This window comes from Panthera leo, chromosome E2 (genome assembly GCF_018350215.1).
Source record: "Panthera leo isolate Ple1 chromosome E2, P.leo_Ple1_pat1.1, whole genome shotgun sequence".
NCBI lineage: Eukaryota > Metazoa > Chordata > Mammalia > Carnivora > Felidae > Panthera > Panthera leo.
Genome location: NC_056693.1, coordinates 50,916,512 through 51,060,690, shown reverse-complemented (window position 1 = coordinate 51,060,690; position 144,179 = coordinate 50,916,512). Strand labels below are relative to the sequence as shown.

The following is a 144,179-nucleotide window of genomic DNA, read 5'->3' as shown; positions in this document are numbered from 1 at the left end:
AGTGAATTCTCCTCTATTGTCAAAAGCCTATGAGAGAGGTATTATCCACCCCCCCCCTCCATTTATAAAGATGAGCTACAAGTCTCAAAGAGATTGAAAATCTGCTAAATGTCACACAGGTCATAAGAGGAGCTAAGAGCTGCATTTCTCTAGAACCCAACCTTTTCTGATTCCATGATGCTTATGTTATCTGGACCACAATTTTCTCGTTTGCAAATTAAGTCTAGATGATGCCTCCTTCTCAAGGACTCCAGCAAAGATCACAGTATGTGAGAGACTTCATCAACTAGATGCTCAGTGATGGTCACTTATCCTCGTCTTGGTCTATGCAAACCAACAAGAAGTCGTCTCTCTGGCAGGCTGCCACATGCCGACTCTGTGTTCATGTGTTGGCTGGACGTTAGATTCACTCACCTAATTTTTTAGGGCCCTGTAAACCATATGAGGTAATATGTCTTTGTTAGTGAAAAAGACTTAGTGATGAATTCACCCAACAGCATCATTAGCCCCAGGCCTGTCTGTCCCCGAGGGAGTCCTTCCTATCTTAGCAAAACACAGACAACCTGAGGTTCAGGGGGGTGTCATTTTACAGAATCTAGCTCATCAAACACAAAATGCGCTGAATCAACAGGTCTTTATTCCTGCCACCTCTAAGAGACTCTGCTTCTCCCCAAAGCAAAACAAAGGAGTACTTTTTGCCAGCATTAAGGTTGGCCAAACAACGTAAATTCGAATTGAGAACTATTAAGAATTACTGGAGGCTTCCTCTGCGTTTCTACAGATGTTCCTTTGGGCTTCCAGCAACAAAGAGGTGTGCTTACAGAAGAGGAAGACGCTCGTGATACTTGCGATTGCTTTGAGAATGTGCCTCCACTTGATTTTCAAAACACTTTCCAAGAACATAAAGGCTAGGAGGTTGCCAGACTGCCTCAAAATGACAGAAGGATTTGCTCAAAAGAGAGTTGGCATTCTAATTTTACATCACGCTTTGGTCCTGCCCACAGAATAGCCCAAAGTGCCAGGAAACGACACGGTTTGCTATCCTTCTCCAGTGGCTTAGGTCACTCGGCCGTCATACGACCTTTGGTGATCTAAATCACCTCTTTCTTGCCTTTGCCAAAAGCTGATTGCTGTTCATTTCTTCCTCCCACCGGCCATTGAGCGATAAAATGTCTTTTCCTTACCAACTGAAGATAAATCCACAGGAAAGAAAAACATCCTGTGGCAATCCAACTGGCAGTAGACGTGTGTTGGCTCAGATGGCTTCTGCCCTCAGGTGCTCAAGTTCACATGCCTTCATAATGGTCCTCAGAGTCACTGGCATCGGTGTCCACACTGTAGCCAGGTGGGGGTTTTTTTTGCAGCCAGCTAAGAAAACAGCGTATCTCCTCTTGTCCTGGTGAGGTAACAGGACCAAAACCAGGAAGCAGGACTCACCAAGGTGACCAGACAAGGGGATACACCAAGTACAAGAGGGGCTCTGACCAAATCCATGGGAACAAAATAATTCCAAGGCTACTTCATGCAGCGTCTGTGAAATGACGTTTAAGCTGTATACAAACAGAACTCGTCTAAATCTCTTGATGGAAATGTTCTCTTGCTGGACTCCTGCATTGGTCATACAAGGCCCTTCATAATCTTATGCAGGCAAACCAGTGCATTGTGGGGCACTGCACCTGACGTGAGAACGTTCTTCTCTTGCTGGGTCTTTCCCCGCAATTGCTTCCCTGCTCCTTTGATACAAAACCCTGTAAACTCCTCTGAACAGTCCATCTGTGCTCACCAACCTCTCTCCCTGCTGTGCTTTGTCCTCCTCTGCTCTCCTTATCAAATTTTATTCATCCTTAAGCTCAAGCTTCAACTCTCTGGAGTCCCCTTTCATTGACTGTACTTTGGGATTTCTCAGCATGATTGCCATAGACTGAAGTTCACAGCCACAATCTTTTGTGGTTCCTCCTGTCAAAACTAGGTATCTTTTCCTCATTTTTTAATAATTTTTTAAAGTTTATTTATTTTGAGAGAGAGAGAGAGAGAGCACGAGCATGAGCAGGGGAGGAGTAGAGAAAGGAAGAGAGAGAATCCCACGTAGGCTCCACACATCCGTGCAAAATCCAATGTGGGGCTCAAACTCATGAACCGCATCATGACCTCAGTCGAAACCAAGAGTCAAACACTTAACAAACTGAGACAGCCAGACACCCCATTTCCTCATTCTTTAGTTTTAAATTTGCTTTGACTACTAGGATGCGGGAAAAGTGATGCTAGGTGAGTTCTACAATCTAGTCCTCCAGGGTGCCTTGAAAGGTCTTCCTTTAATCTCCTGAAATGTTGGCCTGCGATCACCATGTAAAGAAGGCTGTCCTTCCCACTGCAGCCTGCCAGAAACCAGGCCATCTGGACTATCTCCCCAGTTGAGTGACAGCAGGCCTATGACTGATTCTAGACAAACCAGGACAACACCACCTGACTGAGCCCAGCCCAAACTGCAGAATCGGGAGCAAATAAATGGTCATGGTTTTAAGACACAATATTTTGAGATGGTTTGTTAGGCAGCAATAGATAATGGATACAACGAGATCCTTTTCTTAGTGTTTGGGAAGCAGAAACGTTTCCATGTATGTATAGGAAGCCATGGGCATCTTTGTGTTGGAAAAGTGGATTATTTCCAGGGGAAAATTTTCTTTCTCCTGCATTCCCAATCCAAGGGACTCCCATATTCAAGTCTCGAATTAGACTGCCTTTCTCTAAGAATTGTTCTCTGACTCCCCTGAGAAGGGATTAGGGGCTTCTCTGATGGGCTCCTTAGCACCTTGTTCTTTCCCTATTATAATACAGGTCACCCCCATGGCGGTAATGCTGTTTTCCACATCAGATTGAAGGCTCAACAAGGCAAGGACAGAGAATGCCTCAGTCACCACAGCCCTCCCAGCTGTGGGTTTATACTTCCAGACGCGGAAAGGATCTTCTTCCTTCCGCTTGTGTATCTCATCACTACACCAAGTGTTTACTGGCCCTTGCCAGGTCACCCAGGCCACTGTGGGACGGTGATACATGCCGCCATGTTTTTCCTTAAAGGAGACACCCTCTGTGTCTACTTTCTGTTCTCGGGCCTGTATCTGATCTCCAAGGGCTCCCCAAACATCCCCTGCATATTTCAATACAGGCTCTCTGCTCTCCTTAAATCACTTCTTCTCCAGCCTACAGTGTTAGAAAGAGCTGAGGGCCCAGGGGACGTCTGGCCTAGAGCAGTTAGTGCCTGACCATCCAGTCTCTCTTCTCCTGGCCATTTTCCTCTGGCCAAAATGTTGGCGTCAGCAGGAGCAGTCTGGCCAAGGTGGAATAGAGGGAAATGATCACATTCACTACTTAGAACGTGACTCCAAGGCTGATGCCACTTTACTCTAATGTGGCTTTACCAGATGGATGCACAGCCCCTGTATACAACGGGCATCTGTGTCACATTCATTCCATCTCACCTGGACCTGAGAGTATACACTTGATCTTATTTATTAACATTATAGAAAACAAGCACAGCAATTTTCATTTAGCCATGTTTTCAAAGTCAAATGGTTATTGGGCTCTTCCAGTGCTATTGTGATTACAGAAAATTGTGTTTTATGCAATGCCCCTGTAGAGTCACATCAAGCCAGAATTCCACGTTCCATTCCATTGAACTTGGAACTTGCCTTTGGTAGAAAAGTTTCTATGTAGCACTTGGCAAGAGTTTTTGTTTAATTCACCTGTATTCTATTTGGAAAAGGAAAAATAATGGCAATTGGCAGTAAATTCCTTTCAGAGGAATGAGTATTTCTTGTTGTCCCCATGTTGTAGGAGACAAAGTTAGAGGACAAAGGAGAGAGTGTTTGGAATCAGGTAAATTCAGGATTAAATCTCTTATCTACCACTAGGTGGTTTAGGACAATGAAGAAGTGACAGAAGTGACTGGGAGAACCAAGTAATGGGGGATGAAGTTACTTCTCTCGCACCATGAAGCTAGAAATGTATTATGCTATATATATAATTTATATATTCATTATTAAAGAAGTATATACATTTTTTAGAATTTCTTATGCTAGATAACATCCATGATCATTGCACCGGGCACATAGAAGTACATAGTCTTGATTCTTTATTTGCTGTTGTTACCTACTGGATACAACCTCTGTCCATCTGGTACCCTGGGTGACCTTGGAGTCTAAAAAATCCCACCACTGAAACATGCATTTAATGTAGAACACTTCTTGTGATTACCTACTCTGTTAGATTTTGGCAAAGAAGAAATGGCACCTTGGGATTTAGTAGCTCATTGGCCCTGTCTCAGCTTGGGAATCGTGTGTGTGTGTGTGTGTGTGTGTGTGTGTGTGTGTGTGTGTGTGACAGTCACGTAGGCAGCCACAGGATCCTGTTTATGAATAGGTATAGGGGTGTGTGTGGTTGGGTGGAAGGAGTTGTAGGGGAGAAGGAGTTGTAGGGGGAAACATGGAGACACGGAGACCCTCCGAACCAGCCGGCTCCGCCACCAGTGGTGAGAACTGGAGCCCTCTTGTGTCCCTTAAATACATCCCACCTTGCCAGCTGGTAGCAGTGGAGGGTTGGCGCATCTCTGGGTAGATGCTGCCATCTTCTGGTTAGACACACACATAGCAATTCAGACTTGACTGTTCCAGGCCAGAAGCCGGGCCTTTCCCACCTGAACCCCAAGACTCGGCTTTTGGAAGACAAGAAAACACAACGGAAAAGCCAGCTGGCCGTCAGCATAGCCCAGGATTACCTCCAAACATACTCTGGGCCCATCGTCCCCTCCACAGAGCTGCCTTTGCACTGTGCAAACTCACCAGTTACCCCTAGTTTTCTTTCTGGTCTTTGGAGGTTCTCTTTAAGACTCATGCTTCTGCTGCACTGACGTCATGTCATGTGACGATTCTGTCGTTGGAAGTGACAATTAGAATTAAGCAACTATACCAGAAAGTTTTAAAAGTTGTTCATACTCTGAAACAGAGGATCCTCAGTACTGGTAAACAGGCTGTAGCTGAGCAGGTTATTTTTCACATTTTAACTCCTTTCTAACTTCCACCCCACAAGCCACACCCCAACCAGGCCTCTTACCTTAATGCCCCAACCATTGCACACAGCTGTGACCGCACACTTGTCCTCGGCTGCCTGACCTGTTTGATTACCTCTGCTGACAGAGCTCTCACTACCCCAAGTGGCTGACTTTACCTTTGGACCACAGTATTTACCAGCAAATCTTGCTGGTTTCTTTATCCCACGACAGACGTTCACACACACAAAAGGGATGTCAGTAGCCAGCTCTGTGTCATCAGAAAAATTATTCTTAGCTTCTTCAGCCTCAGCTCTCACTACACAGATCTCAAAATCTTGATCATACTTTCCTCACTGGATGGGCTTCATTTTGTTAATTCCACCTCAAATGGAGTTTACTCGACTTTTAAGAAACGGCATGAGCCAGGCGAAAACAACAGAACCATGATCTCCCTGCCCTGAACACTAGAGTCGTATCAGTGTGTTTAAAGATGCAAAAGCAGGGTGTCAATGGATAATAAAGATTCTCGCACAATGTCATCCTGATTTCTTTCACAGGAACCTCTGCTGAATTTTCTATTCTGACCCTGGTCCTTCAGCAACACAGAAATCATTCACAATTACGCCAAGGCAGGGTTTGCAAGGTTGCCATGTACCCCTCCCCTTCTCTCCGCCCCCTATCCCCCCCCACCGCCCGGCTGGGACAGTTTAAGGCTGTGGCTTCCGCTTACCATTCTGGAAGCATGAGAAGGATTTACTGCTTTCGATGCAAGTGCCCTGATTGGTCAGAACTGTGTGGAACCCACTCATTTCATTTTACAGGTTTCTTTAAATAAACCCATTCATTTTTTACTTTAAAAAAAAAACTTTCTGGGGCGCCTGGGTGGCTTGGCCGGTTGAGCGTCCGACTTCGGCTCGGGTCATGATCTCACAGTCTGTGAGTTCGAGCCCCGCGCCGGGCTCTGTGCTGACAGCTCAGAGCCGGGAGCCTGTTTCAGATTCTGTGTGTCCCTCTCTCTCTGCTCCTCCCTTGTTCATGCTCTGTCTCTGTCTCAAAAATAAAATAAAAAAACGTTAAAAAAAAATTAAAAAAACCCTTTCTTATTATCGTATGAAAATCTAGCCCTGGCTTCTTTAGGAGGCAAACACAAAAATAAATAGAGGGAAAGTTAAACAAGTATGTGAAGTTCTAGAAAAATAGAGTTGCCAGGGGCGCCTGAGTGGCTCAATCAGTTGAGTACCCAATTCTTGATTTAGGCTCAGGTCATGATTTCATGTGTGGAGCCTGCTTAGGATTCTCTCTCCCTCTGTCTCTCCCTCTCTCAAAATAAGTCAACATGAAAAAAATTCTTTCAATAAAAAGGAAAAATGTAGTTGCTGACCTAAGGTGTTACTGAAAGGGGGGGAGGGTGGCATTAGAAGTTTTAGGGATGTATTTGAGGCATTTTAAATCAAACTACAAGTGTTTCTTTTTAAACATATTTAACCATTTTTGAAAGGAGAATAACATCACCACTGTGTGTTTCAATGTGATTCAATGGGCCATCAGGATCACAGACATCATGAGTAATAGGAGTCCCACACTTTGGTGAAACACTGCCCTAAGCCATTGATAAAGAGTATTGCATTTTGGGGCACCTGGGTGCCTCAGTCAGTTGAATATCCGACTTCAGCTCAGGTCATGCTATCACAGTTGGTTGGTTCGAGCCCCATATCAGGTTGTGGGCTGTCAATATGGAGCCTGCTTCAGATATCTGCCCCCTTTCTCTGCCCCTCCCTTGCTCGCTCGCTCTCTTTCTCAAAAATAAACAAACATTTGGTGGGCACCTGGGTGGCTCAGTCAGTTAAGGAACTGACTTTGGCTCAGGTCACAATTTCACAATTCTTGAATTCCAGCCCCCCATCGGGCTCTCCGCTGACAGCCCGGAGCCTGGAGCCTCCTTCAGATTCTGTGTCTGCCTCTCTCTCTGCCCTTCCCCTGCTCCTTCTCTGTCTCTCAAAGATAAATAAACATGAAAAGATTTAAAAAAATAAACATGTGAAACAAAAACTAGTTGACAGATTTATTTAGCTTTCAAAGCTGGGATTCAGGGTGAATAGGTAGATATGCTTATCATTCCCACGAATGCACAGACTACATATTATATAATAGTGACCCCCTTAATAAGGGAGGGAAATCGACCCCTTATTTTGTCTTTAAAATAACTCCATTGACACCATCATATCTATTTGCATTTATAGGCGAGGTAGTTGGAGATTAAAGAGGAAAATAATAAGCCCTAGGTCACGTTTAGTTTGTGAAGATTTCAAGCTTGAACCTGAAATGTTCTGCCTTCTAAGACTAGGTGTGTGTGTGTGTGTGTGTGTGTGTGTGTGTGTGTGTGTGTTTATTGTACCATGAGAATGGACGTGAAAATGTGGAAGAATTTGGAAGCTTCTCCTTGTGATAGTTCAGTGGTTCTCAAATCTGGTAGGCAAGTCATTTGTAAACACAGATATGGATCCCCACCCCCCTCTTTCTACATGGAGGAAAATGAGGCCGAGAAAGCTGAATGGACATCCAAGGCTGTTTGGGGAAAATAGGAATTAAAATAAGAGGCTTAATGCTCCCTGTTGAAAATAAGGGAAGAGATTTCACCTGCCTGCCTTTTCTTACAACATTTACTTTAGAAAACTTGTCAGCTCTTTCTGTCTTTCAAATGTATATAAATCTTTCAAAAAAAGCTACATAAGCCTCTTACCACCTCTGTGACCCATGAGACTCTTTCTGAAGAACCTGGGAACCAGCTCTGTTTTCTTAAGTTATGTCTACACCCAACCTGGGGCTTGAACTCACAAGCCCGAGACCAAGAGGCTTGCTCTACCAACTGAGCCAGCCATGTCTTTGGAGTGTACCCATCCTGGAAGACAGCACCGCCATCTCCCAGGGCCTGTGGGAAGGGAGGAGTCTAACTTGCATAGGTGCCTACCTCTGAAACTCCCTCCTGCCATCTCATTGTCCGTTGGATAAAGCCCATGAGCTACCACAGCTAGTCACTCCAATTGCCAAATGAGTTTAGGATGGCTTATGCGAGACAAAGGGCGCTACGAATTCTGCCATTCGGGAGACAGTTACTGCTTATCAATGGGCTGTATGTGTTTGGTCTTACAAAAGGGTGGCTTTCTTTGTTCTTCCATGGACTGCCTGGCATATGCATCACTCTACTTTAGCGCTTATTCAATAACAACTAAAGGGGTGCCTGGGTGGCTCAGTCGGTTAAGCGTCCGACCTCAGCTGAGGTCATGATGTCACAGTCCGTGAGTTCGAGCCCCGCGTCGGGCTCTGCACTGACAGCTCGGGGCCTGGAGCCTGCTTCAGATTCTGTGTCTCCCTCCATCTCTTCCCCTCCTTTGCTCATACTCTGTCTCTGTCTCAAAAATAAACAAAAACATTAAAAAAATTTTTTTTAATGACTAAAAAGTGATATAACATGTCCAGGTAAAGGGAGTGCCTTGAAAATCTCAATCTCATGATGCTAGGGTGTCCCAAAGACTTGTATTTACCTCCGATAGGTGTGGGTTTTTTATTTTTATTTTTTTTTTATGTTTATTTATTTTTGATAGAGAGAAAGACCGTGAGTGGGGGAGGGGCAGAGAGAGAGGAGGACACAGAATCTGAAGCAGGCTCCAGGCTCTGAGCTGTCACCCAGAGCCCAACGCGCGGCTCGAACTCACCAGCTGTGAGATCATTCCCTGAAAGGAAATCAGATGCTCAACTGACTGAGCCACTCAGGCGTCCCCCTACCCCCCGATGATGGGTTTGGTTTTCATGACACTCTTTGGGGTGGGTTTTGGTGACAACAGGCCAAATATGAGGCATACGTATTGCATCTCAAGGATAGTAGAGTTCTAAACATACATGGAAGTATTTTTAAATGTTTGGTGAAATTTGTAATCCAGAAGCATTTAAGATTGAGTAGATAATACAGTCACTTAATGATGGATATTTTCCAAGAGCAAATAGCTGCTAGACATGAAGAAAACAGACTCTCTCTCTCCATGCATATACATAGAACAGGTGGCCCAAATAAAAAAAAAAAAAATTCTCTCATCATTATGCAGTTAGGAAGCAGTGACTTCTTATTTACATTTCACTGTAGGACCCTAGGTTTTATTAGTAAGAAATATTATAACTAGATAAGGGATGTGTGGATCACAGGAAACCAAAGGTTGTGTTTCTCATGATACTTACAGTTCTATTTAAAAGGAATTCAGAGATAATTTTCATCTGTTTATTCTCTGCAGAGCATTTAAAAATATTTTAAAATTCATGGGAATAATCAACACTCAGAAGAATTACGTCTTGGGCAATGAAGAAACACACTGAGAGGTTTTAGAGCCTTTGCCAACTGCCACTCAGGCTTATTATTTATGAACTCTTTGCTCTTTAAAATTGAGAACAAAGCAATTAACTACAATTTCACACCTTCAGAAAGACTAAGAACACAGTCTGCTATCTATTGTAAATACCTAAGGGTATTCTTTCACTTAAATTTATAGTCCCATTGTGTGGAAATTTTCCTCTTCTTCCAAATAAAGTTAGAAAGTGAATCTTTTAGTTTGTTCACTGAAAAAAGTAGGCAATGCATACCAATTTGTTCCTAAGAAAACAAGTTTAATAGACCCCATTGTAAAGATAATTACAAGGCCAATATTTAAGAACACAATACATATAGACAGAACATATTAAGTGAGGCAATGTGCTCCTTGCTTTGTTCACTGAATGTGATCAGAATTTTGTAAATACATGCCGTGATAACAGGATGGGTTCTAGTTAGTGAGCATGAGCTCTTACTGGGGGTCAGGTCCTTCATCCCCACAGTGGCCCTGCTGTACTCACACGGCTACTAACCTCACATGCACTTGAATCAGTGAGACTGGGGAGGGGCGCACAGGTGGGGAGGCATGGATTGGAACCCAGGTAGTCAGGTGAGAACTTGAGCACCCCCGTATGCACGTATGTGTATCCAGCAGGTGCTATGAAACGCTACACAGGATCAGTGGCGTTATGCCAAAATACTACAACTCAACCCCTGTCCCACCAAACAGGATGTTCCTTTTTGAGAATAAAAATAATGAAATCACTCTCCTGATTTTCAGACTTTAGATCCACTCAAAGAAAGAACTAGAATTGAACTGGGATTCCAGTGGTCTTTAGACCCATCATCTCTGTCTTCTCTTCCTACTGCCTGGGTCAGGCCCCTGCTGCCTCCTTCTGAACTGTTCTAGGAGATTCAACATCATCTTTCCAACCTCAGCCTCCTGCTCCATTACATTGTTCAGAGTGGCTCTGCTCCTGACCAGTCTACTGCTCACGGAACCTTTCAATGGGTGCTCCTGAGTATGTGATAAAATGCGTACAACTGAGACTTCTTGTGTCTGGGTCCCAGCTGGGCTCTCGACACTCCTCTTCCTTCTCCCCTCAGGAAGTAACCTTTGATCCAACGGTTTCCATGTAATTCCCCTCCCCCACCCCAGCCCCAGGACTATTCTACACATACTTACCAAGGTCCTGCTGCCTTTAGTGGTCTGTGCCCAGCGGGCACCCTGAGAAATGCAAACAAACTGTACATGGATCCTGCCCTCAAGGCACAGACATTTAGGGCTCATGTGGCCCATGCACACGCCCAGCTAAAATAAAGTAATTCACAAGAATGCGTACAACTTCGGAGATTTTATCTAATTCAGCTGGAAACTGTGTTTTTAGCTCAGCTATTTTAGTTGTCTTAACAACTGAAGCAAATGAACATACCTCGTATGGAAAAGGGGGCTGGATTTCAGACTGGGGGAGATGAGGGTCATGGTGTTGACCTTCAAGCAGAGAAACGCACAGTGATTTTTTTTGTCCTCTCTTCTGATTTCACTTCTGTGCTTATTTTCAAATTTGCCCCAAATATACTTTCTTACTTTCCCACTACTGGTCCCACAGTTTTCCTGCTTTACAAGAACTGTTTCCTTCCCTCTGCCCATTCAAAACACATAATACCATCACTATTCTCATCTACAAAGCTGCGCATGAAACCCAGCTCAGGGTAAAATACCTCTGCCTTCTGTGAGGTCCCCCAGCTCTGAGCCCTGGGGCCACACTTCCTTCACGATGGGGCACCCGGAAAGCAGTGTGTTTCCTCCATAATCAGGTCAAGATGAATATACCCTCAGTCTTGTCAGAGCCTAGATCAGGGCCCTCGAAATGTGTTGTTCAACAAATATTTTCCCCTCAAAATTCTCCTGGGTCATATTCTTTTTCCTCAATATATTTCCTTTTAAAATTAATTTACCTTTCATTTGCTTTTTCTTTACATTTACAAAATATTTTTCCACCTGCCTTTTCCATGTCAAGTGCTTCAAACACTGAATCTGTTAAGCCTCCGTTCCCTCACGTGTAGATTGGAGATAACAGTGTTATCTAAAATACAAGGTTATTAGGGGAACCGATTGAAACAATGATGGACAAGGTTAGCACCTGTCAGCAGCAACTGAATAACTGGTGCGAAGCAGAACGACAAGCCAGACTCTAGGCCGGGAAAACAAAAGGAAATGTACTACTGCCCTCAGGGATACTGCTGTGTCACAGGGCAGGGAACTATATAGACAGAACGTAATAACATGGAAAATATTACTAGAGAGATCAGTACAGATGAGAAGAGTCTTTCCATTCAAGATGAGATTATGTTGGATGTTTCACAAAAGCACAGTATGTGGATTCTAGCATCTGAGGTTGTTTCTGGTTTACTTTTGCCATGACAAGTCCTTGGATGACATATGGGGACTGAAAAAAATGTGAGGTTCCCGTAACAGTGGAAACCACACTGAATGGATTTTGGGAAGGGCAGTCATTCTGCACATACCCGTACGTGGAGCCTGGAGCTGAGGTAGGAGGAAGACTGAGAAACTGGTAGCAGGCAGTCCTTTCTGCACAACGGAAGCCAGCGACTCTACCCTGGAAAGGGATCCCAGTCATTCACCCCAGGGGTGACTGATCGCCATGCACTGACCACATCTGTTTGCAATAAAATGCATGAGTGACCGACAGTAAATGGTCCTGTCTTCCCATTTCCCTTTCATTTTCCTACATATATAAATAATCCAACAGCTGCCTATGTGTTCTAGAGTGATCCCCATTTAGTGTCAGGAAAGGAAAATTTCATCAATGCATCTCCTTCCTCACAGAGCAGTACTGGAAACATCTAGGGATAGAACAGAATAGAGAACCCAGAAATGGACCCAGAAATGTATGTCCAACTGATCTTTGACAAAGCAGGAGAGAATAGCCAATGGAATAAAGACAGTCTCTTCAGCAAGTGGTGCTGGGAAAACTGGACAGCGACATGCAGAAGAATGAACCTGGACCCCTTCCTTACATCATACACAAAAATAAACTCAAAATGGATAAAAGACCTAAATGTAAGACAGGAGCCATCAAAATCCTAGAAGATAAAACAGGCAACAAACTTTCTGACCTCAGTCGCAGCAACTTCCTACTTGACGTGTCTCCAGAGGCAAGGGAAACAAAAGTAAAAATGAACTATTGGGTCCTCATCAAGATAAAAAGCTTCAACAGGGCTAAGGAAACAACCAACAAAACTAAAAGGCAACGGACGGAATGGGAGAAGATATTTGCAAATGACCTATCAGATAAAGGGTTAGTATCCAAAAATCTATAAAAAGCTTAAACTCAACACCCAAAACACAAATACCCCAGTGAAGAAATGGGCAAAAGACGTGAATAGACACTTTTTTAAAGAAGTCATCCAGATGGCCAACACACACATGAAAAGATGCTCAACAACACTCACCATCAGGGAAATACACATCAAAACGACAATGAGATACCACCTCACACCTGTCAGAATGGCTAAAATGAACAACTCAAGCAACGACAGGTGTCAACAAGGATGCAGAGAAAGAGGGACCCTGTCAGAATGGCTAAAATGAACAACTCAAGCAACGACAGATGTCAACAAGGATGCAGATAAAGAGGAACCCTTTTGCACTGCTGGTGGGAATGCCAACTGGTGCAGCTGCTCTGGGAAATAGTATGGAGGTTCCTCAAAAAATTAAAAATAGAATGACCCTCTGACCCAGCAATTGCACTACTAGGTATTTATCCAAAGGATACAGGAGTGGTGTTTTGAAGGTCCGCATGCACCCCAGTGTTTACAGCAGTGCTATCAACAACAGCCAAACTATGGGAAGAGCCCAAATGTTCATTGACTGATGAATAAAGAAGATGTGGGGTGTGTGTGTGTGTATAAAATCCATTGTGTGTGTGTATATGTATATATACACACACATATATGTGTATGTATATATATACACATATATATGTGTATATATATACACACACAAATACATATTTATGTGTATACACACACACACACATACATATATATATACACACACATACACACAATGGATTTTACTTGGTGATCAAAAAGAATGAAATCTTGCCATTTTCAACCACATGGATGGAACTAGAATGTATTATGCTAAGCTAAATAAATCAGAGAAAGACAAATATCATATGATTTCACTCCTATTTGGAATTTAAGAAACAAAACAAATGACACTAAGGGAAGGGAAGCAAAAATAATATAAGAACAGAGAGTGAGACAAACCATAAAACACTCTTAAATACAAAGAACAAACTGAGGGTTGCTGGCAGGGAGTTGGGTGGGGGGATGGGCTAAAGGGGTGATGGGCATTAAGGAGGGCACTTGTTGGGATGAGCACTGGGTGTTGTATGTAAGTGTTGAATCACTAACTTCTACTCCTGAAATCATTATTACACTATATGTTAACTAACTTGGATTAAAAAAAAAAGAATCATCCTCAGAAGCCCTTACTACCACTTTATAGCATCTCCCCAATTTCTATCACATTACCACATATTATGTAAATTATCATTATATCATTACCTGAAAAAAAAAAAAAAAAAAAAAAAAAAAACAAAGAAACATCCAGGGGGAAATAGGCTCTTAAAAAGAAAAAGATTTGTTTTGATTTGCCAGTGTAATTATTTTTAAGTAACTTTAATCTATTTTGAAATAGTTAATGTATATTTGTTATTATCAAAGACACAAGTGGGTTTAATAAGGTTAGGAACAGGACTGCAAAACTTAGAGCACAGACGGTGAGTTTGCCCTCGCTATGTGCTCCATGAACACAACCTTAGCTGCTTAAACCAGGACATATTTATTTCCACCCCCCCCCCCCTCCCCGCCCCGCCGTGGCCACGGGTCAGGAGTCCGGCCACAGCTGAGCTGGTCCTCCACCCATGGTCTCCCGAAGCTGCAAACGAGGCACCTGCTGGCCTGCGTTCTCACCCGGAGGCCTCCCTGGGAAGAAGCTGCTTGCACACGCTCAGTGGCTCATTCGGGTTGTGCTCAGAGGCAACCCCTCGCAGCCGTGGGAGTGCCTGGCTCTTCGCGGGCGGTAGGCCTGAGGGTCCCGGGGGCTGCCCACAGCTCCTAGAAGCCTCCTACAGGTCCTCACCTCAGGGCCTTCTCAGACATGGCCACTTTTTTCCATCCGGTTCACCAGGGGAAGCCCTAGCTCCAGTCTGCCTGGACAGAGTCTTCTACAACCTAAGATAATCACAGCAATGACATCCCGTTGTGTTCGCTCTGTTGGTCAGCACAGCACGGGTCCTGCCGACGCTCCAGAGGGTGCCGCACAAAGGCACCAACGTCAGGGATTGGGACTCCTTGGGGATCACGGTAGGGTTTGTCGGCTACACTAAGTTACAGGGATAACCTGTAAAAACACATATGTGTCCATTATCTCAATACCTAAAATTGAAGGATCGAGAGAAATGACTGAGAAGCTAGGCTTCACTAAAATGAGAAACTTCTGCTCTGGGACAGACAATGTCCACATAATGAGAAGACCAGCCAGAGACCAGAAGAACATATTTGCCAAAGACACATCGGATAACGGACTCTTAGCCAGGATATGCAAAGAATTTTTAAAACTCAATGCGATTAAAAAATGGGCCAAAGACCTTAACAGACACCTCACCAAAGAAGGTATACAGATGGGAAATAAGCATACGGAAAAAAGTTCCCTATCATCTCTCTCTCTCTCTCTCTCTCTCTCTCTCTCAGGTCATCAAGGAAAGGCCAAACAACAAGATACAACTTCACACCTGTTAGAATGGCAAAAATCCAGAACACTGAATGTTGTCAGCGTGTGGAGAAACAGGAACTCTCATCCATCACTGGCTCCGGGTGAGGGCTGTGGCAACAGCTTACAACACTCAACAGGTTCTTCCTAGATGATCCAGCCATTATGCCCCTTGGTAGTTCCCCCAAAGGAGGTGAAAACCAGGTCCACACAAAACAGTGCACATGGATCTTACAGGAGCTTTATCCATAATTGTATCTTGTATTTAAGAATCAAAACTTTCATGCAACATTTTTTTTCTAATTGGCTTCTGGAGAGTAAAATAAAAACCATAGGTGATAGACAAAAGAGAATCCTAGTCTTTCATGTGGGATGGAGCCACCTGACCACATTCAATCTTAGCCTGCAGCCAACAGTGATATTTGAAAGTCAGGGACTAATTTGGGGAGTAGACAAGTAAACAGTGCATTCAATGACGGCAAGTCATTATTTTTAAAAATCTTCAGGCATAATCTCATTTCTAGGTAGAGGCTTATAGATTTAGATCTAAAAATTTTTTAAAATAGTCCTTAGTATAAAAAGTTAGTGAACACTCCATTAAGTCTTTTAAACCTTTACTGAAAATCATTTATATATACCAGACATCATTCTAGGCATCGGGAATTGTATTGGTTATCCATTGTTGCTTAACAAAGTAACGCCAAAACTCAGCAACTGAAAACAGAAAATACCAACACTTCCTCAAGATCCAGAATCCAAGAGGAGTGTAGCTGGGTCATTCTGACTCTGCATCTTCCGTGGGGTTGCCATCAAGATGGCAGCCTAGACTTTGGTCATCCGAAGGCCTCCCTGGGGTTTTGCAATCTTCTTCTAAGGCCACTCATGTGACTACCGGCTGAAGGCCTCAGTTCCTCACTGAGTATGTCCCCTCCATAGAGCTATTCATGACATGGTGGCTGACCTTTTCTTCCCTGAGCACGCAATCCAAGAGAGAGCAAGTACACCACCAAGACAGAAGCAGCAGTTGTTTATGACTTAATCTCAGAAGTGACATCCCATCCTCTCGTCTGCATTATATTGGTCCCAGAGACCAACCTTGGTGCAAGGTGGGAGTGAACTGCACAAAGGTGTGAATCACTAGGATCCTGAATCCGACAGTAACACAGACATAAACGTATCAGAATAGGTATCTTTATCTTACCAGGTAGGCTTTATTTCTGATGACCACCAAAGTCATTTGGTGCCAACAGGAAGAATAAAGGGCATGAACAAGCCGGGTAATACTGGCTTCCGTCCAGACCATCAGTTGGAGGCAATCATTCCACCCTCCCCAAGATTAGTGCGTGCACGCCTCACAGCCGCTCACCACATTCCGCACCTGGACCTCCTTTCCCGGCCTGTAAAATAATGTCCGTTCTTCAGGTATCCGTTCAAATGCTGCTGCCTCCATAAAGGTGTTCGATGTTACTCTCTCTTCGCAATTCCACCCTCGGGTGTTTTAAATGTCTCCTGCACCAACCCTAACTTTTTTCCTACATTGTAGTCATTAATCTAAGTATTTCTTCCTACTAATCCAGTTTCAGTATTTTGCGAGGAAGGACAGCTTCTCCTTTCCTGTATGTCCAGCACGGTACGCATTTCAGCAATTATAGAAAATAGTGCGTTACCGCGTGAGAGAGGGTATATTACACAGCACTTCCTTTGTCTGAAGGACTCAAAAACAGGGAAGGGCCCAGGAAGACATGAAAGGATAATTGGTAAAGGGACAAATACATTGAGGCTGAAAGCAGAAAAACTAAGTATAGAACTAGGCGTTCAAGGATAATTCTATCCACCATATTGACCGTATTGCCTGCACGCCCTTTCCCCAAACTCTCCAGTGAAGCCAATGCTCTATAAATTGGGGACATTATTGGTAAGGCACTGAATTTTAACATTCTTGATGCATACATGGTTACAGTATAGGCACGTCACAAGATTTTAAGCTTCTACCCATTTCCGTCTTCTTTTGAAAGTACAAGATTGAAACTGGAAAACCACGCCATCTCCATGGCATTGTCAATTCCTGAATCCTGCTCGACACGACACCTTATCCCACGGCTTATTGGGCTGCGTTGCATCAGCATACATCAGCAATTCCAGGATTTATTTTCTAATCCACTGAAGTTCAACAGAATCATGTTAAAGATTAAACATGAATTAAGATCTAAATCGGCTCCCACCACTTAACCTCAGTCTGTGTCTTTTCAATGTCTCTGTCCTTCCCTTCAGCACAGTGGCCCCATCACAAAGTCTGTTCTTCTCCATCGGGTGGTCTGAGATGGCCTGTCTTCATCACTGAAGTGGGTGTCTATGAGTGTATCTAGAATAGATGTATTGTATTCAGTAACTTCTACTGAATAACAGAAATAATACTAATTAGTAAAGAAAGAATAGCATTACCATAGTGACCCATCTTTGGTGTCTATTTCAAACACCTTCCTGTGATTTAAAACACCTAAATAATACAAACTACACCTTCCCTGATTTCAATTCTGCCTCCCTCTCAGTACCCTATCTCCCTTTTCATTTCTCAAATATGTGAAAGCTTTGACCATCTCCAGTCTTTTCCTCATGGCACTTCTTTTCCCTAGAATGACACTGTTCATTTTTCACATGGCAGACCAGTTGTCACTGAGTTTTGGTTTATTTTTTTTTTAAATTTTTTTTTTAACGTTTATTTATTTTTGAGACAGAGAGAGACAGAGCATGAACAGGGGAGGGGCAGAGAGAGAGGGAGACACAGAATTGGAAGCAGGCTCCAGGCTCTGAGCCATCAGCCCAGAGCCCAACGCGGGGCTCGAACTCACGGACCGCGAGATCGTGACCTGAGCTAAAGTCGGACGCCCAACCGACTGAGCCATCCAGGCGCCCCTGAGTTTTGGTTTAAACACAAACCCCTTGAGGGACTTTCCATAAGTATACTTTTTGACTAGGAGCCTAAGTAAATTATAATAGCATTCAAATACTGTAATTTAGTATAAAATTTGAATTTTTACTTGTTCGTGTGTTTATTGATTGAATCCTACATTGAATTCAGCTCCTAGGACAGTGGCTTTTCTTTGTTTTTTAATCAAGTTATAACCAAGCATTATGCAGTGTTGGTACATAGAGGACATTCAGAAACACTACTGAATAGGGGTACCTGGGTGGCTTAGTCCTCTGAGCATTCAACTCTTGAGTTTGGCTCAGGTCATGATCCCAGGGTTGTGAGATCACGCCCCATGTCGGGCTCCACACTTAAGATTCTCTCTCCCTGTGCCCCTCTACCCTGCTTGCTCTCTCTCACTTGCTCTAAAAGAAAAAATACTCCTGAATCAATGAGCGAATGAACATCTCATCAATTGAACCCAAACTTCTGCTACTAATCTCTTATAAAATTTTGCTTTTCCCGAGCTAACATTTTAATTCATTTTTAAAGAGTTTTTTTTGTTATCATTCACCCAAACAATCAGCCTATCTAAAGGACATTTTAGGAAATGAAGTCAAAGCCGTCCTCAGGATGGGACCCATCACATTTACCTTCAGTGGACACGCAGGGCAATAACATGCCATCATCGAGTCTAGGATAGAAGAGAGCCACCACACTGAAATAGAGCCATTTCCAGAAATTGAAATGGAACGAGCATTAAAATGTCTCTTTTAACCAAGTAAGAGCTTGAAGCTGCCAGCTGAACATCTATCCCAACAGACAACCGCACTACAGAAGGTGCAGATGTTTCTGGGTTTCATTAAACCCCATGGAAAAGGCTGTAAATAACTGCAAATAGCGTCAAAGTCACAGAGCTACAGAGCAAGAGTGATTGGACCGGGCTAAGTGGTGCATTTTTCTGTCCTCTCATTGTTCTTTTGCCTTCCCACTCTCCTTTATTATGTGCCCAGCAGGAAACTCCGCTTGCCCTGGTTTTCTGAGACCTGTTTGTGATGAACCTTCGCCTGCATGTGCATACACAGCCATTTTCGTGTATTCACATCCTTTATCGGGTGCCAATACATCGCTATATATAAACTTTACAATCTCAGAAAAAGGGGAAGCTGCCATATTGGGAATGAACGTTCTTTCTCTTTGCCTTACTTTACAGAAGCCTTTTTCCCAGGTTTGTTTCTGTCATGGCCAAGCCGATGTTTTGCCAGTATTTTTATGGGATATAATCAACTGTGGATAATCTTAAAGCAGCATAAATTATGACCTAAAACTGTTAAACTTAGGAGCACCTGGGGGGCTCATTCAGTTAAGCATCCAACGCTCGATTTGGGCTCAGGTCATGACCTCACAGTTGTGGGATCGATCCACACATCAGGCTCTGCGCTGACAGTGCAGAGGCTGCTTGGGCTTCTCTCTCCCCTTGTCTCCACCCTGCCCCAGATCACTCGCTCTCTCCCAAAATAAGCAGAGAGACTTTTAAAAAATTGTTGAGGGCACCTGGGTGGCTCCGTCAGTTAAGTGTCCGACTCTTTGTTGCAATTCAGGCAAAGATCTCACTGTTTGTGAGTTCAAGCTCCCCATCAGACTCTGTGGTGGCCGCACAGAGCTTGCTTGGGATTCTCTCTCTCCCACTCTCTCTGCCCCTCCCCCACTCATGCTGCCTGTCTCTCTCAAAATAAATAAATTTAAAACTTTTTTTGAACTTGGAACTCTAGAATGTACATGTTTTTCTGTCTCTGAGGAGAATGGATGAGAATACTTCAATGTCCCTAAACAAGCTTTTGAATATGGACTTAAAATCACCAAGGTTTTTGCAGAATTGGGAAACGGGCTGATTCCTATTTCTTTACAGTATTTCTAATAAAAATAAATGATCATCTGCCTCAATGATCCCCAACAATGCTTACACAAGCCCTATAGATCTGAACATAGGCTTAAATTTTTCAAAATCTCGTGCTCTAAAACTACAAACTAATTTGAAAATGGAAGATATCGAGCCAGTGAGAATAAACAGCAAAACCAAGCAACCAACTTTTATGGTGAGTAGTTCACTCAAAGCTCGTGATCGCATTTTTGATAAATAAGTTTTATTCGTATTTTACAGATGAATAAATCTGGATATAACAGTTTGCAAGTTTGATTTATTAAGGTCCTATTTCCAGTGAGGCCAGGGGCCAGATTTCAAACTATAAAACTTGCTGTGCTAGTTCGGCTCTTTTTCTAAGATAATTCAGAGGATCCATCTGTAGTGAGTTCCATACTCTGTGCCACAAATTCATGTCTACTCAGAGTATCTGAACGTAACTTTTTTTAGACAGAGGGTCTTTGAAGAATTCATTAGTTAGGAATCAAAATAAGAACATACTGGATTAGGATGGGTTCTAGGCAGTAAGAATATCTTCAGAAGAGGCAGAAAAGGATGCACAGAAGCACAGTAAAGAAGGCAATGTGAAGGTGGTGACAGAGACTGGAGTGAGATGTCCACAAACCAAGATATACCAAAGATTTGCTATAACCACCAAAGGAAAGAAGAAAAGTATGAGAAAGTTTCTCCCTCAGAGCCCCCAGAACACCTAACCTTGTCAACTCCTTGATTTTGAACTTCTAGCCCCCAGAACTGTGAATGAATATATTACTGTTGCTTTACGTGACCCAGTTTGGGCTATTTTGGTACAGTGCCCTAGGAAGCCGGTACACCACCTCTTATAGAGAAGAATTTTTATTTACTAATGAAAATCATTTTCCCCATGAGGCCAAAAAGCCCTTGATTCTAATGTCTCTTGATAAATGTCAATTGTTCTAGAACGTATCTGGAATCTGTGAGATATCAGCATCATTTTAGCGTTTAGAATAACCACTTCCATGTGCAACTGCAAACAAACCAGCTGATGTCATGGCTGGTTTTATTAGCGGTAGAGGGTCTCTTTCTAAATTCTCCTGACCTCAATTTATCTTCTTAATATTCTTTTTCAAATACTCTTCCTTTTTCACAATAACTGAATTGCAAACTCGTGGAGGCCAAAATCCTGTTTGTCCACACTGAGCAGATGACCTGAACTGGAACACCATTCACTGTCTTTTTATCAAACCAAAGCCCCGAAGGGGCTTACATGGTTCCAACTGTCTCTAACCTTCCGACCCTTATCGAGCAACACCACGCACAGAAACATTCCCAAGGCTAGGCTAGAGAAGGATAACAGTACCTTATTTGACGTTTTAAGTATCTTGAAGGCAGAGCAACTATGGGTCAGGTCTTCAATGTTCCCTTTCTCAGATTGAGCTTGACCTTTGTCTTGTCAATCATGTAGCCATTCTACTACGAAGGGTGGATTATCCTGGCGACCTTCTCATCTTTTTACCTCCCCTCTCCAACCACACCCAACCCTCCCTTTTTATTTAAAATCGTATCAAGATGACCTGTCTCTGGAACTCATGTTTAGCAAAAATCTAGGACATAATTCTCCAAAGAAATAATAGTGAAGACTAGATTATAACCCTGATTTAGTATTGAGAATCGGTTCATTTGTACAGCACTTACACACAATAGCGTTTGTTTCTTGACTGTGTACTTCACGGTGCTCGGGGCTGAGAGACTGAAGGTACAAGCGGACAAGAGCCAGAACACACGGGGGGACGGGACCCCCCACAGGCGCTACCGCCTGCAGGAAGCCATCCGACAGTCCTCACGATCCTCCTGACCCAGGCCAGGAAGCCAGACAGCAACTCCTTTAGCGACTGTCCCCAGAGAGTCAGGACTGGAATAACCGACCCTCTTCCTCATTTCGGCCCTCACTTCCAACTTAGGCCCAGGGACAAAGCCTTCCCCTTGGCCCCAGGAGAACGCAGCCCCACCCAACCACACAGATGAGCCCCCTGGGGTCAGCCCCGGTTACAGCCTCCAGCCAGGGCCACCCGCAGCCTCGGGTTTTGTGCACCAGAAAGCTCTTCTCCTCCCATCTGCCTTGGAGTCCCTGCCAAAGGCGAATGACGGTGACTGACTCCCTTGCTATCGGTCCACTGGGAACAGTGGCTTTGGCCTGTTCCGGTCCGGGTGGCACTTACTTCCACCGGGAAGCCAGGAGTGATGGGCCCCGGACGACCAGGGGGTTCCCGCGTGGCTGTTCCGCGCCCAGAACCACAGATTCGGCCAGTCCTGTTCTCAGGGGCCGGTTCTTTTCAGTAACTTGGGCCTATGCAATCATTAGTCCTGTTTCTCAACATCTACTCTGTACTCCGAATCCAACTGTGTAAGTACCTGGATGGGGCAGCTGGAGTCCTCTGAGGCGTTAGGTAACACACGTGATTCATTTTATTAGATGATGTCTTGTAACACTTGCTTGTATTTTTATTTCTACTATTCTATGTGGATTCCAGCCTATCGTAGATGCCAATATGCTAGCAGTTGCAATGTCATTACACAAGGGTTGAATTCTTATTTTCAGCTGGTGCCATGTTGACCTGGAAAACTCAGGAATCTTTCCCGACACAAGTAATGCGTTACCCGGGAGCCTGCTGCTTCCCAAAGACAAAGAGCTGGTCACTCGGTACACAGGACATTGGTGGGCTGCACGCAGCAAATCCCGACTTCAGACCAGGGCGTCAGAGGACAAAGACAGAGCGTGTGTTTCCAGCTTCCTATCGTCTCCCTCTTTCATTGGTCAAGATTGGCCCCACCAGTAGTTAACGCCTTCTCCTCTCCAGCTCGTCACCTGAGCATTTCAGCGTTTACTGGTGAAGCCATACGGCACACTCAGCTAAGCCATATGGCAGCCCTTCATTCTTGCCCAGAGATGGGGGGAGGAAACACAGCCTCCGGGGATCTATCAAGTCAGAGCTGCCTGCCGGAGCTCCCGGGTCTCCCATCCAGTGGTGACACAGGAGTCCGTCCGGATGCCACCTTGGGGGAGAGAGGAGCTAGTCCATGCTGCGATTAGATGAGGTCACAGTGGCCATGGTTTGCCCATGGTATGGACTAGCCATGGTATGGACTTTGCCTATGGTATGGCCCATTAACAAGTGGTCAAAGCCCAAGACACAATGAGGTCAAGAGACATGTGACCCTCACACGTTTAACACGGGAAGACTCTGACAAATGAAGGGTCAGCACCATAAAACATCCTGAAAAAAATAAGTAACTCTGAGAAACTGGAAATAGCAAGCTGCAGTTCCCCAGAATTTGTGTTCCTGGAATATATGGCTCCCTGACCTCCTAACACGGGGAGCAAAATTACATCATAATATTTAATAATTGGCCTCCAGCTGGTGTTGGTACAGAGAAGCAGCAGTGAAAATTAAGTCCCTCTGCCTGGCTGGCAGTTAGGCTGACCAGGACTAAGACAAAACAGAGAGCCTAAGACATTTCTAATGCCCGAAAGTAGTTATTTTGAGAGCAAAGATCACTAGTGCCTTTGACCTATAAACATATTTCTACACCCAACAAGGAAAGAGTGCTCGTTCAAGGAAAAGCCATGTTAAATGAGCTACCACGATGTTTAACTGTTTTACTGCATAACATAGATCTCGATATTTTAATTATATCTCTGTGTGTTACAAGACCTTAGAAAATCTCAACTGGAAAATGATCACAAAGTGTGTCTACGTGTCATTTTCTGAGTCAGGAATGAATCAGGTCCTGGGCACATGTGGTCTTGTAAGACTGGAATCATCCAAAGCGGTCCTGACGCATATGGATAGGGGGACATTGAAGCTGGGGGAAATGCACATATTTGGATATCAGGTGACTTTTCTCCTGTATTTCTGTGACCCCTGTGGCATGCAGCACAGCAATGAGCTCCCTGCTTGTGTTCAACAGTGTCAGGTACGACAAGGCCCTGTGGCCACCTCTGTCCCCCCCACTCCACGACTGCCCAGGGAGGCCCAGCTCTCCCGCTTCACAGGTCACCTTCTCCAACTACATCTCGTGCGGCCCAGGGACACACTGCCGGAGCCCAGAGCACTAGCCAGGCGACAGCAGTCAGGGGCCTCTTTACACGCCTGAGCTGGCTGCCGCTACCGATGACTGGCGGAGGGATTTGATTTGCAACGGGACGTAACGGGAATCACGGTGGCGTTCAAGGTGTGGTTTAAAATGCTAAGCATGGGACTTTTAGTCCTGTGACGCCGGCAAGGTGATTTCCTCTCTGAGGACTGGGTTCCTCACTCAAACAAGGCAATTCCCAAACCGCATTAGAATATAGAGCCAATAGTTGTAACAAAACCTCAAGAGAGGAGCAGCCTGAGCAAGTGAGCAGCTCACTTCCCCTCTGCCTCATAGGAGGTCACAAGAGGCGACCCCTCTTGGGTCCTGGGCTCGAAGGACCCCTCTGTTCTTACTGTTCCCCTCGCCTGTGACACGGTCACGTCCGCAGGGTGGAGGGGCCCACAGTCAGCTCCCAGGAGGGAATCATGAGGAACACCCCCCCCACCCCCGACCCCATCAGAAGGGCACAAGCAGTGTTGTGCTGGGATGACAGGTCCCAGCCCAAAGCCAGCTCTTAACCCCTCAGCATGTCCAGGAGTGGCCACACACAGCCTTTATGAAAGTTCAATTACAGAAACGCACAACAATTTATATGAAAAACAAGGGCAACAGATATTCAAAATTCAACCCTTCCCGATTACGTTAAGCATATTTCACTATCTATGCTCTTACAGGTGGTTATTTACCAGTGTTGATGCATGCAAATATTACATGACCACAGGCTACCGCCGATCTTTTCCTGACTTCAAGAAACTTGACGTTGGTAGCTTGAAATCCATCACGGCCGGTCTATTTACACTACAGACATTGGCAAAGCCTGCAATTCAGGCCTTAATTTATTGTTTTGTTGATTATCCAGACCAGCAGCTGGCAAACCAGCCCACACCGTTTTGGTTCAGTCCTTAAACGAAGCATTTTTTTACGTTTTAAAATCTAAAAGGAAGGCAGAGAGAAAATGCGTGACAGCAACACGTACTGTGTGTGGCTGCAAAACCTGAAATATATACCAGCAGGCCCTTTACAAAAAATGTTCCCGAACCTGATGGAAAAATATTAATAATGCAAATGAACTGAAAAGTGTCCTTGCTGGCTGTCAGCTGGATGGCCTCCTGGGCTTACAGAAGCGGCCTCATTCCTTGTCACGCGGCCCCCTCTAGCTTCAAAGCCAGCAAGGGCAAAGATCCCCTGTGTCCAATCCCTCCCATGGTTTGAATCTCTTTCACCAGGAAGCAGCCAGTCTCTCTCTGGGTTTCTTCTCTGTTTGTTTGTTTGGTTTTGTTTTTTAGCGTATTTATTCGGAGAGAGAGAGGGGAAAAGAGAAAACAAGTGGGGGAGGGGGGAGAGAGAAAGGGGGACAGAGGATCTGATACAGGCTCTGTGCTGACAGCAGAGAGCCCAATGAAGGTCAGGCTCACGAATGTGATCATGACCTGAGCCACCATCTGAAGTCAGACGCTTCACCGACTGAGCCACCCAGCTGCCCCGCACCCAGTCCCTTTTAAGGGCTCCCCTGAACAGGTCAGCCCCACTGAGGACTGTCGCCCTTTCTTGAAGTCAGCGGTGTCATAAGGCATACTCATGACAAAGTGACAGCCTGTCACCTATGTAGGATTCCCCCCAATCAAGAGGGTGAATTACACATGGTCGTGGATCATGGAGGGCGATCCCAGAGTTCTTCCTTCCACAAGGGGAACCTCACAGCTTCAGCCACATCTACTTCTTTTATTTACATCATTATTTTGAGACTATAATGAGATCCTACACATAAAAAGCACCTTATTACTATATAAAGTCTATCGTGGTCAAAAATGCTCTCAAGTCCAGTGTACCGACCTCTACTGAGTCCCAATTCACATACCTGAATCTTTGCTAACAGAGTTCCTTTCCAATTCCTACTTCAGAACCCGGGATGGAGGTCCATCTCTGACCCTGCTTTGGTTTTGCACTTCCTCTGAGGCGTCCTGAAGAGGGCATCCGGCCCAGCCATAGGATGGGGCTCCGGAACAGGGGTAACCCACGAACCCCTTCGTCGTCTAGCAAGTTCCACTTCACTTTCCCAAATGCAAGATTTTCCATTCTTCCTTCTCTCCTCTCCTTCCATTTCCCTCCCTGGCCTGCCCCCCCCTTTTCCTCTCCCTCCTCTTCGCTGTCTCCCTCCTTCTTCCTTTCCTTCCATCCCTTTCTTTCCCAGACACACTCAGAAGCCTGTACACAAAAGCAACCTTTTGTCAGTTCCTCCACACTCTTTTTTGGCCAGAGGCTAAAAGATAACAATGACAAGTTTGTCATGTCTTTACCACGTGCGTCCGGTGCCCACAGTATCCACTCAAAAGGGACTCAGATTTCCTAAGGAACTGAGGCAAAGAGAAGGAACACGAGCTCCTAGCGGACCCAAGCGGGTTTATGCGCCCAGGGACGCTCCAGTTTCTGAGGCTTCTTTCAAGAGGGAAGAGCTCCATTTGATGTGAGCTCCTTCCTCCATGAAAGCAGTATTTTAAGCACTGATAGTTAAGAAGAACTTATTTCTGGTGCAGAAGGAAAGCGGTAACCAGCAAGTGGGATTTCTCACAAGGTCCGCAGAAGCACTTGGAACCCACACGCGTGTGATAATTTATAAAGAAAACTGCATCTGGCGCTTCAAATGCCAGGATGTCGCCTGCACCCCGTCTTTTTAACAAGGATAATGCCCCCACCCTTTGTTACAAACAAGACAATAGGCCCCAAATGGAATCACTATGCCAAGCCCCGGGTCACAAAACTGACACTTCACTTAGTTACACTTTGGGATCTCTCAGAAGTAGACTCGAACGGGTCCATCAGTCACCGGATCAGCACTCCTCATCGGGTGACCTACCTGCTGGACGCCCCGCCCACCCGCTATTCCCGAAAGGAAAAGAACTCTGCAGTAACCAGCCCACTTTTCTGCCTAGAAAACTTCCTTGCTCGCACTCCAGGCTGCCTGTAGGCTCTTTCACTGTTCCCGCTCCTTGGAGCGCCTTTCTATCCACTGAACTGAATGCTGCCGGATTCGAATCCATTTTTGTGCAGATAAGCTCTTAAACTCTTTAATGGGCCTCAGTTTACCTTTCAACCGTTCTGGTGTCAGAGAAGGAGCCAAAGGAGACCCTGCCATCCCCCAGGGGCCTGAGCGACCAGGCGAGATCCTACCTGGGGGCTCCCCGGATTCCCTGCTCAGGGGCCTGTGGAGGTGGGGGCTCATTCCTCTCACATCCCGGGTCCTGGCTCCACGGACTTGGTGTTCGGAGCTTTCAGACTATCGGAGCACCTCTTTTTCCAGACCGCGGCCGGAACCGGAAAGGGCCAGGGACTGAGCCAGGTCCGACTTAAAAAGCTAACAGCTTCCGACTCTGAGCCAGTGTGAGTCTGCAGGTGAATACAATTTTGTTTTAAGGCTGAAAACAAGCCGGTTAAGTGGATCAGAGATCACCTTGGGCTAGAGTGGCCACAGTGGAGTACTTTTAGCCTAGATGAGCGTATCCATTTACGAGGCACTGTAGAAAAAGAAGGGTCTCGGCCACTCACCAAAAGAGAAGAGGGAGAATTATTTTTCCTCCTTTACAGTTTTTGATGACAAGGATGAGAGCCCGGGGACACCCCCACTCATTCCAGCGCCTGCAGATGGGATCCTGGGAAAACTGGCAGAAGCTGGTGGCAAAAGTCCATTAAAAAGAGAGAGAGAAGTAAAATCAAGAAATCGAGGGGTGCCTGGGTGGCTTAGTGGGTTCAGCATCAGAGTTCAGCTCAGGTCATGATCTCACAGCTCGTGGGTTCAAGCCCCGCTTCGGGCTCTGTGCCGATAGCTCAGGGCCTGGAGCCTGCTTCGGATTCTGTTTCTCCCTCTCTGCCCCTAACCCAGTCACATTCTGTTGCTGTCTCTCTCAAAAATAAATATTTTAAAAAATTGTTTTAAATAAGGAAAAAAGAAATATCTGACGTAGTAATCGGTACAAGCTTATTGTGCACTCACCAGAAAGACAGCCACAAGTCAGCACTAATGAGATCACCCTCCGGATAGACCCCTGCCATCTCCTGAAGGAAGGTGCGTCTGCAATAACCCACCAGCATTTTTGCCCTAGAACTTCCTCGTTCCTGCTCCCTTCTGCCTAGAAGCCTTTGACTTTGTACAGCATCTCAGGGCAACTTGCTATCTGCTAGATTGGATGCCGCCCCATTCAGGAATCATTGAATAAAGCCAATAAGATCTTCAAATTTTATTCGGTTGAATTTTTTTTTAAGATGAAGAAGAAAGAAAGAAAGAAAGAAAGAAAGAAAGAAAGAAAAAGAAAGAAAGAAAGAAAGAAAGAAAGAAAGAAAGAAAGAAAGAAAGAAAGACAAACCTGGATGGAAGGGGGGAGAATGGAGTGTGCTGTGTGGCATGTGGAACAGGGAGAATTCTCGACGCGAGGTAGGAAGACCTGGGCTTCAATCCCAGCTCTATCCTGGTTGTAGTTAAGCGACCAACCAGTGGTGTTGATGGGGATCCGCTGTGATCGCTGACGTGGTGACCAAATGCGAATACGAAAATTCTTTGTGGTAATGATGGCAGCTATCTATGTCCAACCCAGTGCTGTCCTGGGCCGGGTCTTGTCTTGGGGGCGTTCTGGATATTTCTTTAACCCTCACAAGCCTGTGCTTTCCAGATGAGGACACTGAGGTGAAGTGAAGCTAAGTGACTTGGTGAAGTCACACAGCAAGAGTGAGGCGGGGCTGGGCTGCTAAGGGTCCCCGGAGCTGGTCCGTCACCTGGACAGATGGCTGAATGTCCCCCCAAGATGCTACTGAGGTCGCCTGCCCCTCCCTTTCCCCGTGTGTGAACCCCTCAAGTCCCTCTGGCTCCTCCCCCTGCTTTTCAAGGTTGGCTCCTTTCTAGCTCAGTTCCCCGGAGGCTTGCTCTTCAGCCTTTGGCAAAGCTGAGCTCCCCCACCCTGGGATTCGTTCACATGTCAGCCTGAAAGACCGAGAAGCAAAGTTCTGGGAATAAATTCAGGGAACTGAATATCAGCCCTGCGGACAGAGGAGGTCAGTTTAGCCTGGAGAACAACTAGCAGATCAAAAGCCAAAGGACACAGATTTGTTGTAGACCAGGAAAGGCCGCCAGGGTAGAGCCTCATTTCCTTCTGGAGGCTGCTGTAGGCCGGGCCAGGCTTCATTCTCCCTTGTAATTCCAGAAATCCCTGGCCGAGGAGAGAGTCAGAACATCTCCCGACGAGCAATGGCAATTGGGAGAGGCTGAGAGCCTGAGATGCCCTTCTCGTTTCTGAGGAACTGAATACCAATAAAGAAATTTCATGAAGAAGGCAGAGTCGAGCTGGGACCTAACGAGAGCATCACGAGCCAGCACGGTCACCTCTGGAGAAAGTCAAGAGTTTGAATGAAGAGGTGTGCGGGTCGAGGACAGGTTCTGGAGTCTGGTGTTACCCGTGCTCATCCCAAATGTAAAGTCTGCCATCTCAGGCGCTTCCCACTGGGACATTTAGGAGACAGGAAGGGGCTATGGAGACGGAGCCCCAAGTTTCCGCTTATTAGGTTTATGATAAGGGGTTTCAAGTCTTGAAAAAGAATCATACAACCCCACCCCCGCACCCCCCCGCAGACCGATTACTAGTCTCTTTCTGCACCCACTCTATCCTCCCCGTCTCTGAATCCACACACAATGACCTACTTCCGCTCTGCCAAACCATTGGAGCACTGGTGGCAGACATTAGGAAACGTAAAACCTACTTCCGACCGCCTCCCGCCAAGATAAGGACACTCTCCAACCAACCCCCTGCCAGTGCCACTGCTAGAAATCCACACTAATTCCGCCCTGCCATCCAACTTTCACTCTGTTCTTAAATTCCCCCCCCCCCCCAAGGACCCCACCATGTCTTTTGCAGCTGTTTTCTCCCAGCCTTGATGCAGGGCCCAGTCAAGTTTCATGAATTGCCTTTGGTCTCTTTGGTCTCTCCCACTCGAGAACAGTCCTCCAGGGTGGCAGCACAGAATAATGGCCCCCAAAGATGTCCATATCCTAATCCACACAACCTGGGAGTATGTGACCTAATGTGGCTGGAGGGACTTTGCAGGTGTGGTTTAGTTAGGCGCCTCGGGTTGGGGGATTTTCCCCGATTACCTAAGTCATCAGAAGGGGTCCTTGAGAGGGAGGCAGGAGGGTCAAAGTCAGAGAAGGAGATGTGCAGATTGAAGCAGGGATTGGAAGGAAGGAGGCAAATATTTAAGGCAGCTGGAAAAGCTGGAAGAGGTAAGGAATAGATTCTAAGAGCATCCAGAAGGAGCAGAATGCTGACGACACCCAGTTCCTCCAGAACTGGGACTTCTGGCCTCCAGAACTCTGAGGTAACACATTTGTAATACACTTGGTTTAGCCACCAGGTTTGTGGCAATTTATTACCGCAGTGACAGGAAACTGATACATAAGAGCTTCTCCAATTCTTCACGACACGGACCTGTTCCTGATGTGCACGGGAGCTGTGCTACAGAACCCTCACCGTAGTTTCCAACTGATTCAATTTAAGTTAAGCATTTTCATCAAGATCCTCACATGCATGCTGATGGGTACCTGCCACGCGTCGCACCAGGAAGATAGGGTCAAGTGTACCCCCAGCTGGTCCTGTGACACTCAGCCCCTGGTTCAGGTGGTCTCGCCCTCTGATCTCCCCACTGTAAAGGTACACCCCCCCCCTTCAGAGTTAATAAATAAGGCGTAGGGTAAAAGCTTAAGAACATGTGATTGTCCTGCTCCTCAACAGCCATTCAACAGTTCTGATGGCATGACAATTGCGTAAAGTGCGTTCCTGAAGCCTGGGCATTTTGTAATCTACACGGTGGGCAGTGGGGCAGGTGATCAGGGGCAGGCCAGTAGTCAGCTGGGCCTGGTAGAAGCCATGGAACAGGGATTAAAGCTTTCTGTGGCCTCATCTGTGCTATAATAACAATGGCGAGACTGAATATTTATTAGGGGCTTACTGTTTACATTCACTGACTCAATTTTCTTCATCTCTAGATTGGGAATGATAAGAATAGTGATGAGAATAATAAACAGTAGGTATAATTTATTGAGTATTGATTGCATAAAAATCCCTGTTCTAAGAGATATACACACCTTGGTGTTCCTCACTGTATTCCTCTAGCCTGGGAATAACAGTAAGTTGATGTGAACCGTTTAGTAAGCACTTAATAGATTACAAGCCCCTGTTCTGATTTAAAACCAGGGCCTCCAACAGTGCCTGGCACACAGCAACCAGCACCTGCATTTTATGAATACATGTTTGGTAAATGACAGGACCCTGGCACAAGACACCTTTTGAATTTTAATTTTTTTTAATTCATTTTATTTTTTTTGAAAGGGGGAAGGGGCTGAGGGCAGAGGAAGAGAGAGAATCTTAAGCAGGATCCATACTCAGAACAGAGTCGCACCAGGGCCTCGATCCCACCACCCTGGGATCATGACCCAACCAAAATCCAAGAGTCAGATGCCCAACCCACTGAGCCACCCAGGCGCCCCAACAAGACACCTTTTGGAACAGGGTCCCCCACGCCAGCCTCCAAGGGAGCTGACATACTTAACCGACTTGCTGTTGTAGAGACCTGGGGTAAGGCCCCCCTCCCCCCCCCCCCCCCCCACGTGAGGACACAGCAGGGCAAAGGTCCTGAGATGAAAAAGTACTTGGAGGGGCGCCTGGGTGGCGCAGTCGGTTAAGCCTCCGACTTCAGCCAGGTCACGATCTCGCGGTCCGTGAGTTCGAGCCCCGCGTCAGGCTCTGGGCTCGGAGCCTGGAGCCTGTTTCCGATTCTGTGTCTCCCTCTCTCTCTGCCCCTCCCCCGTTTATTCTCTGTCTCTCTCTGTCTCTCTCTGTCCCAAAAATAAAAAAAAAAAAAGTTGAAAAAAAAAAAAGAAAAAAGAAAAAGTACTTGGAGAGGGTGCAGCAGCAGCTGGCTGGAACTGCCCGGGTGAGGGGGGCAGGGAAGGGGCCCGAGGTCAGTGGCGTCTGTGGGAGATGCAGGGGCTGTTGGGAGGCTGGGATTTACTAGGAGACATACAGGACCTTATATGGGTGTTTAACACGTTCCCTTTAGCCCCTGTTGGTAAAACAGTTAGGAATTGGAGAACAGAGTGAAGCTGGAGGTGGAGGACGGTCCGAAACCCTCGCCTTTATTTCCGGTCGCCTTCGAAGGAGGGGCGTGGGGGGAGGGGGCGGGGCGGGTCCTCTGGGTCTGGGGGCGGCTCCAGATCCTCGCTGCGGGCGCTGGGGCGCTCGGGGCCGGCCTGCGGGAGCCACGAGTCAGGCTGCGGGCCCCGGCTCCCGAGGGCGCTGGCCTCCGGGCACGCGGGCGGGCGGCTGCCTTTACCCTGTCCCTCACGTCCTCCGCCGGGACGCCCTGCTCCCCACGGACGCTGACTCCCAGGGACTCCGAGGGCAGCCCCGCCGTCTCTGCCCCCTCGCCGCCATCGCCGGGCTCCCTACCTCTCCTTTGCAGGCCGCGTCCTTTGGGGGGCAACGGTCTGGGGCAGTCTCCTGCCCCTCGAGTATCTCCACCTCCGCCGGCTGCCTGGAGAGCAGGGGGGGCGGAGAGAGGAAGAAGAGAACGAGAGTGTGGCGGCAAGGGGAGGAAGCCACCGAGATCCCGACAGAGACCGCAGACGCAGAGCAGCCGAGGCGCGAGCGGCGGGGGTGCAAGGAGCGCGGCACCCCGTAAGTCCCGCCAGCCCGCCCCGGGGTCGGCTGGAGGCTGTGCCGGAGCGAGGGGGGAACGTTAGCCCATTCCCCTCCTCCTGGTTCCTTCCCCTTCACCCCAGGGCCCCTGCCCTCTCACCCGTCGTTCACCATCCGGGCGCCCCCGACCTCCGGTGGCGAGCGCAGCCTCCGCTCCACCTCCCGCAGCTTGTCCCGGGCCAGTTTCTCTGCGGGTGGGCGGGGGGTCACGGGCGGGGCCGGGAGCTCCGGCGGACTCGGCCCCGCCCCTCGCCCCGCCCCCTGCTCGGCGTACAACCTTCAGTGAGCAGCTGCTCCTTGCTGCTCTGCAGGGCACGTATCTCCCAGGTCAATCGCTGCTTCAACATCTGCGAGAGAGGGGACCTGTCCGTCTGTCTGTCCTCTCAGCAAGTCCTTACCCGAATTAGGTCATTCATTCATTCATTCATTCAACGATTTAACTCCATGTGCAGTTCCTGCTGTAGTTGGTGGTGGTGAGACACATTTCTTCTCCAGAAGCTCCCTATATCCCCGTGCACCTCTCAAATCTCTTCTCTCCCCACCCCACCCCCACCCCACCCTTTGCTCTTCTTCAAATACCCAAGATGCGCGTCAGCCTCAGGGCCTTTGCATTGCCTTTCCTGCTTCCAGGAGCATTTGCACCACGATACCTGAATGTTTTCCTCCCTTACTTTATGTCTGCATTCAGATGTCACCTGCTTAGAGACACCTTCCCCACTGACATTACATGATCTATCTACTTATTTTTTTGTTTGGAGTCTGAGTATGCCCCCCTCCACCCCCCAACCATCCTGGGGACAACAAATCCTTGACCCCTTTGGCTCCTCACTGTCTCCTCCTGCTTGGAATGTTGCTGGATGCGTCCAGCAACATTAATTGAATGAAGGGATGATCAAACCATGGCTTTTTCAGGGTTCCCATTTGCCACTGCAAGGGGAGCGAACTCTAGGTGAGCAGGAAGTAAGCAGAATGCTCGGCAAAGGCTACTGCAACAGGCCGGGCCATAGATGCTAGACGTGGCAATGCGGGATGGTAAGAGGTGACTAGATTTAAGGTAAAAGCGGAAGGGCTGACTAGGTGGGTAAGAGGAAGGAGACAAGGACTATCCCATGGAGTTGGGGCTGAGCAGTGGGTGGGCACCGAGCCAGCCTGTGGGGACACAGAAGCCAGGAGAGGAAGGGCTTTGGTTGGAGGCAATGAGGATGGCTCACGTGCAATTCCCAGAGGTCCTTGTGCTGGCTCATCAAATTCTCCAGCTGTTCTTCAACCTGAACCCTAGGGGCCAAGACCCAGGAATGAGAGAGCACATGCTAGACTGACACTGAGACGGACACCCAGCCTGGCCCAGTCTGGGGATTCCTTTGGGGGACCCTTGGATCTCTGCCTGGTGCTCCCTCTACTAGGAGCCCCTTTATGGGCTTTCTTCTCCAAGCCTTGTTTCCAACAGCTCCTCTTCCAACAAACTCTCCCTGATGCAAGCCCCACTCCCATGCCCAGCCATTGCCACATCAGGCTGTAGATGTGGGGTTACCCCAGCTTCCTCTGCCTGCAACTCTCTGTAACCTGACAGTTACGGACAGAAATTTGCTCTGTGCACTCCTGCAACATGTTCTTCCTGGAAGGAGAAAGACAGCTCTTAGTCATAGTCTCTAAATAAGCCTCCATTTCCTTCAGCAAGGTTGGGGGGTGGGGTGGTCTGTTCACAACCTTCATCATTCTCCTTTCTTCTGTGACACAATGGGCAGCATTATGGGCTTCTGAGATGATCACCCTGTTCATCCTGTCCCTCATCAAACCATGCCTTCCCAAGAAACTTCCGTGAGGGGTACAGTAGTTTGGCTTAATAGATTGTAAAGTCCTGACCTGAATTCTGGATCTGCTATTCTACTGGGACCCTGGACAAGCTACTCGACCAGTCTGGGTCTCAGTTTCCTCATATGTAAAATGGTGGTAGTGGTGGGAAGGTGACAGTAGCCCTTAACTCCTGTCCTTGTCATTGTGAGGATTAGGTAGAAAAACGAACATAAACTGATACGTGTGGTGTGGTTAAGCATACATCCACTTTATCACCGGGTTTTCCTACACTGTTAAAATCATGGTCCACCAGGGTGTGAGACATCTGGTCACAAGAAAGGAAAGGTTCAAAGGACGGAGGTGGATAGAGAGATGGTTGGATGGGCAATAACTGGATGGGTGGGTGACTGGCGGAAGAGAGGATAGCTGGCTGGACAAATGAAGTGTGGAGGGATGGTGGCTGGACAGAGAAATAAAGGAAGAATTGCTAGAAGGATGGATAGATGTCTGGATGGATGGTTGGGGGAAGAAATAAACAGCTAGATGAATGGGTGATTGGAAAGACGGAGTGAGGGTGAATGGGTGGTTGGATGGAAGACATAATGGTTGGCTGGATGGCTGGCTGGAAAAGGACTGCATAGATGTGTAGATGAATGGATGGGTGGGTGGGTGAATGGATGACTGGGGGGCCTAAATGGGCAGATAGATAGACAATTGAATGGATGGTGGGAGAGCTGGATAACCAAGAGAAGATTCAGAATAACACCAGTGGGTGAAATTTATTTAATAAAGAAACTAGCAATGAACATTTAAATGAGTGAGTTAATCTCAACACTATTATCTGATATCAAAGATGAGAGAGAGTCTCAAGTCTAGCTACTCTGCAGAAAGGAAAAATGAGAAGTGTGTGTCCAAGGTATATATTCCCTAGCTCTTGCCCCATCCTCCTTCAGGTTGGGAACAAAGTAGGGAAGAGTTGGGCAGGACCTCTTACCTCTGAGCTCCACTTTCCTTCCTCTCGCAGTGCAGCTGGAGGATCCCCAGTGCCTCTGTGGGGAGAGGAACCAAGGGAGCCCTGTGTGAGCTCTTGGGGAATCAGGGACGGGAGGACGTCATGGGCCCCACACCATATCACACATCGGAGGGCACTCAGAGGCCCTTAGTGTTTACTTCGAGTCAGGTGGCCGCCAAGGGACAGATGTGAGCAGAGAGGGAAGCCCCCTGACTCGGTGTCAGTGGGATTCCTCTAGCTCTTCTGGGAACGGTGGGCTTTTGTGGGTAGAATGGGGTAGAACAGTGAAGACAGAGAGCTGATAAATACCTTGCTTTTTGCTCAAGACCTCCTCTAGGTGAACTTTCTCTCCATTCACTGGAAAAAACACAGTGACACTTTGAGCCTCCAGGGGCCACACCCCGTGCCCCCACTGCCACTTCACGCACAAGGCATACCAAGGTTGCCGAAGGTAAGGTACAGTGCCAGGGCAGGGGGGGCGGTATCTTCTTGCCACCTGCACCCATCTCCTACTGGGGGGGGGCATCCTGATCCAGTTTCTCCCCCTCAGTGTCCACATTCTCTGCAAATGCCAAAGGAGTGAAGACTGCAGAATGCACAGGGTTTAGGCCAATGGGATAGATGACTAGAAATAAATCTGTTATGTCAAGTGGAAATAAAGGCTGTGAAGAAACAAGTCAAGCAGGAAAGTGACAGTGACAGACAGAAGCTGCCATTCCATATTCCGATGGGGCATCGAGGTCGACCTGTTAGAATGAAGCTTGGGCTGACAGCAGAAAGGTGATGAGACAACAAAAGGCAATCTGGATTATAGGGATAAGAGCACTGCAGGTGGAGGGAACAGTCCATGCAAAGACCTTGAGGCATGCAGAGAACATCAGCAGTGCTCCTAAGATCTCTGGGTCCCTCTGTTACTGCCACTTACAGGAGTCCAGTTCCCTGTGCAGGCTCTCCCAGAGAGCTTGGGCCTCTACCATTTCCTCACTGGATTTCTTCTTTGCTAGGCCAAAAAAGAGAAGACACTGTGTGAGTGCAGCCTCTACCTCTGCTATTCTCTTGCACACTGAGACTCTGCACACTCATCTTTAAGGAAGCCAGAGGTGCCTGGATTTTAGAGCTGAGGAAGTGGAGGCACTCCAAGTCGAGGTTCTTCCTGGCCAGCTAGGAAGCCTAGGTCCTGGCGTTTACCTTGCTGAAGCTCATTAATCCGGTTAATCAGGTCTTCAATCTGTGGCTCCAGACTTCCCTCTGCAGAACGAAAGGAAGACTGAGCCAGAGAAGATAGACGCCTGGCTGTCTAAGGCAGATGGAGGTGGGTGGGTTGTTGGCACAGTGTCTCTGCTACTAGCAGTCAAAACGATTTTATTGAGCGCCTGCTACACGTTGGGTTCTGTGAGAGGCCCTTGCAGGGTGTGCATCCTGCGTGGGAAAAATGGACATTGAACGGAGATACAGGCTATCAATGTGGGCGACAGTAACTGCGGTGGATGGAACAAAGTGAAGCAAGGGGTTGAAGAGGGAAAGGGTAGAGGGTGCTTCTTGATATAGAGGTGAGGGAAGGGAGCCCTGCCCACTCCATGGCGTGGGAGCATGGAAAAGGGAACCATGCCAGGCAGAGGGACAAGGGCAAAGCCCCAGCGGTGGGAGCGAGTGAGGCAGATGCCCAAGTAATGGCTAAGGGCCTGGTGTGGCTGGTGTGAGTCTAGCGAGCAAGTCAAAAGCACCAGGAGGCAAGGTGGGGCAAGTGTGATGGCAGATCACTCAGGGCCTCCTGGGGCATGCTGGAGGCTTCTGGATGTAATTTTGAGTGTGGTGGGAGTGTGGAGATCTCCCACCTGCTCCACCCTGTTGAAAGCCTGGCAGTCACTTCTGTCCATCTGACTGTGGTCTTGGCCACATTTGAGAAATGAGAAAAATGCTTTCCTCTGTGGATAGCAACTTTAAGGTTCTCCCGTGACAGGGAGATCATTCTCTCTTTAGGGAACCATCTCTAACTTCTCAGTCCCAATTTCAGGGCTCTGTATGGAAAAGACTTCCTCCTCAGCCCTCTCTGACTTCAGTCAGCTGCACAGAATTGGGGCAAAAGCTTCCCACCCCTTGCTGGGTCTCACTACCAACCCCTGAGAATCTGGAGTTCTGGAGTTAATAAACTCAAGCCCTTGATTTTCCCAGGCCACCAACTCCATCCCCTGAGACTTCCAGGAGCCTGGATGCTCTCCAAGGTGCTGATTACAATAACAAATTCCTGAGGGTCTTCACTTTACTGGAGAGGGTCACCAACACCCTGCATTTCCAGTCCCGTAAGTTCTCTACCTAATTTTAGCCTAGGCAGCAGCCCCGATGCACTTCTGCAGGTGGCCATGGGGGTTGGGGGGACAGTGTGAGGGCAGGAGGAAGAAGTGATTCTCTTTTATTTGGAACAGACCAAACAGACCAATGGATCACAGTATTTAAGTTGCAGATGGGCTGGGGTGGGGGTCAAACCTCAAACGTGGCCAGTACCCTGCCCCAGCCCAGATGTAGGCTGGCTCCTGGGCCCCCTCAACAATGGAAGCAAGGTACAGTCATTTGCATTGCCATTTGCCATCGTGTATTAAAAGGGAGGACAAAGAATACATACCCATGAATGTATTTTGTTTAATCTCTGGAAAGATACCTAAGAATTTACAAATAGTTGCTGCGAGCCCTTGGGTCAGGGACACGGGTGGCTGGTGTTTGTGTGTGCGTTGATGTGTGTAAGAGAGGAGGCTTTTCCATCCTCTTATACTTCTTGAATTTTGAAGCTATATTTTTAGTTCAAAGAATTAAGTTGTGCAAGAGGGAGAATGTGCAGTGGGATAATTTCTCAAGGTTGTGAGTTGAGGGGTCTGGGTTTGAACTGCATCTGCCTGCCTCAAAACCCCAGGCTGAGCCTCAGACACAAAGACATGCATGACCTTTGTGCAGCTTTTTCACCATTGCCAGCAAGTCTTCAGGCACCTTCAAAGGCTTGGTCTGCCCTGTGGAGATGAAAACCACAATTTCAGGAGGGAGGGAAGGTCCAGGCCTTCTGGGAAGGGACGAAGGAAGGCGTAGACACCCTTGACCTGGAACCGAGGACAGGCTGAGGGGCTTCCAGACAGAGCAGGCTCCTGCAAGAGCCCGTCCCTTGGGGGCGCCTGGGTGGCTTGGTCGGTTAAGCGTCCGACTTCGGCTCAGGTCATGATCTCATGGTCCGTGGGTTCGAGCCCCGCGTCGGGCTCTGTGCTGACAGCTCAGAGCCTGGAGCCTGTTTCAGATTCTGTGTCTCCCTCTCTCTGTGACCCTCCCCCGTTCATGCTCTGTCTCTCTCTGTCTCAAAAATAAATAAACGTTAAAAAAAAAGAGAGAAAAAAAAAAAAGAAAAAAAAAAAAGAGCCCGTCCCTTGTCCCTGAGGTTTACGATGTGTGTTGGATGAATCAGAACTCCTCATGTTCAGCTACTCTCAAGAGGTCAAAGGACACCACAGGCATCTCCTTAATGAAGTGAAACGCGGGGGTGAGAGAAGGAGGGGATGCATTTTTGTTGCTGCTGCTGTTTAGAATCAGTATGAAGTTCAAACTGATGCAGTAGGACAGAAAGATTTCAGATAATTTTTTTTTTAAATCATTATAGGCCACAAGTTGCAAATTCTTAAAGAATCAATGGGTCTGGGGTGCCTCAGTCAGTTAAGTGCCCGACTTCAGCTCAGGTCATGATCTCATGGTTCATGAGTTCAAGCCCTGAGTCGGGCTCTGTACTGACAGCTCAGAGCCTGCTTCAGATCCTCTGTCTCTGTCTCTCTCTTTCTCTGCCCCACCCCTGATCTCTCTCTCTCTCAACAATAAATAAATATACTCCTCTAACATCTGACTACCTGTATTATAATATGAAAAAATTTTAAAGTAATGAAAAAATTTTTTTAAAGAATCAGTAGGTCCAGGATATGGTCATCAATGACTAGCATCAAAAGAAGACAACCAGGTATTATGAGCCTCCTCATGGAAGATCACAACACCACTTATGAAGGATACTCGCCAAAACAAAACAAAACAAAACAACAGGAATCTTACCAGGTTTCTATACCTAAATACTAATTCAGAAGAAATAAGAGGGGCAGGGAAACATGTTAAATGATACCATGGGGATGCAATCAGTGTCATCCAGATGCTGGAAAACTCCAGAGGACAATTTGGTTTCTTCAACAAATACACGGCAAAGAAGAAAAAAAAAAAAAAAAAGAGGGAGAGGAAACTCTATTGATCTTAAGAGACTTGACCCAAGTATCATTCATTGGAATTTTAATTGTATCCAATTGTATCCAATGTATTTGGATCTTGACTCAAAAACAATTTTCACCACTTCTACTTCTATATGTATTTAACACCAGCCTGTGTCACTTTTAAAATTATAACAGGGGCACCTGGGTGGCTTAGTCAATTAAGCGTCCAACTCTGGATTTCGGCTCAGGTCACGACCTCACGGTTTGTGAGACTGAGCCCTGCATTGGCTGTGCGCTGACAGCGTGGTGCCTGATAAAGAGTCTCTCTCTCCTCTCTCTCTGCTCATTCCCTGTTCGTGCTCTCTTTCTTTCAAAATGAATAAGTAAACTTAAAAAAAAAATAAAATAAAGTTATAACAACAACAACAACAACAAAAAAGCCACAGGAAAAATTTCAACATCTTCAACTCTTGAAATCAATGATAAAAGGTCAAATCCCAGTGACCCACTCCTCTCTGAGGAACACTGGGCAGAGAAAATGAAAGGCCGCTAGAAAAACACATATGATAGCCACAGGATAAAGGAAGAGATACTTACTCACAGTAACATACAGGGAAAAGTCCCTCCTAAGACCCTAAGCTTCTCACTTCCCCTTCAGAGAGACCACTAGTGTTACAAGCTCTTTGTTGTGTAGTTGGAGATAATTCAATTCATATATGAGCACAAGCCCACTCTTTCTATACAAGTAGTGTTGCCTCATGAATGGTCCACGTCTTGTATTTTTCATTTGACAAGGTATACTGGTGATCTTTTTTATTCTTTTTAGTGGCTTCATAGTGATTCACTGAATGGATATACCATAATTTAAGAGAAGCCCCCTTACTGATGGGTATTCAGGATGTTTCCCTTTTTGTTGTTATAAACAATACCACAGTGACCCTCTGTATTGGTTTTCTTGGGCTGCCGTAACAAAGCACCACAAAATGGGTCTTCCCTTGGGGTCTTCCTTTTTTGTGTGTGTCTTTACCTGGCATTCGTGTATTTCTGTATGTGCAAATTTCCCTCTTCTACTATCTAGTATGACTTTATCTTAACTAGTTATATCTACAAAGACCCTATTTCCAAATAAGGTCACATTTTTAGGTTCTGGTAGACATAAATTTGGAGGAGGGGCACAATTCAACCAGAAAACCATCCCCATACATTCTTTTTTGTGCAGGTATGGGAATATATTTACTGGATAAATTCCTACTAGGCTACCTGCTGGATTAAAGGGCATGTGTGTTACTAAATTTCATGTGTATTATGAAATTGCTCTCCACTTGTTTCAAGCAGGTCCACAAAAGACTCCTTCCCCGTAATCTTAGCAGCCAAATACATTTTCAAACTTTTTAATGTTTGCCAAAATGATAGGCAAAACCAGTCTTACATTTCAAGCTTTTTAGTAGTAAATATTAAAAAATTAGTCAAACCCTCCAGATCAGAAATTCCATTATCTAGGAATCTATCTTAAGAAAATAAACGATGGTGGGCAAATTGTTCATTGTTTCTAATCTTAAAAAACTGAAGCAACCTAAAGATATCTTAGTTAACTACAGCACATTCGTAGGATGAAATCTTTTGTAGCCATTAGAAATCATGTTTTAAATCAGGGCTTCTTTCTTAACCTAGGCTTATTAAATTTTGTTAAAATATTTGGTGGTTGGGGTACCTGGGTGACTCAGTCAGTTGAGCATCCAACTTCAGCTCAGGACATGATCTCGTGGTCTGTGAGTTTGAGCCCTGCGTCGGGCTCTGTGCTGCAGCTCAGAGCCTGGAGCCTGCCTCGCATTCTGTGTCTCCCTCTCTCTCTGCCCCTCCCCTGCTCATGCTCTGTCTCTCTCTGCCAAAAATAAATAAACATTTAAAAAAAGTAAATAAAAATTTAAAAAATGTTTGGGGTGATATGTTCACCTTCTGTACATCTTTCTGTCTTGTCTGAAATCCTTTACAAATTAGCATGCATTAATTTAATTTTGCTTTTGAATTTTTCAGCACTTAATAAGCTAATGTAGAAAAACCTGGACAGGGGCGCCTGGGTGGCTCAGTCGGTTGGGCAGCCGACCTCAGCTCAGGTCATGATCTCGCGGTCCGTGAGTTTGAGCCCCGCGTCGGGCTCTGGGCTGACAGCTCAGAGGCTGGAGCCTGTTTCGGATTCTGTGTCTCCCTCTCTCTGACCCTCCCCCATTCATGCTCTGTCTCTCTCTGTCTCAAAAATAAATAAACGTTAAAAAAAAAAAAAGAAAAAGAAAAACCTGGACCAAAAGTAAAAGCTTCCTCTCATGAACAGCCCCTTCATCAAGTTACTCCCCTTCCCAGAGGTAACTACTGCCTTTGAACACACTCAGACCTTTTAGTAAAATGTATTTCATGTATTGCTTTAATTTTTACTTTCTTACCCCCCAAAACATTCGGACACTACAGAAATTGGTGAAGTTAAAAAGACACTTTTCCTTCTCACCTTAGCCCTAAATCTTACTGCCTTTCTCTGATATAATCAGTAATACCAGGTTGGTATGTCTCTGCTTGAGATTCTTAAATTTTTATAATATTCAATATTTGGAAGTGAAACAAAAATTAAAGCTACTTTATTAACAAGGGGAAGTAGTTCTAATTATTTGCTTTCTTTTTAGTGTTCCACACGAAGATTTCCAAATGCACACAAAAGTAGAGAGGACACCATGATGATACTTTTTGATTTTTGCGTTGCTGAGATCTGACAGCTATTAATATTCATTCGTATTTGCTTCAGCTACGTTTTTCCTGTGCTGAGGTATGTTCAAGAAAGCCCTATGCTTCCTGACATTTCATCCCTGGATATTTCATGAAGAGTCTCAGCTACTTAAGGGATTTTCACTAGATGACTCCAAACCTTTAACCACACCAACAAGAGTAACAGTCATCATGTAATACCATCCAGTGCCCAGATAACGTGATTTCTCGATTGTCTCCGTGCATTTTACAGCCGGCTTTTGTAACCATTTCTGCCAAAGCTCTGTCTGTATTTTTCCTCCCCACTTCATTTCTAGTCCTAGTCATCGTGAGTTATCAGCAAAATTTTTAAATAATCAGACTAACGTCCTGATAAAAATTTTTAGGAGTGTATATTATAAAACAGCCTGTACAGCAGGAGTCCCTTTTGACATTTTATTTTGAAATAATTTCAGATGTACATAAAAGTGGTAGAAAAAGGCCCCAATGCTCTTATCTGCCTTGGTATCAGATTTCCCAGTTGTGAGCATTTCTGTAACACAAATTGCAGGCACCATGGCCCATTATTCCTTACTATTCCAGTGTATATTTCCTATACCCAAGGGGACTCTACTAGGTAACCACAGTATAACCATCAAAACTGGGATGTTAACAGTGCTCAAGGTCAGTATATGATCCTCCGATGCCATTCAAAAATTTCCCTATTTCTCTTATATTTTAAAATTATAGAATACATTTTCCTGAAAGAAAAATAAAAGAGAAAAAAACATCACAAAATACCTCCACCTCTGTGCACTCCTAAAAACCTACGTCCCTTGTTGAGGGTCATTAGTTAGGCCTTTAGCTTCAGACGCTGTTCTGTGCGACATACATATGGCTCTAGTTGACGTGGCCCTCTGGTTTTTTTAAATCCCAATTTGCTTTCCTCTCATAAAACTATGATCACCTTTGGAGCTCCTTCTGTGTCAACAAACCATGATCTTACGCTTTTAAAACCCATTGTTAAGTATCTTAAATGAGATTGGATTTTTCCCCCTACTGCTTAAAATAATATCCGCCACACAAGCATTCCACGATATGCATGGACAGATCTAAATCCAGCCATTTCCCTGATTGCTCCTTGTGTTGTACTTCCATCCGCAACACTCCAGTGATCCTTTGTGGTCCACACATCTGCATACTCTCTGATTACTGAGCACGGTGACTAAAGATACGGAATAGCATTTTAGATGCTAAACATATACTTCCAAACTGCTTCTAGCAAAGTCTTTAGTGGTCAGTTCTCTGAGTGAGGCAAGAGACAGGCTGTTTCCCCACAGAGTAATCAATACTAGATTTAAAGCCTCTCTTTTTAAAGCCATTTTCAATGGGCTAGAAAATGATAACTTGGATATGCTTTTCAATTTTCTCTGTTGCTGGTGAAGTTAATCCTAACTTCAATTGTGACTAATTTGAAAGCTTGAAACTAAAATAGTTTTCAGCACAGTTGTTACTATCACAAGTGCTATAGTAACTGCTCAATACATGAGGTCTATTTGCAGCTTTCTCATTTCTGTCTGTTCTTTGCTTAAAGCTGGCCCTCCACATGTAGCCCTTATTTAAGAAAGCTCTTCCCGGTAAAGTTATTAGTTATCCATACAATACAAAAAAGAAAATTACTGAGTACCCACTATATACCAAGCAGGCCTTGTTTTAGGTGCTGGAGAAATAACAATCGTAACTATTGACGATGCCTGCATAGATAGATCTGGAAAGATGCAATCCAACATGTTATTAATATAACGGTTTAAAGAGTGCGCAGGAAGGGGGACAGGGATAGATCAGAGGAGGGCAGAGAGTCGACATTTGAAACCAGAGTGATGGATACATGGGCCTTCACCATGTTATTTGCTGTAGTCGTGCACATTCCGAAAATGTCTGTAACGAAAAAATGTTAGGGGGAGAGCGGCGGCTCACCATCTTGGGGGAGATTTTCTTCTTCTGGCTACACTGTGATTTCTAGTGATCTCTAGGGCAATTTTTCCCCTCTCACTAGGGTATGGGGTGTCATTACTGACAAAATGCTGTGGAGAAAAGCTGTCCATGGGAGAGGCCATTCTCCATTAAGACCCAAGAGTCCACGCGAAGTGTGACGTGGGCTGGGTGTGAAAGGACACTGGGGAATTACTGGGGATTTTCTTCGGTGTGGCGGCAGCAGGGTGATTCTTGTGACAACATCCACCTCCGTGTTTTGTGTGAAGGGATGCATACCGAAATATACAGGCTGTTGTTTCTTCCAAACATTTAAGTCAACATACCCAACGAAGTTGACAGGAGTTAATCTAGATTGAGAATAGTCAGTTGTCTCCCCTTTGATGAAGGGTTTTTTTTTATAAAAAGCTTAAATTTTCACGTTTTTAGTACCGCTACTAATATTTCGTTATTGTTACGGGACAAAGCCTCCCTCCCTTCTGACCCGACTGCGGAGACGCCTGCTCGCCCTCCCTACCTTCAGCCTCCTCGGTCTCCTCCACAACTTCCGGCGGCTCCATTGCCAAAGGCTCTAACTTCCCCGCCATTTTCCTACGCGCGGGAGGTTGCGCTTGCGTGCGCCTCGGATGACGATTGGTTAAAACACAAAAACAAAAAAACCCCCACCTATGCGAGGGCTACAGGCTCTGCGGCGCGCATGCGTGTAGTGCGTGTCCGCTCGCCAGTTGACCCGGGCGGAGGAGCAATGAGGCTTCAGCTGTAGCCAAGCGCGGACCGGGGCCCCTCATTGACAGCGCGCATGCGTCTACCCTGAGGCCCGCCAACTCCGGGGGAGGCAAAACAGGAGCACAACTGGGTCTTGGTTCGGTTGAGGAATGAGTGCTGTGCACACACATACAAACTCTAGGGAGGGCTTTCCCTCTCTAGGTTGCTGTGCAGGTTGTGAGTCTGGGACACATACACGTGTGCTGTGCGGTGGTACACAAGAGGTCGAGACCCCTGTCGTTTACAGATCCTCACGTGACAGCCTACGCGACGTTTCCTCCTTTTCATAGAGGAGTACAACGAGCCTCGGAAGCCGAGGGCACCTCCTGCGTAAAAAGTCTGGATCTCGGCCATGTGGGAAGTCAGGTGCTCTGCCTGGTTTACAGAGCCAGGTAGGCCCTGGAGGCCACCTTCTCACTACTAGCAGCAGCAGCTACATTGATGGGGGCCACTTTTGACAGGGTAAAGTAGGTGAAGGGCAAAGGAATGTCCTCGTGGGAACCGGTTTTAGGCCTTTTATGTACAGTTTTTTTTTTTTTCTTTAAAATATCCCCAGGCTGGCTCCAGCCATAGGCTGGCACCGCATTCCCAATTCCAGAGCCCCTGCGGGCCCCCCATGGGGACCCTGGCCAGCCCTGGACACTCAGGGCTGAGAGCCCATCAAGGAGGCCGACTCTTGATGCAGGACAGGGGGTGTGGGGGAGGAGACAGCCCCTAACAGAGGCTGGCACGTCATCCAGGTGGAGGAGGTGAGGCAGAGGGAGAGGGAGGCAGAGGGACGCCTAAGGATTTGCCCCAGAGGTGGAGGTGCAGGGGGAAGCAGCCTCTCTCTCCCCTGCCCCTCCTGCGCCCCATTTCCAGGGTGGAGACAGAAGGTAAAAGCTAAAGGTGGTGGTTCCCAGCGCTGCTCAATCTAGCAGCCTCTCAAGGTCCAGTGAACAAGCCATTATGGGAAGGTTGGTCTGTAGAGGCAGCTGGGGCTGCTGGGGGTGTGGAGTACTTGGGTGGGTAACGAATGAAGAGCCGGTCCTCCTCTTTCTTCACCCAGCGCAGGAGTTTGGTCACTACCAAGATGGCACCAGCCTTTGTCACCAGGGGGCTGAGGCAGGTATAGAGTTCAAATTTGGAAGTCACCTGCAGGTTTGAGAGGGGACAAGAGTCTGTTGAGCCAGAGCTGGTCATGCCCTGTCCCGTCTGCCCCACCCTAGCCCCATGCCTGTCTCCTGTTTGGAAAACACACTTGGCGAGGGCTCCCACCTGGTGCTACCTGGTCACTGGGCTAAAATAGGTAAGCTAATATCATGGCGGGCCAGGGGTTTTCAGTCGGGCCAAGGAATTAGCTGGATCTAGTGGCTTCAATTGGGTAATGCTGGCTGTGTGTGTGTGTGTGTGTGTGTGTGTGTGTGTGTGTACTTCCTGGATATCAGTTTGCTCATCTGTGCACCGAGTATAACAACAACAATGCTTAATACTTAACAACTTAACAAGCTTAACACTTACGGAGCAGCTGTTGTAGACAAGCCCCACATTCTCCCTCTAGAAACCCACATGGCCTGCCACCTCCCCCTTAGATGCCGTTTCTTAAGTGAGTCATCTCCTGACAAGCCAATTTAAAATCCTGGGCCTACCATATCTTGATTTTGAAATGCCATTCTCTACGAAAAGGCACAAGGGCTCGTTAGACAAATGGCTCATTCCAGGACGGGCACAGAGAAAGTACATGATGAGCCTGGAACATCTTGTGCCAGAAAATGAGAATGCTTCAACAGTGATGGAGACGTATCAGACACAGGGGCCAGCCTGGCTAAATCAGAGACCGTTTGGGCACCAAAATAAGTGACAGAAAAGTCTTTGAGCCCACAAAGAATTAAAGAAAAATCCCTGAGACCATATTGATAGAAAATTAAAAATTCAACAAATAAATAGGGGGAGGAAAAGTTCTTCCATATAGTAGTAGAATCTCAACCAATAAATGTAGAAGGGATGATGGAGTTCAAAAATCACCACCTGGTAAACACCAAAGTAGTAACTCTTGCAGGCAAGAATCATTAATGGATATTAAAATTGGTGGACGAAAGTATGATAAAAAAACAAGTCTGACATAATCACCACAAGATATTTGCCGGTTATGAAGGAGGCAAAACGCTACAGTGGAGAAATCTGGGAGATGTCACCTTAACCAAGTGATCTAAGTTAGCATCAACAGCGGGACAAGCTGATATTGTGGACCTCCTGACAGGATGCAGAGAAGGACACATCACTCACTCGGGGGATATTTTTGCCCAAAACGCAGGATAAAGTATCAGAAAAACCCAAGTTGAGGGACATTCTACAAACCAACTAGCTGGTACCCTTGAGAAGTGCCAACGACATGCAAAACAAAAAAGACCACGGAGGGTTTAAACGAGACAATAAGTAAGCCCAGCCTATGATCCTACGCTGGATTCTGGAGCTGTAAAAGGGCGTTAGTGGGACAACTGGTGACATCTAAATGAGGTCTGTGGATGAGATGATGTTGTAGTGATGCTAATTTCCTGATTTTAATAAGCGCCTGTGGTTAACATCTGGGGAAGCTAGGTGAAAGACCTATTTATGGTAATTATTTGTACTGTTTTGCAGCTTCTAAGTCTGAAATTGCTTAAAAATCAAAGTGAAAAAAATGTAAAAGTAAAATAAAATTCTCAGGTGAGAACAATGCCTGACACACAACAGACATACAAGAAGTTATTTAATATATGCGTACTAAATGGCAGAGCCTGGGGGAAGGTGCTATTTCCGACGGGGTCACCTTGACCAAACTCCCTGAATAGCTGACCCTTAATAAACCCACGGGAGGGGAGGCGAGGAGCCCCGGAGACCCCAGGGGAGAACACCCCGGGGGCAGAAGGCACAGCCTGGGACCAACTCTGTCATGTTCAAGAGCGCTGGGGACTCAGAGTGACAGGTGCACTGTGCACACACAGGCAGGGCTAACCGGGAAGCAGGAGGCACACTGATGGCTGTTAATGTGACCTCTTCAGAGTGGAAGACACTGTACAGGTTGTTTACGGGGGAACAGAGAACAGATGGGGCTACTGGAGGGCTGGAGACCCCGCGATCCTCCTGGGTTTCAAAGACACACATGTAGCGTCAGGAACAGTGATGCAGGCCAGGGCACAGCGTGCTCGATGGAGGCTGTTACGGTCGGAGGGGATCCGGTGGGGGAAAAGGAGGCGTGAGGTCGGGAACGAACCCTTTCTGACCCCTAGCCGACTCACCCAGGCCAGCAGCGTCTCCCTCTCGGCCACGTGGTAAATGAGGCGCAGGGGTCTGGAGGAGCTGTGAAGGCGCGCGTGCAGGCGGTGGTACAGGTCCGACAGGCGCTGCCGTTCCTCTTCCCTGCCGTACGGGGCCTCCAGCTCAGGGCTGCGGGGACCGCGGGAGGTAAGGCCAGGTCAGTCAGAGGCCTCCTTGGCTGGCCCGTCTCCCCTCAGTCTAGGGGTTCAATGAAATGAGGCAGCCGAGCCTTCCCCATCGGACTTGGGGTTTCTCAGGGGCTGGAGACCCAGCTTCCCCAGCAAACGAGGGATTGATTCCTTGAGCACTAGATTAGAGTAAGGGATTGCTTGAGCCTCCCTCATTACACGGACACCCATTCGATCCCACCTTTCCAGAGGATGCCCGGCTGTCTCCCGCCTCATGTCCAGCAGAAGAATCTTTTAGTCAAATAAGCCTGCCTGCCCAGCCAACCGCCCATAGGGTCAGGGCCTACCTGGTAAACTGAGGCAGCTGGCGGTGATGGTCGGGGATATCCAGCGGCTTATAGAGGAAGTGGCGGAGGCCGGGTGCCCCCACAGCCTGCACGCTGTAGGCAGGGGCACTGCTTGCTGGGGCACTAGAGAAGCTGGCAGCCTCCCGGAGGGCACGCGTGGCCCCGAGGGTGTGCATGCCCTCTTCCACCAGGCGCCGGCAGGTGGCCATGTCATGGAAGGCCTCAGGGTCGGTGCCCAGCAACAGCAGGCAGACAGGCATGGCATCCAGGCGAGCCACGTAGGCGTAGAAGAAGCCATCGGGGTTGAAGCGGGGCAGGCACACAGGCGCCCATGCCTCTCCTGCCGCAAAGGCCGGCGCCCCCACCCAGTCGAGCAGCAATTGGAGGTCGGCCGGGTCCAGGCGGCACTCGGCCAGCACGGTCCGCTCCTGAGCTGCCGTCACCAGTCGCCCTCCGATCGCCAGCACGGACAGCGCCAGGCCGGGTGCCGTGCAGCGGCGCAGCAGCGCGCCCAGTGCTTCCCGCAGTGGGCGCGCCAGGGGCACGCAGCGCACGGCGCCCAGGAGCAGGGCACCGGGGTCGCGTTCCACACTGTCCAGAAGCCGGTCCAGCGTGCGCTCTGAACCGGCCAGCAGGCGGCGGAGGTCGTAGTTCTGCTTGCGCGCGAAGATGCGGGCCACGCTTGCGCGTGTCAGCGTGCTCACTATCTGTGCGTGCACAGCCAGCAGCTCCCCCCGCAGCTGGGCTGCCGACTGCGGAGTCCTTGACACGGCCACCAGCAGCAGTGGGCCCTGCTGTAGGAACACCAGCTTGTGGTCCTCTAGGGGAGGGAAGGGTGGGGGCGGGGGGGAGAGATGGGTCAGCGGCGACCGGAGGGGATCGGGCGGGGCTCTTCTGCTCTTTGCCTGAACACACACACTGCTGGCCCAAGCTCACGCGGTCACTCCATGGTACACTTGGGCTGGGATAAGGACAACTGGGGGGAGTGTGGGTATTCGCAGAGACACACAGCATGGATGACACAGAGCAAGGACTGACACAGAGCCCAGCAAGACACCCAACTCAGCCACAGAGCCCCCGAGGTCACGCTTTCAGATAAATAAGGAAGTTTATCCAGCCAGTGACTCCGACCCGGGCGAGTTAATCACTCAGGACCCAACTGGCCAAACGGACAGACAACAGACAGACGCCTGGCCAGCCATCCACACACACGGACTCACCCCTGGCTGGTGGGCTAGTCCCCCAGGCAGCCGGTGGGCCAGCCAGATTCCCAGTCACCATCCCCCGATCTACCTCCTCCTTTGCTCACCCGCGTAGATGGCACGGATGGCATCTCCTGCACTCTGCACGAAGGACACGAGGGCTGTCATCACGCCCATGGTCGTGGACAGTGCCTCCACACTGCCGTACCTCGAGTAGATGGGCTTGCCTGCCTCGCTCAGCACAAACACGTGCTTCCGCTTGCTGCGCCAGTCCTCGTCGCTGGGGTCCCCACCCTGGCCCCCAGAGCCACTCTCAGGGCCACCTGTGGGACTATTCTCAGAGACTGCGGGATCCCAGAGCCCACAGGTGCATGATGGGGCCCCTGACTGGGGCAGTGGTGACAGCAGGCTGGGTGGCTGGTCCTTTGTCTCGGATTCTGAAAGAGAACTCCTGGTGGGTCATCTGGCTGTGGACTCCCACTAACTCCAGGTACCCAAGGATTTACCAAATCTCCACCGGCTCCCCAGTGACCCTTGCTGCTGACACAGACCTCCAGGTGTCTCCTCTGCCTCTCAATGACACCCAAGAGATCCCTCTAAAACCCCAACAATCCAATCTCTCATTGTCATTATTGAACTATGTCCCTAGAGACTGTTTATTCTTTCAATAACTGCCATTTCCAAGGCTTCAAAGCACCCCAGGGCCTCTGAATGACCATTATTAATATTTCCATCTTCAGTGATTCCCCACTAAAACCTCTGACCCCTCATTTATTCTCCTAGAACCTACTCACCCCTCATTGGCCACCATGACATCTACTAATATCTCTATATTCTCTCATTTAAATCCTTCCCCCTGCCCCACTCCTCCCTAACCTCTTATTTATTCTCATCAATGTTCACTGATCCCTACTGACCTCACTGACTCTTCTGGTCACCCACGTGTATCTTTTTTTTTTTTTTTTTTTTTTTTTAAATTTTTTTTTTTTTTTAACGTTTATTTATTTTTGAGACAGAGAGAGAGCGCGAGCATGAATGGGGGAGGGTCAGAGAGAGGGAGACACAGAATCTTAAACAGGCTCCAGGCTCTGAGCTGTCAGCACAGAGCCTGACGCGGGGCTCGAACTCACGGACCGCGAGATCATGACCTGAGCCGAAGTCGGACGCTTAACCGACGAGCCACCCAGGCGCCCCACCCACGTGTATCTTTGATGATGACCACTAAATCTCCCAATGACGGCCATGAATATCCACTAACACCCAGATCTTTAAGCCTTCCTTAATCCACTATTTACTCCCACTGCTGTTCACTAACATCCCAGTGACCCCACAATATCACTAATTCCTCCAATGACTGCCCTGTCACACAATCTAAAATATTTTACTCCATGGGTGCTTCATCCCCACCATGACCACCATCGACCTCTACTAACATCTGAGACTTCATATGACCTCCACTGACTCTTCTGACCCTGTTATTCCATTCTCCCTTCACTCCAGTGACTACTATTAATCTCCACCAACACCCGGGACTTCAGTGACCTCCTCTGATTTCCCTGACCTCCCTTTATTTTCACGGATAGCTACTCCCTTCCTCACAATACCCACTATAATATACACTAACACACAGGACAATAATAATGACTTTCTTCATGACCGTCACTAATAATCACCAATAAAACCCAGGACTTCACTGCCCCCTACTGACTCCCTTGACACTCCTCTCTTTTATTCCAGTCAATACCCATTCATCCCTCAATGACATCCATTATTATCCATTCGTAAGTATGTCTCAACAATTTTCCCATAAAATCCCAGTGACCACATATTCCCTCATTCTCTGGTTGACATTCACTGATCCCCCATGTACCCAGTTACCAATTACCTCCTCCCAGTACCTGCCATTAATTGACAGTAATTCTCAAGTTCTCAAAGACACTACCCCCTACCACCACCATTTATTCTCGGTGATGTCCACTCATCCTTCCTGATGATGCCACTAACATCCACTCATTCCAAAGTGGTCAGTGAACATTGATTCCCCAAAGACTCCCATTGTGTCTCCATCAAATACCTTTACACATCCAGCTGGGTCTTCAAAGACTCTCCTATAGGTCATCTCACTCTCCAAATAAACTCATTAATGTCCACGCCTCCCTACCGATGATCACCATTAACATCCACTAATTTCTGGTTCCTTAAAGACTGCCCCCAACAACTCACCATTGATTCCTCAATGATGAAAACACTGAGTGCCCACTGGTCACCACTGATCCCCTTTCCCACCGCAAGGACTTACATAACACCTTAGCCACCAAAGACACTGACTTCTAAATAGTTCCCCTTCGACTGTATTAACTTTCTTTTGGTCATTCTTTGACCTAAACATCCTAAATCCCCATGCCCCTCTGTGACCCCAATCTCTTGATTCATCAAAGACCTGAACTCACACCAAGGCCCCAGGGAACATCCCCTGATACCCACGGATTTCCTTGTCATTCCTCCATGATTTAAATTACACCGTGTGTCCACAATGACCTCCTACTGATCCTGCTATGGTTTAAGCTACTTTCCTGTGTCCCAAAAGACTCTTCGCTGGTCCTCCATTGACCTCCCTCAACAAAGACACTCCGTAGGGATTCCTTCCAAGACCCGAATGACGGGAAGGCATACCTGTTTCCTCCTGGTCCCCGTCTCCAGGATCCGGTGGGTCTTCGCGAAGCCCTCCACCGTCTCCTGCCACCTCACTGGGAAACCGAGTGTCCTCCAAGTCCTCCACGTCCCCAGGGGGTGGGGCAGTAGTGTCACCTCCAGCCTCCATCTGCACATCCCTGTGGGGTAGAAGAATTGAAGGTGACAGGCGGCAAAAGAAAGTTCTTAAAAGCCTCTACTGAGCCTGGCCCCCTCGGACACATTCCTAGTGCTCATTTCCCGTCGGGTTTCAACAGGATGAAACAGTCAAAAACATGCCAAATACGCGCACCCTCCAACATTTTCCGAAAAGGGAGGTCCCACTGGGCCCTAGAAAATAAAGATACATACACACCTGTTTTAACCCCGTATCTCAATTGGCCGGGTACCATCACTTCTCAAGCCGCGGTAGCATCACACTTCCGGGTGCGGCGTCCGTCTTGCCACACTTCCGGGTGCGACGTCGCTCCCAAGACGCTTCCGGTTGAGGCGCCTTATTCGCTCTCCGCCGCGCCGCAGCCCTCTCTCCCGCCGCCTACTGGTGTCCCCTCACCGTTGAGATGACGCGCGCCCCTCCCAGATTTACGTCGCTCCGGTTAGGGACCCGGTGAGCCGCCTATAACCGCACTGGCTGGCCCGGCTGACACAGGCGAGCCGGGCCCGCTTCTCCTACAGAAGGCTGCCGGCGTGAGGGGGGCTCGGCTCACGTCCAGCCAATCCGGAGTCGGAGGGCGGCACTGCCTCCCTCATGGCCCAATCAAGAGAAACCGGCTCTCCTTCAGCGCTTCCGCCGGTACGCTGGCCGCCTATCTCTACCAGTACTGTGCACTGGCTTGAGATTGCACCCGCCCATCTTGACTGACATATCCCCGGGCCCAATCGTAGGCTCAAGCCGATGTCCCTCTTCATTCGAGGACTTTGGCAGCCCCAGTCATGATGGATACTGGTGCCCGACCAATAGTGGTGCTTCGCCAGAACAGAGGCAACTTCACGCTCCCTTATCCACCCGAGAAGGCCAGGGGATGAAGGTGGAGTGGAGTAGTCTGTGCATTGAGGAAATGATTGACGGACAGCCCACCCCCCTTCCAATCGGAGCGCTGTGCGCAGCCTGGCCAACCTATGGGACTTGGCTGCTAAGGCGAGAGGCGGGCTTCTCAGAAGTAGGAAGTATTCGTGGGTCTGTCTGCAGTCAGCCGGGCAAAGGGCTCGGCGGACTCTGGAAATAGGGAAGGGCGAACCCTGGACGTGCTCATGACGAGGGGGGAGTGAGCTTACGAAGGCCACGTGCAGGCTGCCCAGAGCTTGCCCAGACTCAGGAAAGGCCAGGCAGACCTCATTTCCGAAAACATCGGTGGGCTGAGCCGCAGGTTTAGGAGTATCCGCCTAAGGGAGGGGCATGGGGGCGTGGCTTTGAAAGGCCGCGGAGCACTGGTTGGTTGAGGAAAATGCCCCTCCGACCTCTGCGTGCCACCATTGGCTGGGCTAGGGGAGGCGAAACGCCTTCGCCTCTGGGGACCCGCCCCCTAGAGGGTGTACACCTGGTTTAGAAAGATTGCCTGGACTGGATTTGTTCTTAACCTGGGCTGGAGCGGTGGGGCAAAGCCCTTAAGGAACCGCGGAGTGAGTTCCTGATCTCCACCTACACTGGGGAATCATAGGAGAAATAGACTTGATCTCTGATCACTTTGTCTTCAGGAGATTGAAGAGTAAACTCTTCCCTGCCTTCCCGACAGGGGTTCCCTGAATTGCGACTTCCTTTCTCTCTGCGTGGTGTGCTTAATTCCAAGCTCCTTGTCATGTTGGCTGAATCACCATCCCCAGGTAAACAAATCAACTCTTCCCACACCCAGATTCCCTCCAAAATACAAGGCATTAAAAAACAGCTCCAGCAAGAGTAGATGGGGTAAGTTCTGGAGTCCAGTGAATCTTGGAGACCATAGTAAGTATCCTGGGCTCACACAAAAACTTTTCAATTCATTGCAGAGGATTAAGGCAACCGAAGGGTATTTGAGTTTATTTATATGGCTGCTAAGGAGAATGAATAATTGTGCTTACATCCAAAGTGTGCATCCCCAGTGAGAAATTCTGCATTTCGGGTGAGTTGATCAATCTTAAACTCAGTCTCAAGGTGCCCTCTCATCTTCTGCACAAACATTTCCGTACTGGGCTCTACCCACAAGTCCTGGAAAGAGTGCCTTTCTAAGGATTTTTTTTTTCCCCCATGAGGTCACTAGCACATTGTTCCCAGGGCTGTACAACCATTCCTACTTCTAAACTTGTCCCAGGTTGTCTTGAGCCTCTGGAACCGACAATGCATAAACCACACTAGGAACCTACCTGTACCTCTCTGGATACATTGTGATAACTCTCCCACGATTCTAGACTTCCTGAGTGCTGGGAAATTGGATTTGAATATATACAGTGGAAATTGGAGTGGAAGAAGAACACAACTATGTGCAAAAACAGGCAACTTGTAGTGTATCTGTGCTGTGATTGGCTCCCTCAGCTGTACCTGCAGTGCAGGAACATTTGTGGTTTTCATTTCCCTATTTCCTATCCCTCTTCTCTTCCCAGCTTCTTCTCTCTTGTCTATGCTCCCTCACCTTGTTCCATGCTCTCTTCTCTGATTTGTACCACTGCTCCCTGCTCCTACTTTTTGTTCCCTGCCATGTCTTGCTGTTCTCTGCTCTGTCTATTCAGCCCTTTCTCCCTGCCCCCAGTTCTTTGCCTCTTCTTTCTCTATCTTGCCACTCTTCTTGTCTTTGATTCCCCTGATCTTATTATCTTCTCCAAACTGGGTTGGGAATAGAAATAAGGAACAGAGGTATGATGATCTTAGCTACATTTACCACACTCTTCCATGGGGAAAGGGTTGGATGCTTTCCTAGATACATAGTTTTGAATTGAACACCCCCTGTCCTGCATCCATCAAGTGCAAAACTTGAACAAGATTAGCCTACCCTTTGGAACTAATCAATGTAAATGGAGTCACAAATTCATAGCCTTCTGCACTCCACTCTCTTTTACCCAACAGAGGTCTAACCCCATTCCCAAGCCTACCATCCTGCACAAGGCAACCAATTTCTTCACATTTCTGAAATACTCAAATCTCATTTAACCAAGCCCTTAAGCACACCTTAAGTCATCAACCTCCATAAAATATTCAATGTTGCCAATTTCAAAAACCTCCCCAAACACTATTCCTCCCCAAATCCGATAACCTCTCCCAGACCCCATCTTCACCACACCCACCAGTGTTCCCAGAACTCTCACTCTTCTAAGCCAAGAAAATGTCCAAAGCACCTAATCATGCCACACAACCCAGCATCCATGAATCTACCCACATCCCTAAAGCTGCCACCTTCCACAAATCAGCAATCTTCCAAAAACTCTAGCCTCTAAAACCAAACACACCAAAACCTCAGATTCCCCAAATTCACCGATGTTTCATGCTCATCAACCTCCTCAAGCTCAACAGTGCCCCATGCCCATCAACTGCCCCAAACCCACCAATATCCTTATGCCACTCAGCCTCCCCAACCCTGCAAACTTCCTAAACACACCATACTGCCGGAATATACCCACGTGCTCAAACCCATCAAACTCTCCAAACCTTTGTCCTCCCTCAAGGCCTCAATATTTCCAAATTTTTCAAGCTCCTCAAGTCCCAAATTTTCCATGAAGCTCAAATCCCCATGTCTACTTACCTCCCCCAAACCACCAATCTCATAACTTCAAGTTTATCAAGCCCTGAACCAATCCACCAAATTTTGCAAATTTCGCCCCAAATGGTGAATTTATTCAAAAGTCTCCAGATACTTGTCCCATCCCCCTAATTCCACATGTCCCCAATGCCAAATCTCCAAGTCCATCAAAATCCTCAAACCCACAGTCACTTTCAATTTCCTGCCTTCCTTAAGTCAACATATCCAAACTTCCCCAAAATACGAACTGACAAATTACTCAGAGCCACCAATCTCTCCAAACAAGCAACCCTCCCCAGCAAACATGCTAGTTCCCACAATTCTACCAGACTACGGATGTCAACATCCTTTCCAAACCATGCCACCTTCCTAGCACCATCAAGTACTGTTGTTCTTGAGGTGTTCTCCATGGACTTTCTCTTGCTCTGGTAGCAAGGTGCTACCCGTTGATGGTACCATGTCCTATAGGAGTGAATATAAACTTAACAAAAAAACTCACACAGATGTCCCCCTGTCGCACAAACACATTTCTTAATATAGTTTGTATATCATTAAACTTTACCAAGTTCCTGGATTTAAAAAAAAAAAAAAGCCCTCACCTGTCCGGAAACACCCTCTGTAACTTCACTCAATTCCTTTTTGTAACCTCCTTCAGTCTCTCCTTCATCTAAGAACCATATCCCTGTGTCTGTTCCTTTTTGCTTGAAATCACACCATCTCTCCCCACTAGGGGCAATAAGACTGTGGACCTAAAGAGAGTGTGAGATACAGACAACTCCGAGCTAAGACCACAACAGGAAAGGCATGTTTTCTCTCTCTCTCTCTTTTTTTTCTTGACTGAGGTGTAGTTAGCCTACAATGTTATAGTAGTTTTGGTTACAAATGTCAAAATCCCTGTGGCTCCAAGAAGAGGACTCTGGACTTGTGGTGGGCCCAGTCCAAGGTCGAGGACTCTGTCTCCACAGAGGATACACATGCCCGAAGGGCATGGGCAGGCCAAGTGTTGGTACCAGAATTGTGGTGATTTTTTCCCAACATGCCTGTGACATTCCCCTATCTGTCTGGCCCTGGTCGCGGGTTGGGGAGGTTGATCTCCTGTTTTGAAACAAAGAATACAAGACTGCTAGTGTAGGGCAGATGGCTCAGAAGGAAGCAGAAGAGGTCCCCCTTTAAAGACTAAATCCAGACTCCTTTTCCATAACAGAGCATGGCCTGACTCAGGGTGAGCCTGCTGTGTGGCCATACCGGGGCTGGGGTGAGGTGGGGTGAACAGACACAATTACTGACTTGTGTGCGATCTCATGACTATTTGTGGAGGTGCACTGAGAGCCTGGGGAAGACCATCCACTGAGTGTCTGCCCAGCCTTGAGGGGAAGGCCTGGTTGGGTTCATAGGCTCTTCTCCTCCAGAAAGCACCCCAGTTCTTCCTGCCTTTCTTCTTCCCTCCTTCCTTCTTTCCTTTCCTTCTTCCTTCCTTTCTTCCTTTCTTCTTTTTCTTCTTCCTTCCTTTCTTCCTTTTTTCTTTCTTCCTTTTTTCTTTTTCTTTCTTTCTTTCTTTCCTTCTTTCTTTCTTTCTTTCTTTCTTTGCTTCTTTCAGCTTAAATGGGGGTAAAACCTCATTTGTAAAGGCTTATTATTTATCACTGCAATTTTATTCCTACTAAATATTAGTATTAGTAACATTGAGCATTCAAAATAATGGCTCTCTAAAAGTGCCCACGTCTCAATCCCTTGAACCTGTGAATATATGGCCTAACATGGTAAATGGCGCTTTGCATTCATGATTAGGTGAAGGTATTTGAATTGAGATTTACCCTGGGTTGTCCAGTGGCTCAGTGTAATGATATGAGTCCTTAAAAGTGGAGAACATTTCCCAAATTGAATCCTAAATAGTTATGGAAATGGAATGAGTCAAAGAGATTCGACACGGTTGGCTTTGAAAATGAACACAGGAGGCCAAGAGCCAAGGAATGCTGTCAGCCTCTGAAATGTCACAAAGCACAGATACTCCAGAAGAGCCTCCAGAAGAGAAGGCAGCATTGCTCATATGTTGATTTGAGCCTGGTTGAGGCTCTGACATACAGAAATGTAAGATATTAAATCCGTGTTATTTGTGTGGCTAAGGTTGTGGTATTATGTTGTATACGTAGCAAGAGTAAACTAGCACATAATAATATGAAGCAATTCGTAACAACAATCATAATAGCAACAGGCACTGAGGGATTAACATGTACCCAGCACAGCCCTGTGTGTCCTGTGTGCTTTAAGTTACTTAACACTGTATTCCCGGTGATGTTGGATGACAAAGTTATTCTCCTATCGCATTAAAGAATCTGAGGGACAGAGGGGATGAATGTCCTGTCCTGAGGAAAGACACCTAGGAAGGAACATAGCCTAGGTTTGATCGTAGGGTAGTTTCACGCCTGGCTCCGTTCATGTCTACATTGTTCTACCCTGGGTGATTAAACAGAAAGTTGTTGCAAGTCTCTAGATTCCATGTTTGGCCATGTTACAGTGATACTCTGCTGGTGTCAGTATACAGATAAATACTGATGTCAGAGAATGGGTGAAAAACGCAGCTGCAGGTGCTTGACAAGAGGAATAGAACCCCAAGGACACTTTCCCATCCTTAAGTCCCCCACACCCCCTCGACCGCTGTGGCTGAGGGACACAGGAGGGGCTCCGGCACCCAACCAGTCCTGGTGAAGTATCAGGGCTCTTTTGCCTGCTCCACTAAAGTTCTTTAGTGTCTTTTCTGTTCCCCCACACGCTTTCTCCTCATAGATGATCAAAAGGGCCGAGGGACAAATGATCTCTTGAAATTAGCTAAGTCAGTGATTCTGTTTTATAAGATCAATGAGTTTGGCTTTCCTACAGAGATTTCCTCTCTGGGGCTGTGCTGACCCCTGCCAGGTTTCTTGTCATATTATCTCACAGGACAGACCCCTGCATCCTGGGTCCCATGCAGGCATCAAGTCACCACAGTGCCCGTCGCTGCAGGCATTTCACCCACTGAATCACCCCCTGGTAGCTGTATTCACAGCTCTGGCAGCCCTGGGCTCCTTTGGTACCTGCATCAGGACGTCTGAGCCTCTGGGACTGACCACCTACGACCTCCAAGCAGTGTGTGCCTGTCAGTGGACATCTGGACACATTGCACTGACCCCTTTTGCTGTATGCTGTAGCATCTGTTCCTGCATGGTGATTTGGGTGGTAATAAATTACACCTGACCTGGTATGATATGATTTCTCGCAGAGAGGTCAACAAAGACCAGACAGAAGGTTGTGCAAGAAGGTGGCAAAGGATGTAACCCTAGTTTGAGTAACCTCTCCACGGTTTCTGTCGCCAGGCCCTAGTGCTGGTTTTTACTTTCTTATTGTCTGTTTCCTCTCCATGTTTCTTACTCCCTTAACCTGAACAATGCTCCTTCTCTGTTGGCTGTTGGCCCAGCCACTGTGCGCTTGACTCACCCCATTTCTCTATTCCGAAAGGAGTCGGACTCAGGGAAAGAGGGTTGGGGGTTAACTTTGCTGAGGTTCCTTCACTCCCCATATTGTTATGGCTCTTATATGACTTCGGTTCACATTGTAATATAATGGCGCTGTGCACCCCATCCTTCCTGATGGCTTGCTGTGCCCCCTACACCTGGAAGAGACCAGCACTTGCACCTCCTGGTGTCAAGGCTGAACGCATCTTCCAGTTCTCCCACATCATGCCATCTCATGCACATCCGAAGGTCTAAGACCATGACATTCCCAAGGAGTGCTTAGTCCTTCCTGCAGCCCATGAGTCACTGAAGCATTTCAAGTACCTTCATGACTTTCTCTTGGTCTGGGTGCTGCAGTGAATGAGAGGTGGTTTGTTGCAATAAGTAGATGTGTACACAATTCTTTCTCTGGATGATGCATCAATAAACTCAAGGAAGTTCAAATATCAATAAATTACAAGGAATGTCAAAATCTCATCATGTTGACAGATTCTATCTATACCTTCATTCAATTGCTCTTCCCACCTCATTATTTTTTATTTATATAATTTAAATTCATAGTGCTTTAAAATAAAGATTTTCTAGCAAAGCAGGGTTAGACAATTCATACTTTGGAGGGTTTTCTTTTTTAATGAGTCAGAATTTCATTTGTAAAGCAATGTTAATTACTGCTGCAATTTTATTCCTAATACAGCGTGATGAAAGTAAGAAGAACGATAACCCCTAACAACTTCTACTTTTTCTCGTGAATCCAGTCAGTGTCATCTTATGTGGCAGAAGGGACTTTGCATATGTGATTAAGTTTGAGGATCTATGGAAGGAAGAGGTTTTCTGGACTACACAGATTGGTCCAATCTTAAAATACGAGTCCTAAAAATAGAACCTATCCTGGCTGTACTCAAAATGAGATTTAACAATGAAAGAAGGACATCAGAGAGATGCTATGTTCCTTGCTTTGATGATGAAGAAGTCCAAAAGCCAAGAAATGACAGTGTCCTATAGAATCCTCAAAAAACAAGGAAACAGATTCTTCCCTAGGATCTCCAGAGGGAAAGCAACCCCGTTAATACCTTGGTGTTAGCCTGCTTAGACCTGCTTTGGACTTCTGACCTACAAAACTATAAGATAATACATTCGTGTTGTTTTATTTTATTTTTTATTTTAGGTAAAGAGAGCAGGGGAGAGGGGCAGAGGGAGAGAGAGAGAATCGTAAGTAGGTTCCGTGCTCAGTGCAGAGCTTGACGCGGGGCTCAATCCCACAACCCTGGGATCATGACCTGAGCCAAAATCAAGAGTCGGACACTCAACCTACTAAGCCACCCAGGCGCCCCCATTTGTGTTGTGCTAAACTGCAAAGGCTGTGGTGCCTTGTCACAGCGGTAAGAGGAGCTAATACATAATTATTTTGAAGATTTACAAAAACAAAACCAACAACATATATTGAGTCATTAATGTGTGCCACATACTTCTTCTCCATGTGCTTTCCATGTTTTAATTTTAACTTTATATTTTCAGGATCAGAGATAAGGGTCCTGTTCCAAGACGTCATAACCTGGAAGAAACATGTCTTGGATTTGATTAAGGTAGTTTGAGGCTAGTTTTATTCATTTCAACATTGTTTTCCACAGAGTGATTAAAGGAAAATTTTTGAGGGATCTTGAATATACTTCCATGTTCTGTCAATATTATATTGATACTTGGGTAGTGGTGAGGTCAGCAGGGGCACGTAAAGCAGATGAGGACACAAGAACTGAAAATGGCCGTCATGCACATCAAATGCTCATAGAGGATTCAGTTATCTTCATTTTGCATCTAATTTTCCTATAAATCAGGCTAAGAATATAAATAAAATTAAACAGGAAAAATTTTAGGAAAAACATGATCTCTGCTCTTTTTTTTAAGTTTATTTATTTATTTTGGGAGAGACAGAGACATCGTGAGTGGGAGAAGGGCAGAAAGAGAGAGAGAGAGAGAGAGAGAGAGAGAGACAGAATCAATCCCAAGCAGGTTCCATGCTGCCAGTGCAGAAGTCAATATGAGGTTCAAATTCACGAAATCGTGAGATCATGACCTGAGCTGATAATAAGAGTCTGTCACTTAACAGACACTAAGTGTGCCTAAGTGGACACAGACTGAGGGGTGGGGCCAGGCCAAATGTGTGTCAGGTATATGGTAGTTTTTCCCTGACATGCCTGTGACTTCCTTTCGCAGGAGGGAAGTGAGGAGACTGATCTCCTGTGTAGTGATGAGACGTGGAGGCTGCTGGTGCAGGTAGATGGCTCAGAAGAAGGCAGAGTCCCCCTCGAATAGGCCATTTTAAGGCTAAATCTAGATTCCTCACCCACAAGAGGGCATGGTCTGGTCAAGGGTGAGGCTACCATGTGCCATCCTGGGGTTGGGGAGAGGTGGGGTGAAGAGACACAATCACCGACCCAAGTGCGATCTCATGACTATTCCTGGATGTGCACTGGGTAGGGCACAGGCTGGAGCAGACCATCCACTGAGCATCTGCCCAGCCCTGACAGGAGGGCTGGGTTGGGACATTGGCTTTGTCCTGAGTGTGACCTCCACAGATCACCTGCCAGGGCATGGGCCTGTGTGACACCTGTGTGACAGAGATGTCATTGTTAGGACAGCACCTTGTTTCCTCACCAAAGTGGTGATGCCATCCTTCACTGTTTATTTGCGTCATGCTATCTTTACAGCAATAGTTGGTACCACGATAATCTTGTGCTCTACCATCACCAGTTGAAATAAGCATAAATGTGATGCTTTCATTGACATTGTAATTACCTTACCTATATAATTGCTATTAGTTCTTTTTTTTATTGCTATTATTCTTCTGCAAACATGAAGATGCTCCTATAAACAGGTTTAGATAAGCCATACTCTACATGTTTTTGAGAGATGTGAATGAAATGTAACCGTTTTTATAATGTAATGTCAACAACTTCTGCCATTTTGTTCCTCACATATAAGAATCATAGTAATTAGCATAAGTACATGAACAAAAATCACACTAGAGCCACATGCATTATGTGCTGGGCACTGCTCCATGCCCTCTATATGTTTTAATAATTTAATAATTATGTAATTGCTCATAACCATCTTGGAAGTCAAAATTATTCCTATTTTAAATAGAAAGCTGCGAGGGACGGAAGTGATAAATGTTCTGCCCTGTGGATTCACAATCAGGACGAACATTTCCTGGATTCGATCCTAGGGTAGTCTGAGGTCTAGCTCCTTTCTCTTTGAAAGTGTTCCTCATAGAAACTTGTTACAAGCCTCTAGTGTCTGAGTTTCATCCTTACTGTACTGATGTCATGGCGGTGGTGGTGTTGGCAAGGTCAGCTGACGATACGCACTTCCACGAACACACACAGGTCAGTGAGTCTGTGTGGGGGCACCAATGAGGCTGGATTCCCCAGCAGAGCCATCCTCGTGTGGGATAGTTGACTCATGCCAATTGCTCTGTCCTTCACGAATCCCTATGGTTGCTTCCCATCCATGTGTCTGGTAACACAGAATCCCTCACGTCAGGCGTCCTGCCTTCTGAGCTGCCCCCAGAACACTGGGCTTGTGGATTCATTACCCTTGGGTGTTCTGAGCCTCTGGGATGGATCCCTGTGAACCATGGCATGTCCTTTCATGGAGGTATCTGGACACACTGTGTAGGCTCTAATGTTGTATCATGCTTTCCCTCAAAGTTGCCTGCGTAACAGAGAACTGAACTTTAATATTTGTCATATGGGGTTCTGGGGGGGGGGGGAGGTCCTTCTTTGAGCAAAACCAAAGCTTCCTAAAGGTAGGATTAAACTATCTCATGAGCAGTCCCCAGGGCTGCACCTGCAGCGAATGTCACTGTTGCGAGCTCCTTCACCTTGTTTCCTGGCCTCTCACTCTGCTTTCTGATCCTATCACTATTCTCTGTACCTCTGTCCTCCACTCCTTCTCTCCTTGTTCCGTTCTACCTCACTACCCCATCTCTCTCCTCTGTGGCTTCACCACAGCCCCATTTCTTTTTCTCACATGCCCCCATTCACTTCTCTTGTCTAATCGGGGTGGACTCCAGTAACGGAGAGCAGAGGGGACCTGACACTGCTGGACATTGAACTCTGTAGACAGATTGTAAAACTAATGTGAGTTGCTGCTTTCCTGAATTCCTGTCCTGTCCCATGGGGCATATTTGCCTGAAAACATTGAGTTCATTCACTTGACCTTGACCAGCTCCGGCCTGCCCTTCCTACTTGGTCACTGTGACTAGAATCACATAAACAAGAGCCTCCTGCATTTCACTCACCTCACCCAACTGATGAGCCGTCTTACTCCGTAGGCTCAACAAACCGCCCAGGCCATCCAGGCTCCCCGACGCCATAAGATTCCCAGGCACATCAGTCACGCCAAACATTCCATTCTTTCTTCCCGTCAGTTCCCTCCAAACCCTCAAAACTCACCAAGTGCATGATTTTGGATCAGTGCTTGGGCACTTGTTTTTTTCTGCTTCTTGACTTGCGTCTTAGTGAAACAGGTGTGTAGATTTTGTTACAACTCACAAAGCTGTACGCACACAGTGTTCACGCATTTTGTCGTTAAGTTTATGCATTAACATAATATAATAAGTAAAAAGTTGACAAACCTCCTCTGTGTTTCTTCCTTCCATTTGATTTCACCACTTTGTGTTCTCTTTCATCTGTAAGTTGCACTCCTGACCCTGGTTTTTCTCCATGTCGAGTACAGCCTGTGTCTTTACGCCACCGAAAGTATAAAACATGGAGGTAGACAAGTGCCAGGTCCAGAGTGCTCTAGGTTAAGAAAAGTTCTTATATCTCGTGAATCTCCCTTAAAGTCTGTGGAAGGCATGAGTCATCTGGGGTAGAGAGACAGGGAGAACACAGCCTGTCTGGAGGGTTGAGTGATAGGTCTGGCCCCTGACAAGGTCTTGGTCAAACACAGGAGATGGACTGGAGATGTGAGTTTAGTTTAAGGAGTAGGTCCATGCTTCATGGATGCCACTGGCAGCTTGACCCTTTTTCTCTGATGAGCTTGTAAGCCTGGCTCCCGGTCCAAGGCAGGAACAGGGTTATGGTTCACGGGGTAGTGGACAGGCCTGTGGAAAGGGCATGATGCACAGGGAAAGCTTCCTATGTTGTCGGTGACATCCCCCCGTCTAGAATTTGATTTTCCCCCGAAGATTAATGGCCCAGTATCCCTCTTCCTGGTCTCCTGTTTTCAGGGGGCTTTTGGGGAACTACACTTCTTGAGGCAGGAAGCACCTATTATGGGTGCTCAGGAGTTATGGCAGATTAGATGAACTGGTCCAGGCCCAGACAATCAAACTTACCTCCTCCAAAATCCCCTGGGGACTTTGAGAGGACAAAGGGTGCACCTAATCAAATAGATTTGTTTCTGATATGCATGATCTCCTGCTGTGTGCAGAGGAGGTCATGGGGAATGGTTACAGCCTGGGGTCACAATCCAAGTGAAGGACCCTGGAGGGCAACAGGGGCATTGGTGCCTGGCCTTCCTATGTCCTCTGGCCAAATGCCTGTTCATCTCTGGGTCTTCCCAGGCCTGAGGAAAAGCTGGAGATTTGGCTACAGATTAATGTGTATCCAGCATTTATGAAGGTATGCTGATTGCTTTCTGACCTGTAATTGCCCACTCATTAAGTCTTTGACTCGATAGGGACATTTCCTTGCTTGACGTGTGCTCTCCTGTGACTCTTGCACACAGGATCTCCAATGCTCAAGGACACATAAGACTTTTTAGGGGGTCGACAAACTGTAGTGCAGGCCAGATGAACTGGTTGAGGTCTTGAAGCCATGGGTAAGAGGAAGCCAGATTCTCTGTCCATTCCCTGAGGAGGCATGGACTGGCCTTGGTAATGTCTTGGGCATGGCCAATCTTGTAGTTTGGGATGAGAGCCATAAGCATCGACCACTGACTTGTGTGTGACCTTCCAGTGAGGGCCTGACAGGTCTTGAACATTCTTAGGATGGGGGTGAGGCCATTAATGTTGCATACGATTGGCTCAGTCTAGGACCTGGGAGTTATGGTGCGTCTCTATAATGATTCTTCTAGGGTTGTATTTACTTTTCTGAGAACCAGGAAAGGTTCTTTACTTTTTAAGATTCATACAACTAAGTTGGGCACACCCAGGTAATCCAGAACACTCTCCCCAACTCAGTGTCCTTACATTTAACCAAATCAGCAAAATTCCTTTTGCTATGTAAGGTACCACATTCACAAGTTCTTCACAAGTACATCTTTGGGGGAGCCATTATTCTGCCTACCTTCTATGAATTGAATCATGCCCTCCATAATTCATATGTTGAAGCCCTAACCCCTAATGTGATGCTATTTGGATATAGGGCCATTGGGCCATTAGAAGGTTGTGAGAGGGGGTCCTCATGATGGGATTAATGGCCTTATGAGAAGAGACCTGAGAAGTTACTTTCTTTTTCTTTCTACCACCTGAGGATATGGCAAGAAGGCAGTGGTCTGCACACCAGGAAGTGGATTCTCACCAGATACCAAGGCTGTGGCCACTTTGATTTTGGACTTCCCAGCCTGCAGAACTGTGAGAAATAAACTGGGTCTGTTGTTTAAGTGCCCCAGTCTATGATATTTTATTATAGCAGCTTGAATTGACCCAAACACTCCCATACTCCTCAATCCCATGCCACACTCCTATCTTTTTACAGGTGATCAAGGCTACTGAAGGGGTATTTGAGTTCATTTATCTGACTTCTAAGGACAACAGTGTTTACATTCAGAAGTGGACACCTCAGAAGAAATTCTTCATCTAGGGTGAGTTGATCACTCTCCAGACTCCTACCCCTAACCCTTGGCATGTGTTCCTCCAAAGCGGACCATTCATCTTCCCAGGCTAAGAGGTCACCCTCTCTGCACATTATTCTTCATGAGGCACCAGGACACTGCACTCCCAGGACTGGTCAACCATGCCCCATTCTATACCTGCCCCAGGGTCCCCTGAGCCTCTGGAATAGACTATTTGTGGACCACAGTGTGTTCTTTTCTGTGGATACCTGCATGCACTTAGGTCACCCTCAGGCTCTGACTTCTTTTCCCATGAGTGCTTCTGAATCATAAGAAATTAAAACTGAAGACAGGCCACAGGAATTACTAGGGAGAAGATTTTTAGTTGGAAGCGGTAACAAGGCAAACCACAGATCTACAAAAGAGGAGGCAGCTATGTTATTTATTTATTTATTTATTTATTTATTTATTTATTTATTTATAAGTTTATTTTTACTTATTTTGAGAGAGAGAGATGGAGAGCAAGCGGGGGAGGGGCAGAGAGAGAAGGAGACAGAATCCCAAGCAAGCTCCGTGCTATCAGCACAGAGGGCTCGCACTCACAAACCATCAGATCATGACCTGAGCTGAAATCAGGAGTCGGATGCTTAACTGACTGAGCCACCAGATGCCCCGCAACTATGCTATTTTAGACTATATTGGGAACATTTTGACTATTATTTGACATGGTTCCTTTTAAAATCTTCCCTTTTAGTAAGTGGCCCACCCATTTGGTTTGGGAACACACACTCTGGCCTACTGCCATGGGCTGTAGTTCAGCTATGAACTTAGCTTTCAAAGCCTTTGCAATGTGATTCTGACTTCTCTCACTTGTGTGCTGCCCAGAGGCCAATTGTGAAACCTGTTTGGTATTCTATACAGTAGTCGATTTCTCAGACATTTTGCTGTGTTGGCTCTGGTCATTTTCATACATGCATCTCTTAGGAGTTTGCCAGGACATCATATACAAATTTAGTGAATCCCTTTCTCTGGCTCCATCGTTTCCATAAACAATGCTTATACGCTCTAGCTGGAATAGGGTAAAGTGCCATCTTGTTATTGAGGGGAAGTAACAAGGGTGTAGGGATGGAACGCCAAGCTCTAGGAAACAAGATGACAACAGTCACACACACACTGAGGGGGAAACAGACTTTTTGTCCAGGCAAGTCACTAAGCAAACAAATAAAAATCCAGCCACCACAACCACTCACAAGGTGGGAACAGAATGCAAAGTTGGTACAATGTACTATCTAAATTGCTGATTTTTCAGTAATACATGCAATGAAATAGGAAAGTATGCCTTTTACACAGGAAAAAAATCTGTCAGCAGGCATACTGAGGGGGCTCAGATGTTGGACTGAGCAGAAAAGGACTTCAAAACAGGTATTAAGCACATATTTATGTGCTTAAAATGAAAAGAAAGCATATGTAAAGATAATTACATGACTCATAAAATAGATAATATGAATACATGAGTTGAGGTTATGAATACAAACCAATGAGAATATCAGGAGTTTTAAAAGTATAATAACTCATATGGATAAGAGAGTTTCCATGACAGGTTTCAGCTAGAAGTAGGAGGAATCTATAAAACTGAAGACAGGGGCGCCTGGGTGGCTCGGTCGGTTCAGCATCTGACTTCGGCTCAGGTCATGATCTCGCGGTCCGTGAGTTCGAGCCCCGCGTCAGGCTCTGTGCTGACAGCTCAGAGCCTGGAGCCTGTTTCAGATTCTGTGTCTCCCTCTCTCTCTGACCCTCCCCTGTTCATGCTCTGTCTCTCTCTGTCTCAAAAATAAATAAACGTTAAAAAAAAAAATTAAAACTGAAGACAGATCAATTAAGAGTATCCAGTTGATGGACAGAAAGATAAAAGAATGAAGTACAATGAACAAATCTTAAGATACCCTTGGGGAGCCATTAAATATATTGCATTAAACACACAACCTTAGTTCTAGAAAGAGAACAAAGAAAGAGGCAGAAAAATTTAATGGCTGAAAGCTCTTCAAATTTGAGGAAACGTATTCATGTGTGCACTTAAGAAGGTCAACAAATCCATAAGAGCTTAAACACAAACATATCTGCCCCTGGAATCTGTGTTCTACAGCGTCTCCCCTTTGGCAGTCTCAGTTGAGACGCACCACAAAGTTTCGGCAGGGCCTTCAAGCTCCTGGGAGGATGTACAGTCAACTGTAGTTCATTTTCATCTTTTGGGGCATAACCATGAGTAAAATACAGGCTAATGATGGGTCACGGGGCAACTGGAATAATTCTTCTTAGTTTCCTTTACACTGGTCGCTAACTCCACCTGCCCGTGGGCTCCTTTCTTTTATTTTGTTTATTCTTTTAGAGACTTTTGATTCTATTTGTTTATTAAATTTTTTTTTTTATTTTAGAGAGATAGAGAGGAGAGGGACAGAATCTGAAGCAGGCTTCACGCTTAGCATGGAGCCCGATGTGGGGCTGGATCCCAAGACCCTGGGATCATGACCTGAGCGGAAATGAAGAGTCAGATGCTCAACCGAGTGAGCCACCCAGGCGCCCCTACAATTTTGTTTTTTAAAGTATGACTTTTTAAATGAACTTTTAGGGGTACCTGGATGGTTCAGTTGGTGGAGAATATGCCTCTTGATCTTGGGGTTGTAAGTTTGAGCTCTGCGTTGGGTGTGGAGATTACTTAAAAATAAAATCTTTTGAATAAATAAATAAATGAACTTTTAACTTGGAATAATTTTAGACTTACAGAAAAGCTGGAAGTTAAGTATGGAGGGTTCCTGTATACCTTTCATTCAGTTTCTTCAGGGTTAACATCTTACATAACCTTGGTGCACCTGTCAAAGCAATGAAATTAACATTGGTACAATACTATGAGCTAACCTAACTTTATTCCCATGTACACAGTCTTGCCACCCATAGCCTTTTTCACTTCCCTGATCAGATCCAGGAGTCTCTATTTGCCTTCTTTAGCTTTTTACAACACGTGACAGTTTTCACTGTTTCCTAGTTTTTCATGATCTTGATAATTTTGAAGAATACAAGTCAGGTATTTTGTAAAATGTCTCTCACTGTTGGTTTGTATGATGTTTTCTCTTGGTTAGATTTGGATTATAGGTTTTTTAGATGAATATATCACAGAAATGGATTGCCCTCTCATTGTATCATATCAAGTGATATCACTACGACTTATCCCTGGTTATATTCACCTTGATCCCCTGGTTAAGAAGGTGTCTTCCAGGTTTCTCCACTCTAAAGTCACCACTTTAACCTTTTCGTATGTTATTTGGAAGTGAGTGAGTCACTAAACCCAGCCTGCACCCAAAGAGGAGGGAAGTGAAGTTTTGCAGGGGTTTCCACAATTTGCCCCTTCTCTTCACTGATTTCTTTCTGGTAAAAGATACTTATTTTATTCTTTTGGGGTGTAAGCCTATACGACCAACATATATTTTGGGCAAATTGCCCCCGCTTTAGCCATTGTGATGTCCTTCAGATCCAGTGTACAACATGGTGAACTATAGTTAATAATGCTGTATTGCATACTTGAAATTTGCAGAAAGAGTAGATATTAGGTGTTCTCACCACACACGCTCACACACACATGCACACAAAGTCACTAAGTGACAGATTTGTTAATTTAGCTTGACTCTGGTCATCATTTCACAATGTATACCATATATCAAATTATTACATTATATAACTTAAATATACATAGTGTTAAAATCAATTGTACCTTAATGAAGCTAGAAAAAAAAATCTTTGATTTATGGCATGAGATGATGCCCCAGAGCCACTGTGCATCTTCATTTCTTCAGCTCTGGAATCAACTGTTTCTCTAAGGTCCTGCACTCTTATCACATCCTACCAAATTCTTTCCTAACACAAAGCCTTGCGAGTGCTTCCCATGAAGTCAATAACTAAGAGAAAGTCATAATATATCCTAGCCAGGGACATATTGAGCCTGCTAGCAAAACAGGGGCAATATTTCAATAGAATAGTGGAATCTAGCAGTCATGTACTCACAAGAGCCTGGAGGTGGACATGGGACAAGAATCTGTGATTGGTGGCCAAATGGTATTGAAGATTAAATTTGGAGACAGGACTTAACATCACCATGTTGTACACTGGATCCTGTGAACTTATTCATCTCATTTAAAGTTTGTACCCTTCAACCAACCTCCTTTCTTTTCCACCCCTCACCCCCACCGGTAACCATGCCCTAGAAGGATGTACAGTTTTTAAATAAGTAAATAAAAGTTACAGATATACCAAAAGGACACAGGAGTCAATCTGAAGGACATCACAATGGCTAAAGCTGGGGCAATTTGCCCAAATGGCAGGAACTGCATTAGATGGTGGGAACATGTTTCTAGGATGGTTTCTAGAAGTGGGGAATGATGAAAGCCCTTGGTGGAGAACAGCCAGAATTGCTATGGCAGACAGCAGAAGTAGGCACATTCGAGGGGGTAAACTGTGTAAGACCAGGTAGTTTTCTGGCACCTGAGGGGTGGTAGTCCCAAGCCTGGTAGTGTTTTGAGCCACTCTTATTACTTTTCGGACCTACTCCCTTGTGCTGACTTCCAAGTTAGATGAAACAGAGATGAACAACCTCCATCAGTCCTTCAGATAAACCACCAGACAGGTTTGAGCGCGCGCGCGCACACACACACACACACACACACACACACACACACACACACGCTAATTTGCCGCTAAGGTCTATTCTGTTCCTTCCTGATTCAGGGAGCAGGGTGCCTCTCTGGAAATGCAGGTTGCTATTGCTTTAAAACCACCTTATAGCTGGGAATGGGGGGAATAAAGGTAAATAAAATCACCACAGAACTTTTCTATTGTGTTGAAGTCATATTGTTTTCTTGATTCAGCATTTGCTTGGCTGCTGTCAGTTGTTGATTGTTTCGCAGAGTTCTGATAAAGTTGGTTCTGACATTTTCTGCTTGTTTTTTGATGTGTCTCGGGGGGAGATGAGAACTTGCAGCTGCCTACTCTGCCATTCCGATGACATTACTCCTCTGGATATTGGTTTTTAAATACCATACTCTGATTTTAAAAATATGGGCTTTGCAAACGGGTACAGAAGTCAACCTGAAATTGCTCCCCATAGGCAAAGCTAGAACAATTTGAGCAAATACATAAATAATATGAGGACTGGATTATAACCCCCAAAACAAAATAAATCTCCATGAGTCCATAATAATGTCAAATAAGTAACTAACTAAATAGATGGGGGTGGGGAAGGGGAGCAGATCTCCCTTACAGAGCAATTTGAATTAATTCCAATTACTCTCCCTGCCCTGGAATGTGGGCTGGACTTAGTGACTCACTTCCAAATGAAAAGGTATGGAAGGGGAACATAAAAAGTGGCTTTATAGTGGAGAGACCTGGTAAGTCGCCGCTTTAACCAAGTGATAAAGGTTAACATCACCAGTATCATGTGTATATAATGTACCCCTGATACGATTAGATGAGAAGGGCAATTCTTCTTTGTGGTAATTTTCTCCACAAAAACCATAATTTCAGTCTAATAATAAGAATACAGGAGACCAACAAAAATTGGGGGACATTGTACAAAATAGGTGAGCAACACTCTTTTAAGTTTTCTAAGTTAACGGAAAACAAAGAAGGATCAAGAAACCGTCACAGATCAGAGACTGAGGAGATACAGTGACTGAGGGCTGTGATATTCTGGATTAGATTCTTGTATGGAAAAACCACATTTGTGGAGAAACTGATGGAATCCGAATAGAGTCTGCCATTGAGTTAATAGTATTGTGTCCATGTTGATTTTTTAGTTCTGACCGGCGTCCCCTGGTGATGTGAGATGTTCTCATTAGGGCAAGAACTAGGTGAAGGGTATGAAAAAAAATTCTACGTACCACTTTAGAACCTTTTATGCAAATCTAAATTTATTCTATGATAAAAAATCGAATAGAACAAAAAATAGAGGATACACTTTTGTGGAAGGACTCTGAACAAGTCTGGAGATGACAAATTATGCTAAAAGGAGAAATTCAATCAATTCTCCAAAACACTAATTTTTCAGACTTCACTTATTCTGTAAATTCTCTACAATTCTACCCTGGGTCTGCATCTTGCAGTGTTTTCATCTTACAGTGTTTATGGTATTTGGTTTTATTTTGGGAAACATGTCTTATTTTAAAGTAGTCAGATTGATTAATAATGGCCTTCACATTTTGTGCCTTCTGTATCTTGGAGTCCTAAAGATAGTCTCCTTTGTGTCATCATAAAAGTTTAAAACTTTTGTGTTACGGGAACTAGAATATTCTCCCTTTCCTCACCTAACGATTCTTGGTTGAGCAAATTACGTAGGGAAGTTTCAGGATATGTCAGCTGGACTTTGACCCCAGGCTTCTCTGGATCTATTTCTTTTTTGTACACTTTGTTTTACTTTGGATGGAGTGAGGTGTCTGATGTTAGAGAACCCCAGACACAATGGATCTTTCCTTTCATTCAAGTTAATTTTGTGTCTTTTGAGAATGTTTACAGTTCATACATACTTTAGAACTTCTAATTTGTTGATAGTTTTTAACCGTTTTGAAAATTACATGCACATTTTATTGCTAAACCACACTGAAGGTAAATCACAGAAATCAGTATGTTTCACCCCCGAATACATGCATCTCCTAAGAACTAGGATATTTTACACAGCCAAGAAACTCACATGGGTTAGATAAACTTACCTAATATATATTAAATTTTGAAACATTTTTTAATCATTCAACTAACATAAGGTTCCACATTCTTGGGCCTCTAGAGCCCACATCATAGACGCCTCTGTCTAAACATCATTTATCCTACAGACTGTGTACCATAGACAAAATAGATTCCACATCTCAGATATTTCAATATCCTATTCTAGACATTATTTCTAGAGACTCCATTGCTAAGTCCAGAAAAAAAAATCCGTTTCTGGTACCATTTCAATCACTCAGCTCTCAGCCACATTCACTTACCCCACGGACATTTGCTACTGAACCCACAGACACTAATCACTGACCCCATACATGTCCATCAGTGTCTCCATATACCACCATAATGAATCTCCAAAGTCCCATCACCTATTTCACAAACTAAATTCTACAACCCACTGTTCCAGTGAGATTTGTGGGCAAGTCCCTAGGTGGGGCAAGAAAGAAGAGAGGCACCGAAGACCCCATCTTTGCTCACATAAAGATTGTTGTCCTTCTCAAAAATGACCAGCAGATGGCAGAAAAATCCATGTTCTGGATATGTAGACTCCTGCTCCAAACATTATGGAGCTTTGAGATAGGGGTTTTTTGTGTGTTTTCTGTTTTTGTTTGTTTTTGGTTTTGTGTTTGTGTTTGAGACCAGCTAATCTGCCTGGTGAATAATGAGAATTAAAGATCATTGTGATATCAGAAAATTCTCCATCAAAACATTTTCTTCTCAGCCTATTGCAGCCCACCAGTGTCACTGATAACACTCCAGTGTCACCGATCCCAATCTGTACCTATCTGAAGATTCTTGTGGTTCATGTCACCCTTCTCTTCATTAAAACCCATTAGGAGGAAATAACTACTTTGGGAACTATTTATGAAAGTCTTGAATGTAGTATTTCATGTTTCCTACTAGAGTTTTCGGCATTGCCATAGAGATTATTTGTTAATCCAAAGTGATGAATCTGTAATGGCCAGAGTGGTGTATATAACATATTTGGATGAAACTAAGAGTTCATCTGCCTCTTAAATTAGGTTGGTGGAGGCGGCCCTCTACTTTTTGTAATAATAATAAGAGCCGATGTTTGTTCAGCACTTACTATGTGCTAGGCACTGTACCAACCACTTTACAGAGTAGGCAGATTGAATCTTCACATTAACCCCACAAAGCGATGACTATTAAACATTTTTTACAAAGTATACAGATGCCCAGAGAATTCAAGTAATGTGTTTCAAGGCCCTACAGTTAGAAAAATGCTCAGGACCGCATCTTTGCATCTATTCACACCATATGCAACGAATACTATGGTGGTAGCATTGTTGGGGCTTTATGGATTCAAAAGAAGTTCTTGTTCTCTTGCCCCTGCAACACGTGTTGGAATCTTCTCATTGCAGGATCTGGGAAACAGTTGTAGTTGTGTTACCCTGGGTAAGTATGACCATTAATTAGCTCTTCAGGGGGCACTGTGACAATCTCTAGGCTGATGTGAGCAGAATATTTTAAACCAGGACTGTCCCACTGGCTCCAGGTTACATGACTCCCTTTAGGGCAGTGGAATGTTTAAATTACACATCCCAGCTGTTGGCAGGGATCAGTTCAAGTCTGTCTTCTTTTCCTTCAGGCAAAACATCACTCCATTCTTCAACTTGCTGTGTTTCTCTGGTGGTATATAGCTTGACGCTCAAGAGCTTTGAGCAGCAGCTCTGCATCAGCACCCCAGGGCTGTTGTGAGACATGTGGTGTGCAGTGTCACAGTCCTGTGCCTAGAAAGCAGTTTCCCTACTCATTGTCCCATCTCCTACAACTCGCTACGGTAGTTGGGATTCTGGGTTGAAAGTAAGAGAAACCAACTCTACGGCACTCATTTAAAAGGGAGTTAAGAGGGGCGCCTGGGTGGCTCAGTCGGTTAAGCGTCCGACTTCAGGTCAGGTCATGATCTCGCGCTCTGTGAGTTCGAGCCCCGCGTCGGGCTCTGTGCTGACAGCTCAGAGCCTGGAGCCTGTTTCCGATTCTGTGTCTCCCTCTCTCTGACCCTCCCCCGTTCATGCTCTGTCTCTCTCTGTCTCAAAAATAAATAAACATTAAAAAAATAAATAAAAGGGAGTTAAGAAAGGGTTGCTCATCTTTCTCTATCAGGAACTTCTCCCTCACCCACATGGTCATGACCATCTTTCTCTGGACACAGAGTAGAAGGCTTGGGTCAACCCAGCCCAATCAGAGTACCCCAGCTCAGACCACACTTATTGGGGAATGAAGGGTACATGGCCCAGTGAGAGTTCTCCTTGGATTTTTATGCCCGAGAAGAGAAAAAGCTGGTTATTTTCTGTGGGGTTTCTGAGTTGGCAGATGAGAACCTGTCTGAGGAAGGATGCCAGAAGAGTCTAGCAGATTCATAAGGGGGAGAGACGGATTAAAAGTCCTACAGGTATTGAGTCCTAGCATCAAGCTAGGCCTGAAGCCAGGGGCAGTTCTTTATTTCCTAATTAGGAGAGCTCATAGATCCCCCTCTTATGCTGAAGTGACTTTGAGCTAGTTTTCTGTCACTTATAACCTAATGTACTGGTTTGTATGCCTCAACCCACAACAGGTTCTGTGGGTTCCTTCAGGCCCTATTTAATCATTTCCTTAATGGATGATTATTTTATTTGTAAGATCTTTATTTTTTTAAGTTTATTTGTTTATTTGAGAGAGAGAGAGAGTGCAAGTAGGGGAGGGGAAGAGAGAGAGAGAAAGAGAGAGAGAGAGAGAGAGAGAGAGAATCCTAAGCAGGCTCTGTGCTGTCAGTGAACTGTGAGATCGTGACCTGAGCCAAACCCAAGAGTTGGAGGCTTAAGCAACTGAGCCACCTATAAAGATTTTTAAAGGAGAGCACCTCACTAATCAGCAACAGAGCCCTAGAATGCACCTAGAATTCATCATCCTTCAAAATAGCCTCAATATCTGGTGCTGGCTTTGCCATCATCTGGTGTCACATTATAAATGAATTCATAGGTTTAGGGATATTATCTTGTTATTGTCTGTTTTCTCTTGGGTGAAAAATTTAAGGTCAAAATCATTAAGTAATTTTTGTAAAGGCAAATTGCTGAACCTGAAGAGAAAATCCACTAAAACTTTTCAACTTTAATATTAGGCATTCCTAAAACCTAAATATGGAACCAGGGGATAATTACGTTTGCACAAAAATTTGGCATCAAGAGCACGAGTTAAATCACACACAGATCACTTAAATGAGCACAAATGGTCTATCCTCATCATTTGTTTGCCAGCTCACTTCCCTGACAAGCAATGATGGTCTCAACCAAATACTGTAGAGACTCCTAAACTCCCCTCAGCTTGCAAAACCAAAAACTGAATTCAGAGTATGTGAAAGAGAGATGTTGTCAACATGCTTATAAACAAGATCTGGAAATTACTAAGTATGCTATTTTTCAACATATATGTGCTAAGCATCATGAAGGCCAGGATACCTCCATCTTCTGTCATTAACAATATGAATTGGTTATCTCCAAGGGAAGTATTCAATTTGAATCACATTTTCAGGAAACATCTCGAAAGACTGGAAGGTAAGAGCTTATATGCCAGTAGTCACATTTGAGATTGTCTGCATTGTGTTAGTGGGTCCTAGATAGATGAGAAAGTCCAACAGAAAAAGAGGACAAAACTGAATGGTCAGCATTTCATTTTGTTGCATTATTTTAAAGTTAGTGGTTATAAAAAACCAAGAGCGCACTGTATACACAGTATGTTAGCCAACTTGACAACAAATTATATTAAAAATAAATAAATAAATAAAGTTAGTGGTTATAGATTCAGTCATACAAATTTAGTATAACAGAGGTTTACAAAGGAATTGTAATTTAAATACAATGCATTATGTGACATATGTAAGTAAATTGCACTTTGAAAAGAGAAAAGGTGTTTTTTAAAATGTACTCAGAGGTGGAGTATGTTTTTCATTGTATATGATATTGCTATAAATCATATCTGCTGATATTAGCCTTGATCACTTGGTTAAGATGGTTTCTTCAGTGTTTTTCTACTAGAAAATCACTATTTTCTCCTTTCCGTGTTCTATTCTCTGGGACATGGTAAGTTCTCTCCATACTTAAGAGAAAGGAAATGAATTTCCCACCTCCTAGAAGGCACATATCTACACATGCTATTTGAATTTTTTTTAACTTTTATTTTTTTGGGGGAGACACAGAGAGACAGAGCATGAGCAGGGGAGGGGCAGAGAGAGAGGGAGACACAGAATGTGAAGCAGGCTCCAGGCTCTGAGCTGTCAGCACAGAGACCGACATGGGGCTCGAACCCATGAACTGTGAGATCATGACCTGAGCTGAAGTTGGACGCTTAACTGACTGAGCCACCAGGCTCCCTTGCAATTCTTCTGTAAGGAAGATTTGTCCTTTCTCCTCATTTATTTAATATTTTGTTTTTATTGGCATAGAATGATGGATATTTATTTTATTCTTTGAGTTATAATTTAATATTACGTATTTGTTAGGAAAATTGTCCCGTATTTCAATTGTTTCAGTTGCTACACATTTTGCTTGGAAAATTGTTCCAGCCATGGCTATTGGGAGTTTTTTCATATTGATCCATGTGTCTTTTTAATATACATGGGATCATCTTGTGTTTTAACTGCCCTTGCCCTGTATATAGCCCTTTTTACAAAAGAGTTCTGATTTCTTTTATTAGATAATGGTGTTTAGAAATCAAGATCTGGGCACTAGGTGTGCTCATTGTTATCAGGGTGTCAATGCCTCTAGGTCTGATTAGGAGATAGAGCCAGTAAACAAACAAACAAACTAATTTAATAAATAATACAAACACATATTTATATATGCATATTTATTTATATATACATACATATGCTAATCTTTGTATATAAGCATATCTATTTGTGCATCTGGGCATCTGAATATATATTAAAATAAACATGAATTCATACTGCACTCATATATCTCTGACCACAGATATAATGTGCTCTTTCTCCCCTTTGCTTATGCAGGGGTATTGGATGAGTTCATGGGTGGTACTGAGAGGCCCTGATAGGACATAGGAACAAGCAATTGATCCTTGACCCATTTGGCACCTTCTCCTGATGCAAAAGCCTGGGCATGTGGCTAAAATCAGGGTGGGGTGCCCAAGTGGCTCAGTCGGTTAAGTGTCTGACTTCAGCCTAGGTCATGATCTCACTGTTCCTGAGTTCAAGCCCTGTGTTGGGCTCTGTGCTGACAGCTTAGAGCCTGGAGCCTGGAGCCTGTTTCACATTTTGTGTCTCCTCCTCTCTCTCCCCCTCCCCCACTCACGCTGTGTCTCTCTCTCTCTCAAAAGTAAACATTAAAATAAATAAATAAATAAATAAATAAATAAATAAATAAATAAATAAATAAAATAAATATCAGGGCTCATGGCCTGAAAAAGATTGAATGTTATATATTAGAGGCATGGCAATAGGCCCCTGATTGGCAAGTAAGGTCCAGCCAACTGTCTGCCTGAACTCGGAAATTTGCAGAGAATGGAGAGAGAGTGGTCATTGTAACTTGAGGATGTAGGGACATGGCTATGTACAAGAAAATTCATGGCCGACTTTGAAGGACACTGGGGGAGAGTGACTATAGGGACTAATCTCTGAGCAATTTTGTGACATCTTACAGAGTTCTTTCATATTGCAGGACCTTTCCAGGGCCAAAGAAGTAGTCACAAGAAAATGTTGGTTTCCTTTTAGGAAATGAGGATGATTTCAGTACATTGTTAATTTGCATTATCATAACATTAAAACCATGATTAATACTACCCTGGTGAATCTTGTTGTTCCTTTTTAATCTATATGAAACTAGGATAGTTGTGATGTGCCATTGATAGCATTTTTTTGCTTTTACATTAACAATATGACTGAAATTAATACTGCAATTAGGAATGAAGAGATAGTTCAAAACTAGGAGAATAAATTCATATTTTTATGAGTATGGTGAGGCTTGAAAGAGGCAGATCCTTGGGGTGCCTGGGTGGCTCAGTTAGTTGAGCATGCAATTTTGGCTGAGGTCATGATCTCATGGTTGGTGGGTTTGAGCCCCACACTGGGCTTTGCGCTGACAGTGTGAAGCCTGCTTCAGATTCTCTGTCTCCCTCTCTCTCTCTGCTCTTCCCCCAATCACACTGTCTCTTGAAAATAAATAAACATTAAAAAAAAGGGTTAGATAATTATTTATTAAAGTAGTGTTCATTATTGCTAGTGTGAGTAATAATAACTACTAACCATGAAATCTACAATACAAGTCCAATTGATTGAGTGCTTACTTGGTATCAGGTAATACTTCAAGTACATTTCATGTTTTTAACATTTAATCTTGGCAGTGGTCCTGTATGAAAAGTTCTGTAATTATTTACATTTAACAGTTGAGGATTCTAAGGAGTGAGTTGTTGAACGAGCTGTCCTGAGGTCCTACAGCCAGAAATTAATGCAATTTGGATTTTAACCCAAGTACCTTGAGTCCAGGTACTATTAAGTTAAAATTTGTCTCTCATGATGATTAAAGGAATGCTTACCACAAACCACTAATATTATTTATCCACATTCTGTAATATTATGTTATATCAGTAAAGACAGAAGAACTGTATGAAAGTCTTTTCCTAAATCCTTCATTGGTATCCAGGCTCCTACCTGGCTCCCAACTTCCTGGTGGTCTCTGTATCCTCCTGGCTATCATGGCCATGCCTGGGCAAGTCTACTCTTGTACGCTATTATACCCCTGGATTGTTTACTTAGAAGTTGGTGAGTCTGTAAAGAATGCAGAGTCCCTGCCTATGGTATTTCACCATTTGGTTGTAAGGGGTAAGAATTCTCTCTGCTGTGGTGGTTGAGTGGGGGATAGGGGATGTGGGTGCCATGGGGCTACACATTTTGTCTTTCTGAGACTTGGCTGGGGACACATGAATACATAACCATGAGAGGGCCCATGTATACTCTTTTCCAACCTCTCAATCAAGATGGCTTTATTCTAGGGCCTCACCATTTCAATAGGAAAATGCAACTCTATGAAATCACATTACCAGGTTCACCCTACCGGCTCCTCTCCATATACATCTCCCTACGAGAACAGAGGATTCTCCATCCTGCTGTGAGAGAATGTGCAGTATGTGGGGGCCAGACAGGTCCTGGTCAAATACCAACACTGCAGCCTCCCATCCCACACATATTCCTGAGTCTGCATCATTTTTCCTCTTTCCTCCACAGATGATCAAGTCTCCTGAGGAGAAATTTCAATATACCTACACATCTGATGAGAAAAAGTACCATGGTGAAAAAATACATTCATGAATGGTATTTTCTAGCAAAAAATTACTCCATTTAGAATGAGCTCATATACCCCAGCACTTTGTTTTCTCTGACCGCCAACATGAACCCTCAATTTTGGCCAACAGACCAGAAACACAGTCATTGTCTCTCCTTAATAATTTAGGACATTGTGCTCCCAGGACTGCCCATCCAGGGCTGATCTGCTTCCTTGCCCAGGGTATCCTGAAGCCCCAGGGCTGGATTCACTCAACCTACAGAGGGAACACAGTGTGCTGACACTCCAAGTTTGACTTCTTTCTTCATGAGCGGCTTTGAGTAACAATAAATTAAAACTGAATAGATGTAGCATGCAATATGGGAATGTACAACTAGGAGCAGAAAGAAAGCACCTTGGTGTCTACAAGGCAGAAGCTAATTCTACCATGAGTCATCCACCAAATGTTCTTTCAGCCCAGGAGCTATTGCTTTCTCTCTCCTGCTGTACCTGCTCCGTCTCCCTCTTCTTTTTTTTTTTTTTTTTTGTTCTCCTTCTATCTTCATTGCCTTTACTTATTCCTTGTTTTCTTTCTGTTTCTGCCCATTCTTTATATTTGGTGTACCTCTTTGTCTTCTCTTTTCCCTATCATCACTACCTGCACCAAGCCTTTTTCTTTACTCGCAAAATTTGACCCCCTGATGGACAAAGACAGACCCAGAGTTGTTAATAGATGGGCTGGCTTGGTGTGTTGAAACAAGGGGAAAATGGATGGCTACCATATGATATGCTAACGCAAGGGTGACTTTCAAACAAAGAGATGAGGGAAAAATTCTCCCAATTCAGAGAGGACAAGGAAGTGCTCCTGGTCATATTGTTTCTGTGGAAAGAGAAGTGACCTGAAGTTAAAAAATACCTGCATTAGTTTTCTAGGACTACCATAGTGAAGTACCACAGACTGGGTGGTTTAAACAACATAAATTTATTTTCTCACAACTATGGAGGCTAGAAGATCAAGACCAAGCTGTGAGTAGTGTTGGTTTCTTTTGGGGCTTGTCTCCCTGGCTTGTGCATGGCTGTCTTTTCCTGTGTCTTCACATGGTCCTTCCTCTGTGTGTGTCTTTGTCCTAATCTCTTTTTATAAGGATGCCAGTCATATTGGATTAGTGACCCAATGACCCCTAGTGACTTCCTTTTATTTAATTATGCCTTTAATGACCCTCTCTCTAACTACAGTAACATTCTGAGGTACTGGGGGTTAGGACATCAACATATAAATTTTGGGAGCACAATTCAGCCTATAATAATAAATGGACACACGGGCAGTGGCAAATGAATGTTCCAGTCCATTTCCATCAGCAGCTAATTGCAGATGGTGTCACACAGAGGGGAGGCTCCACCTAGCCAACCCATGGAATCACAAGAAGTAATAAAATGATGGCTACCGATGTAATCAAATTTATAATGGAAATGGACACACAATGCAACTTGCACATTTCAATCACACAGTCTAAAGAATTTCTGTGAATAAATACACTAGGTAACAGTATCTTAATCAAGAGACAGAAAAAACAGCATAAATACTCCAAGTCTCTCATACATGTTTGGAGCTAATCATTCCCTTAGGCCAAACATTGACCTATTTTCTATAAATGTAATTTTGGATGTTCTAGAATTTAACATAAATAGACTAGTTCAGTGCAATCTCTTTTATAAATGGTTTCTTCCTCTCAGGACAATGCTTATAAAATGCATCCACGTTGTCATCTATACTGGTAGTTCGTTCCTTTTCTTGGTGGTTACTATTACATTGTATGAATAAACCAAAATTTGTTTATTCATTCAATTACTGATGACAAATGTTTATTTCCCAGGATTTTTGCCATTAGAATAAAGCTATTATATACATTCATTACAAGTCTCCTTATTTTTAAAGAAGTTCTCTGTTTTCATTATTTGTATAAATAATATGTTTGTAATCTGTTGATCCTATGATAATTGTATCATTAACTTCATAAGAAAATGTTGAATGTTTTCCAAGTTGGTTGCAATATTTTATAATCCCAAGAACAAACTGGAAGAATTCCAGTTACTTCAAATCCCTGTCAACACTTGGTATTGTCATTCTTTTAAATTTTAGCCATTGTAGTGAATATGAAGTTGTATCTTATAGAGGCTTTATTTGTGTTTTTCCAATAATATTTTTAGGGACTATTGGCCATCCATGTATCATGTTGTTTTTAATATTTTTTTAATGTTTATTAGTTTTTGAGAGAGAAAGAGAGAGAGAGCATGCTTACAGGCAGGAGAGACTCAAAAAGAGGGAGACAGAGAATCCAAAGCAGGCTCTGTGCAGTGAGCACAGAGCCTGATGCAGGGCTCAAACCCACCAACTGTGAGCTCATGACCTGAGCCAAAATCAAGAGTTGGCCACTTAACTGACTGAGCATCCCATGTATCATGCTTTATGAAGTGTCTATTCAGACATTTTGCTCATTTTTATTGTTATTTTTCCTTTTGCGTAGCAAGAGGTTTTTTTTCTTTTAATATATTCTGGATATAGCATGTTTGTCAGATATATGTGTTTTGCATTTAACTCCCCTCTCTGGGGCTCATTCTCTTATTTTTGGAATTGCAGCTTTTGAAGAATGAAAGTTTTAAATTTTAATGAGGCACAATATATCAGTTTGTCTTTTATACTTTCTGGTTTTTGTGCCCTATGTAAGAAACTATTCCCTATGCAACTGATAAATTTCATTTCATTTAGTGTCTCAGCAGATAAAGCTTCCTAGGAAATATATGTCACCTACATATACACAAATATTTATAAACATTTTTGTGACTGTGTGTGTGTGTGTGTGTGTGCGCGTGTGTGTGTGTGGCCTGATAGGCACAGAAAACCTTCCTGTTCCCATTTGGTTCCCTATGTCTGTGCCATTTTTTCCACAGTCTTCTTTTTCTAGAATTCTCTTCTGATTCCAAGGTCACTGGTTGAACTCCAGGGAGAGCGAGATCGCAGACAACTGGTGTGTGGATTTGGCAGCCTCTTCTGTGCCTATTAACCATAACCATGGCTACTTACATTCTTGACCTTCTGCCAGGAGATCTATGTTTCTCTGAGAGTTTTAAATGGGAAGACCTGCTCACTGGAAGGTTGAAATTGGGGGTCGGGATCAATTAGGTTGGGACTGTAGATGTAGAAATATCAGGCGGTGTCTTTATTCCTGGCAATGCATGTAAGTTCACCGAGATTTCTGAGTCTGCACCATGTCCCCTAGGGCCTCCTTTCCCAGAATGGACCCAGGTGTGTTTGGGACCCTTTGGGGCCTTAGGGTAGAAACTGTGTGCATGTGAGTTTGAATGAGTGGATTTATGTTAAAAACTACACAAACCTGGTACTATATTGGTAAATTTACTTCACCGGGGTACATGCTGAAACTACTTTACATATACACTAGGTTCGAACAAATAATAAAATAAAAGTCAAGTTTCCTATTGTCAGAAAAAAAAAGGTACAAATAATCAATAGGTGAGAGCTATAATGAGCCCTGTATTATTCTGTAGTTGGCATTAGTATGAAACTCAGGTTTATTTTTATATTGAGAGAAAGGGTCATAGTTATAACCATGTGGATATACTTAAATTCATATGCATACATATGTTTCCTAGTTCTGTCTACTGAGAAGGCCTGGAAGCAGTGACACCCCAGTAGCAATGAAGAACCCGTGTCCAGATACGATTTTCTAAATTCCATTGTTCAACTAAAAACCAATGGGACATGGCGAAGAGTATAAAATGGAAAAACGGTGCCTTTCCAGTGGAGAAACTTGGCGGACCCCACCCTAACCAAGTGATCATTGTTAACACTATCAGTGGTGTAATATCAAGGCTAGGTACTTGTGATACAGTGCAATGAGAGTAAGTATTCCTCTTTGTGCTATTCTTGAAAATCGACAGCCCCAGTCTGATCATGAAAATACATCAGACACATCCAAATTGAGGGAGTCTCCAGAACACCAGTACACTGTAAAACTGCCAGGTCACTGAAAATGAAGTTCCATTAAGAAGTTGTCACAGACCAGGAGTGCCTGGGTGGCTCAGTCATTTAAAGCGTCCGACTCTTATTTCGGGTCGGGATGTGATCTCATGGTTCGTGAGTTTGAGCCCCCATCTGTCAGCGCAGAGCCTGCTTGGGATTCTGTCTCTCTCTCTCTCAAAAACAAATAAATAAACTTCAAGAAATTAAAAAAAAAAAAGTTGTCACAGACCAATTTCTGCAGTTTCATGGATTAGATTCTGGCACAAAAAAGAGGGAAAAGTGGTAGAAATCTGAATAAAGTGTCATTTAGTTAATAGTATTGTACTCATGTTAATGTCTTAGCTTTAACAAACATACCAGTGTTGCATAAGATGTTACCATTAGAGCAAACTAGGTAAAGAATATGTATGAATTCTTTGTACTATCTTGGTACCTTCCTCTGTAAATCCAAAATGATCCCCAAATTTAAAATAATTAACAAAATAAAATTAGATTAATAAAATACATAATTAAATTAAATAATAACACAGAGAAGACACTCTTTTTGGAAGGACTCTGGGAAATTTTTAAGTTCATAAATTATGTTCAAAGGGAAACTTCAACCAATTCCCCAAAACACTCTTCAGACCTAATTTTTATCATAAAGCTGTAAATCCTTTCCAATTCCAATCTATGTCTGTATCTTATATTTTTATAGTGTTTATGGTACTTTGGTTTATTTGGGGAAAGATATTTTATTTTAGAGTAGTGGAATTTATCAACATTTTCCTTCATATATTTTGGAACTTTTGTGATTTGAAGTCCTAAAAATATTGCCCTTTGTGTTCTTATAAAAGTTTAAAAGTCTTTTATTTTCAGAATTTTAATATGACAAGGAACAATGTTTATATTTGCAAGTGAGTCTTAATTCTGTGGGAACAAGGAATATCCTTTCTCCTGTGATTTATGGTTCTGCAAATCATCTGGGGAAGGTTAAGGGTGTGTCAGGTGGAGTGTGACCTTGGTCAGATTGGATCTGGGATCTGTCCCTTTGTTTGGACCCAGGGCTCTTGCTTTGAGAGGATGAGGAAATGTCAGGAATTGTGGAATAAGAAGGATTAGAGTCTGGCATGAGGTTGCTGGATGAAGAAGAAATAAAAGATAATTGATGAACAGAGAAGATAAAGGGAATTTGTCATCAGGGTGGTTTATCAACTTGGGATTTGTTTTTGTAAGTTTTATTGATGTGTACACTACTTACAGAAAGTGAACAAAACTTAAGTGTACAATTTAGTGGAGGTGTACAAAACTAACTCAGTTCTGCTAACAGCAGCCAGACCAGGAGACAGAATATTAAACTCTATTATATGATTTCGGGTCTAGTGAACAGAGGTCACTGGAGCCGAGGTTTGGTACGGATAGTTCATCTGGATGCGGGTCCATTCACAGTACCCATTCATGGAGGGCACACACATGGAGAACAAGGAATGGTTTCCTTCCCATACCTTGTAGTTACAGTCTTTTTGTTTCCACACACACTCTCCAAAGTCAGGTTGAGGGCAAGAATGCCAGCAGTGGAGGCAGGGCTGAACCTAGGGGTGGAGGGAGATACAGAACTGCCCACTTCCTGTTCATACACTCCATCCTGGACCGACAAGGGCAACAAGGGTCTGTCAACAAGGAGAGGCTAAAGGGAGCAGTGAGGAGGGAAAGGACAGAAAGGAAACAGTGGGAAGAGGTCAGGGAATGGAAGGAAGGTGAAAGAGCAAGGGTCATCCGGAGGGAGACAGCAGGGAGGAAGATCTGGGAACAAGGACATGGGACAAGAGTAGTGCCTGGGCTGCAGAGAAAAATCACCATACTCACTTGACATTTGCATCCTGTTCTGTATGCTGCCTCAAAACCTAGCCTCTGCTCTCTGGTGAGCCGGTACCAGAAATAGACCAGATGGCATCTTGTGAAGCGCAATGTGCCCCCCCTCAGATAGCCTGCAGTGATGGGGGAGCATGGCCTGAGTCAGTATACCATGTATGCATATCCCCTGGGAAGTCAGACCAGAGGGTCTAGAAGCCCTGAGGCTGGTACAGAGTCAGCCATGAATGAGGGTCCAGCATTGCCCCAGGAAGAGTCTGTCAGATCATGATAATGGGGCCCTTGGTCCTTGGTGGGGTTAGTTGCAGAAGTCAGGTGGTCCTTTTAGGAGGAGGTAGCAAGGTTGAGGGGCTGTATGTGGACAGGGATGCTCACCTGCGATAAGTAATAGTGATTGTTGAGTGGTCCTCAGCCTATAACTACAGTCTTTCCAACTGATGGGTGAGTAGATCTCGTGGATTGTTGGGATGCCTCTGGGAGCCTTGAGTACCTGCAATGGGAGGGAAAGAGTGACTAGGACCTTAGGTTTACATAGAAGTTGCTAGGCTCCAGAAACCATCCAAATCTCTCAGCAAGAGCAGATAGTCTTGCTTATTTTGAGGAAAGGAGGTAAGAACAAAGGAGGTACTGAGTTTACCTTAATGACATTGACTCTGAAACCTTGTTTTGTCACGGTGTTGTTTCCTGGTCCTTGTATATCAGCTAATATGACTGGGAGGAGGAAGAAATGGGTCAGGGGCCCATAGCTTCATTGCTCTAGGATTCCCACATCCAAAGTCTCATGAAGGCATTGATCAGATCACCCACCTCTGAGCTCCCCCACCTCTGCATTTCTACACCCTATGGTGAGAGCTCCTTGGTGGAGACTTCTCTAAGGTGTCCCCTTAGACTCACCGACATCTGATGTGCAGTAATATGTCTGAGGGTGCTGAATTTTACAATCACAAGCATTGCAAGGTGTTGACAGGGCCAGGAGCAAAGGAAAGATTACCAGGAATGAAGGAGCCATGATTGGGCCCTAGGGAACACAGGGCATAAATTACAGCATGAACTTCTAGCCCAGCTCCTCCATCCACCTCTAGACAGAAACTGGGATAACTTCGGATGACTGTTTATCTCCCTTAATGTTTAAGGGCCTGAGAAAGATTGGATCTAGCTCCTGGATGCATGAAGTCTATGTTCTACGTCTAAAATGCCTTACCTCTGTCAGTCTGAGCCAAGGTGTCCCGTGGCTTCTGCAGAACACCTAGCACCAGGAAGGATAAATAGCCCTCTGCATTTCCTTTTCGCCCTAGAGCATATCCACTGGGGAGGTACAATTTGATAAGTGGGTGTATTAGCTGGAATCATTTTTCTCTCATCTGCATTTCCTTTCATCCTTCAGGCATATCAACCAGGCAGGTACTGTGCGATTATTGCACACACTATCACTTGGAATCTCTCTGTATGGTTATTCAAAGAGCCACCAAATTGATCCATTCCTGGTCAGTATTTTGGGCTGAGCTGTGTCCCTCTAAAATTCCCATGTTGAAGTCATAACCCCCAGTCCCTCAGAATGTGACTGTATTTACAGATAGGGTCTTTAAAGAGGGAGTTAAGGTAAAATGAGGTCATTAGGGTGCACCCTAATCTGATATGACTGGTACTTTTATGAGAGGACGTTAGGACACAGACACACATAGAAGGAATGCCATGTGAACATAAAAAAAGAAGGTGGCAATCTATAAATTAAGGACATACTCTCAGAATAAGACAACCTTGCTGAAACCTTGATCTTGGACTTCTAGGCTCCAGAACTGTGAGGAAATAAGTTTCTGTTGTTTAAGCCACTCAGTCTATGGTGCTTTCTTATGGCAGCCCTAGAAAACCAACAGACACCTTTGTTTTATTTTTAAATATATTTAGGACCATGGGGTGCTTGGGTGGCTCGGTTGGTTAAGCATTCGACTTTGGCTCAGGTCATGATCTCATGGTTTGTGGGTTCAAGCCCTGTGTTGGGCTCTGTGCTGACAGCTCAGAGCCTGGAGCCTGCTTCGGATTCTGTGTCTCCCTCTCTCTCTGCCCCTCCCCTGCTCTCTCTCTCTCTCTCTCTCTCTCAAAAATGAATAAACGTGTAAAAAAAAGAGAAATGTATTTAGGACCTTTATACAATTTAAATTTGCATTAGGATTTTAAGAAAACAAAGTCACCTGCAATACCAAATCTACCAAACAAAACTTATTCACTCATTCAATTTCAACTCCTTTCCCACAGCTCTCTTCTCTGCTACTTGCCCTACACCCCCCACCATGATTCAATTTACTATGTTGTGGTTTATCCTCCTGTTGCTCCTTTAATGGAAATACCTATAGGCACAGACACAAGGGGTGCCTGGTGGGCTCAGTCAGTGAGGGTTCAGAGCACGTGAGGCTTGGTCTCTGGATTGTGAGTTCAAGCCCCACATTGGGTGTGGAGCCTACTTAAAATAAAAATTTAAAAGAAAAAGCACAGACATAAGCACATCCATTGTGGTGCACTAAATATAGCTTTGGTCATCTTGCCATTTTTATTTTAGGGCATACTTCATGATACTCCTCATTCTTTATACAGTTGTATAGTACTCTGTGTTGATAGGCCCTGGATTATCCAACCATTTCCTAATAATTGGTTCTTTCAACAGTTTTCTGTGGGAATACATCTTGTTGGAGCACCTGGGTGGCTCAGTGGGTTGAGTGTTTGACTCATGATTTCAGCTTGGGTCATGAACCCAGGGTCGTGGGATCAAGCCCCGTGTTGGGCTCCACGCTGAGTGTGGAGCCTGCTTGGGATTCTCCCCCTCTGTCTCTCTCCCTGAGTTGCACTCTCTCTCTAAAATAAAGATCGGAAAAAAAAATTAAAAAAAATACATGCATCTTTTCTTGTATTTAACAAGGGGTCTTTATTTTTTAAGCATATTTTTATATTTTTTATTTTAACCACTCAGTGCTCACCATGACAAGGGCTCTACTTATTCCCCATCTCCTATTTCACCTGGAATCCCTCCACCCCCCCTCTGGTAACCATCAGTTTGTTCCCTACCGTTCAGAGTCTGGTTCTTGGTTGTTTCTGTCTTTTTCCCTTTGCTCATTTGTTTAGTTTCTTAAATTCCACATAGGAGTGAAATCATATGGTATTTGACTTTCTCTGACTTATTTCACTTAGTATTATAGTCTCTAGCTCCATCCATGTTGTTGCAAATGACAAGATTTCATTCTTTTTTACGGCTGAATAATATACATGCTACATCTTCTTTATCCATTAATCTATCAGTGAACACTTGGGCTGCTTCCATATCTTGGCTATTATGAATAATGCTGCTACAAACGTAGGGGTGCAGGTATCCCTTTGAATCAGTGCTTTTGTATTCTTTGGGTACCCAGTAGTGTGGTGGCTCATTTGTAGGGTAGTTCTATTTTAAAATTTTTGATGAACTTTCATATTATCTTCCACGGTGGTTGCACCAGTTTGCACTCCCACCAACAGTGCAAGAAGGTTCCCCCTTCTCCACATCCTCAACAACACCTGTTTCCTGTGTTGTTGATTTTAGCATCCTGACAGGTGTGAGGTGATACCTCATTGGAGTTTTGATTTACGTTTCCCTGATGATAAGTGATGATGAGCACTTTTTCATGTGTCTGTTGGCCATATGTAGGTCTTCTTCGGAGAAATGTTTGTTCATGTCTTCTGCCTATATTTAATTGGGTTATTTGATTTTTGGGTGTTGAGTTTTAGAAGTTCTTTATATATTTTGGATACTAACCCTTTATCAGATATGCCATTTACAAATATCTTATTCCATTCCATAGGTTGCCTTTTAGCTTTGCTGATTTGATGTAGTCCCAATAGTTTATTTTTTCTTTTGTTTCCCTTGCTTCAAAAGGCATATCTAGAAAGAAGGTCCTGTGGCCAATGCCAGAGAAATTAACTGCTGTGCTGTCTCTAAGATTTTTATGGTATCTGGTCTCACATTTAGGTTTTTCATCCATTTTGAATTGATTTTTGTGTATGGTGTAATAAAGTAGTCTAGTTTCATTCTTTTTTGCGTTTTGCTGTCCAGTTTTCCCAACACTATTTGTTGAAGAGACTATCTTTTCCCCATTTGATATTCTTTCTTGCTTTGTCGAAGATTAATTGACCATATAATTGTGGGTTTATTTCTGGATTTTTCTATCCTGTTCTGTTGACTTATGTTCTATTTTTGTGCCAGTATCATCTGTTTTGATTACTACAGCTCTGTAGTATAACCTGAAGTCTGGAATTGTGATGCCTCCAGCTTTGCTCTTCCTTTTCAAGACAGCTTTGTCTATTCGGGGTCTTTTGCTGTTCCATACAAATTTCGGGATTGTTTGTTCCAGTTTTGTGAAAAATGCTGTTGGTTATTTGATAGGGATTGCATTAAATGTGTAGATTGCTTTGGGTAGTATAGACATAGATATATGTCTTTACAAGTGACTTCTAGAAATAGGGTTGGAGTAAGAGCCATTGGCATTGTTTTTCTGTGACTTGTCCATATCTTGTCCTATTTTTTCTACAGGGTTATTGACTGTTGCTCTATTTTTAGAAACTATATGTTAAAAACATTAACTCTCCATGGTATAATTGTAATTATTTTTCTCATATAACATTTTACTAATCTTGAGTTAAAAAATATATAATCAGTTTAACAATATTTTGATTAACTGCACCTGGAATTTGAATCATAGTTAGCAAATGCTTCCACTACTAACAAGTATTAGAAGATTTTACCATGATTCTTTCCATAATTTCACTTTTTATATTTAGATCTCTAACCAATTTGGGATTTCTTTTAGTATCAGTATGATTCATGAGCACAATTTTATTTCTGCCATATGGATATCCAGTTAACCCAATACGTCTATTACAAAGCTCTCTTTTTCCATACTTAACTGAGATATCACCTTTAGCATAGACTAAATTTGCAGATGTATTTGAGACTATATAATGATTTTCTATTTAATTTGTCTATTTGTGCATTCCTTCATCAGTATCACATTAGATTTTAAAACATAATTGAATATGTCCTAGATATTTTAATATTTTTCTAGAGAGGAATTTCTCTTTTTCATTTTTGGCTTTTTCCAACTGCTGGTTGCCCCCAGTTTTGGTCTCATGGCGCCTTTCCATCTTCCAAGCCAGCGATGGCTAGTCAAGTGTTTCTCACATCACAGTGTATGACATTGACTCTTCTGCCGTCTTTTCTCACATTTAAAGGATCTTTGTGATTGCATTGGCTCCACTCTGATAAGCCATGATAATCTATTTTTTAAAACTTTTTAAATGTTTATTTATTCTTTAAGAGAAAGAGAGAATGAGAAAGAGAGAAAATGAGCAGGGGAGGGGCAGAGAGGGAGGCAAAGAATCTGAAGCAGGCTCCAGGCTCCGAGCTGTCAGCACAGACTCCGACGCGGGGCTCGAACCCACAAACAGTGAGATCGTGGCCTGAGCCGAAGTCGGCCGCTTTAACCAAGTGAGCCACCCAGGTGCCCCCATGATAATCTATTTTTAAGTGACCTGATTACAAACTTGATTCCATTTGTAACATTAATATACATAATGTTATTTAATATGACAGTTATAGGTTCCAAGGATCAGTATCTGGTTATCTTTGGAGGGGCATTATTTTGACTACCATAGGGGTCTCTCAGTCTCTGTCTCTCTCTCTCTCTTACACACACACACACACACGTATTTTTCCTATCCAGGGATATGGAGCTCCACCAGACACACCATCCTTTTTACATTTTGTGAGGCTCTTCATTGGAAGTATCTCGAGGCAAACAGAGCTACACTGATGTATTTCAAGTCAATTGTTTTACTTTTCAATAAATTTTAAATAAATGGTTTTATTTTATTGCATAAAATATTCGCTGTTTTCTTTCAGTCTGGCTTTTTTTCCTTACAGTGTCTTCTGAATAATACACATATTTTCCTTTAATTAAGCAAAAGTTGTTTTCTAAACCTTTCATGTTTTTGTCGTTGTTGTTATAATATAGGAATTCTTTGCCCATGCCAAGGTTGTAAAAATGTTTTGTTTTCCTCTAGAAGTTGTAGGCATAAACTTTTGCCCTTACGTTTAAGACCCATTTCAAGTCAATGTTTGTGGGTGGTCTGGGGACAGAATAAAAGTTAATTATTTTCCATATAACATCAATTGTTCTGGCATAATTTCTTGAAAAGACCAATTTTCTCCATTATATTACCCTAGCCTCTTTGTTGAAAATCAACTCACCCTACATGTGTGAGTTTGTTTCTGGATATTTTCCTCTACTACCTGTATAAGTATTCTCATGCTAATACCACATTTTGTTACTGTAGCTTTATGATATACTTGAAATTTTGTAATGTTATTCTTTTAGATGTATTCTTTTTTTTTTTTTTAAACCCATCTTGGCTATTTCCATTGGATACAGAGCCTGCTGCATATACAATTTAGATACTGCTTGTCAAAAATGCCTGCTAGGCTTTTGACTAGAATTGATTTGAATCTAGAGATTATTTTAAGGAAAACTGATACCAATATTGAGCCTTTCAAACCATGAGCATTTTATCTCTATTTATTATACCATTTAAAATTTCTCTCTGCAGTTTTGTATTTAGTGTTATGAGTCTGGCACATATTTTGTTAAATTTGTTCTTAACTATTTCTTATTTTTATGCTGTTGAGTAGGTATTGATTTTTATTAAAAAAAATTTTTTTATGTTTATTTTTGAAGGAGAGACAGAGTGTGAGTGGGGGAGGGGCAGAGAGAGAGACACACACACACACAGAATCTGAAGTAGGCTCCAGGCTCTGAGCTGTCAGCACAGAGCCCGACGCGGGGCTCCATCTCGTCAACTGCGAGATCATGACTGGAGCTGAAGTCAGACGCTCAAGCTCAACCGACTGAGCCACCCAGGCGCCCCAATTTTTAATTTCAATTTGTAATTGTTCCTGTCGTATACAAATGAGTACGAGTGAATTTTCTACATTGTTCTTGTCCCTGTGACTTAGTCAAGTTGACGTATTGGTTACAGTAGCTTTTCTTTAGATTTCTTAAGAAATTTTACATACAAGATTTTGCCATCCATGAATAACAACTGTTTTTCTTATTATTTTCCAATCACTATGACTTTTATTCCTTTGAATTGCCTTATATACTGACTAGAACTTTTGTTACAATAAAGAATAGTAGGGTTGAATAATGGCGGGCATAAGAGCAGAAATCTTTACCGTGCTGCCTATCTTAAGGAGAAATCATTCAGTCTTTCACTATTAAGTATGATGTTGGTTGTAAAGTGTTATTATACGTTTTTTAATATGTTAACAAATATTCTCTCCTATTGCTATGTTTCTGAGAGATATTATCAAAAATAACTGTTGGGGTGCCTGGGTGGCTCAGTTGGTTAAGCATCTGACTCTTGGTTTTCGGCTCAGGTCATGATCTCATGGTTCATGAGTTTGAGCCCTGCATCAGGCACTGTGCTGGTGGGTTGGGGCCTGCTTGGGATTCTCTGTCTCCCTCCCTATCTGCCCCTCCTCTGCTTCCACTCTGTCTCTCTCTCAAAAGATTGAATTTTGCTAGATTTTTTTTTTCTGCATCTACATACATAATTAAATGGATTCTCTTTAACCATTTATTTGCTTAATGTAGTAAACTGCATTATTTGGTTTTTGGAAGGATAAATCAACTTTCAGTCACATTGCTGGATTTAATTTGCTAATATTTTCTTGTGGAATTTATGTGTATGTTCCTGAAGAATATCGATGTTAGAGGGTGTGTGTGTGTGTGTGTGTGTGTGTGTGTGTGTGTGTATGTATGTATTTTCTTGTGTTCAGTGTCATAATAATTTTTCACTGATAAAATAACCTAAGAAAAGACATTTCTCTTCTTTTTTCTTAGAGTTTGTGAATGAATGTATTATTTCTGCCTTAAAAGTTTGTTAGATTAAGTGGTGAAGCAAAGTTTATTTGGATGGTAAGAAAATTTCAGTGAACAAAGTCAATTTCCTTGACTGATGCAGTGGTAATTAAATTTCTAATTATTCTTGTGTGTATTTTGGAAATTTTTATCTTTCATGGAATTTGTCCAATTCACCTACACTTTCAAATTTATTAGCATAAAGTTCTTTATAATATTCCCTAATTTTATTTTTATGTGTGATATATCCGTAGTGATGTTCTTTTATCATTCCAGATAATGGTAATCTGCACATTTTCCCATTTTTCCTTGATTAATACACCCCTTGAGTTGTCAATTTGATTGCCCTTTTCAAAAGACAACGCTTTTTGGTTTAATCACTATTCTCTATTTTCCTATTGATTCCCATTCGTTTTCTGAAAGAAGGTAAGAAGAGACCCTATTTCTGATTTTCCATATCCTAGAAGCAGTACTCCTTCCTGCCTGGTCAGTGTATGTATAAGACCTGGCAGGGGCGCCTGGGTGGCTCAGTCGGTTGAGTGGCCGACTTCGGCTCAGGTCACGATCTCACGGTCTGTGGGTTCAAGCCCCGCGTCGGGCTCTGTGCTGACCGCTCGGAGCCTGGAGCCTGTTTCAGATTCTGTGTCTCCCTCTCTCTCTGACCCTCCCCCATTCATGCTCTCTCTCTGTCTCAAAAATAAATAAACGTTAAAAAAAATTAAAAAAAAAAAAAAAAAAAAAAGACCTGGCAGATGGGGATGGGGAGAAGGGCTTTCATAGTAACAGAGAGAGCAGTAGCATTAACAGGCATTTACTGAGCATTCACTATGTTACCTGCCAATGATTAATATTAATAAGGGAAGGCTATCTTTCTGCTTCTTCAGCTTTGTAGCATCATTCAGTTCTCATTATGGCAACGTGAGATTGTCCAGTATTTCAAGCATTACTGTTGACTCACCTAATAAGCCTTGGTCTTTGATTACCTCACAAGCAGAGCAAGTATTGCCCAACCAAAAAATATCATTGCTTGTTTCCATTTACCATGTATCTGGGATCAAAAACGAACAGGCAATACACACCAACTTGTCGCTGTGGAGTCTAATGTTTCACCCACTAGTTTGAGTACCAAAAAAACAGTCTTAGTCTCACCATGAAATTGCTATACGATAAGGAACTCTTTTGATTCAATTCTTTTCTAAAAAATTAAGAATGATGTGCTAAATGTTTTTTGGCTCTTACAGGGGAGAAGTCTGTTTTATAGCTATTATAGAGCGAAATTAAATTATAGTCAGTAAAACTGGTTTTGAACAGCTAAGTTCAACTTTGAGTTGGGACACTCAGAATTTAACCATTTTTCAATATTTCACCTAAAGAAGAACTACTGGTCTTGAGTCAAGGCAAAAATACTAATTAATACATTAAAAGGTGGAGAGTTTTATGATGTTTAAAATGAGTGACAAAGAAAGTTCAGTAGAGTGATTAAAAGAAAACTATGCGGGAGAGATGAAGAAGGATGTTTTGAAATAATTTTTTTTTGTTTTTAGTTTTACATTTGCTTCATTGACTATAAGAATAGTGTCCATACATCATTCTTTGATTCAGGTATTACTTATGGAGCACCTAATATAAGTCAATCCCTAAGGAAACAGGAGACAAGAACAGTCTGATTTTCCAAGTTAATAAAAAGGTGTGTTGGTGGAGGTAGGTGGCTGGGAAACGTATCATAATAGGGTGACAAGTGCATTAGGACATATAAGAGACACCTCATATGGTCTTGGGGGTAGGATAGAGCATGGGAGGAATTTATTATAAGCTTGAAATAGGGAAACATGCAAAAATAGTAAGAGAACAGGAATTTTAATAGTTAATCACTACAAACACGTGAAATCAGCTCTACAACGGAAGATAAAATTACCTTGCTGGTGATAAGGGACTAGTCTCCCCATTGCTGCTTTATGTATTGAGAAGATAAAAAGAGTAAATGAAAAAAATTTAAGGTCTTGTTTTTTAATAAAAGCTTTTTCTTAAATTATGGAAGACATGAAAAGGACATCAAAGACATAGAAAGTGAAGATTTTGTGGGTCAAGATAACAGGGACACAGTGACCATAACAACCAAGAACAAGTTTAAATAATTCTTAAGAATAATTAACGTCCAAGGGCACCTGGGTGGCTCATTCATCTGAGCAACTGACTCTTGATTTCTGCTCAGGTCATGATCTCAAAGTCATGGGATTGAGCCCCACATGAGGCTCTGGGCTGAGTGTGGAATCTGCCTGAGATTCTCTCTCTCTCTCTCTCTCTCTCTCTTGTTCCCTCTGCCCCTCTCCCCTGCTAATACTGTCTCCATGCTCTCTCACTGTCAAAAAAAAAAAAATAATAATAATGTCCAAAACTTAAATGAAAAGATGACAATGTGTCCTTTTTAAAGTCATAGGTCATCATTAAAAGGTCTCATTCAAGGATTATTCAATTATTTAAGAGGACCCATCTGTGTTCTGATTTTGTTCTTTACTACTTGATGGGAGCATTGATAATATCATTTAATATGTTCACTTTTAGATTTCTATCTCACCAGAAATCTACACTCCAAAGGTTTCAGTTTATGGTCCTAAAGAGCATTAGCCAGTTTTATATCTATTAACAAATTCATTTCACCATTCATCTGAATGACTCTTTACATTTCTGTTCCTTGAATTCTGCTTTGAAACAGGTATATCATCTGATTGATTGCTTCATTTCTTAACAAACTTAATTAACCTGTTGGCATATCCTTATCATATGTTTATGTAAGTTGTGTTTTTAACTTTTTGAAATTATCCCTCAACAAAAGGCAGTACTCTATAAGTAAAGTCCAACAGGAAATACTGAGATTATTAGACGTGATTTAATAATAGACAACTCACAACCCCTCTGTTAGAGCAATCTGAAAGCCTAATTTGCTCTTGGCTTAAAAACTGGATCAAAAATCTAAAGTTCCCAGTGGGCTCCACCCCAAAGATGAGGACCTAGAAATTAAATGGCCTACCACTGGGGTGCCTGTGTGGCTCAATCAGTTAAGCGTCCTACTTCAGCTCAGGTCATGATCTCGCAGTTTGTGAGTTTGAGCCCTGCATTGGGCTCTGTGCTGACAGCTCAGAGCCTGGAGCCTGCTTTGGATTCTGTGTCTCCCTCTCTCTCTGCACCTCCCCTACTCGCACTGTCTCTCTCTCTCTCAAAAATAAATAAACATTAAAAAAATTTTTTTAAATAAATAAATGGCCCACCATCACATCAAAATCAAATCTTATTGCTGATGAAAAGTTCATGATTTTGTCCTAGCACTCTTTGTATACGTATACACAAACAGATTTGAAATGATAATTACCATATCTCAGAGCAGAAAGGTTTGAAATGATAAGGTGTTTTCATTTCCCACTTGGTACAACTGTATCATTTAAATATTTGAAAATGAGCATCTATTAGCTTTAATAACATATAAATTAAAAAAACAAAAATATCCCAAACTGAAAAATGGCAATTTCGTAGTATTTGTATTAATCATTCGTACTGTAACGCTTTGAAATCAACATGGGTAATTTGGAAAGGAGTATTCCACTTAAATTTTTTCTTCCATTGGTTGAATACTGAAAATCCTATAACAATACCACTGCCAGGAGTACCCTCCCCACCCCCTCCCGCACCCCCCCGGCACTGGCAACAATCATAATTCACTGAACCAATACTGTGTATCATGTATAGGAGACATCTGATATATACTATCTCATTTAATCCTCAGCACTCCTTTGGAATGGCTATCACTGCTATTTTATTTTTTTAATTTTTTTTTAAGTTTATTTATTTTTGAGACAGAGAGAGACAGAGCATGAATGGGGGAGGGTCAGAGAGAGAGGGAGACACAGAATCGGAAGCAGGCTCCAGGCTCTGAGCCATTAGCCCAGAGCCCGACACGGGGCTCGAACCCACAGACCATGAGATCGTGACCTGAGCCCAAGTCGGACGCTTAACCGACTGAGCCACCCAGGTGCCCCTATCACTATGCTATTTTAGAGATAAGTTAAAAAGAAGCTTAGAAAGGGTGAAGCATTTAGTCAAGTCGAACTGGAATGTGCACCTCCAGACTTCCTGAAGCCTCATCCACTATTCCACGCCACCTCTGCTCTATTCTGAGCCCATATTAAAATGCAAGAGCAGGAGCAACCTTCAGAACTGCCTGCCCAGAATACAAGGCCACAGTCTGGTCACCTAAGACTCAGAAGGTGTCCACTGCATAATGGTGATGGGTGGGTGCCTCTGTTTGCACAGGTCCCTGGATCCCAGATCTGATTCCCTGGGAAGTAATGAAGCCGGTGAGCATCATCATTCTTCAAAGAATTAGAAAACAAGAAGGAGAACAAAATCATTTCCAAGTCACCTGCTGCCAGTTAAATAAGATTTGAATGGATTTTCTAATGTTTCAAAGTACTTCCTTGCAGATGACTAAGACATTCATAAAACCAACCGTGAGAGTTCTATTCCCTGTAAGAGTAAACAGTTATGATAGAGGAGTAACTGCCTACACCCAGAGAGCCTTTTAAGAGGAGACTGATAAGAGTTTATATATCTCAGACAGAGAGAAAGGGCCCCTTTGATCATTCTCCTGCAAATCCCCAAAAGCTGACAGAAAGCTGCTTTAGGTTGTGCCATATTTTCTTTTTAAAATGCATATGGAACAACTAGCTTAGAAGTAACACTTTCCTTTTGAAGATATTTTTTTCTTAAATTGGAAACAATTATGGGAGTTAGACTCTTCCTCTTTTTTAAATAGAAAATTTCATTGTAACTTTTTCTCTGAAAAACTCCTTTGGAGGTAAAGGCAACAAAACCATGCAGTTAGCTTCTGGATTTGTTTATCAGAATGGCTCAAAATTCCCCCCCTTTTTTTCCTCCGTCTTGTATGTAATCAGAAAATGAGGCACAAAACATCACCACCAGCTGCCTTATTTCCTATTCCTTGGATTTCAATAGAGACAGACCAAATGGTCTCCTGACTTAGCTGAAGGAGATAGAAAGATGCAGTTAGGGACCCTTTATTTATTTATTTTTATTTTTGAGGGAGAGGGAGAGAGAAGGAGGAAGGGAGAGATAGAACATGACTGGAGAGGGGCAGAGAGAAAAGGAAAGAGACAATCTCAAGCAGGTCTGCGCTGTCAGCACGGAGACCCATGTGGGGCTTGAACTCAAACTGTGAGCTCATGACCTGAGCTGGAATCACAAGTCGGACGTTTAACTGACTGAGCCACCCAGGTGACCCAGGGACACCCCCCCCCCCTTTTTTTTTTGTTTAACTTCCTGTGACCTTTTTCTCCAAGAAAAATGCCTTTCTGGTACCCTCTACTTCTCTGGTCACTGTGATGGGTCTCCAGTTTTCAGGTGAGATGGGGTCCCTTATGACTTGCTTCACTCCAGTGCTCTAATTACTTGAAACAGTGATAGGATTCTGCACAACACAGTGGCATTATCAAATTAGGCAGGGAGGCATGAGCACCTTCTTCCAGCTCCTCTCCCAGTCTAGAATGTCCTACTCCCTTTCTTCCACTACATCTTCCAAGTACAGCTTTAGCATTACCTCTTCCACGGACGCACCATCATTCCCACTGGCAGGCATCACAGGACTTTTTCGAATTCCTAATAAACGTAATGATCATCAGGCTCACAGAAGACATTGGGACCTAATTGTTCTGTAATTATTTTTGGATAATTTAGCTTTAATTTATTTCTTCATTAATTGAGCACATATTCCTTGGGGCCTTCTAGGGGTTAGATGGCACAGTCCATGCCCTCAAGGACCTGCCAGTTTCCTGGTGATGGTAGACAAGTCAACACCTTTGAGGCTCAGTTGGATAGTTATCCTCAAATTCAAATTGTTCTAAACTGAACTTCGTCCCCTTCCTCCAAACTCATTTCTTCTCCTAGTTACGGCAATAGCAGTCAGGCCCAAAGTGACTTAGGTCGTGCCCTTGAGGTCACACTTGCCTCTGCCTTCTCCCCCATGCTCAGGTCCAATTTTTAACAGCCAAGTAAGCACCCCCCGGAACCTCATGGGCACTTGTGGTCCTTCGCTGTCCCTTCTGCCTGAATATTTTCCTTTAGTCTGGTAAAGCTGGAAGGAAAGAGTCTATGAGGACTAATGCAAAATGTATGGACACTTTGCATGGGGTTGATAGGAGTTATAAATTATTATTGTTGGTGTCATTATTACTTCAAAAGGAAAAAAAAACCCAATTCAACCTGGCTTAAATAATAAATGAACTTTGTTGGCTAACTGAAGAGAAAGGAGAGACTAGCTTCGGGTCAGACTTGGTCCAGGGCTCCAATGATCTGGTCAGTTTTCCAGTTCCTTCTCCATTTATTGCTCTTCTTTGTTGGGGCTCACAAGTTTCTAGCAGTCTCTTTCCTCTGATTCCAAGATGGCTTCAGCAGTTTCTTTGGGTATATATGTCCTGCTTATGTCCAGAAGGGATCAGAGAGAGTCCATTTCTCATAAGTTCCTCCAGAAATCTCATTGACTTGGGTTGGTTCCTATGTCCACCTCTGAACCAACCACTATGGCCAGGAGAAGGATCATTGAGAGTGGCCTAAGCCAAAAAAGATCCACTCTGGCCTTGGAAGTGAAGTCAAGACTACTCACGTCATAGCAGGGAGTACTTTTCCAAAGAAAATTCAGGGTGCTGCAGCTGGCAGGAGATGGGAGTACTGAGGAAGTGATACACAAACGTCCTTTCTAGGGCCCAAAGAATGCTTTGATGGCAAAATGCAGGTTTGGATGCGATAATGGCAGGAATGGGAAGCCAGTGGGACCTTCATGTAGTTGGTTATTTTCAGATTCCTCTTTCTTGTTTTTTTTTCTTAATGTTTATATTTGAGAAAGAGAGAGGGAGGAAGGAAGGGAGGAAGGGAGGGAGGGAGAGAGAGAGAGAGAGAGAGAGAGGGAGGCAGAGAGATGGAGACAGAGAATCCCAAGCAGGCTCCATGCTGACAGCAGCGAGCCCTAAGTCTCTTGAACTTAACAAACTGTGAGATCACAACCTGAGCTGAAGTCTGATGCTAAACTGACTGAGCCACCCAAGGACCCCATCCGGTCTCTTAATTATTGAATAGAATAGCGATGAAGGGAAAAGGAGAGACTTTGGAAGTTGGTAGAATGTTACAAAACATATGGTAGTCATTTTTGGAAGGGATTAAGCCAGTGCTATGTCTTGGCAAATGGAAAAGTCTAGGTTAAATAAATCCAACAAATGAATAAACATGTATTATTGGTGTGATCAGCCTTTCTAGCATTCATCAAAAAATATCTGAATATTAAAAACAAGCCACCTACTCACTGCTCTTTGCATTCTACAGACTTTAGAGTAAATGAATCAATAGTTAAGAGGCTTTACACAGAAATTAAGAAGGAGGAGCTTCTCCAAGAGGAAGATGATGCCAGAAACATTATACCTACCCACCTTATTACTGAGTTGTCCTAAGGAATGCTAAATTAGTTAACTGTCTAAATGTTATACTTTCTCCTCAGTTTAGTCTTATTAATGAAGTATAGATAAGCTTCTTTAAACAAATATTTGCAATCTGAGAGACACTGGAACACCAAAATATCAGGGCTAGCAGGAATCCATAGCGTGACCCATCTGATAGATGAGAAGGTGGGTTGGGAGAGGGAAGTGGCAAGCCTGAGGCCACCCAAAGAACAAGTGGCTAAGGTATTGCTCTGGAGCCAGCCAGTGTGGAGCTCTAACCTCCCGGAAGATCTAGGCCTTTGTATTTCTTTCCATCTCATACGGGATCTCAGTCCCTGGAAAGTGTAAGCCGAAGACGATGCCCAGGAGTTGTTGTTACTTACGTGGCTTTATTAAAGTATATAACTGATACACAAAACCTGCACATATTTAATGTGTAAGATTAAATGAGTTTGGGCATATATGTACACCTGTGAAATCATGATTCCGCTTATATAAGGTACGTAAAACAGTCAAACTCCTAGAAGCCAGTCAGGTTCTTGGGCACTGTCCAGGGTGGGACAATGCCTTCTTAGCTCACTTAAAGGCAGTTGTCCTCAAAAGTTGACCGCTAGATGGCAGAAAAAATCCATGTACCTGATAAGGAGGCACCTGTTCCTCAGATTTTGGAGCTCTGAGTATCTCTGAGGAGACAAGCTCATCTGCCTGGTGAGTCTGGAGAATTAGGCATCAGCCTACCACCATGTCAGTTCTGCAAGTCCGCATCTCTCTCAAGAGTCCATTGGTTAATTGCATCCTTCTTTGCAATAAAATATATTAGAAGGAAATGATCTAGTTGGAAAACTATTTTCGAAAAGGTTTAAATGACCATTAGGTAGTATTTCATATTTCTGAACTAGAATTTTCTACATTACAGAAGAGATTATTTGACAACCCGGAAAGATGAATCTCTAACTGCTAAAGTGGCATCTGAAATATTTTTATTTTATTTTTTTTCTTTTTCTTTTTCAACTTTTTTTTAAATTTATTTTTGGGACAGAGAGAGAGACAGAGCATGAACGGGGGAGGGGCAGAGAGAGAGGGAGACACAGAATCGGAAACAGGCTCCAGGCTCCGAGCCATCAGCCCAGAGCCTGACGCAGGGCTCGAACTCACGGACCGCGAGATCGTGACCTGGCTGAAGTCGGACGCTTAACCGACTGCGCCACCCAGGCGCCCCTTTTTTTAAAATTTTTTTTTCAACTTTTTTTAAATTTATTTTTGGGACAGAGAGAGAGACAGAGCATGAACGGGGGAGGGGCAGAGAGAGAGTGAAATATTTTTAGACAAAGGGGAGGGAGGTCATCAGCCTCTGGAGTGAAGTCAACGGAGGCAGCCAGATACTTCTAGCAATAATAATAAAAGGCTCATCTTTGTTCAACACCTACCATGTGCCAGGAACTGTGCAAAGCACTTTATATTGGTAAATTTATTTAATATTCACAACAATCGTGAAGTAATGCATATTAAATCTGTTTTACAGAAAAGTATACAGAGGTCCAGAGTTTAATTAATTTGCTCAAGGTCATATAATCGGGAAAATGTGACTTAAAAAATGTATATAGACTGCACAGAACTAACAATATGGTGCTTGATGTTAGCATCGTTAGGGCCTTATGAATCCAGATGAAAAGTAACTGTCCCTTTGGGCCTGGGACTCATGTACGAAGAACATCTCATTACTGGAACACTGGAAAAAGTGGATCTGGAAAACAGTTTTAGCTGTGTTACTCTGAGTAAGGATGAGAAGTTCTTAAGGGAGCATTGTAATATACCTAGGCTGCCGTTAGCAGAGTGTTTTAGACTAGGACCAGTCTGCTGGCTCCAGGTTGCATGGCCTTCTGCACAGCGGAGTAGTCAAGTCACACATCTTGGCTTCTTGGAGCAGCCAGCTCAATCTATCTTCCATTTCCTCCACAGGCAAAGCACATCCAGCCTGACGTACTTCTCTGGTGTGTAAGTTGATGTTCGGGAATTTTGTGGAACACGTCAGCACCCGTGGGGCAGAGTAAGCTTTGTCGGGGGTGTGGCGGCGTCCTGTGCCTAGAAAACCACCTCTCGGCTCACTTGGCCATGTCCTGACACTCACTGCGGTTGTTAGGATTCTTGGTACAAAGTAAGAGAACCCAGCTCCAGACAGCTCATTAAAAAGGTGGCTATGAAATAAATTTAAATATACCTCATAGTACATAGAATGGAAAGCGGCTAGACTTCAGGTTGTTTGAGATTAGAAATTGGAAAGATCCTGAGATCTTCTTCTCTCTTCACCTCCTGTCCCCACCTATACTTCTCTGTACATCTTCATTATTCTTGGTCCTTAGCCCTGAACTTTTCCTGCTGCTTAGTAAAAATCCTGGCCATCCACGGCTCTGAAATCCCCATGGTATGTGTTCTGCCACACAAGAAAATCTGACTTCCAAGTTTCTCACAAAAATATATGATTCTGAGACATTCTGGGACAATATTGTGCAAAGACCTTAATTCTTCTGGCTCAGGCCGTAACAGGCTTTAGAAGCTTTTTGCTTTGCTTTTCCATCATGATGGGGGCTGTTCTTGCTCACTTTCAGATAAGGCTGTGTCAGCTCTGCTAATATAACCTGTTAATTTCAAAGGACTTTGTAAGTTGGCTGTGATTCAGATTCTCAGAATTGGGAAAATCTGCGTCTTTTGAGATAGGAGAGTTCTTTTCTTTCTCCTTTTAACTTTTGTTTTTTCCCCTAAAATATCAGAATGCAATTTTTCCAGGTGCCACGTGGCTCCTCCACAACATACGGACTGCGGTAGTTGTTTTTTTTTTTTTTTTTTTTTTTTTATTTTTTATTTTTTTTTTTTTAATTTTTTTTTTTTTTCAACGTTTTTTTTTATTTATTTTTGGGACAGAGAGAGACAGAGCATGAACGGGGGAGGGGCAGAGAGAGAGGGAGACACAGAATCGGAAACAGGCTCCAGGCTCCGAGCCATCAGCCCAGAGCCTGACGCGGGGCTCGAACTCACGGACCGCGAGATCGTGACCTGGCTGAAGTCGGACGCTTAACCGACTGCGCCGCCCAGGCGCCCCTGCGGTAGTTGTTTTTAACGAACGTTATCACCAGCCGTTCAGCCGTGGCAACTTTTGTTTCAGTGTTGTTGTTGTTGTTGCTTCTAATTTTGGGAGGTGACACACGCCGAATGTCACCGTCTGCATCACTGATATTCTCCCGGGTACCAGGAACTCGGCACTGCAGAGGGCGCCAGCACTCATCCTGTCTCTAAGTGTGCACACACAGGGAAAGCCTTAGGTAAAACTGGCAAGTGTTAACAGGCGTCACTATGTTTGGACCCCAGTTCTTTCCTGTGTTGCCCCCTTTCCCCGGCAAGACCACCCTGGTGTGATGAGATGTGGGTATGTGGAACTTGTCTGGTTGCCTAAGAATTGCTAAATGGGATCCAAAGCTGAAGGAAGAGGCAATCAGAGCTCAAACAACTAGGGGCAGATCCCAGATCCCAAGAGAAGTCTCCAAGCTGTCTCTGCTGCCTCAGTCTCATCCCTCACCCTTTCCTGCCAAGCTTATACAAACAAAAGATTTGGAAGAGGAGGGTGGGCTGTACTGTGGCTCTTCCCACCATGATTTTCCACCTATATTCTAGCCTTTTAGAGATTCTCCAAGACCATCCTTTATGAAGGACACAGGCCTTGGGAAGACAGATAAGCATTCTTTTTCTCCAGCTCGGTATGTCTGCACATACAGGAAGACAGCCTGTGTCAACAGGGAGCAGGAAGGAAAGAAGACAGAGAGCAGTGGAAGCCAGTTATCTTGGAGGGTCAAGGTCGTGAGAGTGACCCAGGGGTCAAGAAGAGTCTACTAAGGGTCTTGACCTTAAAACCAATAGTTATTATGAATTCTCTCTCATGCCACAGGCAAAAGTCAGTTTCAGGTAGACTACAGATCTAAATATGAGAGAGAAAACAATGATGATTCCCATCTATGGTTTACAACATCCCCACGACCCCGTGGCCGGCAACAATTTCTTCAACCGGACACACTCACATGTACTGTAGCAATTCTATTTAGTGCCAGGTGTTTTATAAAGTTTATGTTCTACTCACACAATTCTATGAGGTAGGAGTAACTTTCCACTTCTGTCTGGGAAAACACAATTCCATATCTGACTGGTTGCAAACTTGACAGGCATGTGTTGAGAAGTCTGCTTGGAGTTCTCATCTGAGCGCTCATCTCAGCCCACAAGTTGGCTGCAATGACATTTCTAGTTAAATCAGGACTCCTTTTCATACAGAAGTGTTAGATATTGCAAATTGAGAGAAAACAAATCTAATATTCATTAAACACCTATCATGTCAAGGACTAAACTAGCTCATTTATATGCTTATTTTGCTCAATCTTTACAACAGCCCTATGAGGCAAATATAATTATGCCCATTTTTATAGTTAATAGAACTGATAGAGAAGTCAAACATCCTCCCCCCAGGTCACAAAGCTAGAAACCTGGGTAGGAGCCAGGACTGGATCAAGATAGTCATCTACATTTACTACCCATGAAATGAAAAGGGTAGGGGTTATCTGGCTTAGAAACTTTTCAGAACATATGCTATTCACCTTTGGCCTCCACTATGGGATACTCTTCATTTTCTTTCCACGGAACCAAAGGGATTCCATATTCTTCCTTTTCAACAGCCAGTCAAGGGGTTATTTTCCAATTATACTGAAAGATCTTTAGGGCTAGATTCACTTGGATCTTGGAAATTTGTCCTTAATGATTTTAAATGGCAAGTTCAGTTATATAGGACCATGGATGTTCTATGCTTGATTTCAGGGCAGTGATCCATGCTTCCTTTAAAAACTTAAAGAGATTTAAATTTTCAATTTTATCAGATTCATAGAATGGGAAAAAATGTATGGAAAGGTACTATGGGGCACAGAATTTTTCTTGTTGTTGTTTCAGGAAAGTTTTCTTTATTGTCCAAAAGTTTGTTTTTAAATAAAAGTTCAGAAGCAGAGACACTATCACTGATGAAGATCATTTATCTCACTCTTTGATTCAAACCTTTGTATTTCTGGCCTTCCCCTATTTTTCTCCAAGATTATAAGCTTTTTCTGTGAAATCTGTTTTCCACTCAGCTTTCCTCCAACCTCCCCACACTCCCTACCCAGTAAGCACTGGAGACTCAAGAAACAGATGTAGACTTGGCTTGAAGATGGAGGGGGCCATGTGAAAGTTGTGAGAAGGAAATGAGTTTGTCCCTTCTCGCCCTCCTGTCATCAGGAATCGGGCAGTGACTGCCATGTCTGTGGAAAAGTCTCACATATGGTATCACAAACTAACCTCAGCATGATGCTGGAACAGTAGGTGGAACCAGAAATGCCCATCCTTTGAGGTGATAAAACCGTCCGTGACTTTCCTAGGAAATAATCATATGTGATGGTTGGATAAACCCATCCATGACATTTTTAGGAAATAACCATATAACCTTATCTTGTATTTCAAATTACTTTAGGTATTTGGTAAAAAAATCATGAGCTTGTGCCACTCCTCTGAGAAGTGGGTTTATCCTGGTTGGAGAGTCAGAGAATAATAAGGTTACGTAGTTGCCAAATAATTTACTTAGAAGGATAGCATCTGGTCATGAGAAGTTTAGAAACTTGGATTGAAGTTTTGGGGATGGCAGTAACCTATAGAAGGAGTAAGGTTCTTTCAACTTTAGCTTAGCTTAGGGAGAAACACGGCAGGACAGACCTAGCAGCAAAGTTATGTTCAGATCGTACTTGGAAGGCAGGCAGCTGATGACTGACAGAATGCCTGAAGGAGACAGTGTCCCTGGATGGAGAAACTCCACAGAGCAGGACCAGGCAGAATATGCCAAGTCTGTGGTGTCTGTGCCATAGAGGACAATGGCTTCCTAACACCAGATACTTTATTCTGATGAGTTGAGAACTGGAGTTAAATTTTAAAAAGTAGTACATAACATACCACTTGTTGATTTAATGTACGTCTCCTTGAGGAAGGGTCTGTCTCTTTAACTCTTGTTTCATGTTATTTAAGGGTTAACCTAAAAACAAAGTTATGTTTGGTTAAACAGCTTTATTTTTTAACTAAACTGCATTTTATTAAATGGCAAAAACAACAGCAAAGAAAAGGGAAGATGTGGGGAGCCTGGGTGGCTCAGGTGGTTAAACATCTGACTCTTGGTTTTGGCTCAGGTCATGATCTCACAGTTCGTGAGTTTGAGCCCATGTCGGGTTCTGCGCTGACAGCGGGGAGCCTGCTTGAGACTCTCTCTTTCTCTGCCCCTCCCCCACTCACATGTGCACACTGTCCCTCTCAGAATAAACATAAAACAAAAGCAAAAAAAGAAACAGGAAGATCTGATGGAATTAACTATGGTTTGAAGTCAGACATTGCTGGTCTTCGAAATCTTGATCTGTCACTTCTTAGCTGGGTGACTGTAGTTAGAGCACCTACTTAGTTTTCAGCATTCTTGTTTTTAAAACTGGGATAATGGTATCTAACTTTTAGGGTTGCTGCGAAAAACAAGTCAAATAATAAATGCAAAACCCTAGTTTAGTGCTTGAAACTTAGTATGCAACTGATAAACAATTCTGGTAAAAGAACATTACGTCAGTCTCTTCGTTATACACATCAAAGGAGTTATATTTACCCCTAAACCCTTCTTCCCTAGCTGGCACCAACCTTTCTAACAAAAATGGAAAATACAGGTATAGGGTTCATGAAGAAACAATTTCTTGATAACTTATTTTGCAAATGCAAGGTATTTTAGTAATGGCAAATCCACGGCTCACAGCTGCAAAACTTACATGACGTTTCTCCTCTTCCCATCATAAAATGCTCCAGAGATTTGCACTGGGTGACTATTAGGATTAAGGAAAGACCATGATCAAGTCTTTAAAACCCCCAAATAAGAGGACAATTGGGTACACTTTGGGAAGAAAGGAAGCATTCCTTTACCTTGGTTAAGTAGATGAAGCCACCAGTACTCTACCTGAATGACAAACATAGTTGAAGTCGCACATGCAGGTCATGAGGAAATAGTTGCTCCTCAGTGGTTAAAATCTAGCAGGTATTTAAAGAACATTTGGAGATGTGTAGCTTTCGGCCCAACTTCAAAATGGTTTCACAGGGGACAGCTTGAGTGAGAACCGACGATAGCAGTGTTTAAAAAGTGAAAGGATCGGGGAGATCCAGGCCTTCTCATTCCTTTCAACTCCCATTTCCCAGAGCTCAGCAGACCCCAGCATGAAGGTGAGGTCTGCAAGAGCTGGTGGGAATCAGCTTCATGATCAACGGAGCCAGCCAAGGAACGGCACAATGGCGGTTTTGTACGAAGACAAAGCGGATGGCTGTGTTTCAACCAATTTACCTCTTTATTCCATCCTATTAATATTTGCAGCCAGGGATAAAGGTTCTTAAATACTTCTTGCAGCATTTCACTGTTTTGCTGAATTAGAATAACAACATAGAGGGCTGTGGCTGCAAGGAATGGAAAATGATTCTGCGCAGCTTAAATGCAAAAGGAAGTTATTTCAAGTCTTATTGGGTAGCTCATCAGATTGAAAGAAGAATTGAAAATCAATCAGCACAGTATCAAGGTAGGTCTAAGAACCCCGTAGCAGGAGTGATCAGTCAGTCTCTGTGGAGACTGATATACAAATGGCTTAGATCTACCTCCACTCCCATGATAGGTCATTCTTCTTGAGACTCAAGTCCTGGGAAAGGGAGTTGAATTATCCTGAATGTCCAGTGGGGAGGGGAAGAGTACAGGGCACTGTGATTGATACAACCAAAGATGTTGATCAGTTTTGCAAAGAAAAACCAAAATAATATTACTTAAAGAACTCTGGAAGTATTCTGGGCAGGCAAAGCCTGTCTCTACAAGACACATCATTCTGGCAGGTAATGATTTTACCTGGAGTAAAGCTTTCCCAGTAAATCAGGTGCTAATGATGAGTGAAGTATAACAGGAGCTAATTATCTGACCGACACCTCACTCCTATTAGAGCTCAGGAATAGCAGGCACTTTGGCATAGATGATTTTACAATAAGTAAGAGGGAAGAGAAAGAAAGAAGAGGAAGGGGGGAAAGGGAAGAAGGAGAAAGACCCAGTGGCTCACATCAAAGCCATGATAACCCAATGAGGGCTTGGGGGTGGTGGTGGAATAAACATCTTCAGCCCTTCCATCTTCCCTGTGTGCAACATGCTTCACATAGTTCTGTCATCATGTCACAAGGCACCTGAAGAAAGGGCAGGTAGAGCCTATTCCCAGAAAGAAAATCTTTCTCCTAGATCAGCACTGCCTACAAGAAATATAATGCCAACCACGTAAGTAATTTTAAATTTTTCAGTAAGGCACACTAAAGGTAAAAATTAACAGGTGAAATTACTTTTAATAATATATTTTGATTCATTATATCCAAAATATTATCAGGCCAACATAATCAATGAAAAATGAATGAGATATGTGACCTTCTTTTCACACTAAATCTTTGAAATCCAGGGTGTAGTTTACACTGACAGCACATCTCAGCTGGGACTGGCCACCCTCCAATAGCCACATGTGGTCAGTGACTACCATATTGGACAATGGATGCTTAGAAAATTCTGGCATTCTGGCTTTGCTTTGCAACATCGAAGTAACTGAACAATTATTGTATGATTATACAATTGTATCTGGGGTATGTGTGAGGGTAGGGTGTTTTGGTTTTCGTTCATTTTAAGCAAAAGTAAAAGGAAACACACTTTATTTCCATTCCATGTTTCCCAAGCTAGGACATTGTTTCTGTTCAGATTCACAGTTGCCATTTTTTTTTCCTAATCCTGTTCTGGGAGGAAGCCAATGTTCTGTGAAACTTCAACAATGGTTTCTTGGGAGACAAAAGAGAAGACTCCCATACAGATGAGGAACATGAGGCCAAGGGAGACCAAATATTTGCCCAAAGATTGCAGGCTGCATGGTTGCAGAGCTGGGATTGGAGCCCCCATGCACGGTGCTCCCATCCGTGGGTGCAGAGCTGCCTCCTCTGCGGTGTGTCCCTGACCTTTGTCCTGCATCAGACCCACTGGTGTCTGGCCCAGCAACTTCTCCAAGTCCTCATTCCCGTGCTATCGCCGTTGGTGTGTGGCTTACTGCTCCCTGATTTTCCAGGTGTGGATGGAGGTGGTCAGAAGGATAAGTGCCCTGCTCTGTGAGGGTGAGGAATGGACTACGGGGAAGAGAAAGCCGCCTCTGAGTCCTTCCTGTTCAGAACACTTATTCTACGCTCTACGAAGGCAGACTCAGTGGTCTAATGACTCTGTTTGATGATGCACACTTTTAAAGCTTCATTCTTTTGGTTACAGGGAGGCCATTTGAGGGGCATAGGAGGGCTTGGAGAATGACTTTGTTCTCACTGGACTCACTTGGCTCCATTAGTAGCACTCTTCCAAGTCATAGGCTGGTGTGGGTCACTTGTAGTTTTTTTTAATTGTAGCTTTTTTCTGATTACGACAATAGTGCATGATTAATGGAGACAATGTGGGGAAAAATAGGTCTGCATCAAAACACAAGTAAATAAAAATCACCTGTATTCCTAGAAGGCGGGGGGGGGGGGGGGGGGGGGGGGGGGGGGGGGGGGGAAGAAAGGCTCAAAACGTTGAATTCTGATGTTTCCTTCTGATGTTTTTCAAAAATATGAATATGACATATATACAGTTTGCAGTTTTAGTGAGATTGCACCGTACAATTTGTTTTTTAACCTAGTTTTGCCCTTTGCTTCATTTTTTTTTTTTTTTTTAATTTTTTTTTTCAACTTTTTTTTTTTATTTTTATTTTTGGGACAGAGAGAGACAGAGCATGAACGGGGGAGGGGCAGAGAGAGAAGGAGACACAGAATCGGAAAGAGGCTCCAGGCTCCGAGCTCCGAGCTCCTAGCTCCTAGCTGTCAGCCCAGAGCCCGACGCGGGGCTCGAACTCACGGACCGCGAGATCGTGTCCTGGCTGAAGTCGGACGCTTAACCGACTGCGCCACCCAGGCGCCCTGCCCTTTGCTTCATTGAGGCCTGTGGGTAGGTTGCGGTTTCTAGTCATTTTCCTGGGCCACCAGAATTGCTTTATACAAGTCCTTTCTCACTGGCCTTATGACCTAGCTGAGGCTGGACCCAGTTCCCCAGGTCTCTATGGATGGAAAGCTTCGATCAGCTACTCTGACTCCTGCTGGATTCCCAGGACTGAGGATTCCAATAGGTTAATTTCTCTAAATATACAAAAACTTGCTTTGGCCTGCTGGACAGCTCCAAATATAGCCGGAAGCGTGTCGAAGACTTCGTGGGTTTGGAAGAAGGGTGTTTACCAGCTTGGGGCTTGGAAGGGTGTGTGGAAAAGGGATACAATACAATAAGTAGAACACAGGTGAATAAATGTGAATTCTCAGCCCGGTCTGTGATGGGCAGGCATGGTTACATGAAACCTAGGACCCTGCCACGTGGCCAGCTCATGCTTGGTTCCCTCCACCCCAACACACACCCGAGCAGTCCCAAGGGAAGGCTTAGCTTTCCCCTCTTTGGGGATGTAGGACCTAGATGGGCCCTGAGAAGAGGAGATGGTTGTCTAGGTGGTACGTGTGAAGGCAGGGGATCAGCGATGCTGATGAGTGTCTGCCCCATGACTTCATGTTCCCGTTCATCAGGTACATTTGGCTAGAACGATGGGTTCCTCTTCCGTTGAGGGAGTGAACTTTTGTTTCCTTTTCCTAAGAATCAGGAAGCAATCGATTATCTTTTTCACAGTAACAAGCAGCAAGAAGCAGTCAAAATTTCTCTTCCTAGTTTTTTCATGGATACATTTGTTGACCAACTCCCTGAATTCATCCTAACATGTGCTGATAACTGCATGAGAAAAGCAAGGAGAGAGAGATTTTTCCACCTGTGAACATATGAATAATGGCATTTGTTTTTCCTTTACTTAAAAAAATAAAACGTACTGTCTACAAATACTGAAGATGACAGGAGTATATGCACAGATAATTATATGAATTTAGCGATCCATTTGTCTAGGGAAATCAGCTTTGTTTCAAAGAAGATTAAAGAACAGTGCTCTCTCAGAGTGCTTTTCTCTGCTGATCACCTTCTGATTGTTGACAGGGAGGTTTGCCAATTTCTTTTTCCCAGAAACTTTGTGCTCATGTCAGGATTCTCTCCAGCAGTGTTCCTGCAGAGGTATTGATTGTTCTTTCCCTGAGTAAAAGAACAGCCAAGCCCACCTTCAGCGAGGCCACTCTGGCTCTAGAATGATCAAACATTCTGCCATTTACACACTATGTAGCTCTGGGCAAGTCACACCAGCTTCAGGAGCCAGACTCCTCACCTGCGAGACGGGGATGAGGCTGTCTCCCTCACTGGGGTGTGGTGTGGACACAAGGAGGCGTGACTGAATGCTGAGAAAATGCACGGCTGATAAAAGCAACAGTGTTATTGTCCTCCTCTCCCTCAGAACCGAAGGACAATGCCAATCCCTGCCATTTACTGAGAGCATGTGAATGTACCGGGTATCTAACCCGTATGTTCTTGTTTAATCCTTGGGACATCGAAACAATGTGATGAAGTGAGTATTACAAACTCACTTTGCAGATGAGAAAAACGATTGATTTAGGGATTCTTTTCATTATAAAGGAAAGAGCCAGAATGTGAGGCCAGAGGAGTGAAACTTCAGAAGGGATCATCGCCAGCACTTACCAGGGTTCTTCCTTACAGGGGATCTTGCTGCCTGATACATCCCCAACAAGCTGGCGTGTGTGTGTTTGTGTGTTTGCGTATCTTACCACGTGGGAATAAACTAGGAGTAAATGTTAGGCACTCAAAAATACGCTTTCCCCAGAAGGAGACACTGCCCGTTTCTCTCATCTCTGCACTCCTGAGTGGGTGGAAACCAAGCACTGTCCCAGGTCCCCTTTGGCATGGGGGAAGGCTCCCGTTCAGAGCACCCTTGGCCACGCAGAGGCAACCGACCACTCAGTCCCTCGATACAGACTCGGAAGCTTACTGGAGAGGCTGTGTCACCCCTGCAAGCAGCATCTACCCCTGTGCGCACCTAGAGGGACGGTGAGCTAGGCCTGGGAGACAGTCCTTCTCCACCTTCCCAACATATGCTACCAGTCAGCTGCCCCTGCTTCTGAAAAGAGCTTATTTATTTTCATTACTAATATATGGTTCTCCCCCCTGCCACAACATTGCTCTGTGAACCTTTCCTCTGAATCCCCGAATTCCTTCTTGGGCTATGTTCTGTGCTAGAAGCTTGGCAATTCAGTGGTGACCGGGACAGGCTATGTGAGGAGTGTCATACTCTCTGATCAGGACAACAGACATCAGGCAAATATCCTGAATTAGTATTTGCAGGAGATCCATGTGCAGGTACAGGAAGTACAGAATGCTTTGCAAACATAAAACTGGGGGCCTCTGAAATCCTCAGTCTCAGGTCCTCATCATTAAAATTGGTAGTAAAATTTCTTCTCATGCTGATAATAACAGATTTTCTGAGAGTCCAATTATAAAGTACTTTGTAACTTTTAAATGTCTTATGTTATTTTTCTGCTTTTTAATAGGAATAATTATGAGGATACCTAAATTATGAGGAAGCATATTACCATTACTGATTATAAAATAATCCTAATCACATTTAATATTTTTTCTACCTTCTCTACAGACGAAGTAATTCCACTTCCCAAACCTTCTTTGAGATAACATATTCTTTTTTTTTTTAATTTTTTTAAATTTTTAATGTTTTTTATTTATTTTTGAGACAGAGAGAGACAGAGCATGAACGGGGGAGGGGCAGAGAGAGAGGGAGACACAGAATCGGAAGCAGGCTCCAGGCTCTGAGCCATCAGCTCAGAGCCTGACGCGGGGCTCGAACTCACGGACCGCGAGATCGTGACCTGAGCCGAAGCCAGACGCCCAACCGACTGAGCCACCCAGGAGCCCCGAGATAACATATTCTAATCATTTGTACAGATGTGGATAGAGCCCTTCCTGGACAAAATTGCTAGCTGTGGGGGTCATAGGCAATGAGGGCCAAAGGGGATAGGAGATTGCTCAAGAGAACATGCCTTGAACGTCTATCATCTATGAGCATCTCACAACTGCTTTACAAGATGGGTGTTCTTTTTCCAGTTTTCTGAGAAGGAAGCAGTTTTTAGGGTTTTCATTGAACTTGTCAAGGCCACTCAGCAGGTGGGTGGTGCAGTCATCAGCATCTGAAGCCTGTGCTCTCTCATCAAGCCAACAAGCATCCCAGGAACATTAACTCTGTAGCCTTTTTGCCCCCTTGGAGGTGCTTACTGAGCCGGCACTTTTCTGGTTTAAAAAGAGGAAGTGGATGGACATTCACTGAAAGTGTTTTTGACTTAGCTGTGAGCTCCCCATCCCAGTGCTGAGCTCCTGGAAAATGGAAACTCCCTTTTGTGTTTGGTTGTTGATACTATGAAGCTTCTAGAAGGTATGCAATACAAAAATTTAAACTGAACCAAATGACCCCTTTCAATGTCATTTCTATTATAAAAAATGACTCAGAAATGGCACTGGCTCCCTTTGGCAGTATTTCAGATGGAGCGAAAAGTCTAGAGAAGCAATTAATGGCGTGCATTCTCGACTCTATGGGGGCACCCTCAGATCTGGCTCCCCACTCCACTGACTCATAATTCTTGCTGAGGCTTGAGTTCTTTTCTGGAAGGCACTTCTCCAAGTTCTACATCTGGCCCTGCTCTAATTCTTGGTGAGCACAATGAGGCCCGTGCTCTGTAGCCTGCCAGGGTACAGGGTAATATTTCCCATTTGCTTTCTCTCCTCAGAAAAACTATTCAATGCAGAGAATTAAAAAATGTGGCAGACACAAGCATTTTTTTTTTCTTAGCAGCAAAGTCTGGGATATATGCCCTTCAACAGCAATTAGGTTTCTTGTTCACTTCAATCTCCTGTATTATCTTACACCTTGGCATGATTTCTGATGTGACATTTTCCTGTAGAGACGCAACGTAAGACACTGACACTCACTTTGCATTTGACAGGAAGTTGTTAAGGCAGCACTCACAGTTTGGAAGATATAGGAAAATAAGTCATCTTTGCATGACTTATTCCCAAAGCCCATTATAACAAAAAGCCCCTGATAATTCCAGTTCATATTAAATTTTTGCCATTCAGAGAAAGAACAATTTGGGCAAATAAGTGCTCATTAAAATTTATTTTGAGGGAATATTTTCCATTAGGGTATTTCATTATTTAAGAAGAAAATAGAAGCCTATGTAGTAATGCATAACTCTTACATCAACATGGCATTTCAGATAAATTACATTTGGATAAAGATGAACGTGTTTGGGTTTGGAAGGCTGATTGATTCTAGCAGGTACTGTAGTTGCATAATTATAAGCCATGTTGAAAGAAGTTACTAAAAAACAAGGATGAACCCAAAGAAATCCACCAACAAGCCAATACAAAATAATTCCATGCTGGCCTAATTTTTGTTCCTTTGGGAACTGAGGTTTGGGGCCCCCATATAGAAGGAGCAGGCCCGTGTGCATTCCTGAGACTGGGTGGTTAAAGGGATAGAGAGGCAGTTTAAGGAGTCAACAGGGAATAGTAGGCAGTCTCAAGAATACAGACCCTACCTCATGGCATCACATTTCATTTTTTTTTAAGGCAAAGGAAAGATGACTTGGTCAGATCTGGGGTTGGGCCCACCAGGGAGCAGCCGTGAAATTTAGGTAATCACACATCTGTCTTAAAGAGCTGCATTTTCCATTCATAACTGGCTTAGTAAATTTTTTAACACAGACTCACAGCAAGTTCTCAGGATGCCACTTTTTGCCTCAAGGCCCTCTGCCCAGACACCTCGGATGATGAAGCTTTCTCTCTAAATAGGTTCTAGTACCAATTCCAATGTGTGTACGTGGTGGGGGCGGGGGGGCACTTCCCACACCAACAAGCAATTCTCAGGATACCAGCAGATTGTCCTACAATTCAACTCAATTCCGACACCATCTACCTGGAGACGGCATCAGATTCCACAGGTTAGAGGCTCAGTCCTACAAGACTGTCCCCAGCCCCCACCCCAGCCCCATTTAGATGCCAGTTGCAAGCCCAGGCTATTATTTGCACTTCTCACTGATTGGCTATACACTGGAAGTTCCCAAGAGCCTCTACAGTTGATTAATTTGTTAGAGTGGCTCAAAGAACTCAGGAGAAACATTTTACTTCCTGGATTACTGGTTTATTATAAAAATATAGAGCTAATAAGGAATAGCCAGACAGAAGAGGTGCAGAGGGTGAGGGGTGGGAACCGGGTAGGGAGCTGCAATGCCCTTTCCAGGGGCGCCACCCTCCCAGCACCTCCACGTATTCACCCCCCTGGAAGCAATGTGAACCCTGTTGTGCTGGGTTTTTATGGAGGCTTCATTCCATAGACATGACAGATTAAAATCGCTGGCCAATGGCGATTGATTCAAACCCTGGCCCCTCTCTTCGCCTTGGAGGTCGGGGGCGCCAGGTCCTGAAAGTTTCAACCCTCAAATCATGTGGTTGGTTCTCCTGGCAACCAGCTCCCCATCCTCAGGTTACCTAAGGACGTTCCAAAAGTCACCTTGGTAACAAAATGAAAGACACCTCTGTCACCCTCTGCACAAGAAATTCCAAGGGTTTTAACAGCTGTGAGCCAGGAATAGGCTGATAACCAAACATATTTCTTACTGTCCATCACAATATCACACTCTCCATCTCCTACCCAGGTTTTCTTCAATGAGCCCCCTTTCTGCCTCCACATCTTCCTCAAGTGACATCCTCTGCACATAGTAGCCATGGTTACTTGTCTTTCTGTTGTTCCCACTACTGGAATCCAACAAGTTTCACAAACCCTCACCTCACCTCTCAGAGGGTACATTTACTTTATTTACCAGTTCCAACTTGTACCCCTTCCTCACTCCTCAGCCTGAATGACTACATCCTGCTGAGCCAGAAGAGTGAGCGAGCACAGCACAGGTAGGGAGAGCTCCGCATGATCACCCACAGCTTTGGTACCTGGGCCAAGGAAGTCCATTACCTACTTTAAGCCTCAATTTCAACATTTAAGAAATGGGCATAAAACATCCATTTCAGGGAAGTTCTGGAGATAAAATGATATAATGTATAGGAAAAGGCAAGCAGGTTGTTACCGATTCAACAAACATTCATTAATCAAGCAACATTTTATGTGCTGTGACCTACATAGTGTTTCCTGGTCCTTGTTTTCATGATCCTCATCATCTGCTGTCTGGAATGTGGTTGGCAGTCAATTAATAACTGAGAGTAACACTACCAAAAAAACAAACATTTTCTTTATTCTATGTTATTAAATTAAATGCTTAACTTCTGCTTTACTCAGCCCTGTATATGATCAACATTTATTTAATATTCTAAGCAGGTTGCCTGCCACAGCTTAGAACTTTTGAATGCCAAGGGCCAAATCAGATTCTTATCTCATACAAAGGAGCACTTGGTAAATCTTCTGATGGATTTCAACCTTCTGTCATTTAGCATATATTAGGAGTAAGTCTCATACATCCCATTCATCAAGTGATGTCCAACATGATTAAGATGTGAAATATGTGCTTACCCAACTGAAAGAGACAGTTGCTCGTAAGTTAAAAATCGGTATCATTCTTCTCCATGTTTCCCAAACTCAGTAATTGCTGGCTAACTTGAACTTCAAGGATAATTGCCAGGAATTAGAAGACCTGTAAGGTAAAATGAATTTTAGTTCTAGACAGACCACCAGTATTTTCCTTTTTCTTGTCCTACATTTTAAAAAATATCATTTATCGTTTACTTGAGCAGCTCTGATTCCTCAGGGAAACAAAACTGATAGTAAGCTATAGAGATACAGTTTCCAGAAGTATCAAAATAAAGCAGGAAAGAGGAAATCAAGATATTTATTTTTTCCCAAGATATTTCTGGAAAACCTGGAGCTCTAAATCCCATGTTCTTAGTTGATTATTCTTCGTATATGTACATTGCCATCCTAGCGAGGGCCCACTTTGCATTCTCATGTTCTTTCACTGGTGTCAGACTTGAGTGGGGATAATGGGGATAATGCAGGACCTGTCTGGCAGTGAAGGTCAGGGACATGTTTTCAGTCATGGAACTAAGAAATGCTCGGACTTGCGGACATCTATATCTTCACGTACCTAAACTCTCCTAACCAATATATGTTTAGTTTTAATTTTAAAGCCTTAACTTCAGAACTCAGAGTTTTTAAAAATTTTTAAATTTACATATTTATTTTGAGAGAGAGAGTGCCTGCACGAGTTGGGGAGGGGCATAAAGACAGGGAGAGAGAGAATCTCAAGCAGACTCTGTGCTGTCAGTGCATGACCTGACATGGAGATCAATCCCACAAACTGTGAGATGAGAACCTGAGCTGAAATCAAAAGACAAGACACTTAACTGACAGACCCACCCAGGTGTCCCTCAGACTGAGTTTTAGTCTCACATGAGATGCTCATTAAAGTCAAGAGTTATTTATTTATTTTATCCTTATGCAATGGTTATTATCAATTAAACGGCAGTGGTCAAGTTAAACAGCATTGTTCCCCTACCAACAATCGTGTATGCTTCAAGTTCATTTACATAATGAGTACAAAATTTAACTGTTAATAGTTTATAGGGGCCAGATAAAGAAAGAATATTATGATTACTATTTTTAAAGTACATGATCAACCAGGACATTCAGTTGAGATCCCATAAAGTCAATGCCATGTGGGCAAAGACATTATGCGTTAGGACAAAACTGTTGTACATCCAACCTAACGAAACCTAAAAGTGGGCCTCATCAGAAACAAAGTGATCTGTTGGTATTTTAACTGCGCTTAGGACAAAAGCCAACACTCTTTAGGAGAAGATAACATAATATGCAGTCTCATTCACAGTGTCCAGCATGCAGTAAAAAAGTAACCACACATGGTAAGAAGTGTCCAATTATAAATAGAATAGTCAATAGAAACAGACCTAGAGGTGATCCCAAGTTTGCAGGCAAGGGCTTTAAAAAAGTGGGTAATGTATAAAAAATAACATGAATGTAACATTGAATATTTAAATCGAAAATTGTGATCTATAAAAAATAATCAATGTCCTAGAAATGATAAAATACAGTATTTGAAGTAAGGAACTCTTTGAATGGATTTAACAGTAAAATGAACACAACAGAAGACAGGATTAATAAATCTGAAGAAATATCAAAGCAGAGGTCAAAGTACATGAAGCATGAAGAATGAAGAAAAACAACAAAAAAACCCAGAAATAAACAAAAAGGAAATGTAGGACACTGTCAACAAGTCTAAAATATGTGTCATTGGAAAACCAGAAAGAGAGGTGTACAGAAATTATATTTCAATAAATAAGAGAGCCAAGACTTCCAAACCTGATGACAGACACTACTCCATTGACCAAGAACTTCAATTAACACTAAGCCAAAGAGCTACAGAGAACACCACACGCAGGTACATTACATTTAAACTGCCAAACACCAAAGATAAAGAGAAAACCTTAACGGTAGCTGAGCTATGTGTGCATTTTGTTGTTGCCATGGTAACCTTCAATAGCAGAGCTAGGTGTACGTTTTTTTGTTGCTATGGTTACGTTTGTCCCATAGGGGAAAAGGAAATGGGTAGGGATTTATGCCTTTTGTACCACCCCATCCTCCATCTTTCTTGTAAGCACCCAGTGATGTCCACGAAGAATAACCTGTGAGTTGGTACAAAATCTCTTTGTGTCTGAGAACCTCAGGAGTTCTATACTCTCACACTTGCCCATGCTTGGTCTTTAGCAACTCATTAACATTTTTTTTGCTGAAATATGACCCAGTTGTGTGGCTTGGTGAAGAAATTAGGATGGTCTCCTTATTCGAGGCATAGTTGTGTTTGTGTCAAGTTTTCTCTGACTGTGGGAAGCCCAACCTACGACGGGGGAAGGAATATTTGGTCAACCTTGTCCATGGAATTAGTTCTATTGGTCTAAATTCACTTTCTGCATCCAGCCCAATGCATGGTAACTACTGCAGTTGGATGGTTCCTTTTCTGGGAGCAAAGGGCTGTGGGTCCAAGCTGTTGATACATTTCTAAAACTATGTATTTATTTTGTGATTTATCAAATCTTATAGTCTTTGAGATGAAGTGTGATAATCTATTAATTCCCTTTGGAACTTCATAATCTGTGGATACATGCAGAGCAGAAGGAATCTTCCTAGACCCTTGACAGACACATGTGCTTTCAGCATGAACTGCTCACAACTACAACTCACACTGGCTGACGCATGACAACTGGACTTTCTGATGGAAGTGCACTTGTAAGATTTGAGGTCCAAACTTTAGAATCATTAATTTAAAAAGATCGAAAAGGGGAAGGCCCTTATTATGGGGGAGGAGGGATCCCTTTTACCATGATACCAGACTTGCCGGTGTCTTATTTAATAGCCATTACCCCCCATAGCTTTTTTTCCTTTTATGGTGAGGTTCTTCCTTAAGCCTGTCATGATATTAATTCCCTTGGTCAAGGGCTGGTTTAGGAAGGGACATGGAAAAAATTATGACCAGGTGATGTGTGTTTATGGGTATGGATGAGAAGAGTGCTGGGTGGTTTGCTAATTTTGTTGTTGTTGGTTGTTTGTTTGTTTTTGTGGAGACACTGTGAAAGTAGACCTTCTTCTTTCATTGGATTTTTTTTTTTTTTAATGACACCTGGGGTGGCAGCATCCAACTTATGTCCTAGTAGAGTAGAAACAAAGAACATAACTCCTTGACAATGACGGTGAGACACTGAAATACAAATTAAGCAGTCATATAAAAATCTAAGCAATATACATAAATCGTGGAATGACAGTATTGATAACCTGAGAAGTATATACCAGCACTCTAATTTAATTTTAATAAGTACCTTATTTTCTCTAATAATAAAATGAAAATACCTCCTTAGTGAAAAAAATAAATGTAATACAAAAGGGTATCAACTTAAACATGGACCTTTCTCTGTACCACATTCTCCCTCTCGGGGGCCGTCCAGCTCCTCAGAAGTAACCATGGCCTTTGTTCAATATCCTTCTCATTCCTTTACCTTGCATTTGAGCCCTAACAAAAGGCTTAGACACACACATATACAGTTTCATTTCACAAAATGGAATCATAGCACATGCATGTATCTTCATAGTGATTGTTTACTTATTAGGTTATATTTCTGATTCATCACATACACTGTATATTTATGTACATAAAAAAGCAATTCAGTAAGACTCTGGGAAGAGGATTTGCTGCACCAGTGGCTGTGCCTATTTAAATTTTGGCTGATGCTACCACACTGCTATCTAAACCAGTGTTAGCAGGTTACGCTCTCACCAGAAGCGTGGGAGAGAAAGCAATTTTATATTTTATGGAAAACTTCGGAGAACAGATGACAATCAAACAGAGAAGTTGTTTTCTGATAGGTATCAGATTTTTATTTTCTACACCCAATTCCCCTTCTAGAAATTAATCTTACAGAAATAATTACACAACAAGATCTATCATAAGGATGGCAAATCCAGTGATGCTTACATCTTGAATTGGATGCCACTAAATGTCTGGCAATAGGCAATTTGTTAAATAAATTATGATATGAAAGACTGTGTGCTTGAGAGATTTAATATGTCCCATAACCACCCAGCTCAGGGAATATTTATTCTAAGAACATAAGCCCTAAAATCTAATGCTCTTAGTTCCAGCTGTCTGTGGACGCTTCCATGAACATTTAACCCACAGGTAAGGGTTAAGATCTATCAAATGAAGCAGCAGAAAACAGGATTTCAAATTTATATTCCCAAATGTTTCCTCATATATTGTTTTAAAAAGACAAAAACCCTAAAAACGATTTGACCTCAGGATTTAAAAGGTGAGTATCAAAATCAACCAATAAAAACGAGGAAGATAAATGAACTCAGATCAAAGATATGAAAAGTTTTAGTAGAAGTGAAAGCAGAAATGTTTGGTAGTATATGTGACACTGTAACAGACACTTCCAGTTCTACTCAATATTCATTCCTGTCCTCTCATGCAGGGATAGAACTTTGTTTTTTTTTGTTTTTATGAAAATCTACAAAGGCTGCATTCCCAGCACTCCTTGCATCATGCTGTGGCTCTATGAAGAAGTTCTGGCAGATATATACACAAAAGTATGGTCAGCAACTTCCGGGAAGGCGAAGAAAGGGGGCTGAATCAATGGCAAAGTGACCATTTACCAAGTCTTCTACTTGCTGCTGTCCAGAAATGTGACTCTGATCATTAGAGCTCCAACAGTTATCGTGAATAATAAGGATCATAAGGATGGAAGCCAGGTGTTGGGAATGCGAGCATGAAGACAAGTCTGGGTCCTTGATGATACCAAGGTGCTGACACAATGGATCTCTTTTCCATGAAAGGAGAGTGAACTTTTGTTTAAGATACTGTTCCTTAACTTGTTGTAATACGCTACACGTTCTATGTTGCATGATACAAAACACACATTTTGTTCTTTAAGAATATGATAAAAAGGGAAATCCCTGGCAAACCTAACAGACAGACATAGAAAATGAATATACAAGGTTAATGATGAGATACAATCTTCAAATACAGTAAAGCTTAAAGACATATATTAAAGCATTGGTACAAACTTACCATAATAAATACGGACAACCAAAGAGAAACAGGTAACTTGTTACCAAAACATAAAATACCTCATTTGACCCAAAATGAGACAGAAAATTTGAACAGTCCAGGGGTGCCTGGGTTGCTCAGTCAGTTGAGCACTGGACTCCTGACTTCAGGTTTGGTTAAAGTCATGATCCAAAGATTGTGGGATTGCACGCCATGTCAATCCACTCCCAGTGTGGAGCCTGCTTGAGATATTCTCTCTCTCTCTCTCTCTCACCTCCTCTCACCTCTCACTCCCTCTCTTTTTCAAAAATAAAAAAAAGATAATTTGAACAGTCCAATAATCCTAGCCAAATCTGGTGGCAAATTTAGGTGGTTTTACTGCCGAGTTTAATCTAAATTCACACATGATGTAATTCCTATGTTATTCTAAACAATTGTAGTCCACAGAGAAAGATTAAAGATCCCTAATTCATAGTTATCAAGTATTGTAAAGATAGCACACAAGAGAAAATAAGATGAATTCCAATTACAAACATAGAAGCAACTATTTCAAATAAATTATTAGAAGTCTGAATCCAGCTATTCATTTATAAAATTATGATATAAACAAATGGGATTAATTTCAGTAATGTAAGAACTTCAGAAATAGGAACTTTATCAACGTATTTCATTACAACTAAAGGGTAACAATAGATGTTGAAAGCTATTCAATAAATTATAGAGCTACTGTGAATAACTACAGGGAGAGTAGAAGGAAACCACTTAAATGCTATTTACTGAAAAGAGCAAACAATATTTTGAAGGGTATAATATTAAGACCATTTACCATTAAAAACTGGAATTAGTACTGATCACTTCTCGTATTCACTCATTGAATCTTCCCATTGGCCCTCTGAGGAGGACCATTAATGCCCCCAGTTTAAAGACAGACAAAGCGAGGCGTAAAGTGGTTAAGGTAACTTACTCAAGCCAGCTAGCAGTGAGGCAGGATCTGTACTCACGCAAACTGGTTCCACAGTACCCCCCCCCCCCCCCGGCATTCAAGATGGTTTATTCCTTTTCCTGCCCACTAAGGCCCGCCTCCCCAGCCGCCGGCCACGGCTTCTGCGCCAGCACCTTCACTCCCGAGCCCGAGGAGTCACTGTGCCACCCATTGCACCACTACGTGGCGGCGGGCCTGCAGGCTTCCCTTCATTCCCGGCGTCCACGTGTCCTTCCGAATCAGCTTCCGCCCGCTCCAGGGTGACCCGAGCTAAAGCTCTCAGGCGCTGACGGGCCACCGGCGCATGCGCAGCTCTCACAGCTCAGTGAGCCCGGCGTGGTGCATGGAGCCTTCGAGCGGCGTGCGGAGCATGCGCGTCAGGTCTGACATGCGCAGCGGTTTTCCTCCTTTACTTCTCCACAGTTTGCGGAGGCGTCTCAGGCTCGAGGGCTGAGGTCTTTGGAGGAGTAGTGACGGGACTCTGAAGCTGGAAACGCATTGTTCTTGTCCTTGCTTGGGGGTTGAGCATCATCTGGGCAGCTCCTGCAGGCGGGCTTCTGCAGGAAGGGTTTGGACGAAGGCTACCTCCCATCAGGAAAGCCGGCACCTGCTCCTGTGTCGCAGGCCGCGCGCAGCCCTTTCTGTTGCTCACAACGGGCTCCCCGCTGCTCTCGTGGGCCTGCAGCTGCCAGCGATCTCCTCCGGGTTGTTGCAGAATGTGCTCCAGGATAGCCTCGCGCTCGTGCAGGCAGCATTTGGCTCGACAACAGGGTCGTGGCAAGGCCGCAGAGTTGCAGCCGCAGTCGAAATTGTAGACTTCAGTCCAGCTCTGTTAGAAGGTCTGGGTCCCGAGGCCTGAGGCTGCTGTGTCCCTCTCAAGGTAAGTATAGACGGGGCCTGAAGGCCGTTTTTGCTGTGCGGGGCCATCCTCACGATTCCTTGTTTTTTTTTTTCCCGGCTTCTTCACCTGTTCCCCTACGATGGAAAGGCACCAGAGAATTTTGTCTCCTATTAATTTAGCTAGCTTTCTTTGGATTGGCGTTTTCATACTGCATCTTGTTCCATCTTTTTACTTTTAACTTATCTGTTCTTTATACCGAAAGGTGGTATTTTGTGGATGACAAATAGTTCTTGTTTTTTCTCCTGTTTGACCATCTTTTTTTTTTTTTGCTTGGAGTGCTTAGACAATTAACAGTTAATGTTACTATTAGTATGGGGGGATTTAAATTTCCCGTCTTGGTACAAGTTTTCTGTTAGTTCCATCTGTTCTTGGATCCTTTCTCTCCCCCTTTTCTGCCTGCCTTTGGGCTAGTACAGTTGTTTTTGTTTTTTTTTTTTTTTAATCCCTGTGTTCTGATAAGCTCACCATGTATCCAGATGAGCAAAGCCTTGTCCTTATAAAATAATTGTTTTTCTAGATATGTAAACTGTTTGCCTGGATAGAATGAATTGCAAGAATTTCCTAAAGATAATAGTGAAATATTGTTATTATTAATATAATTAATACGTTACTGTTAGGCTGCAGTCCTTTTGCGTGCGCCTCTCATGGAGCAAATAGTTACATTTTGTTGACTCAGGTCACCTTCGCTCTCAGCCCAAATAGCTAAGTTTAACCTACCCACAGGGTAGGCAAATGGATAAAGTATGACATTGTTACACACTTGAGTATTATGCAGGAGTGAAAATTAATGTAGCTTTATGAATTAACATGAAAATGATGAGTCTCAAAAGCTGAAAAAAGCAAGTTGTTAATGAATCCATACAGTAAGAAATCACTGATGTGAATTCAAGAACACATAAGTGACAGAACTACAAATACAAACAGAGGAATGGTGAAAACGAAATTCAGAATAGTCCCTCACCCTTTCTTTCACAAGATAAAATAAGAGGAAGATGGCATCAGGAAGTGTCACAGTGAAAGCTTAAATAGTATTGCCGTTTGTTGACATGAGTGGACTATTCATGGTTCTTCAATTAAAACTTGTTTAAACAAGTATAAAGTATATTTTTTTTAATTTAAAAAATATTAACATAGGGGTTCCTTGTTGGCTAAGTCGGCTAAGCGTCCAGCTTCAGCTCGGGTGGTGATCTCACGGCTTGAGAGTTCGAGTCCTGCGTCGGGCTCTGTGCTGACAGCTCAGAGCCTGGAGCCTGCTTCAGATTCTGTGTCTCCATCTCTCTCTTCCCCTCTCCTGCTGGCAATCTGTCTCTCTCTCTCTCAAAAATAAACATTAAAAAATTTAAAAATAAAAATATCCATTAATATAAAAAGGCAAAATGCTAAATGTGTATAGTGCTCAAAACATACTTCATTACTCTCTTCCCTTTTCCAATCAAGTATCACCTGGCATTCAGTCACCAGTAAATCAGGGCATTTCCAAATTGCCTTCACACCCAGTTTTGTCTCTGCAAAATAAGGAGAAACATTTTATGATCACTAAAGTTCCTTACAGATTTTATAACTACATTTGTACCTGCCAAGAAAGTCCCCAAAACCAAAAAGCAAAAGTAGAGTCTATCAGTTACTTATTTTGATCTTTTTTTTTTTTTTTGAGCAGCAGCTAATGCAATACGAACAAGAAATATTTATGATAAACATTGGAGAAAAGAGACATGATTATAAAATTTAAAAAAAACCCATGAAACTTAAGAAAAGAATTTGATAAAGTAGCGAACAAAATATAGGAAGTATTAAGTGCTAAGAAGAAAAATGAGTAAGAGGTGTGTTAGAGATTGTCTGTGAAGAGGTTGCATAGTTTCAAGGTAATCAAAGAAGGTGTGTCTGAAGATATATTTTTGCAAGACCTTGAATGATTAATTCTGTCTTGAACCAGCGTTGGAGGATGAGTGTCGGATCCAAACAAACTTCTGGCCAGCTGTGCGTGGGTGCAGAGAAGGAGATGTTCGGTTTAAAGGACCTCAGAGACACATAACTATTGTCAGGGGAAGGTTAGAAAAACTGGCTTTCCCAGCTTCCAGCCGTTCTCCTGATGACGGTGCACTGACTGATGGTGAGCCAGGACAGGAGACAGGAATGGTCTTTGCAAATCTCAGATTTATCTTTAGTTTGGGAGAAGAACAAAGCCCCCTACATAAGCCTGCTGGTTTTGGATAAGTTGGAAAGGTCCTTTTCCTGCAAGCAAGATGAAACATTCCAACAGCCAGTGACCACAGGGGGCAAACCTTTTGTCCAGTAAAGTAGGTTTATTGACTTCATGCAATGAGGGAGGGTGTGCTAGGTGAGTCCTGAAGTGTGTATTAGTAAGAAGGAGCAGGGAGAGAGTTTTATTTATTTATTTTTTATGAGGCTTGTGCTTGTGTGAAATGATTTTCAGGAAGGGTTAGACCAAGCAGGAATCATCTCTGAATTGTTTGCTATCATAGAATCTGCAAAGCTGGGCTGAGGACATCTTTTGTAAAAGAAAAAAAAAAACAACCCCAAAACTTACTAGCCCTCAAAGAAGAGGGTCATTATGATATTCTACAGCTGCAGCATGACCTTTGGAGAAATATTCTTTAATGTTAACTTTGCAGTTGGCTTTATTGTGTCTGTTATCACAATCTGTTTAATGGCAGGCCTGATATTTAATGCCTTAGAGAAAAAGTGTAAAATGTCCCTGACATTTTTAGGAAATCAGGGCCGTGATCAATAGTGTTTTTTAGCCCCATTGTGCTTGAAGTCAGCAGAAGGAACCTACAGAATAGCCATAGGCTGGCTTAAGTTAGATTGACTATCTTCCATCCAAGTCAGACTGACTCTAGAGTCTGACTTGGAATGGCCTGTTTTGCTGAACTGCAAATGGAATCTAAATACTTTTTTTTTTTTGATTGAACTAAATTTTTTTTTTCAAAAACATTACCCAACAAAAAACAACAAATTAGTTCAAATGAAAATTTAAGCAATCTAACTTCAAAAAATTTTTAATTTTTCGTTATTGTAAAAACATAACATTAAATTTACCACCTGAATCATTTTTAAGTGTGTAGTTCAGTAGTGTTAAGTGTATGTATATTCACATCATAGTCACAAAAAATCTTTAGAACTTTTTCATTTTTCCACATTGAAACTTAATGTCCACTGAACGCTACCTCCCATTCCCTCTCTCCTCAGCCCTTGGTAACCACCTTTCAATTTTCTTTTTCTGTGGTTTTGACTATTTCAGGTGTTCACATGCATAGAATTATATAGTATTTGTCCTTGTGCCCTTGACTTACTTCATTTAGCCTAAATGTTCTCAAGGTTAATCCATGTTCAAGTCTGACCAGATTTCCTTCCTTTTTAAGGCTGCATAGTACTCACTTCTATGTAAAAACCACATGTTCTTTGTCTCTTTACCTGTCTGTGGATATTTGGGTTGCTGCCACCTCTTGGCTATTGTGCATAATAATGTGATGAATACGGCTGTATAGATATCTCTTCAAGATTCTAGGATTGCTGGGTCAGATGGTAATTCCAGTTTTAATTTTCTGAGGCACCTTCATATTTTCCATAATGGCACACCATTCTGCATTCCCACCGACAGTGTACAAGGGTTCTAACTTCTCTGCATCCTTGCAAATACTTGTTTTCTGCTTTTTAGAGACTGGCACTCTTGATGGATGTCATTGTGGTTTTGATTCACATTCCCTAATATTAGTTACATTGAGCATCTTGTCATGTGCTTATTATAAGATCATTTGCTTGTCTTTGGAGAAATATCTGTTCAAGTTCTTTGCCCATTTTTAATTAGGTTATTAACTTTTGTTGTTGAGTTGTAGAAGCTCCTTACATATTCAGTATATTAACCTCTATCAAATATATGACTACCAATTATTTTCTCTCATAACACTCTGTTAATTGCTTGTTTTGATATGAAGAAGTTTCTGAATTTGGTGTAGTCCAATTTGTCTAGTTTTTCTTTTGTTGCTTGTGCTTTTGGTATCATATCCAAGAAGTCATTACCCAATTCAATGTCCCAAAGCTCTTTTCCTGTGTTTTTCTTTTAGGAATTTAATAGTTTCAGGCCTTACATTTAGGTTTTTAATCCATTTTGAATAAATTTTTGTGTGTTACGTTATTGGTGACACAAATTACTTCTTTCTATATTGCATATATATTAACATAGATTTATAATGACTTCTTATGCTTTTAGAAAATACTCTGTACATATTGATGAAGGATTTACTCATCTACCCTACAACACCACAGGCTTCTCTATTTGTCTGTATGTTTATCCCTACAGGACCCTGACGAGAGAGTGGAAGGAGAGTGTTGTGAATTACCTACCTGCTGGGTTTTGATGTGGTCGGCTTCATGCTCACCTATGGTGCAGGAGCCTTTTAATTAGTTTCTGCATTTCACACTGAGGTATTTTGTTGGTTTGTTGCTGTTAAATCCGTGTTTCTGGATAAAGGAGAGTGTAGGGCTTCCTATTCCACTATCTTGCTGATGTTACTCCCCCCAAATCTGCTTTTTAAAACCAAAACCTACAAACACTCCACTCAGTTTAGTTGAAGATCTTTAGCACAGAGTTTGTAGAAAATCTCTGGTTGGAAATGTCTGGAAGAGAGTTAAAGAATGTATACCAAAATACATCCAGGTTTTTTAAGCAGACACAGAATGCTTGGTTCCTCCCTTCCTCCTTGTCTTCATAAATATAATGGAAGATATTTTCCACTTTCATGCCAAGTGCTGGGTAGAGGAAGAGGAATGGCATGATCCATATCCATACTTTACAGAATTATAAACTGAAATTCAAAAAATTTAAAGAAATTAACCGAGAAATACATCTGGTAATTGAGCAAGCTAGAATTTTGATTCTTGCCTCTCCTTCAAGAAAACCTTTTTTGGAGGGAAACCAACACTTTTACCCAACAATTTAGGTATTTCCTGGGTTTTTTCCCCTCAAGCAATCCTCTTTCCTCTTTGAAGTTTGTTTTTTTTTTCCCCTTTCTCTCCTCTGCACCTCTGTCTGATGGCCCATTCTCCGTTGTCACTCTCCTTCAGTTAGAAGCCCAACATGGATATTTATGAAGGAATGATGGATACAAGAAAGCTGTCCTTGGCTTGCTCTGGATTCTAAGGGAAAATTAGGCTTCAGGGAAGAACAGAGCATTGACTGAGCTGATGTATGATTTCCAGGAAAGTAGCTTACATATTTTCTTGGTTCTGGACTTATATTCCTGTTTATAAAGTGAAGGCTAGTGAGACTGCCCTCCCAGTGAGAACATCTACCCTTGAGATTGATAAAAACCCAGTCGAGGCAGCACAATTTCAAAGAGCAGCATCATTGAGCATCCCTGCAGTTTTCAATTAGGAGGTTACTGGGAATGTAGCTATCACTGTAGAAAACAATCTTTGAACGTCCACTTGAGTACAGATGGCTAGCCTGGGAGACTAGTAGGGTACCGGGTAGTTATTATTGGAAGAAACACCACCTATTATTTTCCTCTCCTAATAAGGTGTTTGAGCAGATAGATGAAATGAGAACTAGGTTCAGAGTGCTGCTTTTGAAGACCATCAACCAAGAAAAAGATAATCCTGTGTTTGCATACAAACTGGAGAAAACAGTAATGTGGCAGGAAGCTTTTTTCTTTGCTCGCTTATTTTGTTTTTGTTTTGGTTCTGAGGTAAAATCTAATGAGGGAATAAAATGCAGGGGAGTGAAAAAATACTTGATTGAATATTTCCTTTTCCTCTTCCTTCCTGTAAGTGGCTGCTCACAGAGAGAGCACTTAATGAACTATGGCAACAGATGCCTGCTCTGTTATGCATTTCTCCAGTTTATAAAGATGAGCAAACATGAGGAATGGATAATGTTTTTCTCTAGCCAATCCAGAATCGAGAGGACTTCAGCTGCCTTGAAGGAAGGGTGATCCTCTCTGGACGGGGATGATACTCTGTGGGCAGATGAAGAAGATTTGCTATCAGAGAGGGTTGGCTTAAATTGGAGTGCACCTTGGAGAAAGGGAATGTCCTCGGGCATTGTTGGAAACAGAAATGGACAAGGAAGGCCAATGCAACAGGTAGTCCGATGTTGTAATCCTGGATGGGGAAGGCAGTGGGAAGTGGATGAGCCAGAAATTTAAGAGGGAAATGTGGAAGTGAAAGGGCCATGTGGACAACGATAAGCTCCACGTGTTCCTCGAAGTTTATACAGTTGTGTACATGCATAAGGCTGTGTATGCTTAGGGTTCACCAGGGAGGGTCCTAGCATTTTACTTGTTTCTGGCTGAAGCCAATGCCTTGCGCGTGTGCAAAGGTGATATAATAAGGCTCAGTACTTATAAATTACTTGAATTATTACTATATTTCTCAACCCAGGTACAGATGCATTGGCAAAGAGTAGCCAAAGCTTTTACTGGCTCCATGTGTTTGAGCACAACCTGTAATGAATCATTGGCTGACTCCTAAGCACTGCTGACCCAGACACCTCTGGAAAGCCATTAAGAATAAAAACTAAAACCAATATTAAAAAAAAAAAAAAAGTGAGCAGAGAACATTGTCCACACACTGCAGGTCAGACAGACTCTATGGGGTTAATCCTAAACAAAGACAAACAACAAACAAGAACAAAGAAATCCATATCAGGACATCATAATCCAGATTTGTTATACACTATTATCTAAAAGTTACAGTTCTCAACAAAATTTGTGACACGTACAAATAAATAGGAAAGTGTGACCTATACACAGGGAAGACAATTAGTCAGTAGAGTCTGTTTTTGAGGGATCCTGACATTGGACTTAGAAGTCAGACTTCAAAGTAGCTATTATAAATAAGCTCATAGAACTAATGGAAAGCATGTTTTAGTACATAAAGTAAAGTATGAGGACACTGATTCATCTGATAAATGATCCTAATGAAAAGACAGAGAAGTTATTTTAAAAGGAACCAAATGGATATTCTGAAATTGAAAAATACAGTAACTAAATGAAAAATTCACAGAAGGTGCTCGACAGCAGACCTAAGACAGCAGAAGAAAGCATAAGAAAACGTGAAGATACAGCAATAGAATTCATCCAAAGGGTGCCTGGTGGCTCAGTCAGTTGAGTGTCTGACTCTAGATTTCAGCTCAGGTCATGATGTCATGGTTCGTGGGCTCAAGCCCCACATTGGGCTTTGCGCTGACAGCACAGAGTCTGCTTGGGATCCTCTCTCTCTCTCTCTGCCCCTCTCCTGCTTGCGTGCTCTCTCAAGATAAATAAATAAACTTTAAAAAAGAGCTCCTTATGGGAAAAGATATTTTCAAATGACATATTGGACAAAGGGCTAGTATCCAAAATCTATAAAGAGCTCACCAAACTCCACACCTGAAAAACAAATAATCCAGTGAAGAAATGGGAAGAAAACATGAATAGACACTTCTCTAAAGAAGACATCCGGATGGCCAACAGGCACATGAAAAGATGCTCAACGTCGCTCCTCATCAGGGAAATACAAATCAATACCACACTCAGTTACCACCTCATGCCAGTCAGAGTGGCTAAAACGAACAAATCAGGAGACTATAGATGCTGGCGAGGATGTGGAGAAATGGGAACCCTCTTGCACTGTTGGTGGGAATGCAAACTGGTCCAGCCACTCTGGAAAACAGTGTGGAGGTTCCTCAGAAAATTAAAAATAGATCTACCCTATGACCCAGCAATAGCACTGCTAGGAATTTACCCAAGGGATACAGGAGTACTGATGCATAGGGGCACTTGGACCCCAATGTTTATAGCAGCACTCTCAACAATAGCCAAATTATGGAAAGAGCCTAAATGTCCATCAACTGATGAATGGATAAAGAAATTGTGGTTTATATACACAATGGAATACTACATGGCAATGAGAAAGAATGAAATATGGCCTTTTGTAGCAATGTGGATGGAACTGGAGAGTGTGATGCTAAGTGAAATAAGTCATACGGAGAAAGACAGATACCATATGTTTTCACTCATATGTGGATTCTGAGAAACTTAACAGAAGTCCATGGGGGAGGAGAAGAAAAGAAAAAGAGGTTAGAGTGGGAGAGAGCCAAAGCATAAGAGACTTTTAAAAACTGAGAACAAACTGAGGGCTGATGTGGGGCGGGAGGGAGGGGAGGGTGGATGATGGGTATTGAGGAGGGCACCTTTTGGTATGAGCACTGGGTGTTGTATGGAAACCAATTTGACAATAAATTTCATATTAAAAAAAAGATACAGGAAAAAAATCCGCTGATCCCATAGTATAATAAATAAATGTGATTTCTTCAGAAAAAAAATAAAAAATAAAAAAGAGCTCCTTAAAAAAATAGAATTCATCCAATCTGAATAAATTCATCCAATCTGAAATTCATCCAATTTCAGAATTCATCCATTCTGAAAAAAATGCACGAGACCTGTGAGGCATGGCATCATCACGCAACCAGTGTATGCATAAGGGGAATTCCAGAAAGAGAAAAAGGAGAGAGAGAAATGAGTCAAACACGTATTTGAATAAATAATGGCTGATATCTTCCCACCTTTGCTGAAAAAAAATTACACCTACTTAGTAAACACTTGACAGACTCTTAGAATCTTCACATGGAAATTACAAGATGGTCCAGTCATTTCATCTGTAGGAATCTACCCTAGAGAAGATGTATGTCCACACAAGGACTTTTATACCTTATTCATAAAAGCCTATGATGACTGTGGTGGAGAAACCCTGAGTAGTGCATGGCACAGTTTTCACATGAGGCTTTACTTCTGACAAGCAGTGGCTGTGGCAGAACCACAGAGGGGTTCCCTCCCAGCTCCTGCCTCAGACCCAACCGTGGTGGGGGTTGGTGGGGGGAGACCTCAGGATCACCAGAGCAGATTTCAAATTAACAGTTTTTATAGTGCTAACTTCCTCATCTTACATGATAGAACAGATATTTGTACACCAGTGTTCACAGCAGCATTTTCGCTATAACCAAAAGGTGAAAACATTACTGAAATGTTTGTTGACAGGTGAATTGATAAAACAAAATGTGTGTGTGTGTGCATGTGTATACATCCTTTAAAGGGCGTGAAGTTTTGACACATGCTATAGTGCAGATGAACCTTGAGAACATTATGCTAAGTGAAATAAGCGAGACACAAAAGGACAAATATTGTATGCTTCCACTTACTGAGACTCCTAGAAACAAAATAAGAGTGGTGGTGGTTGGTAGAGGCTGGAGGAAGGAAGGAAGGAATGGGGAGTTACTGTTTTATGGTTACACAGTTTCAGTTTGGGAAGATGAAAAAGTTCTGGAGATGGAAGGTGATGATGTTTATCGCTTCTCGGCCTTTTGGCTAAGATCAAGTGGAAGGTGATGATGTTTGCACAACATGTAAAGGTACCTCATGCCACTGTAGTCTACACTTAAAAATAAAATGATAAATTTTATGTATATTTTACCACAATAAAAAAAAACCCTAAAAAGTAAAAAGAAAGAAGGCAGTCCTTTCTCCCACCATAATAAATTGCATGCAAAATCAACCCGCCCCACAAAAACAACAAAGTAATCACAAGGAGAAACTTGGTTTTGTTTGTATTGTGGACAAGTGTGGCCGAATAGTGTACTAGTGTTTTTAGGGATAAAAAGTTGCCAGGTGAAAAAAAAGTAACCAAATAATTTTGAGGAATCTGGAAATGTTTTGGGGGCAGTAAGCATTATAGGGATGAGGCAAAAATACATGTATGCTGTAAACACTAAAATATGCAACTATATATTTCCAGTGCTTTCTTTCCCTTCCTCACCCGCATGAGTTTTCAAGTGTCTATTAGCCACTGTGGGTCTGCATAAGGTTAGCCATCATCAAGGAGTGTTTAGAGCGACAAGTAGGGAGCGCTTTTGTGGATCCATTCCATTTACAACCCAAGAAAGGATAGGGAACTAACAAGAGTATTTGTTACGTAAAATATGTTACCTTGGAGTTGAATTTTACAGTTTTATCCCAGACACTCTACATGTTTCTCTTCTGTTTTAAAGTTTATTTATTTTTGAGAGAGAGAGAGAGAGAGAGAGAGGGAGCAGGCATGAAGAGAGAGAGTAGGAGAGGGGCATAAAGAGAGTCCCAAACAGGGATTCTGTCAGCACGGAGCCCAATGCTGGCTTGAACTCATGAACTGTGAGATCGTGACCTGAGCTGAAATCAAGAGTCAGAGTCGGACGCTTAACAGACCAAGCCACCCAGGCACCCCTTCCCTTCCCTTTTAAAGGAATCAGATTTGTATGGTGGAAAGAACATGGATTTAAGAGCCATATAGTTGCCTCTCTATTAATGTGGTAACCTTGAACTTCTCAGTATCAGTTTCTTCATTTGTAAGTTGGTGGAAATGACACTGACCTCTCAGGGTTTCTTTGAGGAGTAAATGAGATAAGGAAATTGCCAAACCTACGAGCCTGACACACAGCAAATATTGAGTAAATGCTAGTTTGTCTCCCGTCCTCTCCCTTCCCCTCTTCACGGTTGATCAAGATGTCAGGGGTGTGGGTGTTAGTTTGGAAGGCGTAATGTGGAGTGCTGGGTAAAAATGTGAGTAATAATGAATGCCAGCTGTCAGAAATGGAGCCCCAGCTCAGCAATCTGCCAGCTGTGTAACCTCAGGCATGTTTCTCTAATCTCTCATTTTTCTCAGGAATATAATGCGGCGTATAAAATTATAAATGTACTCTACATTTTTTATGGAAACAGTGTGAACCAGAATTTATCAATTTCTGTGTTTGTAAGGCACTCTTCTGTAGTAGTGCTGCAAACAGAAGGTACATCTATAAGTGAAGTTGCATGTCTTATGAATACAAACTATCAAAACTAAAAAAAAAAAAAAAAAATTCAGTCAGCCGTGCTAGAGGAAAGACTAAATTAACATTCTTTTCTCTCTAGAGAAAGTGAAATTACAAAATTGTTGCCATGTAAGAAAGCAATCAGAGTATACAGGTTACAAAAAGAGAAACAAGCCAAAAAACATTTTCTGGATGCGTTTTAGGCACCCAATTAATACAAGTGTCATGTGTCTGCATTTTGTAATAACAGTGGAGTTTTTCAGATTTTTATAGATAATTTCTCTGTAATTTCTCATTCTAAATAAGCACACGCATTTGTCCACAGTTCCGTATTTGTCATCTTATATTCTTTTTCTTAAATTGGACACCGTAATTTGCTCCTGGGATTGCCTCTTACCAGATTCTCATTCAAGCAAGTTGATGGAGTCAGAGCCCAGACTAAAGCAGGTGGTTTGGGGCCATCCAAGGCGAGGAGAATTCTACCCACTGAATTCTGTTTTTCTAGAACTATCCCCAAAACCTCAGGTGATGAAAATAAACAAAAGAAAAAATAATTCCATGACTGTTCTTTGAAGTTTTATTATTATTTTCACATTTTGAGACTTTTTTTTTTTTTTTTATGCCTGGCACTGTGACCACTCCACATGCATTATCTCACCTAATAACCACAGCTCTATGGGGTACATGCTGTTATTATCTCAACATAATAAGTGAAGAAAATGAGGTTTGGAAAGATAAGCCCCTGTGCACCGTCTCCAGGCTAGAGACCCCATTATCAGGTGTTTGGGAAGCAGGACAAGAGCAGAGATTATGACAAGTCAAGAGGGCGGTAGGCATTCCTGCCTGTTGAAGACACGTGTCGCCACATTACTTGGCGAGTGGCTGCGTGCTATTTTCCGCTTGTACTTGTGCTGTTGGTTGATGATTGAGGAGATGTGGAGGCTGCTACTGAGACTTGGGAAGCCTAAATTTTTCTAATTGCTAAATAGGGATGTGGCACTTTCACAGGCTTCCATTTTTCGCAACTAAAGAGGGCTTGTTGGGGGAAGGGTTCAGGGTTTTTTAATGGTTTGTGATTTTAATATGAAAAAGTGCTTTCTGAAACTAGCATGTTTTTGTCATGATTAAAATGATCTTTCTACCTTATTTAATTTTTAAAAAACTTTAAATGCAAAGGCTCAACTTCCTTGACATTTCTATTTGATTAAAATGATTTACAAACTAAATAAACAAGTAAGTGAATTAATCATACTAACTGCAATAATATTACCATTTTGTGACCCAGATTGAGGTCATTATATGTAAATGATGCAAAATTAAGAGAAGGGGGTCCTGGTCCTCACATTTCTTTGGACAGTGAAAAATGATGTCACAAACCAGGCACTTTATTTTCTAAATTAATTTTTAGATTGTTTAATCTTTGCATAATTTATATACATGGACACACTTTTATGATGGAGAGTCAATAGGAACTTTTGTATAAGTTAAATGGTATATTAAAAATGAAAGCATATATGTATAAAAGAGGTGTATTTGGTTGTATAAATAGTTTGGCGGAGACATGATTTACAGAGTGATAATTTTAAGTTTCAGAAATAGCATTTAGTAGTCTTAAACTCTTCGCAGTTCCTTTTTCGGAACTCACACCAACTAGGGAAATAGTATTTTCAAAAATCCCCATACAATCAACATCCATATTCAGCAAGGATCAACCTTGCATCCTTTTTTTTTTTTTTTTTTTGAAATCCCCTCATGTATTTTTACTGAAGTATTTTAAAGTGGGTTCCATATATCCTGTCATTGGATCCATTAGAAGTGGAGTTGATAACATGAAAGGCAAAGGTAATGCATTGATTCCTTAGATGACGGAGTTTAAAATCTGATTTAGGAGATTCTACTTTGTACCGCAGACCTTGAAGCCAGTATATGGTGCATCTTGGTTTATAGTCAATCTCCTAAAGCCCTGGCCTATGCTTTTTATGGAAAGTAATAGAATAAAAACAATCACCATGGCTTGGAACATTGGAAGAAATGAATGGAGAAGTGTGTATGCGGGCAAGGAGGGTGCAGCAGCCCTGGATAGATTGGAGGGAGTTAAGAAGAGGACAGTGGATACACCTGAGACTTAGGAAAAGCTAATGGCATGGTGAGATGGTACCTAAGGAAGAGTAATGTGTGTGTTAATGTATACGTGTATATATTTGTGTGTGTATATATATGTATATATATGTATGTGTATGTATATATATGTATATACATGTATGTGTATATATGTGTGTATATGTATACGTACGTATGTGTATATATATATGTATATATATACGTATACATATATGATGAACCTGAGCGTAAATGGGATGATGGGGAACTTGGGTACTCTTGCCGGTAGTGCAGGTGTGAGTTTATGCAAAATCAGAGTAGCAGTTGTGGGAATCAAGAGAAGGAGGAAAATCTTCAGCTATAATCAGTAAATACACATTTTTTTTCTGACCTGAAAATAAAATCATTCAATAAAATTCTAATAGTGGTTAATTGGACAATATAGAAGAGTATGGAAAAGAAAACCATGTTTTCATAGCCCAAAGTTGATAATTCTTAACATTTTTCCTTGACTTTGTTTTTTTAATTAGCCTTATTTTTAAGAGCAATTTTAGGTTCAAGGAAAAATTTAGCAGAAAGTAGAGAGTTGCCATACATGTATCCCTGTCCCCCCCACCCTACAATGACCCCAACTATCAACATCATATACCCGAGTGGTCCATGAATCCATGCATTGTCCATGAGGCTGCATTGATATATCATTATCATCTAAAGTCCATAGTTTACATTAGGCTTCCAGTCTTGATGTTACACATTGTGGGTATATGTATAATGTATAACGTTTAATGACGTGTATCTACTACTATAGTATCGTATAGAATAGTTTCACTGCCAGGAAGATCTTCTGTGCTCCACTTACTCATCCCTCCCTTCCCCTTAATTCCCGATTTAGTCATATATTTGGAATCATACTGTATGTATCCTTTTCACATTTTCTTCTTTCCTATAGTAATATGCATTTGTTTCTTCCATGTCTTTTTATGGCTTGATAGATCATTTTTTTTTAGCATTGAATAATATTCCATTGTCTGGATGTATCACAATTTATTTGCTCATTGACCTACTGAAAGACATCTTGGTTGCTTCCAGGTTTTGGCATTTGTGAATGAAACCGCTGCAAATGTATGTGTGTAGACTTTTGTGTGGGCAAAAGCTTTTAACTGCTTTGGGTAAATACTAAGGAGTATGATTTCTGGATTGTATGGTAGAGGTATGTTTAGTTTTCTAGGAAGCTATCAATTGTCTTCTAAAGTGTCTGTACTGTTTTACATTCCTGCTAGCAGTGGACGAGAGTTCCGGTTGCTCCACACCCTCGCAAACAGTTGGTTTTGTGTTCTGGATTTTAGCCATCCTGATAGATCTGCAGTGGTGTCTTGTTTTCCTTCCCATTTTGCTGATGACAAATGATGTGTGGAGCATCTTTTCACATGCTTATTTGCCATGTGGATTTCTTCTCTGGTGAGGTGTCCATTAAGACTTCTGCCCATTCCCACCCCCCCCCCCCGAGCTTTATTGAGGTATGATTGACAGGTAAAAATTGTATATATTTAAGATATGTGGTATGAGTTTTATATATGTATACATTGTGAAATGATCATCACAATCAAGCTAATAAACCCATCACTTCATATAGTTTTGTGTGTGTGTGTGTGTGTGTGTGTGTGTGTATGTATGTGTTGAGAACACTTTAGATCTATACTCTTAGCAAATTACAGGTATCCCATATGTCTTTATTAACAGTAGTCACCATGCCTTATGTTATATCTTTCAGAACTTATAATTGAAAGTTTGTATCCTTTAACCACCATTCTTCCACTTTCCCTACTTCCCCAGTCCCTGGCAACCACCATTCTGCTCTTTGTTTCTATGAGTTCATTTTATGGAGAGCAGGGATCATAGTTGGATAGGCAGCTAACATAGCCGATAGCGGACAAGAGGTCGTCCTTTTGGACATTTTTTTTAATATATGAAATTTATTGTCAAATTGGTTTCCATACAACACCCCGTGCTCATCCCAACAGGTGCCCTCCTCAATGCCCATCACCCACCCTACCCTCCCTCCCACCCCCCATCAACCCTCAGTTTGTTCTCAGTTTTTAAGAGTCTCTTATGCTTTGGCTCTCTCCTACTCTAACCTCTCTCTATTTTTTTTTCTTCCCCTCCCCCATGGGTTCCTGTTAAGTTTCTCAGGATCCACATAAGAGTGAACACATATGGTATCTGTCTTTCTCTGTATGGCTTCTTTTTTTTTTTTTTTTTCATTTTTAAAATTTTTTTTATTTTTTTAACATTTTATTTATTTTTGAGCCAGAGAGAGACAGAGCATGAACAGGGGAGGGTCAGAGAGAGGCCCGACGCGGGGCTCGAACTCACGGACCACGAGATCATGACGTGAGCCGAAGTCGGCCGCTTAACCGACTGAGCCACCCAGGCACCCCTGTATGACTTATTTCACTTAGCATAACACTCTCCATTTCCATCCACGTTGCTACAAAGGGCCATATTTCATTCTTTCTCATTGCCACGTAGTACTCCATTGTGTATATAAACCACAATTTCTTTATCCATTCATCAGTTGATGGACATTTAGGCTCTTTCCATAATTTGGCTATTGTTGAGAGTGCTGCTATAAATATTGGGGTCCAAGTGCCCCTATGCATCAGTACTCCTGTATCCCTTGGGTAAATTCCTAGCAGTGCTACTGCTGGGTCATAAGGTAGGTCTATTTTTAATTTTTTGAGGAACCTCCACACTTTTTTCCAGAGCGGCTGCACCAGTTTGCATTCCCACCAACAGTGCAAGAGGGTTCCCGTTTCTCCACATCCTCTCCAGCATCTATAGTCTCCTGTTTTGTTCATTTTGGCCACTCTGACTGGCGTGAGGTGGTATCTGAGTGTGGTATTGATTTGTATTTCCCTGATGAGGAGCGGCGTTGAGCATCTTTTCATGTGCTGTTGGCCATCATCCTTTTGGACATTTGATAACAGAACTACCTGTTATGTATCTTCCACTTAAACCTGCTCTTCAGCCATAGATTGAATATATAAATGAATGAATAAAATGCTTGGTCTTTGATAACTCATAATATGGACTGACAATTAACTCAGTCCACTGATAGAAATAGAAAATCTGGAACCGTAGTGTGAGTACCTTGAAATTTTGTGTCCAGAGAAAATTTTCAGTTATAACTGAAGAGAATCTGAGGTATAGTATTAACCAGAGTTTCTAGCTGTTACACAAGTGTGAAAGCTTTGGAAATATCAGAGATTTAGTATCCCTTAGTCATGCTTGGGCCTCAGAGGCACACACAGATGGGCTCTTTACCATCTTTCCACTTAACCATGAACACTAAGAAAGGGCATGTTTCAGGCTCCTTTCCTGAAAATGCTGCCATAGCAAGATAAAAGCTTCAAGAATAAAAAGGTTTAATCAAGGGAGTGATTTGCTATATTCTTATTGGTGCTGTGTCCTAGAGCAAAGCTTCCCCATAATGGTTCTTGGTGCATGTGGACATGGGTTGTTCTCATATGTGAATCTGAGCTTGGTATGTGTTACAGTTGATTTTGCATGACATATCCAGATAATGTACAGCGATTTTTTTCTGTTACATAAAATTTGGGATCTTCATGGATAAAAATTTGAAATTCTTTGAGAACTACAGGGGAATATATGTTCATTATCAGTAATGAGTTAGATATTAAATGTCAATGTGAAACCCTTATAATCCCATAATCACAATGCTAACATTTTGGTAGATTTCCTTACTAGATGTAATTTAATGTCGTTTAAAAGTATAAAATTAATACATGTTCATTTGTAGGAAGTGAAAGTGGTACAGAAAGTAGATATCAGTTGCTTCCTCAAACCCCAAGACTTGCTCTCCAAGATTAGCTAGTGCTACTGGTTTATAGCCTATGTTTCCAGCATGCTTATTTTTAAAGCTTAGAAAACATTCGACACCACCTGTCATATTGTTCCATGAGAAGAAGAGATGGATTTTACTTAACACAGAGAGACTGTTCTGAGGGTCATAGTAGATAATGCATTTGACTTAAATATGAAAATCTTCCAGTTCCGCCTGAGAACCGCTTGTGCAGTTCACTTAAGTTCTTGGTACCATTTATCCCATTACAAAGAGATGATAATACCTTGGGAATGTGTAATTCAATTATTTCATGAATAGTTACAGCACAGCTACAATATGCTTGGTATAGTGGTGGGTACTCAGAAGACTGTGGAAAAGATACTGAGCAAAGTTTGTGTGTTTAATGCAAAGGAAAGAGTGACAATTTGGTGACTGGTTGTTTCACTTTTATATAACAGGTACCCGCAGTGCTTAATGGCAGTGCCCCTAGTAGTTAGATCACAGATATGCAATTTCAGCAGGGCTCTTATCTCTGCTTCATGCAGCATCACTGGGCAGGCTTGGCTGAGGGATCGAGGATATACTTAGATGATGGCTCCCATACCTGATTGGCAGTTTGGTCCTGGCTATTGGCTGCAAGCTCTGCTGGGGATAGGGGCCTTTGACCTCGCTTCTTTTCCGCATGGCCTTCCCCACAAACTTAGCTGTAGCCTTGTGGCCGGTTTCCAAGGGTGAGCATTTCAAGAGATACAGTAGCTGTCGGTTTCTTACTTCTTTGGCCTGGAAGCTGGACAGTATCACTTCCACCATACTCTATTAGTCAAGCTGGCATGAACCACGTTCAAGTTCAGGGGGTTTAGACCTACTTCTCAACGGTAGGTGCGTTAAAGGAATTTGAAGTTGTGTTGTGCTGTGTGTGTGTACTTAATGTGGCACTGACCTTCTTCCTCTGGTAAGATCACTTGTCTTTCTGTGGGGAACTTCTTCACCTCTACCACCCATTCCATAGAATTCTGGTGGGGGCTTCCGCTTGGTTTTCTGTCCATTGACTGCAAAGTGAGTAGATGGTTTTAGTGTGGCCAACAGTAATAGTATATGCATAGGGCCAAAATGCATGGGCCTGCAGTGAGCACATGCTTCCAGGGGGTCTACCGTATTCTTTCTCTGGGACTATCACGACAGAACCAAGATGGAGCATCCTCCCCAATTCTTCTGCTATTGCTTGTGGCAGTGGTGAAAGCCTGTGGTCATGTCTTCAGTCTTCGCCCCATAAAAACAGCTCATCTACAATAGGTTTGAATCTCATGTGCCATATAAATACTTGACATATCAGATCCCTGGGTGTCCGTTTCCTCCCTTGGTAATAATATCTACCTTGCAAGATTGTTATAAGGACTAAATGGGACATGGTAGGCACTCA

At 43.4% G+C, this 144,179-nt stretch overlaps 3 protein-coding genes and 1 long non-coding RNA gene across 16 annotated transcripts; 1 reads left to right on the top strand and 3 right to left on the bottom strand.

Moving 5' to 3' along the window:
• Positions 1–32,080: 32,080 nt before the first annotated feature.
• Positions 32,081–45,227, bottom strand: SYCE1L (synaptonemal complex central element protein 1 like). 2 transcript variants are annotated; one of them, XM_042918379.1, is made up of 12 exons: positions 45,153–45,227; positions 38,630–38,692; positions 36,882–36,941; positions 36,619–36,693; positions 36,003–36,050; positions 35,676–35,730; positions 34,419–34,502; positions 34,099–34,162; positions 33,165–33,234; positions 32,988–33,075; positions 32,639–32,723; positions 32,081–32,439 (listed from the first exon to the last, which is right to left on the bottom strand). In XM_042918379.1, the coding sequence occupies exons 1-12, from the start codon at positions 45,220–45,222 to the stop codon at positions 32,326–32,328; spliced, it is 876 nt and encodes a 291-aa protein (XP_042774313.1). In that variant the 5' UTR covers positions 45,223–45,227; the 3' UTR covers positions 32,081–32,325. The 2 variants fall into 2 exon arrangements, with proteins under 2 accessions (XP_042774313.1, XP_042774314.1); XM_042918380.1 differs by lacking the exons at positions 36,882–36,941; positions 38,630–38,692.
• On the bottom strand, positions 43,656–53,718 carry MON1B (MON1 homolog B, secretory trafficking associated). Its single transcript, XM_042918378.1, has 6 exons — positions 53,400–53,718; positions 53,027–53,184; positions 50,461–50,790; positions 49,152–49,971; positions 48,658–48,805; positions 43,656–46,534 (listed from the first exon to the last, which is right to left on the bottom strand). The coding sequence occupies exons 2-6, from the start codon at positions 53,172–53,174 to the stop codon at positions 46,325–46,327; spliced, it is 1,656 nt and encodes a 551-aa protein (XP_042774312.1). The 5' UTR covers positions 53,175–53,184; positions 53,400–53,718; the 3' UTR covers positions 43,656–46,324.
• Positions 53,719–61,617: 7,899 nt separating this feature from the next.
• LOC122207954 (metalloproteinase inhibitor 1-like) lies at positions 61,618–125,289 on the bottom strand. Of its 11 annotated transcripts, none has more exons than XR_006197064.1 (10): positions 120,834–120,951; positions 119,031–119,151; positions 108,373–108,451; positions 107,728–107,803; positions 106,493–106,636; positions 87,309–87,423; positions 69,796–69,883; positions 67,286–67,431; positions 64,873–65,343; positions 61,618–62,069 (listed from the first exon to the last, which is right to left on the bottom strand). XR_006197064.1 is itself a non-coding variant. In XM_042918384.1 (10 exons), exons 6-10 carry the CDS (start codon positions 87,940–87,942, stop codon positions 86,441–86,443), a joined length of 639 nt encoding a protein of 212 aa, XP_042774318.1. In that variant the 5' UTR covers positions 87,943–87,951; positions 106,493–106,636; positions 107,728–107,803; positions 108,373–108,451; positions 119,031–119,151; positions 125,188–125,289; the 3' UTR covers positions 86,302–86,440. The 11 variants fall into 11 exon arrangements, 8 of the variants coding, with proteins under 8 accessions (XP_042774318.1, XP_042774321.1, XP_042774322.1 ...); XM_042918384.1 differs by lacking the exons at positions 61,618–62,069; positions 64,873–65,343; positions 67,286–67,431; positions 69,796–69,883; positions 120,834–120,951 and adding exons at positions 86,302–86,653; positions 86,928–87,049; positions 87,571–87,644; positions 87,828–87,951; positions 125,188–125,289; XM_042918387.1 differs by lacking the exons at positions 61,618–62,069; positions 64,873–65,343; positions 67,286–67,431; positions 69,796–69,883; positions 120,834–120,951 and adding exons at positions 86,302–86,653; positions 86,928–87,049; positions 87,571–87,644; positions 87,828–87,951; positions 125,036–125,088.
• Positions 66,576–81,135, top strand: LOC122207955. Of its 2 annotated transcripts, none has more exons than XR_006197068.1 (3): positions 66,576–66,816; positions 66,941–67,046; positions 81,007–81,135. It is a non-coding gene; the product is annotated as an uncharacterized LOC122207955 (long non-coding RNA). The 2 variants fall into 2 exon arrangements; XR_006197067.1 differs by having other exon boundaries at positions 66,576–66,832.
• Positions 125,290–144,179: the final 18,890 nt, after the last annotated feature.

Bases quoted from the DNA above. Each gene is read 5' to 3' on its own strand.
- SYCE1L (XM_042918379.1), bottom strand. From the start codon at position 45,222: ATGGCGGGGAAGTTAGAGCCTTTGGCAATGGAGCCGCCGGAAGTTGTG. The intron at 33,235-34,098 runs GTGAGCCATCCT...CCTCTCTCGCAG, and splicing joins AGGACCTCTGGGAATTGCAC to ATGTTGAAGCAGCGATTGAC. The intron at 32,724-32,987 runs GTGAGAGGGCAG...CCTGCTCTCCAG, and splicing joins GCCCGGATGGTGAACGACGG to GCAGCCGGCGGAGGTGGAGA.
- MON1B (XM_042918378.1), bottom strand. From the start codon at position 53,174: ATGGAGGCTGGAGGTGACACTACTGCCCCACCCCCTGGGGACGTGGAG. The intron at 50,791-53,026 runs GTATGCCTTCCC...GTTCTCTTTCAG, and splicing joins CGGGGACCAGGAGGAAACAG to AATCCGAGACAAAGGACCAG. The intron at 46,535-48,657 runs GTGAGTCGGCTA...TCAAACCTGCAG, and splicing joins GGGAGACGCTGCTGGCCTGG to GTGACTTCCAAATTTGAACT.
- LOC122207954 (XM_042918384.1), bottom strand. From the start codon at position 87,942: ATGGCTCCTTCATTCCTGGTAATCTTTCCTTTGCTCCTGGCCCTGTCA. The intron at 87,424-87,570 runs GTAAACTCAGTA...CTCCCATTGCAG, and splicing joins TCAGAGTCAATGTCATTAAG to GTACTCAAGGCTCCCAGAGG. The intron at 87,050-87,308 runs GTGAGCATCCCT...CCATCACTGCAG, and splicing joins ATCACTATTACTTATCGCAG to GCTATCTGAGGGGGGGCACA.